The sequence below is a fragment of the Podarcis filfolensis genome (genome assembly GCF_964270895.1).
Source record: "Podarcis filfolensis genome assembly, chromosome: 7".
Lineage (NCBI taxonomy): Eukaryota > Metazoa > Chordata > Lepidosauria > Squamata > Lacertidae > Podarcis > Podarcis filfolensis.
The window spans coordinates 62,152,807-62,268,189 of NC_139603.1; the positions used below are offsets into that span (position 1 = coordinate 62,152,807).

A 115,383-nucleotide genomic window follows, 5' to 3' on the forward strand; every position below is an offset into this window, starting at 1 on the left:
TGACTAAATGTGGCTGCATGATTGGTAATTGATTATTTATTAATAATATCCATGATGACGTTGTTGTATCTGGATGCAATTTTCCATCATCACCAAAACCATGGAGTTCTATTATTTTTTAAAACTCTTTAAAGCAGGTGTGGAAATCCTTTGGCATTTTGAATGTTGCTGAACTATAAATCTCATCATCTCTGGCCATGGGCCATGCTTGCCAGGGCTGATGGAGTTGTAGTTCTGCAACAACTGGAAGGTCAAAGGTTCTCCCACATCTGCTTTAAAGGTTGGTCTTTAACACATAAGTGCTCAGATACTCCTTTAAAAGTGACCAGCATGAGCATCTTGCTATTTCCAAAATCAACAAATATTTTCAAAGGTCAATGGCCTTTGCTTTCTCTAGCAAGGTTCCCACCAAATCTATTATGTCTGGACAGCTGATGCCATAATGCTACTGCTGCAAGATTAGAGCTAGAGAAATAAAGGGGAAACTCTTTGCCATTTTTCTTAAAGTTCATCCATACAAGTGATTGGTGAACTCAATGGGCCTTGGCAAAGATGTGCAAGTTGTTAAGAGGCACCTGCTTCATTGTACCAAAATGAAATTGCCACTGGCAAATATATCTTATACTGTATAGCTTTCTTGCAGCCTTAAAAAAAGAAAAAGAACTTCAGAAAAACTGGATAGCTTCATGCAGGGCAATTCATTTCTCAAATCAATGACAAAGTGCATTATGGCTGATATGTGCAAAATAAATTCTGCCAGACAAGACTGGCAATCTAAATGAACCAATCACTGTTGGCTCTTTGTCTTCTTTAATGGCAAGTGCTTATGGATTGCTAAATTTAGTATTTCCATTTGAAAACTGGCCTGCCTTGAGGCCAAGCCCTTCAGCTGTCAAGATTTGTCTGAGAGCTTCTAGCATCAAAGTTAAGTTTCAGAGATGCCCCATCATTGAATGGAATACCCTAAGCAGCTTGGGACCGAGTTACCTGAAGTTATAAGAGCCCATCTTTTCATTAAACATCAGCTGTTGGGACAGCTATTTTTTACTGGTATATAAAGGTATGGGAAGCAGCCCTACTACAAAAAATTAACGTATAAATTGAGATCTTCTGGAAGTAGAAAGAGTAAAGAAAAATTTCTGTCAGTCTAGGACAACTTTATTGCTTATGAATATGGTAATGATTGCCTCCCACAGCCTTTATAATGTTGTGGTTAATAGAATAAGGAGAAACTCATGGAGTTCCATAAGCTTCTGTCTGTTGACTGAACAGCTCACTTTCCCCACAAAATGAATAAAGGGTATTTGTGTTAGCAGTGTCATTTAATTCTTTACAGGTTTGATGTGACTCCTTTTTATGCTAACTATACAGAATGTACTGTCTGTGCTTATTTACTAATGTCATTCATTTTAAATTATTGTTTGTATTATTCTTTACTGTTCCTTATAAAACTTAATAACTATATATATATATATATATATATATATATATATATATATATATATATAAAAATATCTGCTGCACCCCTCTTGTATGCACCTTCTGAGGCAAGGTTTGATGACAATGGGCAAGAGGGTCCTCTCAGTGGTGGCACCTCATATCACGTCCCCAAGAGATTAGATCATCTTTCTCTTTATTTGCATATTGCCAGCAATTCCATGAAGAATTGAACGTAGGTGCCACTATTTGTGTTTTGCTGCTGTATTTAATGCTTTAATGGTTAGATTATTTCTGTTTGTAAGCCACTTTAACCAACTCCTTTGTTGGAGGAATGGAGGATGAAACTAACAGACTATGCAGAACTGGACAAGTTAACAGGGAAAGTTAGATATCTTCGAGACCAAAAGTTCATCGAGGACTGGGGGAAATTTGTGGAATATCTGAAAAATACATGTGAAGTACAAACAACGCTAGTGGGGTTTAAAGAAGCACTGTAAAAACTGAGGTATATTGTTAAATGAAAAATGGATGATTGGAGGGGGGACAAATGGCAATAGAGAACAGAAGAAATGCGTAAGCAAGAGTTAAATATGGATGATTGTCAGAGAAGTTGAAGGAAGTCCAAAAGTATGGAATTTGTGAAAATTTGGAGTAAAACTGTATGTTTATGTTAAAAAATCAATAAAAAGTATTATAAAAAATAAAATAAAATAAGAGATTTTGAGAGGATGAGCTCTACCTTTCTTTTCCCATTTGCCTTCAGTTCCCTCAATATTTTTCTATGGAGCCATCACTGGCATCCCACTTTGTCTGAAGGATTTCATTTGTTCCTTTCCTTTATCCCTCCAAATGTTTCCTTCTTTTGACAACACCCTTTTTTCAGAGATGTTGCATAGGCTAATAAACTAATCCTATCTATAGTTATACATTTTTTGCTGTCATTTAAGGCAAATTAAAAATAAACCACAGAATTACCTTGTGTAGAGAATGCTGAATTGCTGACAAGTTGTGTGCCTGTTTTGTTTTTGTGTCTGTTTGTGTGTGTGGTTTTTGTGTTTGTTTGTGTGTGCCTTTGAACAGAGGAAAATGGCTGGGATGCGAGTCCATTATAGCAGTCTAGCCAGAATACTTGGAAACACATCAAAGTCTGCCTGAGGGGCAGATTAAAAATAGATCTTCAGAATTCCTATTTCATATTTCAATTAATGGCCCACCTGCCAAGTGAAATGAACCCAAACTGATTGTGGCCATTAATGTTCAGATGTAGCTTTCTGCTGAGAAAGACAAGAAAGAAAGAAAGCATTAAAAAGGGGAGAAAGCAGTAATGCTGCCATCAACCCCACTCCTGGGTCTCTCATTTGCTGAGCCTAAAGAGCTGGTTCTTATCAAACAATGGAAAGAAACAAACCTGCTTACAGACAGGGTAAGAGTGGGTTTTTTTATCATTATCAGAGAATGATAGTAATCCATTAAAACCAGACAGCCTGCTCACAAACATCTGATCTGTCAAGCAGTAAAAAAAATGCTGGAGCAAACTTACCAACGCTCCTAGTCACCTGCTGTGCTATCTAATCACAGACTAGGTATAGTTCTAAAGGGATTTGCACCCAACTATTTAAAACAGCTTTATGGTGCCCTCTAGATATTGTGGACTAGCTCCCTTTAGCTTCAGCCAGCATGGTCAATAGTCAGGGATGATGGAAGCTGTAGCACAATTGCATCTGGAAGGCATCAAGATGGGGTGGCTGTTTAAAACCCAACAGGTGGGGAAAGGCATTGCAACCTGTTCTTTCCTACAGATTAAATTGAAGGCTCCATCCCTTCATGTAACAAAATGCCTTTTGTCTTAAGTGCTTGACAAGACAGATGAGGGGGATGCAGCCGGATTACCTTGCCCTCTCTGTTCCTGTCCCCAAAACGACCCAGTTCAGTGGATTGCATGTTACTGGTCTGTATGTCTACATATTTTCACAGCTCAGCTTACATATACACACTCGGCTTCAAAGTTCACAATGACATAATGACCTTCTTTCATAGAAAAAAAGTATTTAAATGTATCTAAGGAACAGGGCCACTAAATATTGGATTGCTTAAAAACAGTCTAACTGTGGGTTTTATTGTTTTGATGCCATTACTAATGAATTTTAAAGGTTAGGTCCAGCCTTAGTCATGCTTAGTTAATCCACTGAAATTTACTGGGTTTACTCAGCCAGGTTGTGTATCCTCAGCAATGATCAGCAGAGGAATGACCACCTGGAGAAGCTCAGAAAGAAGAAATGCCATGGTACATTTGCATCAGCACAACCATACTCCTTCATCTGTCCCAGCATTTTCAGTCTCTACAGCCACAGCAGGTGCTGTAACTCCCCAATGGCTTGACTTCACCCCTGAAGGCTCACTCTCCTGAGACAGACGGATGCCAACAGCAATTCTAATCATTACTTAGTCTCAGGCCAACCCCAAAGCTGTCTGATTTTCACTTTCATTAGTCGTATTGAATGTATTTCCTTTTTTGGAAACACAGAAATGAAAGAATTAAAATAAGACTTTTAAAGGGGAGGGAGAATAGTGTCAAGGCTTTCTGCTGGAATCCCAAGCGAAGAAGATAGTGGTAGTCTTTTAAAACTGAGAATGTCTATATGGATTTGCAAAGCTCTATTATGAAAACACAATTTTAATTTGTTTTTTTAAAAAGTAAATAAATAAATACACCCAATATTAACACCTAGCCAACCTTTTCCTTCAAATAAATAAAAACTAGTTTTGCCTATCACTTGGGAGGGGGGGAGAAAGAAAAGCTCAACAACTTTTGTGTCTGGATCTTCACTTTTTGAAGTGAAGTGATCTTTCCGGCAAGATCTTGTGAGATCTTGTTGCATTTTCACAAGGTATCACCAGAAGCTGCCACCACCACTGCTTTTCCAGCAGCAGCAGCAGCAGCAGCAGCAGCAGCAGCAGCAGCAGAAGAAGAAGAAGAAGAAGAAGAAGAAGAAGAAGAAGAAGGGGCAAACAGTGCGCCTGCAGGAGAGCTGCCCATGGGATTCTGCCACCCGAGGCAGCTGCATCAGTTTGCCTCATGGGCAGGCATGATATTAAGGTTTGTGACTTCAGCACGTCTGTCAAAACCTCACTCTACTTAGGATACATTCTTCTTTAGTGACTAGGCGGAAATTCCATGTTACCCCAGCATGTTATTTGACCATGTCCTAAAAGGGGTAGTAGTCACACACTTCTAACCAGGACCAATGTCATCCAGCAGAATAAAGCATTGCCCGTGATGTTCAGCAGGCTCAGTGGAAACACACTGGGTTCAAATACTATGTAGACTCTAACCTTAGGGCAGCTCCACAGCAATATGTTTGGATGGCAACTGTGTGGTTCTAGCCATGTGACACCACACCCTTGTGAAGGTTCTGGGTCTGTTCAGTGCCTTGAGGGTGGCAAATTGGCCACTCCATGTATTCCCCCTTCAGTTCTGTTGAAGAAACACAGGCTCTGAATGAAAGAAATAAACATGTCCCTAGTTCCATACACAGGGATGCGGGTTTAGACCACAGAGCCTAGGGCTTGTCAATCAGAAGGTCGGCAGTTCGAATCCCTGCAACAGGGTGGGCTCCTGTTGTTCGGTCCCAGATCCTGCCAACCTAGCAGTTCGAAAGCATGCTAGTGCAAGTAGATAAATAGGTACCACTCCGGCGGGAAGGTAAATGGCGTTTTCGTGCGCCGCTTTGGTTCACTAGAAGCAACTTCATCATGCTGGCCACATGACCTGGAAGCTGTCTGCGGACAAACGCCGGCTCCCTCGGCCTATAGAGCGAGATGAGCGCCGCAACCCCAGAGTCGTCCGCGACTGGACCTAACAGTCAGGGGTACCTTTACCTTTACCTTTAGTTCCATACACACAAGTGCTTAATAATACATATGCATATGCCCTTTGTCATACTTTATGTGTTTGCTGCAAGAAGCACTTCTCCACTGTTGTGAAGACAGCAGATGTGTTTGTTGCATAATGTGTGGCCATTGCTCTCCTCAGCCTGGCTTGCGCATAAAGATAAATCACAGTCAGAAATAAACAGTCACTTCCCACAATTGGTGCACATTGATCCACTGCCCTGCCCTGCCTTCAGGAGAAACGAACGGCGAGTGTTACCTGTCAGCTGGTGCTCATGCTTTCTTCCTCTCTTCAACAAACCACAAGAGCAAGCCAGCAAGGTTTGTTCTTGGCTTTAACTGTTTGTGGTTGTCTGGGAGGAACAAGCCACCAAGACTGCTCTGCACGTGATGATAAATCTGGCATTGTGGCAGACAGGACAGACAAAAGACAGCACGTCTTCATACAGTAGACCTGCTGCCACTAGAGGCAGTGATGGCCACCATGTTGGATGGCTTTAACAGAGGTTTAGACAAATTTATGGATCAGGTGATCAGTGGCTGCTGTGTTTGGTGGCTATATGCTGTCAGAGGCTGTATGCTTCTGAATACCAGCTGATGGGAAACATAGGAGGGGAGAGTGCTATTGTGCTCAGATCCTGACTGTAGGCTTCCTATAGGTTTCTTGTTGTCTACTGTGAGAGCAGAGTGCTGGACTAAATGGGCCATCGACCTGGTCCAGCAGGCTCTTCTTATGTTTCTTCAGGAGACATTTTGGGTCGGTAGTGCAGTCACCTCACTTTGCCTAATGGTAGGGCTGGTCCTAGCAGAGCAGGAGCAATTGAGCAGCATACACACTGCTCATTAACAGTACGTCACGGTTTATTTCTGAGCACGGCTTACTGCTCAAAAGGCCACTGTGTGATCTTCAGCAAGTCATGCACTCTCAATCTTCCCCTCCCTATTTGCAGTATGGGAATAATATAAGTGATCTGCCACATGAGTTTGCCGTGAAGGCAACAGCACTAAAAAGACCGAAAAGCACTTTGCATGTCTTAATATGCTTATTTCAAAATGTATATCCTTTCTCATCTCATCATGCCTAAGCAGCTTACAAAACATTAAAACAGAAAATGCTATAGAGAAATAATTAGTACTAATTAGCCACCTGCCAGTGAATAAGCCTGTGAAACAAAAAAAAAATCTTGGCAAGCTGTACATTTTTTTGGAAGAATATTCTATTTTTGGTGTGCATGGCAAACAAAATACTTTAAAGGATCCAGTTTGCATACATAATTGTGTGGTAGTAAGGCTCTAAACTTACAAGGAGAAATTTGAGGACTTTTTTATACAGCAAGCATTGTTGTGCACTATCAGAGCCCATGAAACACAAGCCATTAAATGTTACTAAGGATCAGCCTGAATAATGAGCCTAGCCTTACATTAGAGCCTCTCCCAAATGCATAGGCTATGATTGCTCTTACATTTATCAATATTTTTTCTAATCTAATGTATCTCCAAGCTGGCAAAGAAAAGATCTCAGCAAGGATTAGGATGCAATGTTTGAAGGAACACTGGTGGTCACAGTGACTAGAGGCTAAAAAAAATGAGAGGCATAAATACAAGATGGGTGACACCTGGCTTGAGAGCAGTACATGTGAAAAGGATCTAGGAGTCTTGGTTGACCACAAACTTGACATGAGCCAACAGTGTGACGCGGCAGCTAAAAAAGCCGATGCAATTCTGGGCTGCATCAATAGGAGTATAGCATCTAGATCAAGGGAAGTAATAGTGCCACTGTATTCTGCTCTGGTCAGACCTCACCTGGAGTACTGTGTCCAGTTCTGGGCACCACAGTTCAAGAAGGACACTGACAAACTGGAACGTGTCCAGAGGAGGGCAACCAAAATGGTCAAAGGCCTGGAAACGATGCCTTATGAGGAACGGCTAAGGGAGCTGGGCATGTTTAGCCTGGAGAAGAGGAGGTTAAGGGGTGATATGATAGCCATGTTCAAATATATAAAAGGATGTCACATGGAGGAGGGAGAAAGGTTGTTTTCTGCTGCTCCAGAGAAGCGGACACGGAGCAATGGATCCAAACTACAAGAAAGAAGATTCCACCTAAATATTAGGAAGAACTTCCTGACAGTAAGAGCTGTTCGACAGTGGAATTTGCTGCCAAGGAGTGTGGTGGAGTCTCCTTCTTTGGAGGTCTTTAAGCAGAGGCTTGACAACCATATGTCAGGAGTGCTCTGATGGTGTTTCCTGCTTGGCAGGGGGTTGGACTCGATGGCCCTTGTGGTCTCTTCCAACTCTATGATTCTATGATTCTAAGGAGGATAAAATTATTATGAACTTTGTTAGCCTACTAGATGAAATACATTATATTGCTGGCTAGCAACCTCTACCTCCAGAAACTCCAGCGGGTACAGAATGCTGCAGCGAGGCTCCTCACGGGGTCTCTGCCATGGGAGCATATTCACCCAGTGCTTTTCAAGCTGCACTGGCTCCCGGTGGAGTACAGGGTCAGATTTAAGGTGCTGCTTTTGACCTTTAAAGCCCTTCACGGCCTAGGACCCTCGTACCTACGAGACCGCCTCTCCTGGTATGCCCCACGGAGAGCCTCAAGGTCCATAAATAACAACACCCTAGTGGTCCCAGGCCCTAAGGAAGTTAGATTGGCTTCAACCAGAGCCAGGGCCTTTTCAACTCTGGCTCCGGCCTGGTGGAACGCTTTGCCTCATGAGACCAGGGCCCTGCAGGATCTGATTTCTTTCCGCAGGGCCTGTAAGACAGAGTTGTTCCGCCTGGCCTTTGGCTTGGAGCCAATTTGATTCCCTCCCTCCCTCCCTCTCTTTCTTTTTTCTTTTCCTTCTCCTCCTGCGATGAGGCTACATTTTAATATTTTAATGTTCCATTATTTTAATGTTGTTTTTTATTTTTGTTTTTAAGTTGTAATCATTCATCTTGTTTTTATTATTGCTTGTAAGCCGCTCTGAGCCCGGCCTTGGCTGGGGAGGGCGGGGTATAAATAAAAAATTATTATTATTATTATTATTATTATTATTATTATTATTATTATTACATCTTCAGGAAACCCTTCTGCACTGAACTCCTGCATAGCTATAGTGTAACTCTTGCACATTGCAGGAAAATTCTGGTGCGTGTTCCAGGGTGTGCAGAGTTCATTTGACACCCTGATGAGGTGCACCGGACCTTATTTTTGCCATACATTAACTAAAGGTTGAACCTTAGAACATGCACAACCGGAAATGGCTTGCCAGATGGGGCAGAGTATGGTATGGTAATATAGGAGGCTGACTTTTACTATCTAGCTCAGTATTTCTGATACTGACATATAGTGGCTCTCCAGGGTTTCAGACCTGGAGTCTTTCTCTGTCTTACCTGGAGATGCCAAGGATTGACTTTGGAACCTTCTACATGCAAAGCTGATGCTCTGTTCCTGAGCTATGGCTCCTGTCCCAACAGGTGGACTGCTGTTCCATACCAGGAGAGGGAAGCAGTGAGGAGGTTGGCACAGTGCAAACACACTGGCAGAGCCAATCTGGCACCTAGATTGGGGATGGAGGGACCTTTTTCAGCCTGGTAGGCCAAGTTCCTTATCTCCACAAGCTCCGTTGACCAAGTTGGACGTTTGCAAGACGGGACTTCCACTGCTTGCAGGGAGTCCATTCTGTGCAGAAAAAGAAACATACAAGTTGTACAAGAAAGCAGCTATTTTTTTTGCCAGGGTTCATTGAATTAGGATGCAAATGCAGCCTGTAGATCGTGCTCAGTTAGGCATATAGGATAGTGTGTCTAGAAGAAAATCACTGATTATCCAGGTTTATCACCAACGTTCCATTCACATAAACTGAATTTCAAGAAGTACATAGCAAATATTCTGAGGTTTCAAACAATCAAACACCAGACTAGGAAATGACAGAGACTCCACAATTCAAATGCAATGTTCAGTATCTCGGAGCATCTGAGATCATTAAGTAGTCTCTCCCTTTATTTGGGAGCCATTGTGAAGATCAATCTCATTGTCAGTTAAATGCTACACTGTTTGGTGCCTGTACTCACACCATATGGAAAGCCCCATTTAAATATGCAAAGAAATGCTATAAATAAGTCAAAGCTGTTGTTAAATGGGGTCTCAAGCTGCAGCCAAGGCAGCATAAGGAAAGGGTGGGGAAAGGAAGCAATTTCTTTCAAGATCAGACACTTTAAATACCCAGTTTCTCTTCTGCAAATAGAACAGCACTAACCACTTGGAACGGAAACGTTTTTGACTGCTGATTAGTAATAATGAAACCCTAAAAGTTGCCTTTTCATAGCAATCAGTATTATAAGTGGCATTGCAGCAGGAAGCGTCAATGCTCTTGTATCAGTGCTTTTTGCAGCACATAACAAAGGTACATTTGGAGGAGTGTCATGGACTTCCTTGGTCCTTTCAGCCCATTAGCGATGCAGGGACCCTGTAACCCAACCGTACATAGGGGACAACCTGTGGTTCTAGCATGGGTATTCCAGCATTTGTATGCTGCTCTGTAACCCAAGAATGTGTACCAAAATATGTATATCAGGCAGAGGGAGGAGAAATGGGTAACTTCAGAGTTGGGGTTCTACGGAAGCCTATACAGTGGTACCTCAGGTTAAATACGCTTCAGGCTACATACGCTTCAGGTTACAGACTCCGCTAACCCAGAAATATTACCTGGGGTTAAGAACTTTGCTTCAGGATGAGAACAGAAATCGTGCTCCGGCAGCGCGGCAGCAGCAGGAGGCCCCATTAGCTAAAGTGATGCTTCAGGTTAAGAACAGTTTCAGGTTAAGAACAGACCTCCAGAACGAATTAAGTTCTTAACCTGAGGTACCACTGTAATACTCTTTTCAGACAGTGTTCAGTCACTTTTTATATCAGCTAATGGAATGCAACTTCTGTATTACAGTACTTGATTTTTTGAACTGTACCAGTAGAACTGCACATTTACGCCTGCTTGCACATTAAAATGGACTGGACTTTCTCTGAGGTGAACCTGTCCACATGCATTGAGGAGAGATAGAAGTAAATCAAGAACATTTTGAGTTCTGTAACATTTATGACAAATTAAAAACATTTCCTACAGTTTTCTTATTTTTCCTTGCTGGTGTGCACACAGGTGGAGAAATATAATCGCCTCTAAATATTGTTACTTCCTTATTTCATAATTTTCAAACAGCCTAAGAGCTGTGTGATTAAAATGCACCTAACCTCAATAGTGCACTTAGCTCATTTTTGACTCTGAAATTAATAAATTTTATCCAGTGTTAGCCCTACCTAGAGCAGACTCAATAAAATTAATGGGCATGACTAAATTAGGTGCATTGATTTAAATGGGTCTGCTCTCAGAAAAACTTGGTTGGGTGCGTTCCAATTGTTCTTCCCAGCAGATAGTAATGTGTATTATTTAACTCACTTAAATATGTGGTATACAACATTTGAGGGACTCATCCACATTATATTGAGTGGGGCCAAATACTTCTGCCCTAAAGTTCTGTCCTGATGGCCAATATTGTCAATTGTTCTCAGTTATACAAACTTTCTCATATCTTAAAGAAATGTAGCTTGAGGACTATTCTTTCTCTCCCTCCCTCCCTCCCTCCCTCTTTCCAACAGATTGGTTTTTGGCAGACATTTGAAAAATGCTCCTGCCAAACTCTCTCGTTGGCAGATGGTAACAGCTGGGTTGTGACTGACTTGGAAAAAGTGCTAAAAGAGCTCTTCTCAAGGGCCCATTGTGCTCTCCCAATGGCTGTTTCTTGCTTGGGACATCTCATTGTATCAATGCATAATTTACTCATGCAACTGGCAAGAGGTGGAGACAGTGAGAGTAGTTATAATTTGTTCATTTGTTATAATTTGGGAGTTAAACTGAAGTTCTCTAAATGCATCCTATGCGAACATATTTTTATTTTTTTAAATAACATGGAAAAGCCACCATGATGCATGGGACAGTTAGTTATTATTGGGGACTTGGGTCTGATTTGTGAGAATGAACACCTTACTCTGAAAGTGATCAGATCAGCTAGCAGTTATGAAAACTGTACTGTCATGGCTTCGTGAAATTATTTTCAAAAACCACCTTGTTCCAGGTTTCACCTTTACAGAACTGGTGATCAAAGGGCAGCAATGAATTAAAACATCTTTATAGATGGATCACTTTTGGGTGCTATAGTGCTTGTCTTTTAGAACATATGGCTTTTAGCATATGGTGGCGAGGACAGCCATCAACCCATAAAAGCATTTCACTTCAGCATTAAGATTAATTTTCAGCATATGTGCAATATAGACTCTGGCCTTATATTTAAATACCACAAACATGTTGTGGATCAAGTATGATCGCATCAGATTTAAACTGCAGGACTTTGTTGATTCTTCAAGACGTCACTTCCGTATGTGAGCATCAGCCTTCATAAGATGAGGGCACCTAAGATGAGGTTACTTGGCCTAGTGCATTTTTAAGAAGGTTGCACTTCACCTTCCCTTCTCAGCTAGGTAACTCCTAAATTATATCGAAATACCAGTGTGATCGCCCTAAAACTGCGCCTGTATGGTAACATGATGTGTCTTAAAAACAAGGGAGTAGAATAATTCAGTTGGTTAGAATGCGGTGCTGATAATGTCCAGGTTGTAGGTTTGATCCCCGTATTGGCCAGCTGCATATTCCTGTATTGCAGGGGGTTGGATTAGTCAGGCTTCCTAAACCTCGGTCCTCCAGATGTTTTGAGACTACAATTCCCATCATCCCTGACCACCGGTCCTGCTAGCTAGGGATCATGGGAGTTGTAGGCCAAAAAACATCTGGAGGGCCGAGGTTGAGGAAACCTGGATTAGATGACCCTCAGGGTCCCTTCCCACTCTACAATACTATGATCCCAGAAGATTTAGGACAATTTTAAATCTTATACTTCGATATCTTTGTTTAAAACACTCTGTTTAAAAACTCGCCCTAAAGTGTTAACCCTCAAGAAGCAAGGCCAGCCTTTGTCTGCAGACAGCCTGTCATACCATACTGGGCAGATCTGAAATCTATTTAATCCCAAGGGAGAGAAAAGAGGATTTAACCTAAAAACAACTAAATACTACAACTTTGATATAAAAAAATGGTTAACTGCTTCACTGCTGATCCTGAGAAGCATGACTTGAAGTCACAGGGTACTGCTCTACTGCTGAAGCAAAGCAGGTCAGGCTTTGAAAGTTGTCTGGATAGAAGCAGGACCTCTTGGAAACCATCTGTGAGCTGCTCTGAGCTCTTCCTGAGGAATGTGGGGAAGGTGTCACAAAATACTGATCCAAACTGCATTACAAGTTCAAGTTGCAAAATCAGGGATTTCCCACCTTGCCCCAAGCCATACATCTGTTGTCTTTGAATGGTGGCTACATCAGGACTGAAACCCTTCTAGCCCAGCAGCCGGGACTGGTAGTCTAATAAACAGGATGCAGTAGGATAGCAGAACTGAAGTCTAGTAAGAAATAGCAGAGCTGTTCAATTTCTCTGAATCCTGTTTGTAGAAGACAAATGCATCATCTTCCTAAAATAGGAAGCCGCTTCTTCACAGAGCCAGACGGTTGGTCCATGTATCCTGAGCAGCAGGAACTCTCTAGGATTTCAGACAGGGTCTATCCAAGCTCTACCTGGAGATGCTAGGGATTGAACCTAGGACCTTCTGTATGCAAAGCAGATGTTCTACCATTGAGCTAAGGTCTTCGCCTTCCTACAGCTGCTGAAGATGCAAGCTAGTTTACTACACTAACGGTATTTCCCTCATAGATTAATTGAACCTTTTTCTAAAGAAGGCAGCAATTTATCTAAAATCTTTCTTTCTTTCTTTCTTTCTTTCTTTCTTTCTTTCTTTCTTTCTTTCCTACCTGCCTACCTACCTACCTACCTACCTACATTGGAAAATGCCCATGACAGTTTTCAGATGAGGAAGAGCATCTTTCCAAAAGCATAAGCCAGGAATAACTTTATCTGTGTCTGACTGTTGTTCTAGACACACAGCAACATAGCTGAGATTAAGATTTGACCTTGGGGTTTTACACTGAACATAGCATTAACTTGCTTTATTCCAAGAACATCTATTCTTGATAATTGTCCAAAAGAACAGTACAAAGGAGGGATGTAATAATCACCCTTCCCTTCATTACTGTTCAGCAAGCTCCAACATCTGCCAGCTAGGGATTTGTCATTATCCAGACAGCAACTGGGATTTCTCCATTTGCCACTGTCCATATTCCCTCCAGGCCTCTAATCTAGCCATTGGGAGGCTCTCTGCAGTAGCAGTTTCTCCTTTTTGGGAGATATCCTTGAGCTGTGTAAATCTCGACCCAAATAATTCTGCTCTGAAATATGCACTTGGTTTATTTAACAGCCTCTTGGGGGTTTCCTCTCCCAGTTTCAGTCGATGGTTTCTTGCTTTTAATCTACTTGGAATTTTTTTCATATCCCGAAACCTACCTCTTTGGGCAAAGATGGATAAATACAGAATGACAGCCTGCCTGGTTCAGACACAGCTCCCTTTCAACCACAGCTGCACAAGACACTTATGCCATCCTGCTCAAGCACCAGATGAGAAAAGGAAGATCTGCACTGGCCATCTATGCAGATCGCATGAGAGTTTGATTTAATTACAGGTTGTGATGTAATTAAGTACATGAAGCTCAGGAACAGATGGTATCAGGAAAGGATCACAGAACAGACTCATGGCTTCCCAGCAGTAATTTTTGTTCAAGTGTGCTTATTATCAGGAGCAATAATGGAGATGGAGAATAGTCTACATACAATGGTTTCAATACCAGTTAGTCTTGTGACTCACTTTCCATAGATTAAATCAAAAATTCGTAGGTAGTAAACAAAAGGTAGCCAGAACCCTTTTTCTACTAGAAACAATAGAACAAAGCATGCAGCTTCATCATGAGATGACAAGCAAATCCCATTTCATTCAAAGTAAGCATGCACAGGATAAATTTGGTTGATTTTAATTGTACTGGAGCACAGCCATAATCACTTTACTGTTGGTGGTGGAGATGGGGCTTAGGATGGTGAATGGTTGTTCACTTTTCCATTGACCTCTACCAGCAGAGAAGACTACCCTGAGATTCATCCTGGCAGGTAGGAAGCCACTGTCAGCTGGTAGCCACTGCTAGTAGCCAGGAGAAAGTCCTGAAATGGACTGCTTTGGGGCAGGGGGGGCAGGAAACATGGGCTCCACTAAATCTAAAGCCCTGTGGGGCTCAATTTTCAGGGCAGTCAGGTAGGCCATCATGGAGCTAACACAATGGGGGGGGGGAGCCCCAACAACTCTACCTTCTTCCCTAGCCAGCACCAGCAAAAGGGCTTGGGATGCAGTGGCCAATCTGTAGCTTTGCCTTGTTCCTCCAGGTTAGGGTTAAGGTTGCTGTGTTCATCATGATCAGCCTTTGCTAGATTGTGTCCACTGTGTGCAATCTAGAGGAAGTGCACCATAGAGCCTCTTTGTGCAGCCTTGAAATTAATGGGAATTAAGCATGATACAATTTTTAATTCCCTTTGAATCCCTCCCAATGGTTGCAAGTGTGCATAATTTTAGAGCGTACTCACTATTCTAAGCCACTTTAAATACTCAACCAGGCACATGAATTAGTATTGATTAACTCCAGAGCTTCTTTTCAGCCAATGCTGCAGAACCTGGCATCAGTGTATGGCAGTCGTGTGGCCTACTTGACAGAGGACAACCCTCTCTTTGAAGTGCTGTCCAATTTGAAAATAAAGACGCATAAGGAGAGAGAGAACAGGAGCCTTAAAGTTGTCCATCAATGGTTAGCACCTAGACAACAGACTGAGCACACACCCAGATGATGTGGTATGATATACTGTCTTTCCACTTAACGTTATAGTATTTATTTCTAAATTTGCACCTATGCTTATACAAATCTGTAGCCTCTTTGGTCCCCACCCCTTTTTTCGTTGATGTATTTTCTCTTTTTGGGGAGATGTGTAAGTGACCACTAAATTAACGGCTGGTTGCATGCCACAGATATGTAAAGTAATAATCAAAAGGGTGATTGGGGCATGAACAGAGTACCTTTCTTTCATGATAAACTACCACCAGATCTACATATCTGGGAACAGAGGAAGAGCTAGATCAAAATGTCAGAAGGCTTCTTTTTTCTTTTTAAATAGTTTTTTTTAAGTTTCACATTTTTATCATAATAATAACATTTCATATAACATAAAAAGCATACAATTCCCAAACTTCCCCCTCCCCCCCCCGACTTCCCTCAACTTCCTCTTCTGGTTTTTAAAATAATAACTTCCCCTGCTTGCTATATTATATCTTCATATTAAGTTATTTATATCACATGTTGTGATTCTCTTATCATTTTAACATCATCTTTATCATTTCTGTATTTATTTTGCTAATTGTAAGTGTTTACTCAAACCCTGCTAGTGAGTTCACTTCTTTACATTGCTTCTGTAAATACCTCATGAATGGCTCCCAAACTTTTAAAAAAATCTCTATTGTCTTTGTCATTAAGTCTTTCAGTTAGTTTCAGCATATTCCATCAATTTTTCTTGCCATTGTTCTTTAGTTGGTATTTAGTCGCTTTTCCATCTTTGGGCTAGCAACATCCTATTCACGGTTGTGTCATATATAAAGAGTTTCTTCTTCTCTTTTGGCAAATCTTGTCCTGAAATGCCTAGTAAGAAAGCTTCTGGTCTCTTAACAAAAGTTATCTTAAACATTTTTTTCATTTCGATATAAATTATTTCCCACTAATTTTTAATTATTTTGCAATTCCACCACATATGAAAAAATGTGCCCTCTTCTTCTTTACATTTCCAGCACTTATTGAAACCTGTTCTGTCCATCTTTGCTATTTTTACAGGTGTAATATACAGTCTATACATCATTTTCATATAATTCTCCTTTAACAATATACAATCAGTAAATATTAAATTCACTTTTCATGATTTCCCCCAGTCTTCCATTTGGATATTATGTCCTAAATCTTTGCCAAAATGTCAGAAGGTTTCAAGTGGGTAAAATTTGGGCTTAGCTTTAACAAGACCTCTCCTCCTTCCAGAGGGGAGGGGTTGTGAGTGGGAGCCGGCTCCCGCGTCAGCGGGGGGGGGGGGCGTATTTGGCCCCCTGCATCAGCCTCTCCCTGCTGCCGCACCAAGCCCTTCAGTCAGCCAATAGGGCTGGCTTGGGGGCAGGGTTTAGCCACATTTAAGCAGCTGCAGCGACACTGGGGCCCCATTCGGCTTCCTGTTTTCATCGGATCACCTGCCCAACCTCCCTTTAGGTCAATTTTATGCTTTTGACCTTGCTACGGACTTCGGTTGGTCGCCTTGGTTGCCCAAGGGGCCTGGTAGGAATTTTTATCCATTGGGCGAATTGGCACCTGCCTCTTGGTTTTTTGCCTACCTTATAGCAAGTCGTCACAACTTCCGGGTATTGGTTATGTGTTGTGTGTTGTGGCCATCAGCTACCCCTCCCCTTTTGGGTATTCCGTTAAAGGAATCCGGCGGTCGTGGATCCTGTCCGATAGCCTGCTAGTGGCATGACCCCCAGTGATGTCTGGGGAAGCTTCCAGTTGTATTTACATCAACAAGCTCCTCCCACTGGTTGTTAACCCTCGAATGACCCCCCACAGAGCCAGGTGGGGTTATGAATAGATTGTTTGATCCAATGCCTAAGCCAATCCCTCTCACATGCTGTAACCAGTAAAGTTGTGGCCTTATTTAGCCCATTAACCTAAATACATGTGTCCGTGTGTCTTATTTATCCCTATGCGGGTGGCGGGTCCTCGACTCACAATGATAATTGCCTAATGTGGCAGCCCACATTTTCAATATTATCTATACAAGGAAAAGTGCAACCCTGAATAAATGTCATGCCTAGCCTTGACGTGGTAGCAGACATGTTCACAGAGGATGAACTGGACGCTCCACTAGTTGAGGAACTTGAGGCGCAGGCAGATCCCTTGAAACCAGGGCTGAGAGTCCCCTTGAAGGGCCCTCTGGAGAAAAACCTGTGAGGAATGCTTGGAGCTGTCAGAGGAGGGGGAGGAGCCACCACCACCCAGTCCATGGGAACCCTGGAACCAAAGAGCAATAACCTAGCTTTTTTAAAAGTGTGCTAAAGAAGGAGAACCCCCCAAACCACAAACCGTCCCTCCCCTCTCATTATGCCAAGCTGCAGTTCCTTAAATGGGCCTGTTAGCCGAATGACCACCCAAAAATCATATGATAAGATATTGTGTCATTCTGAGTTTGTTCCTGATTCCCAGACTTCATTGAGTGGCTGTAAGCTTCTGGGTGGAACTTCATTACAGCAAAAATAATGAAGTAAGCAGTTCACACTTCATTTTTCTTTTTCTTGCAGAGAGTTCAACTTTATAGTATTTTGGGGTGGTTTTTGTTACTGATTTCTTCTTTGTGGTGCAACGACTGCACTTTACAGTAATTAAGGCAACTTCTCATTTTGTACATTGCTCCCAGTAATACATACTTCTCTCTATCTTTTTCATTTCCTAAAACAAACACAACCAAAGAAAGAATGTGCATCTGGAGCAGCCATCAGCTACTGCTTTCGAGCGAGCCACCGATGGTGCATAAACCAAGGTGAAGTCTACACACATATAAAAAATGCTTTTTAAAAAAAAAGTTTTGAAAAATATATTGAATTTGCCATAGCTCACCACTGCCATATAGTGTCACATATGTATACTGCACTTTACAACACACTTAAAACATTTTATTTGCAGCGGTATAGCTGAGTCCCAAAACAGTTGCCTAGGGTGCTTCCAGTCTGTCACTATTTTCAGGCAGAATTCAATCACATCCCAGCATATTCAGTTTGTACAATCAAAGCTGATTTGGAGCTCTTGTACAACAAAATCACCTCCCACAAAGCTCCAGACTTTTGCAATAAGGAAAGTGACGGGGAAAAGCATTGGGAAGTGTAGGCTAGCACTTGCTTGACATAACAGTCATCAACTGCCCCCCCCCCCAAGAAAGAAGGATGAATGCTTATTAAACAATGATGCTCTTCAAGTTTCTTTTGGTTTCTCTCTTTTCCAAATGTAAGTTCAGTTCTCCAAATTTCCAAGTCGGTTTTCAAAATCTTCAGGAAAGTTCACCAGTGAATATTTTTACTATACACATTTTGGTATGCAATTTCGCCTCATATGATGCATTTTTGATGTTCTTTTTAATAATGTATGCATTTTATGCACCCTTTGCCCTCACACATGTGCTTTTGTACACATTACTTGACTGGAGGACTTTAGAGAAGAGCACATTTCAAAGGATAGCAGGGTCTCAAGTTGTTTGTTTCAGAAAATGTGTAGTGCCTTTAAATATAAAACAAATCACAGTTCTCCTCCTGTCTCTACTTTGTACAGCTCTTTTAAGAGAAGTGTACACAACGCTTGCTAGCACAGGTGAAATTATGCAATTAGCTGCTTTGTTTATGTCTGGAAGTCCTGCTCATAACAGCGTGTGTTTACTTTTTCTGCATCTGGGCTTATTATTAAATGCTAATACTTACAGAAGATTTGGATGTCTTTACATTTATTTAACTGCATGCTCAAACAGCAGACAATACAGTAGTAATTATAGGCTATGCTCCAAAGAACAATGCAACCAACCAGCTCTGTGTGCGTGAATTTTTCAAAACAGCAGATCTCTGTGCCACATGGCAAAGAACTTCCAAATTAAGCGAGTTCTAAAAAAAACAGTTTTTTGATGGGTTATAGGAACATGTACAAAAGGTGGTGGGGAGCAAAATAGAAACTACCAGGACAATGTAATACATTGGGTACAGCTAACATACTGTAGTTCTTTAAATCCCAGTCGTACTGTAATCTTGTTCATATTTTAGCACATCTCAGAGATGTTTATATGTTTCCAGTGCAGTATCAATGATGTGAAAACATTTTCTTTAGAAAGGCTTGTTGTGGTCCAGCATAATTACTATGTTGCAATTGTATTTATCAGTGTGATTACTTGTTGTATCATTGTGCCTGGGATATTTGCTTTACTAAAGGGTTTTAAACACACAAGCATTCGAAAAAGCGGAAGAAAAACCACAACATATACATTAGAGGTGGCACCACTGAAATTGCACACACACCACCCCAAGAAAATATCCTAGAACCTGTTTACCCATCACAGAGCTACAATTCCCAGCACCCTTAATAAACTGCAGTTTCCAGGATTCTTTTTGTTGGCCAGGGGAGAGATGTCCTTTAAATGTATGGTATGCACACAGTCATAATCTAGGGAATGAAGGTGTTATAAAATGATGGAAGTAGTGCAGTCGTAGAAAGAAGTGTGGAAAGAAAGCAAAATATGGATAACATTCAGAGACATTTTGGCTTACACTGAACTTGATTAGACAAGCTCTTAAGCCGCACAGTATTTCATCCAGGCCACAGTTCTATTAAAAGCTAGACACAACAGTGGTCACAAATTAAGCATCAGAAGAAGGGAGACTACAGAATCCCCATTTGCAGGGACTTCTATTAAGACCAGGTTTCCTGTCAGTTGTAAAATTTATGGATATTGACTGAGCCCTGAAAGGTCCAGGAGGACAGCCGGCAGAAAGAACTTATTAAGGTAATGAGAAACACCTGAATTAGACCTACCGTAACCAAACAGCAGGAATTGATAAATCGAAGCGAATCCATTTGTATACTCCATTTGTATCTGAATATCATTGGCAAAGGGGACTTGACCTTTGACCTGGCAATGCCCCCTTGCCCCCCTTGATTGCAGCACACTGTGTGACTTACAAGATGGAACAGAGCGACTGATCAGGCACACAGTTGGTCTTTGTTACATCACCCCTCTGGGTTTGATTCCTCCTAATAGCATCTGCCAAGTTCCATAAGCATCAAATTTTTACTGAGCTAAAAATTGCACTTTCCTGCTCTGCATAGTTTGGTGCATTTTGTTTATCCCCCCCCCCCCCTCAGATCTGATTTATTCATCTGCAGAAGCTTAAACCTGTTCTATGAATAAAGGAATAAACACTTTGCTTTGGAGACAAATCTCCAAAGTTTTGTAAGCAGTTATTGAAATAAATGAGTTTGCCATGCTGGCAGGATACTCTGTGAAATATGACCCAACAGCCTGGCCCTAAAACACAGTTGCTTGGAAGAACATCCCATTGATTTGCAGTTGATCTGCCTGAGGTCCCAATAGACTGAGCCACCATTATTTATTCTGATGCTTAAGAGGAACCTAGGAGCCACACTGTTAGGTATCCTTCAGAAATATACCGTATTTTTCCCTTTATAACACGCAGATTTTTTCTCCTAAAAAGGAAGGGGAAATGTCTGTGCGTGTTATTGAGCGAATGTGTGGTCCCTGGAGCCAAATGGCAAAAAAAATCAGGCAAAAATCAAATCGCGCGTCTCGGAGAAGGGAAACCTGAAAAGAGGAAGTGGCTGCTTTCCTGCATTCTGCCTCAGGGTCTTACTGCCCACCCTCCTCTGTTTCCTTGCTGTGTTTGCTCAAACGGAACAAAGAGCAGGGAAAGCCCCTCCCCTCCAGGCAAGCAGAGGGGAAAGCAGAGTGTCGTCTCTGTGCTCCGGTGCTGCTGAAAACATGCAGGAGGGAGAGAGAGAGAGAGAGAGAGAGAGAGAGAGAGAGAGAGAGCTGGCTGGCTTGGGTGGGTAGGTGAGGGAAAACTTTTGCCTTCCTTTCCTCCCTCCCGTTATACCCCTCTCCTGCATTCTTAGCCAGCTGCTTCTCTGCACACCCCTCTCGTGCTCCTTGTCCATTCTGTATTTTTCCTTCCTTCCCCACTTAAAATGTGGTTAAAAAGCATGGATCCACATGGATCCTCAGGATCTTTGCATTGGGTCACCCCAAATTCACCATCAGATCACATAGCATGTCCATGGCTACAGCCTGCCCCCCCCCCCAAATCACGCACCCACTGTTGCCTGGGGCTGCAATGGTGCAAAAACGTGGTTACAAAACATGGATCCTCAGGATCTTTGCATTGGGTCACCCCAAATTCACCATCAGAGCACATAGCATGTCCATGGCTACAGCCTGCCCCCCCCCAAAATCACACACCCACTGTTGCCTGGGGCTGCAATGGTGCAAAAACGTGGTTACAAAGCATGGATCCACAGGGATTCTCAGGATTTTTGCATTGGGTCACCCCAAATTCACCATCAGATCACATGTCTGTGGCCACAGCATGAAGCACAAAAATGATACATCCACTGTTTCATTCAGAATGTTTTTTCCCTTGTTTTCCTCCTCTAAAAACGATGTGCGTGTTATGGTCAGGTGCGTGTTATCGAGCGAAAAATACGGTAATACTCATTCAGAGAAGTTTACAACTGTGGATGTATAATTGTTTGCAATTAGGAAAATCCTACCTGTCTGAAGTGATTTGTATGTTTTCTTCCTGTGTATTTTATGTTCAGGCTGCAAAAGACAATTCAGAGCAGGGTGCTTCCCAAAGGGGGCCTTATATCACAAACATTCAGGAAGGTATTTTTTCCCTGTATTTTCGCTCCCACACATTCCTCCTCTTTCAGTCAGGAATATGTTCAGTCAAGCTCTGCTCACTGATGTGGACAGCAAGCAGCAGAATAGCAATGAATATCTTGGTAGCGAATTTTGTCCCTCCCCACATCAACCCCTTCCTTGATCTCCACTATTTTTTTCTGTTCTGGACATGCTCACAGGTATTTCTGTACCTGTTTCTGTGTGCACCTTAGAAAAGAAATCCCATGGAGTGTGCAAGAGCAAAAGTGATCAACCTCATAATGGACAAAATGAAGGCTTGCATTGTATTTTGTGGGGGCAATATCCATTTTCATCTGGTAAATGTTTTGTATGTTGGTGCAGGAGAAGATAGGTAGAAAAGAAGAATTCCTGGATGCCAAGATTCAAGTTTAGGCAAGAACTCTTTGGTGAGAGAACCCCAGCAAAGATTTAACATCACAAAATATGCCACAATGTAAAGCATGGAAATATAGACTGTTAGAACTTTAAAATATGCCCTTCTAAGTTCCTTTCAAAGTTCCCTTCTACTCCCAGCGTAGGAAAATGAACTTACATGTTTGGTAAAATGGCTTACTTGCAAACTTTTCAAAGGTCTGGTTCATACGCTTTTCCATACGTAAGTCAGAAAAACTGCAGAGACAGTGAAACTTGACTTACTTACAGAGCGGTAAAGGTAAAGGTAAAGAGACCCCTGACCATTAGGTCCAGTCGTGACCGACTCTGGGGTTGCGGCGCTCATCTTGCTTTATTGGCCGAGGGAGCTGGCGTACAGCTTCCGGGTCATGTGGCCAGCATGACTAAGCCGCTTCTGGAAAAACCAGAGCAGCACACAGAAACGCCGTTTACCTTCCCGCCGGAGTGGTACCTATTTATCTACTTGCAGTTTGACGTGCTTTTGAACTGCTAGCTTGGCAGGAGCAGGGACTGAGCAACGGGAGCTCACCCCGTCACGGGGATTCGAACCGCCAAGCTTCTGATTGGCAAGCCCTAGGCTCAGTGGTTTAGACCACAGCGCCACCCACGTCCCTGGTCTGTACCAAGCCCTAAATGAATCAGCACTAATGCAATGGTGGATATTCACAGGGGAAATTACAAGTATGACCAGATTCCTTACAATCTCATTCAGTGGTTAGACCCCACCCTCAAATTGTGTTTCTCTAAGGAAATGACCTCACACAAACAAAAGCATCGCGCCACAAAAACTGTTAAATTGGTTTCTTAAAATTGCAAAATGGTAAATGTGCTTAATTGGTATTGATTTTCTATGGCTTCAGTAAGACTTTTGAAATACTGTATAGTCACCTTCAATAAATCAGAAAGCAGGGAGCTCAGCACTATCAACATCTTTCCAAGGCTTTTAGTAACTAGAAAACAAAGTATGAAAGTCTTTTGAAATATGCTACTGATCTCTCTCTCTATATGTATGTTATATATCAGGGTGGTTTGTTTTATTATTGCAGCCTGCAGTATTGAAGTCATGGCACATTTTCCTCATGAGCATTAACTAAAACCACTAAGGCCTTCATTTATTTAATGCAACTGAAAATTTTTCTACTGTATTTCAAGGGGAATTTATTCAACCAATTAATACACCATTTAGGTTTCCTGCAGTTTCTTATAATGCCGCACAATGCAGCAATTCTACATTTTCCCCCTCCAGTTATATCAGCATAAGAGCTAGAGGAGACGGGATGCTTATTTTATTAATTTCATTTGTGAATCGCTTCCCATAAAAGCGATTTAGCAATAAAAGCATATATAAAAACAATTTCAAGTCCAATACAGATACGGAGAAAAACCTTCACTTAAAAGTCCTGTTGGGACAGGAAGGTATTCAACACGCATCCCGAAAACAGTAAACGTGAAGCCTGTAACTGACATATAATGAGAGAGTATTCCATAGGGTAGATGCCACCACAGTAAAAGCCAAAACACCGGCTCCCTCGGCCAGTAAAGCGAGATGAGCGCCGCAACCCCAGAGCCATTCACGACGTAACTGTCAGGGGTCCTTTACCTTTTTATAGACCATGGGTAGGCAAACTAAGGCCCGGAGGCCAGATCCGGCCCAATCGCCTTCTAAATCCGGCCCACAGATGGTCCAGGAATTAGTGTGTTTTTACATGAGTAGAATGTGTCCTTTTATTTAAAATGCATCTCTGGGTTATTTGTGGGGCATAGGAATTCATTCATTCCACCCTAAAAAAAATATAGTCTGGCCCCCACAAGGTCTGAGGGACAGTGGACCCGCCCCCTGCTCAAGAAGTTTGCTGACCCCTGGTATAGACAGTGGTTGCCACATCCATTCTAAATTTAGCAAGTAGAACCAAGTGTTATGATACTTACTTTACAGGGCTGTTGTGAGAATTACAACTTGGTAATTCAGCTGAAATGCTTTGAACATGCAAAAACACTACAAAACATTGGGGTTTTAAAAAAAATTCTACTCCAACCACAACTACATTTATTTACTGCTTTCCACAAGATGTCTCAAAGCCACTTAGAAGCCCATGAAATACAAAACAACTTGATAATCAATTAAAAACCAAAGACACATAAAAATACAATAAAACTAAGTTCCTGAATATTCTCATCCAACAATCTCTATAAAAAGCACAAATCCTACCCCACACCACTGAACAATAACTGCCACCAAACGGGCCTTAAGTTAAAGCATAGCAGGACCCAGGTTAATGGCTCAAAGCTGGGGGTAAACAAAAATGTTTTAGCCTGGCACCTAAAAGCTGACAATGTTTCCCTGGAGAGAACACCCCACAAGTAGGGAGCCACCAATGAAAAAGGGTGTTCTTGCATTGCCACCTGCCGCAGCTCCCTTCACATGCAGAAGCCACTGCTGCTGCTGATCACAGAAATATTACAGTGGGAAGGCCGGGTGGCTGGGAGAAGGGGAGACAGCCCGTCAGCAATGTGCAAAGCTGGTATCTGCTTCAAACTGACAAAACTGTTGTCCTCTTCTGTACAGTGGTACCTCGGGTCACAGACGCTTCAGGTTACAGACGCTTCAGGTTACAGACTCCACTGACCCAGAAATAGTACCTCAGGTTAAGAACTTTGCTTCAGGATGAGAACAAGAAATCACACGGTGGCAGTGGGAGGCCCCATTAGCTAAAGTGGTACCTCAGGTTAAGAACAGTTTCAGGTTAAGAACGGACCTCCAGAACGAATTAAGTTCTTAACCCGAGCTACCGCTGGACAGGAAATCCTGTACACATCTGCATAGATGTACACAAAACCCTGGACAGGATTTTGGTTAAATGCAAAGTGGCCTCAGTACAGTGGTACCTCAGGTTAAGTACTTAATTCATTCCGGAGGTCCGTACTTAACCTGAAACTGTTCTTAACCTGAAGCACCACTTTAGTTAATGGGGCCTCCTGCTGCCGCCACACCGCCGGAGCACGATTTCTGTTCTCATCCTGAAGCAAAGTTCTTAACCTGAAGCACTATTTCTGGGTTAGCGGAGTCTGTAACCTGAAGCGTATGTAAACCGAGGTACCACTGTACTCTGAAAATTGGGTCTTCAAATGGGATCACTCTCCTTACCGTCTGTGAACACAGGAAGCTGGCTTTATCATTGTCCTATCTTGCTTGTGTTTGCTGCACTGATTAGGATGGGCTTTATTGGGCTTTCGCACAGGAGTCTCTTACAGCCCTACCTGGAGATGCCGTGGATCGAACCTGCATTCAAAGCTGATGCTCTGCCATGGAGCTACAGCCCTGTGCCCATTAATCAAGTGCACATAGAAAGCCTTGCTTGGAGTGTGTAACACAGTGGTGGCATTTTCCCTGAAATCACGCGAAAAGGAGGAAAGGAAGAAAATCAATTATTGTAAGAATTCAGAAGCATTTTAAAGCTCTTGTATTCTGGAAAACACCATGGAGTGAATTTATTGGTCACTTCCCAACATTCCATGGACCAAAGACTTTGGAATCTATGCTCATGCCAGGAGCACATTTTTGAAAGTGCTGCATACCAAAAAGAAAGTCATCATCATTTCCAGAATTTCTTCCATTATGCCTTTTGAAATCCTGCACTCGCAGACCACAGAATACTGGAACAGGCAGCCTGATCCTCTGCACATTGATTTGCAAGCAAGTCCGCCTGAGTTCAGTGGCACAACAGCTCACCATCCAATGTGCCTAGCACTGCAGCCCCACAACTTTGCTGACTGCTGAGTGCAACTTCCTTAATGCAATCATTGCTCACTAAAGTGTTTTCTTCTAAAGTCCCAAAGTCCAATTCCTTGATTTAGAGCAGTCCATATATCTAAATATGTAACATTTAGCAGCACTGATACCAAAGTACAGCTTAAGGGGATGAAAACCAACAAAAATAAGGCAATATTCTTCTTACTTTGTTGTAGAATCTATGATTAGAAAATCTTTTGCCCGACTGTGATGCGGAGAATTTCTAGAACTCAGGGGAAAGGGCAAATAAGGCACATGGGCAGTTCTAACTGATGAGAATACGTGAAGCTGCCCATATACCAAGTGAGAGCTTTGATCTAGCTCAGTATTATTCTCACTGACTTGTTTTCTGACGCCATCAGGAGATCTCACCTGAATTCATAACTTTTGGGCCATGTCTCGCCTCGCCTCTTTGCAGTATTGATAGTCCCAAGGTGACATATATCTTATTCAGAGAAGGGCCAAGCAAGGTCATAAATAAGTAATATCAAATGATACATCTCAGGCCAGAGAGACACACTTGTAACGCAACTCGTCATCAACAGAACCAGCAACAAGCAGCAGGGCAGCAATTTAGTGAAATGAAAAATGGGAGACTGGAAGCAAGCATAAAGCAAAATCAATTGTCAGTGTTGCAGGAACACAAAAACGTTCCCAAACACGTCAGCTGAGAAGTCTCATTCTTCTTAAGCGTAGTAGATTAATTAACCAGACCTGAGAGAAAAGTAAGGCAGCAATGCCAAGAAAAGATGTTCCCAAAGATATAATAAGACAGGCTGGGATTTAATATAAAAAAGCCCTTTCTCTTTACCTGACATGGGCGTGTGAAACAATTATGAAGATTTGCTAATTGCAGCATCACACTTCACCTGTGGAGTTCTGAAAGAAAAAGAAAGTGCAAAACCAGGAAAGAGGACCACAGGTCTTCAGTGGGACACACCTGCACACACAAGCAAGATTGCCAGTGGAACGGCAACTCTCCATGGAAAGGGATGGGGGAAATGTAGTCTGAGGACTGTTCTATTTCATAAATAGGAACCTTAAGGCCTACACCAGGGGCGCTATCCCAATGTTGTTAGACTACAACTTCCCATAATCCTTGGCCATTGGCCAATGCTGACTGGGGCTGATTGGAGTTCAGCAGCATCTTTCTTTTTTTATTTATTCAAACAGTTTATATGCCACTTAGCTACAATAGTCTCTAAGCAGTTTACAAAGGTACAATAAAGAAAACAGTCAAAACTTTTAACAAAATCAAGCATCAATTAAAATATCTGCTGGAATAAAAAACTATTCAGTAGGTGTCAGAAGTTCGGGAGGGGAGGGGGCCTGTCTGACTTAAACGGGGAGTTCCTTAAAATAGGGTCCACAACACTACATGCACAGCTTCTGGCGAATTTTGTGGCCATCCCTGTTTTACTTGTATGCTGGCTATCCTGCCCCAGACACCTCAGAACCAGGTTATCTGATTAGCAGGTTAATTTATTAACAGACCACCTTTTCTCATCTAAGTCCTCCAGGTCGCTGCAATCTACTGGTGATGCAGTAAATGACTTTGTAAATAATAAATGCTCTAGAGAGATTACAGCTTCCCATCTCAGATGCATTTTTTATCTATTTAATTATTCGTCCCCCTTAAAAAAAATAATTCTGCCTTTCAGAATAAAATCTCAGAAAGCTGCTATTTTTATGTATTGTGGCGATCGATTGTATTATTTTTTTATTCTACAATACCTAGTACAACATCCACTTTTTGGGGAGGGGGGAATGACAATAATTGCAATAGGTCAGATATAATATTCAGGAAGGAAAGTCTGTAAAGCTTTTCTCACTCAGAAATGTCCCCTGCTCCAATAAACAAAAACTACTGAAGTACATTGAGCCATTGTTTTAATAACTTGTGGAGGAATAGCCATGTTAATCTGTTATAGCAAGAAAAGCCAATAGATTTAATGTGGCCTAAGCTATCATGATCTAGATCATACACCTGATTAAGTAGGCTCTAACGCCAAGGCTGCAAATTCAATCCCCATAAGGGACAGCTGCATATTCCTGAATTTCAGGGCGTTGGACTAGATGATCCTCAGGGTCCCTTCTAACTCTATGTTTCTATGATACAGTCCAAGGAAGTTTATGTCACAATAAAGCTATGCATCATAAGAGCCTTCATCATTTAGCAAATACAAGTAGAGTGGGTCTTCTGCCATCTTGTGGCAGAAGGGTTACATGTGTTCAATAGATGCTCATCTATTTCAACTGGAGCCATTACTTAGTAAGTTCAGAGTGCAAGGGTTTGTTTTTTTAGTGGTACAAGCAGCTGTGGTACATGATTCCAAAGCTGACCCCGGGATCCTTTGCAGTGAAATAAACCATTGGTCTTTCACTGGTGGGTCAGGACTCCCTATTGGGCTGTGGCCTTGTCTAAGGCAGGTTGAAGCAAGCCACACTGCCACCATACAACATATATTGTAGAAAATGAAGAAATGAGTCCACAATTGCACAAAGGGGTTAAAGGTGGGTCCCAGGTCTTAAGAAGTTGAAGACTGTTATAATATAGGATGATGGAGCACAGCTCACAATCCAACAGTTGCCCAATTTGCACAGTTCCTCACACAGTCCAAGAGCTGCTCAGACTGGTTTACTCTGGGACTTTGGAGGGAGTCCTGGCCTCCATCATTTGCAATGTGTACTGCTACATCAAGTGACTGCTTACATACAATTAGAAGTGCCCAGATTTTTATTTTATTTTTTACAAAAAGCTTTCTGGCAAAATGGTAGCATACATATTATTACTTTTTAAAAAACCCACTCAAGTATCCATGTTTTCTTTCATCAAAGCCTGTCTATCCTCCCTTTTCCATAGAAATGTACTGACTTTTTTTTGCATATTAGCTATTTCCCAAATCCTTAAAAACCAATTATGTTTTCTAGGCATTTATGACTTTGGCTATGTACATTTCTGATGCTATGATAACAATAAACACTGTACAAATCCCAGTTCAGCCACTTAAATTTGTTCTCTATTATAATCCTCAATGTGACTCCTGGGGTTTAAGTCTCATGGAACTCAGTGGATTTACGTTTGAGTAAACCTGTTTCGGAATGGACACAAGCCTCAATAACACTACCATTAGGGCTAAAAGAAACCTGATAAGTAGGTAGGTTTGCCCTGAAGAACACCACCGTCCATACTAGTCCACAAAAGTTTATATATGGATAAAATTGTTTTATTTTATTTATTAATTTTGTATCCCACCCGTCATTCGGAGATCTCAAGCATGGGGTTGGCCACTGCGAGAGCAAGATGCGGGACTAGATGGGCCAGTACGTTTTTATTTTCTTAACTTCACAGGTGAGAAACTCTGCAGTGTATGGTCTTCGCTCACCTGCTGACTCCAGGTGAGAGAACTCCAAGAAGTAAGGATCACGGCGTGCAAACCAGGCATAAAAACTCCTGATCCAGCAGGATTTTCCCTATGTCATGATGCTCCCTTGACCCCGCTCTTTAAAGTTATTCTCAAAGAACCGAAATGCCAATTCTGGGCTATCCCGGCGCAACAAAGAGCGAAGTTCAACAGAATTCCCACGGAATGGCACAAACTATAAAGCCCAGAGCTGCTTGACTACATTTCCCGGCAGCCCGCGCGCGCGAGGACGAGCCCTCGTGCTGAACGCGGCGAGAGGGTTTCTGGCAACTGTAGTCCTTCCGGTCGCTCAGAGGGCAAGGCGCTCGCTTTTACCGATCCTACCGAAGGGACGGAGGAAAATGTCGTTCGTGCTGCCGAAAAGGGCGGGGGTGACGCTCAAGCAGGTGAAGAGCGTCTTGGTCGCCTTCTGCCCCTTCGAGTCCAACGTGGAGAGCACCAGGTGAGGAGAGGCCAGGGGGTTGGGATCCACTGGATCCGAAACAGGACTCCCCCCACCCCCGGACCCATTCATCCCAGGGGACTGATGGACAAGCCATGCACACAACCTGCACGAAATACACGTGGCATCGTAGGCACGTTTTGCCCATTCTGATTGTAGAATCTGGCTCCCGATGCTGGGCTGAGGTTCCTTAGTACTGGGGGTGCAAAGTACTTTTGTATATCTTTATGGGCTGAGAATGGGCCCTAGCTTGATTTTTTAAATAAACTATTAGCAGGACTCATTTATTTCTGACCGTTTTGCTGCTTTGCCTTTGCCCTGCTGCATGGCAGGCAGTAATTCAGCTGGTGTGGGATAGGGCCTTTTCTAGTAAGCAATGCAGGGAGGAGAGAAAGAGAACTGTTCTGTTGAATTTCTACCCGAGATCATGCATAGCGTATACAAAAAACAAACAAAACAAAACCCAGCCATGGCACTCCTAAATTATTTTTAGGCCTAACGTAAGTATGATGTTGGGCATAGAAGGTAAACTTTTGTACCCTGTGCTACTCACACCTTGTTTAAGCTGCTGCTTCTGCAGTGTAGGCATGCTAGCATCCCACTCCTCCACTCCATGCCCCAGGCCAGGCTCTTAATGCCTGGTATGTTAACTCTGAACATGCATTTTTAACAAGGTGCGTGCTTGATATGCTATACATGTTTCCTTACATGGCTTGCATCCTGATTAAGTCATGTCTAGTACTAATAATCACACTCTGCCTTAATCAAAAATGACTGAGTTAGATATTTGCCTCCTTCACCCTGAGCTCTTTCAAGAAGGAGGGCAAGATATAAATTCAATGAATTTATATCCTGAATTTATTTAAATTCAATAAATAAAATGTAACTAATTCTACACCGGAGTGCTTTGAGCAATTGGTATGGCAAGCTACTGTTTTTGTAACTTGTAAGATTGTATTGTCTGTCTTATGTTTCAGAGCTTTGCTGTATGTATATTTTGGATTTTGGCAGCTGATATTATTACATTGTTCCATTCTTATTCTTCCTATGCAGTGTCTTGTGGATTGTTGAGATAAAATCTTTAGACTAAAAAAAATGTTCATTGTATTTTATACTTCTAACTGCTATGTTGTTGATAAAATATGCTCTGATCTATATTTCTGAACCTTTTCAGAAATTTCCTACAGTGTCTGTATACAAAGAAAGCCTTTTTATCCAACAGCAACTGTGAGGTGAAAACAGATGTAAAACACGATGGGTCTGAACCAATAATTGACGTCGTATTTGGTAAGGAAGCATTCCTGTTTTGTAAACCAAAGCCGAGGTGGTCAGCTGGTAGCCTTTGGGCCAGATGAACCCCCTCTAAATAATTTACTGCTCCCTGGAAGCCTCCCTATTCAAAAGCTGTCAAGCTGTAAAAAGTTTCCACTATTAATGTGGCGTCTCCTTTTCGGATTTTGCATATACAAGCAGGTCCCCCTTTACAAACCCAATGCCTTCCCTGGAAATCGTTCGTCAGGCAAGTGTTTGCATAACCGAGTCCACGGTTTCTATTGTTTCCCATGGAAACTTGTCTAATGCAGGATTTGTCTGCTCCCTTTCCCCGCACTCGCCATAATTTCTTCCTGAAATGGCTGTAGCCAATCAGCAAAAGAGAGGCAAAGGAAAAAAATGGATTTGCCCAATCTCTCTCACTGTCTGATTTGTCAGATTTTTCCTGCACTATGACTTGTCCGCTCTCACTCCCCTGCCCAAAAGTGGTTACAGCTGACCAAGCAGGGAAAAAACCAAGGAAGTCGGATGTTCAGATAAGTGAATCTGCGGAGCGTTTAGCAAGGTTTTGGCATAATTCTGCAAACATTATTATGGAACTGACCACTCTCAGTTCCTAAAACTACAGAGGCTAGCCATCCCTGTCCTACAGAAGTTGGGGATCTTCTGTGGCTTTCAAATTCAGAAAAATGGGTCCAAACTTATTTTACTTGTGGGATCTTAATGGAGGAAGAGCTCAACATTTTACCCAGTGTTTTGGACCATTTATGCCTCTTGCCTCAAATGCCTTTACTTGAAAACCTCTTTATTTTATTTTAACCATCTCTGTTGCTATTCTAGGAAGTACCTCTGTTGTGTAAATACATTGGCTTGGTGATCAGAGTATTACTTTCTTTCCCTTGGTTTCTGCAAATTCCCACCTCACTCCTTAAGCAGTGCTAGATGGCAAGAACTCAGTTCTGCAGGTTGCTTCTGGCAGCAAGGTTGTAACAAAGTTTGGAACTACTATCTGCCGTATCTCTGCATTGTCAGTTAAGCCAGGAAGATAAAAAGAACTGAGAAAAGTATACTTCCAATGGCAGTGTGCTTTGACTCCACTAGATGGCTCATGGTAGCTTTTGAAAAAAACCAGTAGCCTCACTGGAAGCTGCTCATTCATGATGAACCACAGTAAGCTAGCACATCCACACCATACAGTTAAAGCACATGGCTTCCTTTCAATAATCATGGGAACTGTAGCTTACTCCTCTCATAGATCAATTCTCAGCACCCTTAACAACCTGCAGTTCTCAGGCATCTTTGGGGGAAGCCATAGGCGCCAAATGTATGGTGATGATGTGATCAAAGCCTGGTTTGCCATCGCATTCAAACCTGACCAGAGTTCTATTACAAATTAAGCTGCTCTAATGGGAAGGTTAGTGTGCAACTGCACACCATAAAAAACCACGTCACTGACAGATAGGCATGCAAGGTTAGTGAGGGAGAAGGAGCATTTGACACAGGGTTGTAGTTTGCACAATATTATTCTTTGAAATGTGCAGTTCTGCCCTTACATACAATATGTGTCTATTCGAAAGTCCGTTGAGTTCAGTGGGGCTTACTCTTAGAAAATTATATATGCTCTTCAACTCTTTCCAAGACCCTTACTTCATGAGCTGTGTGGTCACTGTAGCTGGCCATCTGTAACTTCCATTATCTCAGAGACTTCCATTATCATAAACAGTGAGAATAGCTTTCAGATAATGGAATATTGGGGCAGCCGATTTCTGTCATTAACTCACGTTATATTTTCAATAACTATATTTTATTGTTCCAGCCAAAGGCCATGACAAGTACATACTGCAACAAATCAATAAAATAATACTAAGATATACAGTGTGAAAGGAGGCACCTAAAATATGGGGGCCGGGGGGCGGGAACATAATTAATTAATAAGCTCTACCTCCCCCCGCTTTAGTTCTATCCCTGTTCTCTTTTCGCAAAATTAGTAGCCCTTAAAACCTGCACACCAGTTTTTCATATGTCCACAATCTTACTTGCAAATTTAGACTATTTTCATCTCAAACACTTGATGCAGACCTAGGGAAGATCCAGAGAACTGCAAGGTGATTTCCATATAGACCCTATAGAAGAGATCAAATGTCAAAAAGCAGGAGAGCGCCAATGTTTGCTGCTTTGAGTCCTGTCAAGGTTCTTTAGGTGTAGACTTGGGAGTTCTGTGGCGCCAGCCAAGTTCTCTCACTACTCCGTTTTGAAGGACATGGTACAAAGAATGATCTGCAGCCATATAGATGTACACACACAGTATACTTTTGCAGTACTTGCAGCATTTCAATACACCTGTAATGTTGCTTTCTAAAAATCTGGAACATTTAACCAAAAATATTCATCTGATGTTGTCATGTAGAACTTGGGCAATTGCGTTTTGTTTTCCTTCTGTTCTAAACTATGTTAATTCTTTTGCAGCCGACGGTGACAGACTGATCATGAAAGGAGCCAACTTAACCATTAGAGAAATGCTAAATGCCTTCAACTCTAGGTGTGAAGCCAAAGAGAATATGGCACAAGAGAAGGCTCAGAAAAAGAGTGCCTGAAAGTCAACCAAGGAACAGTTAAGATGTTTCATATGAACTCGTGAAAACTGTGGTGCAACTTCTTCCCTTGGAATGACAGCCAGGACTTTACCAAGGTGGATGCAGTCAGAATGCAGATTGGTCCTGACAAATTGCTGAATGATGTCTTTGACCTTTTCTTTAAAGATAAAACTCCATGCAAAAGAATTGATTATGCAGTAGTCTCATGTGTTATTCGTGTTATTCAGACTTCTTGGAGCAAGGGGTTTAAGAATGATAACATTAGCTATGAGACAGTAGACATTTGCTGTGGCACATAGGAATTGTAGTAGCCTTTTCCTGACATTTTGTTGTCGCTAAGAAAATTAGTTTCCTTCAAGACTCCTACAGCTATAGCAGAGAATGTATGTTGTTTCCATTGAGCAAAATCTGTTTCAAGACCAAAAGAGAGTAACTGCATAATTTGCAGAGTGATTAATTTTAGGTAAAGCAATAAAGGTATGCAGAGCAATAAAGAGCCAGGCTGGGCAGCAGTATGACCTGACAGGGTAGCGGAGCTACCAACACACACACACACACACACACACCCAGCCCAATTGTTCATGCCAACCAGGGCAGAAGGCAGGGAAACAGGAAGAAACCTGAACCTGGCGAAGCAATCAGACTCAGATTGGGCCCAATTCTGTCAAGGGGCAGCAACGGAGCTGGATCAGGACTTTCTGCAGGCTGCTGACAGCGTTACCTCCACCTACCTGAACCTGCAGAGCTGCTGTGGGCTGGAAAGAGGTAGATTTACCCCATTCTCCCCACCCACCCAGTGTGACAGTTTTGGGGCCTGGATTGTGCCCTGATTATTCTTTCTGCATACATCACAACCAATTTTGCTAGAGCGACTGTCCACAAAGCCAAGAGCCACTGCTTATTTGGGGACTATAGAGATGAGGTGGAGCGGCTGACAGAGTGGTGCAGAGCTAACAACTTGCTCATAAATACAAGGAAGACAAAGGAGCTTGTGGTGGACTTCAGGAGACAGAAGAGCAATATCCAGCCACTTTTGATTGATGGGGTCTGTGTGGAGAGGGTAACAACGTTCAGATTTTTGGGCATTGAATTACAAGAGGATCTGTCCTGGAGTGTCAACACAAGGGGGCTTGTGAAGAAGGCGCAGCAGAGACTGTACTTTTTGAGAATTCTAAGGAAAAACCATCTTCCGCAGAAACTGCTGCTTGCCTTCTATCACTGTGCCATTGAGAGCGTGCTCACTTATGGCTTATGTGTGTGGTACGGAAGCTGTACTACCCAGGACAGGATGGGGTTGTGCAGAGTTGTTAAGGCAGCAGAGAGCATTGTTGGCTGCCCACTTTCCACCTTAGAGCAGATTTATGCCACAAGGTGCCATAGGAAGGCACTGGACATAGTAAAAGATCCATCGCATCCTGGTCACTGTCTCTTCAAGCTCCTGCCATCGGGACGGAGATACAGGACGATGAAGACAAGAACGAGCCGTCTTAAGAACAGCTTCTTCTCCAGAGCGATCTCAGCCCTGAATGGGAAGCCTGGACTTTGAAAGTCATCTAATCTTCCTTGCTGTACTATACTGTATTGTTTTAATTAGTGTTTTTATGGAGCAGTCAAGTAATTTCGTTGTCCCTGAGAGGGGGCAATGACAATAAAGATATTATTATTATTATTATTATTATTATTATTATTATTATTATTATTATTATTTTGAAAATACTGTATAGGCACAATTCTGCAGCTTCAGAAAATTCGGTCACATGGAAGTGTTTGGTGTTTGACCGTACCAAAAAATAATAATAATGGTGTGTTCTTTGGTTGCTTTTTTTCTTTTAAGGATCACAGTATAAAGCTAAATTGATTCATACAGTTTTCACAGCATTATACAGCTCAGTGGAAAAATATTTAGAGGAAGAAAATTGCATGGAATTGGAGGACTGCCAAACTCAGGTTCAAAATACTACCTGGCCTGGTAATCTCTGCCCCACAGTGTGTGCATGCATGAGAATGTTTTGGCTTCTGCCAAGAGCAGGAGCGGGGAGCTGTTTTCTGTCAGAGGGTTGTAGTTTCCCTCTGGACAGTTCCCCTTCTGGGGGGTGCCATGGGCCAGTGGTGGGTGGGGCCAGAAGCAAAGTGGGGGGAGCAACAAATGTAAACACTGCTTTTCGTTCTGTCAGCTAACTTCTACACAGACACCTCTCTCTCTTCTCCATCCAGGCAAGCAAAAGGCATTATTGGTATTCAAGGACACATTCCAGCTAAGGAGAAACACTCAAGGAGGGTGTGAAGCAAAGCTGGTGAAGACGGTTGCCTTTGCAGAGTGTAATTTGTGGAGAGAATGTAGAGGGTCAGAGAGAGGGAGAGAGAAGTTTAGAGGGTCACATTTGACCCCTGGACCTCCTGATTTCCTCTGATAGCCTACAGGTAAAATACAGGAAATGGTTGGTACCTGAGATTTGAGCCTGTGTATATGCCCCTTGAAAAATTGCAAGCATACGGGGTTCAAGTGCTTCCCACTCTCTTCCCCCAATTCTGTTATAGCAGGGCAAATATCTTACCTGCACCTCTCTTTTTTAGGCTTCTTGTTCCCCCTCTGATCACTTGTGCTCACCTGGCCTTAGTATCCTCCTCTTTCTGTTAATTTGCTTTCCCTACACTAGTAAATTAGGACAAAGAAATGACGTTGTGTTTCTGAAAGACGAGGTTTGCTCAACTTCCTTAAAGTTCTTTATAAAGCTTGACAGTTGACTTTTATACATCAGCTTTAAACGACTGCAAAGTGTTGCAGCAAACTCATTGTGCAATACGTAACTAAGTAGGGCAAGAATTTTTGGGATTTGGCAAGCACACACTGACAAACCCCAGTGACTGGGTTTGGGGGCAAGAAAAAAAATGATAAACAACAAAGCAGAGAAATTAGACTAGGTATTATAGCCATGAGGTCTGCTTTACAGAGAGCTGGGAGGGATCTTGCCATACAAAATGCTTTCATAAGATTTTCATTGACCTGTTATACATAATTATAACGGGTTATGGTGGATTCCAAACCTACCCCTATCCAAACAAACTACCTGCCAGTTGACAATACCCCTTTTGGGGGAAGTTGAGAGGGTAGTGGCAGCACAACTGCCGGCACTCTTGAATAACACCAATGTTCCTGACCCTTTTCAATCTGGGTTGAGGCCTGGTTTGGAGACCAAATCGGCTCTGGACTGATAACTTTCATTGGGAGGGAGATGGAAGGGGGAGTTGTTTTTTTTTTTTTTTTATTAAATATTTATTGGTATTTTCAAAAAACACACAACAAACAAAAACAAAAAAATAAACAAAATAAAAACAACACAAAAAAGCATATTCGACACTAAACAGAAAAATAGAAAAAACACATACAGTTTCTGATACTTATTTTCCTCAACCTTGTTTCTCAGACCTCCTCACACCTCCCCTTCTTGTATTCCAATTTAAATTGTCAATTCAGCAAGTCCTTAACTTATTTCTTCACCTTAACTTAAACATTTATTCTAACATACTGTTATTTTACTTTATTTCTTTTTTCCATTTCCTCCATTTATTTTTAACAGCCTTATTTTCACTTAATTTAAAAAAAAGAAAAAAGAAAAAAAAACCAGTTTCACCTTATTGAAATTACTCATCAATACTTATACCTCATTAATTTATTCTTAAACCTTTTTCCTAAGGTCGACCAAAATTTCCCTTCCACGGTTTACCCAATTTCCTTACCACTAACAAAATATAAAACAAATAAAGCAATGCAAATTATCCTTATGTACCCTTTGGATTCCCAACCTCCACCCACCCTTCTCCCGGTTCCAGTCCCCAACCAATATCCATCAGTCTTTATATTATTTATTTAGCCTGGAGATCTCAGGTCCGAGGCCCTTATGTCTCTCTCAGTTCCTTTCTGCCGGTCTCTTTGATAGACCTTGATGTTAAGCCCCAGGTCTCGGAGGGGCTCCGGCCCAACAGAATCGGTGTTACTTCTAGCCAATCCTCCATACTTAAAAGCAAAAGCAAAGCCTATGGGGTATTCCAACTCTTGTTTCAAATTTCTTTCAAATCCAAATGTCCCCACAGCTCCAGCTTCCACCTTCAACAAATTTATAATCCTCAGGTCTTCAGATCTCCTCAAAAGAGGATCTCTCCATTTTCCAAATTCCCAATCAAACCAGGCTTTCCGCATCCAGTTTTTATTGTCCTTTTTTATCATCATGTCAGGCCTCATATTGTAGCTCTCCTTTGACTCCTGCAAACCTCCATCTCCTCCTTCGTTTTCTTCAAAAAGAACATATTGCTCCATCGTGTCTACGCTTTCGGTTTCATTTATTTGTTCAGTTGAATAGGCTTCCTGTTTCAAATCCTTATCAGACTCCAAGCTGTTGTTTACTGTCCAGTGTAATAGCGATACCTCTGTAGACAAAGCATCGTACTCATCTTGTAAGTTTCCCAAGAGAACCAGTGCTCTGTCCAATTCTGCTTGGAATTTAGACACTCCAGCCATTTTTGTAATGTAGTATCCTTGTTACCCCTCTAGGGGGATTTAATTCCTTAATCTTCCTTTCAGCTCAAAAACCAAAAGTCCAGTTATTTTGTATCAACCTTATTTTCAACAAGTTATCCCGAATAAACCAGCAAAAACAGCAGAAACAATGTTCTCTTTTTCCAGCTGACAACTAGCTGACTAGCAGCTCACTTGACAGCTGTCAAAATCTTCCATGCAACAGGCTTTCTCATCGGACGTTCCCGGGTCTAGGGGGGGGTGTAGTTTCAGCTCCCAAAATTCTTTTTATCCTCCAGAATAACTTCTTATAATGTCCAAACCGTGAGGTCAGGATCTTTGTTAAGAAAAGCAAAAAACAGATTCTCTCGACCTTAGCTGCCCAGTCCTTTGCTTTAAGTTGTTTACAAAGAGGGGGGGGTGGACTTCCTTTTTAGCCCCTTCCCGCTCGTTCCAAATCCAAGATAAGAAATTTTTTAAAGTTCCAATCTCCGTATTACTCACGGGTTGATGTTTTAGGATCCAATCACTCTTAGAAGAAGTTGGCGCTCTCTGTCAATGGCTTGCGGCTTCACTCCGTAGGCGAGGGAGTACTCTCAGCACCACGCCTTACCCTGCCTCCGTTCCGAAGCCTTTAAAGAGGCTCCGTCGCGGATTGGGGGGGCGCAAATGGTGCCCGCCGAGTCTCTGTGTTCACAGGCATCCGCGCCTGTGATTTTAAGGGTCCCCGCTTCGCCGCAGCGGCCAGACCCAGACGCTACGGAGCCGATTCCCTCCGGAGCTCGGAGGGAATCCGCCATTAAACAGTGGCACCAACCCGGAAGTCTCGGAAGGGGGAGTTGATTCTCCCACACGGTGTCCTATTGGATGGCTTTGAGAGCTGAGAGTGAACAGGGCAATGTGTTATACCTACATAGAGGAGCAATTGGGTGACTGATTGCCTTTTGACCCTCTGTGAGTTGCACCACTTTGTCCCCAATGCTATCCAATAGCTGTATGAAACTGTTGGGTTCACAGCTTTGGAGCAGAGTGTCATCAGTATGCAGTTTACACAGCTCTATTCTCCGTAGCATCTGAAGCAAAAGGTGATGTGCAGATCCTGCACTAGTGCCTAAACTCAGTAATGAGCTGGATGACAGCCAATAAGCTGAAGCTGAACCCCAGCAAGACAGAGACCTTGTGGGTGAGAGGTTCCCTGTTCCAGAAAATGGGTCAGTTGTCTGTTTTGCATGAGGTTCAGGCCCTCTGAAAAAGCAAGTGTGTAGCTTGGAGGTACAGTGCTTAGAGACTTACGGGTGACCTGCTGCCAGTCAATACTGAAAGAGTGTCATGTGAGTTTGTATAAAGCAGTTTCCAATACTCCTAACCAATGCCAGCTGTTGGGACACCTCCAGTTTTCTGGTAAACAGCATTGTGAAGACAAGGGACTGGTTCTGTTGCTCCACCACACTACTGAATCTGAGCTGAGTTATTATCGCAATAGTATGTTTCTTGGATTAGCAGCCTCTCTGGAGGAATGGCAGAGGTCGAAGATTTCTTGGGAAACTTGTGACATTCATGTCAAACTGGCAAGGAAGATTTGGGAAAACACAGTAAAAGGTTCAAGTGCACAGTAACTATATTTGTAATGACACTGGAGTCTTCAAACTCCAGTCTTTAAATAAATTGAATTTTCAAAAGTACAGAAATATGAATACAACCCACCCCGCCCCCAGAAATGAGAAAGCAAAAGGTAAAGCTACAGAGCAACAAACCGTCTAGGATAAGGAACTACTCTCAACTCCACAAAAAGCAGGAGAAAACATGCTTGCTTCATGTGACAGCCCTTAAGATATCTGAAGATGGTTATCATCTCTCCTCCCAGTCTCCTCCGTTTCCAGACTAAACATACCCAAATCCCTCAGTATCATTCTGGGAGTTTTCAAAACACCTATCGGCCGAGGTAAACTTGATAAAATTAAAGCATACTGAACAGATTGTTTTTGGGGAGCTTTGTACATAAGCAAGTGGACCCTTTGTGCCAGCTTCTCTGACATTCCTAAGAACTCCTGGAACCTCTGCTATTGCTTGAGGTTCTGGTGGCACCAGAGGTGCAAGTATGCTTTAAAAATGCAAGAGATTTTTACTGGTTTGTAATGCCACCTATAGATAGCTTTTAGCATTGCTCCCCAGATCTGGGCAGATAAGGAGAGTGTTGGTTAGGGATGGCTGAATATATCCATTTTTGTTTCTCATTTTTCCAAATTTAAGCTCAGTTCTCCACATTTCCACAGCAGTTTGCAATGTATTTTTTTTTAAGCCCTCCTGAAAATGCATCAGCATTATACTCTGAATGTCTCCTCATATAACGTTGTTAGGGAATTTCCCCTAGTATACACATTTTTACATAGCAATTTCCCCATATAGCACAAATAGCAGACTTTAATATGCTGTTTTCATTAATATATGTAGTTATATGCACACTGTACCCTAGTATATGCATTTTTTGTACACAGGTCTTGGCTGGAGAACTGCAAAATCGTGAATTTTGTGTTTCACTTTGCACCTTATTCTGGAACACTTGCATCAGGGAAGCTAGTATTTAAATATAAACTGAATTTAATTTCTTTCCATCTGTAATGTTGCTGTGCCATCCCAAAGCTTGTTCATTGAAGTGGCAACTTCAGTAAATGTCTTTGTAAGCCCTTTCCCCAATACTGTTACATGCCCTGTCATTTCCCCATATCCATTGCTAACCATAGCTAACTTGGCCTCAATAACTTATATCAAAGTTCATTAACTTTAGTTCAAATTCAGTGAGGCCTCTCGTGGTTTGCTCTTTCACTTTTGGCTTCATTGTGAAGGAAGTAAAAAACTTCAGTCTTTGAAGTGCCATAAATAAAGGGTCAGCTCCACACACTTTATAGACCTTTCTGGGTGCATAAATCTCTCCCCCCTCATTTGCCACCTGTTGAGATGGGTATCTTGCCATTGCTTACAACTAGCTTTTATTTCCATAGCCTTCAATGCATTATCTTTTAAAAGCATGTCTTCCTTTGGAACAGGCTGATGCTCATGCATGTTTATTCAGAAGGAAGTCCTACTGAGTTCTCTGGGATGTCTTAGAAGTGTGTATTTAGAACTGCAAACCCAAATAGTTTTAAATCCAAGTAATTTGACTTAACTGGGTAGAAAACTGAGCACATATTTTCTCAGTAAGAGCTAATATTTTTTGAATGCAGCTGTGTAAACTCCTTCCTACTTACTGAGAAAACAAAGAATAATTTAAGAGGTCCAAGTTTAATATTTTGAAGATGCCCTGGTAATAATAAATGGGCCAAAGGATAGCATTTCATCCCAAAGGACATCAAAGCCTTTGTTACAGTAATCTGAAGTGAAGCTATCAGGAGGACCACCTAGAATGTGTAGCCTGGATTTCTTCCTGGGCATCTCCCTCTCATAAGGGGACAGGTAAGGCTTTCTGGAAACCAGGTATTATGAGGAACAGTTGGCAGAGCTTGGTGTGTTTTAGCATGGAGGAGAATGGGAGATGCAATGACTGTCTTCCAACATCTAAAGGGTGGTCATGTAGTTGGAGCAGACTTATTCTTGCTTGTTTCAGAGGACAAAATTAGACCCAATGAGTGGGAAATGCAAGGAAGCAAATATAGGCAAATCATTAGTTCGAGTAAGAGCTGTTCAAAACCTGTAAGAAAGCAAATCTTATATTATCACTAGGAATCTGACATTTGAATCTAATAATCTGTCATGTGTTCAGTGCTTTACATGCAGTATCTAGCTGCGATCCTTACAACAATCCTGTAAGTCAGTATTACTATGCCCATAGTTCAGAGGCAGAGAGATACTGACTTGCCCAAGAGCACCTACCGAATTTGTGGCAGAGGCAAGGTTTGAGCGGAGGACGCCCTGATCCATAGCTCAGCCTCACTGCCACCATGCTAAACCTGCTCCTATCAGATTGGAAGGGCACCCAAGTGCCTCCCACATGCAGTGCAGAGGCATTTTTAATAACTGTTTTGAATGCACTAATAACAGGGATCACCAGCCATTATGATGTTGAAAGCATTCCCACCCTTGATGTAGCCGGACTGGCAAGAAATGTCCCAGTGACCACATTTGGACTGATCTTGTCGCCAGTTGGCCCTGCTTCATGGACCTTCTTCATGACCCAATTGCATGTGAAATGTGGAATGTAAGGGAAAGTCTTTTCACTCAATGATAAGCGACCTTGCAGAACGAGTACGGTCATAATACGTGACTTGTTGCTGGGATTTGTGGACCTCTTATCTTGCCTTGTTTGTGCTCAGCTGTTACTCCCTAGGTTTCTAAACTGCAGGGAAGGGCCACCTGGGGAGTAGGAGGGATGGGTGCAAGGAGATTGTTAGTGCCAGGATTTGGGGGTAACCTGACATGGCAAGATAGATAGGTATTGCCCTCTCTCCATACTCCCCCAGGAGCAGGAGGCCAGGTTTGCAAGCAATGGGTTGAGGAAGAAGCTTCTTGGCTAATATCTTAGAGATTCCTGCATTTGCAGGGGGTCGGACTAGATGAGCCTTGGAGTCCCTTCCAACTCTACAATTCTATGATGTAGGCCTGGGTGATATATCCAGATATGTGGGTGCAGACCGCGATGACAGCTTCACTCAGCAGTGTATCGCTGGTGAAACCATCACCAATCTTGACAAGCAGAGCCAGGCCAGGGAGCCCCATGTCTCCTGCGTGTGAGTGGCAGGGGACTCAGGGCTGGATTCGCTGGCCAGCGGCGCCTGTCCAAGGGGCCTTGGGGCTCGCTCAACTGGGAGCAGAACCAGGCCCAGACAGAGGCGGGGGGCATATGGGCCACTTGGCCTGGGCCTCCGATTCCAAAGGGGGCCTCAGTCAGCATGCATTCCCTATGTATTTTTTTAAAAAAACACTATTGTATATCTATATTTTCCATTTTGTCTTTATATGCAGATATGGTTCAAGCCTTGAAATAAAATTATTTGTTAGCATAACTTTTGTGAAAATTATTTATATACTTATTTATAAGACTTCAGTTATCCCCAGGGTAAAAAAGGGGGGCACATTATCTACTTGGCCCGGGCCTGTGCCTGGCTCTGCAAGGCCCTGGGCAGGAGCCTTTCCGCCTGCCCCCCGGCTAAGCAGCAGGCTGGAGCCAGCTGTATTGGCCACAGGCAGTGAGGCACTGGGGTAAAAATGCCTCAACTCGCAATATGAGAGTTGTGGTAATTTCACTCGGCATCTGGCCGGCTGGGGCCCATGCAGCTTTTTTCAACAATATGGTATATCCAGGAACACGTCCAAGCTACTGACCTGTTGTTTCAGGGGTGTTCACTCCCACTGAGAACAGTCTGTCTCTGTACCTTCTAGACTTGAGAACTCAGAGCACATTATACCTCTGTCCTCAAAGGATAAAGATTCCATTTATTGGTCAACAACCAGCCCTTCACCATTTCTAAGCACTGGTCCAGCACATGAATTGCCTCTCCCAATTAAGATAGAACGGGGGGGGGGGTACAATTTACACATAGGTGACACTTCATTCCAGCTTTGCTGATGAGAGCTCCTAGTGGTTTCAGAGGCATTGTTAAATAGGATGGGCGGGGTGGGGGGGGGACAGACGACAACAACACACATAGCAGACAGGTATTTAATTGATTGCCATTTCTACAAATGGATTCAAGTACAGTGTTAGGATATGTCTACACTTCAAATGTCTACCATATTAACCATTGTGGCTTCTCTAAAGGAAACCTTGGAATTGTAGTGAAAGGCCTGGGATTTTTGTTTAATTTGATTTTTATTGTACTTCATGTGCATCCCTTTTCCTGAAATAATTTACAGGTTCCTAGGGCAGAAACCATGACTGTTGTACTGGTTCAGATTTAGGGTTCTTCCACACTTCTTTTTGTCCCATGTCTAGAAAGCATGGGCCCGAATGGTTTTGCCTTTGCCCCATCACTTTGCCCCAATTTAGCACTAAATTGGAACAACAATACACAGAAAACCCAATTACCATTTGTGTCAATTCAGTGCTACACCACAGGTTCCGCGGGGGAGAAAGTGGCAGAGCAAACAGAGGTGTGGATAAGCCCCCAGTTTAAATTTGTACTTAACATAATGGAATAACCACCCTGTTATAATGGTGTTAAGAGTGCATAATTTCTGTGCTCCAACTCCAACATTGTAATTAGACCAGCCTTTCCTAATCTGGTGCCTTCCAGATGTTTCAGAGTATAAATCCCATCATTCCTGACCATTAGTCATGTTTCCTGGGGCTGTAATCCAGCAGTATTTGCTGGATGTCAATACCAAGCTTTTAGCTACTGTGGATACTGTATGTTTTATGGTTTTAATGCACCGACTTCTATATAAGCTGAATTATACTGTCTGTAAAGCACCCTGGAAGTTTTAGTGAAGGGAGACATTTTTTAAAAGGTCTTAAATAAAACAGGTTCATTTGTTTTCATCAATGCACTTTGCTTTGTTTGTTTGGTTCTGAACGGTTTTTGGTTGCCACTATTTAACTCTAGCATTGCTGATCACTTTGTTTGGCACTGCATGCATGCTCAGTTCTCAGTCCAATTGGGAGCTGTGCAGACCTGGTTTCTGGTGCAGCAGTGGATGTACCCGCCCCCTTAATATGACAAGATATTGAGCGACTGGCAGCAGATCAGGACAACTGTGAGCACTGCGCTAAGGATAAAACACATTTTGATAGAGCCGAATGCCCTTGGGATTATGTTAACCAACCTTTATAATATACATTTTATCTTGAGGAGAAGGTTTTGTTGCAATAGGTAAATCCCAAGTGGATTTACAGCAAGACGGCCTAGCACAGTCATGTCTTATATTTTGCGGTCTAAATATGTCTCTTGATTTTGAAGTCAATGGACTAATATTAGCACTCTGCTAGGAGCTATTTCACAGAACAAAGCATCAAAAAGGGAAGTTAGTGTGACTTGTAGTCCCTCTTGTCATGTGACAGTCATTGTGTGCACTTTGTAAAGAGTAATATGTTCCTGAACCAAAAGCCTGAAGGACACCAGCAACCCACGCAGAACCCTCAAGACAACGGAAGGGCGCAGTTAATAAGATTCATCAGTGCAATTTACCAGAGTGCTGTAGCCTTGCTCTGAGGCACTGTGGATAACTGCACTAATGGCTGATTATATTTACTGGAGTACCAGAAAAGGGGTCCAGGGCGGTTAGCAGTGGTGGACTATCAGCAGCTGTCTGAGGGATGGTGCCCTGCTGTCACCATATGAGATGCTGCTGCATATTATTCCTCCCACCAGAATAAAAGGGAGGTACTCTTGAGATCAAGGAATCAGGGAGGCAGCCCTAGGGGAAAGTGTTGTAATGATGGACAGTGTCAATTGCTTATACCACTTGGGCAAATAAATATGTGGGCAAATAAATATGTGGGTCATAGCAAACAAAATATGTTGTTCTCAGTATCGTAATTGCCTTACAATAATTGGGTCATGGAAGTGCCTAGAGGAGAATTAATCCTGAATAGTTCCCTGGCCCTGGATAAAGATATGAGGGTTGTTGAACCAAACAAGAATGATCACAGTGCTATTGAATTCAATGTACACACAAGAGGAAATTTTTCCAAGAAAGTGCAATACAGTGGTACCTCAGGTTACATACGCTTCAGGTTACAGACTCCGCTAACCCAGAAATAGTGCTTCAGGTTAAGAACTTTGCTTCAGGATGAGAACAGAAATCGTGCTCTGGCGGCACGGTGGCAGCAGGAGGCCCCATTAGCTAAAGTGGTGCTTCAGGTTAAGAACAGTTTCAGGTTAAGTATGGACCTCCGGAACGAATTAAGTACTTAACCCGAGGTACCACTGTAATACTGATTTCAAAACAGGAAACTTCTCAATAATACAAGGAGCTGAAAATGGGAGGCAACAGGCTGAAATCTCTCAAAGAAGTTTGGAGTGTCGGGTTTGTTTGTTTTAAAACAGATTAACAAAAGTTTGGCTAGAATATCGCAGCTCAGGAAAGGTACCAAGGTAGTAGTTAACGAGAAGAGTCAGGGAAGCTATAAAAGGCAAGGAGTTTCCTTTAAAAACCTCAAAGCCTTTCCCAAATGAGGTCTGCACACACACCGTACATTTAAAGCACATATCTTTCTCCCAGAGAATCCTGGGAAGTTTAATTTATGTAGGGTGCTGAGAATTGTAGCTCTGTGAGGGGTAAACTACAGTGTGACGGGAAGTACATAGAGACAAAACCCATGAACTTCACATATACTGATTAGTGTGGCTAGCAATGGTGGTGATTTCCTAGAAAAGAAAGAAGTCTTGGAAGTTGTGGTGGATTGCTCAAAGGAAATGTCAGTTCAGAGTATAGCAGTTATGAAGAAGGCAATTCCGTGCTGTGGATCATTAGGAAGTTTATCCTAGTGCTTATTTGAAATATGCTTCCTTGCAATTTCCAGCCATTGGTTCTTATCCTGCCCTGGAGCAATAGAGAGCAGGCCTTCCATCTTCCATATGACATTCCTTCAGACATTTGAAGATCACTACCATGTCCATCCGGGACGCGGGTGGCGCTGTGGGTTAAACCACAGAGCCTAGGACTTGCCGATCAGAAGGTCAGCGGTTTGAATCCCCACGACGAGGTGAGCTCCCGTTCCTCGATCCCTGCTCCTGCCAACCTAGCAGTTCGAAAGCACGTCAAAGTGCAAGTAGATAAATAGGTACCGCTCTGGCGGGAAGGTAAACGGCGTTTCCATGCGCTGCTCTGGTTTCACCAGAAGCGGCTTAGTCATGCTGGCCACATGACCCAGAAGCTGTACGCCGGCTCCCTCGGCCAATAAAGCGAGATGAGCGCCGCAACCCCAGAGTCGGTCACGACTGGATCTAATGGTCAGGGGTCCATTAGACCCCTTTACCTTTTTACCATGTCCATCCACAACATTTTCTTCTCCAAGCTAACAATACCTAGCTCTGTCCGTTTTCCTCACTGGGCTGCTGATTACATTTACAGTGAATCAAAAGTAGCTGTTGCAAGAATACCTTGTTTCTAATATTTTTGCCATTTCTGCCAGTTGAAACACAGCGTGGCTGTGAAGGAGTGACGCAATCTGTGAGATGAATGGTTGCCACATATAGCCAAGGCCTTTTCTTTCTGAATAGCTGCCTTGGTCCAGTCAAGTGAAGATGATTGCACATCCAGAAGATTCTGAAGAAGCCTGACTAATTTCCATTGAGTCATTAGGGCAGGGCAAGGAACAAAGCTCTGATGCAAGTTTATTGTAGCTTTGAACAGTGCAATTCCCCCTCTCCCCTTTTAGCGTCTTTTAAAGAAAACATTTCCAGTTGCCTTTTATCACATTAGCAAACTGCTTTCTGTGACTACAGGTGGAACTGTAGGTGACAATAGCAGTTCAAGTGAAAAGCAAGAGTGATCCCTAATCTGGAGTTTATTGCACTTTGTAGTATTTTGTAAATTAACATAAAATACCAGAAAGTTTATGTTCACCTTGTTGGTAGGAGTGACCCAGAAATTACAGGGAAAGCACAGTACAAGTGTAGCAGGCACAGGATCCAACCACAAATCTCTAGAACTCTGTGGAATTTTCTCAAAGCAACAATAGTACTTCTTCCTTTTACATTTTTAATCTCTACTCCCTTTGGAACAATTAGAAGGAACCACATGCCTGTTACTTTACTTCACCAATGGTGGAGCAAGGCAGAGGTGCTTATAAAAACATACAGTTTCAGCAAAACAATCCGATCTGGATTCATAATTGCACAGCAGTTGGCAGCAGCAGACTATGGCCACATTCACACCATACATTTAAAGCCCTATAATACGACTTTCAATGGTTCCCCCAAAGGACTCTGGGAGCTGTAGTTTGTTAAGAGTGCTGAGAATTGTTAGGAGATCCCTATTCTCCTCACAGAGCTTAACAATCAACCCCTCTTCACAGAAAACTCTCCTAAGAACTTTCAGCACCTTTAACAAGCTACAACTTCAAGAATTCGGGGGGGGGGGAGCAATGACTTTAAATGACTTTATCATAGTGCTTTAAATGTATCGTGTGAATGTGGCCTTGATTTATACAAAGTACCACACACAACTCATAATGATTGTGTGGGATTCACTGCCACAACAAACAGTGACTATTGGATTAAGCTTGTTGTTGTTGAGGAGCAGGAATTGAACAGGGCTGCCGCCTCTATGCCTTGCTGGAGTACCCCAACCAGCAGTGGAGAACCTCTAGTTCACAAGCCTCAATAGGCCCAGCCCATGAGGCTGTTTATTTTATTTTATTTTATTATTTTATTTTTATTCCACCCTTCATCCAAAGATCTCAATGCAGTTCACAGCATTAAAAATACAAGATAAAAATAATAATACATAATTAAAAACGAGAGCAAGAACAAAACAAACCAATAACCCCCCTCCCTTTGTTGTCTCCAAGCCATGCCTACCTGCATGGCAGGTAAAAACATGGGTCCCTGCTGAAAGCAGGATTGGCAGGCACCACCGATCAGCTGGTTGGTGGCAGCTGCAAGATCCTGTGCCTTTGCCCATGTGGGATGTTTGTCAGAATCCCAGACATTTCTTTCACTGTATTTCTCCATCACATGGTAGTTATTCAATTTCCTGTATGAAAATTCATGGGGCTGCTTCCCATTTTATAGGAAATCAGTGATGGGCCTAGAGATGGTTTTGGGAGTTTATTCTGATAAGACACTAGCCACCTTGAGCAGCAGCCCATGTGAGAGGTCACATGAGCTGTGTGCTGTCAGCTCTGCACATTTGTGCAAGATCAACACTCCTCACGCTCATGCTCTTTTAGCATGTTTTAAAGGTGAACTGAAAGTTGCTTATTTGGTCTCTGTGTTGTTATTTTGTATCATTAATCACGGTGGGTCCTTAGAGCAGGATAAAGGGTAGCCCACTCAGCTGCATTCATACTCTTCCACTTTCCCATGTTAAGTACTTGTACACTTCTGACTTAAGACTGCTAAAACACCCTGATAGGGATACTCCCCTAGTAAACAGAAGAACTAACGTTGGATGGGGGAAGTACAGTAAAGAGTGTTTACAGTGAACAAATACCATGCGGATGGCTATAGGCTGAGAATATTGCATAATCAGTACACAGAAAGAGCCCTGCTGGATAAGGGAGCATTCAGATGTGGGGAATATTGTGTTAGTTATTCCTGATAAAGATAGCACTCGTGACACATTTTCCAACATTCCTTTCTCACTGCAGCGCCTGCTGTGTTATTGGAATGGTGGCTTTTTGAGCAATGCATGTCATGCTAAATTTCATTCCTATCAGGAAGTGTGGTGTGACACAGCACTACTTCCCCACCCGTGCTTCTGTTCCCCCATGAAAACTGTGCAAAATAACTGTATGTCGGTATACAGCCCCAAATTTCATCACTTTACTACCACGATTTTCCATGTTAAGGGAGCTGCAAACTGATTTTTTTTTTAAATTAACAAAGAGCATGGAAATCTATCGTGCCATCTATTCCAGTAAAAAGTCTGGAAGTGGCTTTTACGCTGTGTAAAAGCTCAAATAAAATGCGGAAATTAACAGTTTGGGAAACCTCAGAGAAACGAACCGTCATGTGAATGCAGACCAAGGTCCATCTAGCCTAGTATCCTGCCTCAGACAATGGCCAGTAAGATGGTCTGCAGAGTCCACAGGAAGACCCGAAGGCAATGCCTTTCCTGTTTCCCCCACCCCTGGCAGGCCTGGTTCCATTTCCAACACATTTAAAGTGGTGACTATGGCAACATCTTGCAGCAATGGGTTCCATATATCCATTACAAGACGTGAGGGGAAAGCTCATCCTTCTCTCTGCTGAGAAAAAAAAGGTCTCCATCTTTTCTTTAATCCAGTGATGGGACAAACTAAAAAGAATGTCCCTGGATAGTCATTGGAAGGCTCATTACTCAGAAACACATAAGAATAATAGGTGGCTGCATTGGTAATCATGAGACAAACTCCCAAAGGTTGCAGTAGGGCAGCAGTAAAGGTAAAGGACCCCTGGGCAGTTAAGTCTAGTCAAAGGCAACTATGAGGTTGCAGTGCTCATCTAACTCTCAGAGCGAGGAAGCCTGTGTTTGTCCAAAGACAGCTTTTTGTGTCAAGTGGCTAGCATGACTAAACCACTTCTGGTGCAACGGAACACCACGATGGAAACCAGAGCGCAAGGAAATGCCGTTTACCTTCCCGCCGCAGCAGTACCTATTTATCTGCTTGCACTGGCGTGCTTTCGAACTGCTAGGTTGGCAGGAGCTGGGACAGTGCAACGGGAGCTCACTCCGTCATGGGGATTCGAGCCACCGACCTTCCAATCAGCAAACCCAAGAGGCTCAGTGGTTTAGACCACAGTGCCATCAGTGTCCCTGGGGCAGCACTATCAGGACCAACTAAAAATGTCACATTGTCAGGGTGGTGTAGTGGTTAGAATGCTGGACGGGGGAACCTGGGAGGGGAGCCCAGGGTTCAAATCCCCACAGCAGCTTACCTGAGTAGCCTTGGGCTCTCTCTCAGCCTGACCTACTTTACAGGGTTGTTGCAAGGCCAAAACGAGGAGACGGGGAACCCTAAAGTTCAGCTTGAGCTGCTTGGAGGACAAGTGGGGTGCAAATGAAACAGTCAAGGCACAAAACCAGGAAGGAGTTGAGGCAACGCCGGCGTGGGCGTTCAACGCGGTCCTAAGGGAATTGCTGGCTGAGGAGACTTGCCCTGCCCGCCCCCGCCGACACGTGCCCCGGCCCCACCGCAGTTGCCCAGAGCGGGAAAGGCGCTCCACGCCCACCCCCTTGCGCACAATGCTCCTCCACCTGAGGGGACCCTCCTAAGGAGAGGCGTCACCCCACTGTGGCTTTGGGGGTGGCGACTCCTTCAGGGCGCTTTGCTGCCTATTTGCGAGCAGCCTTGGCGCGCGGGGGTTTCTGCTTCTGGCGCGCGCCATCCGGGCACCGCGCTGTGCAGTGAGATGAGGGTGAGAGAAACGCAGGTAGAGGCGTCTGGCGTCCCGGCTTTCCCGCCGCGAGGGCCTTGCCCCGCAGCGCGAGGGCTGAAGCACAGGACCCTCCGCCTCGCGCCCTTGGGCCGCGCAGCCCAATCATTCGGCGAGGAGCTGGAGCGCATCGCCGGCAGCGTCTTCGCGGTTGGGAGCCGGCACCCGTGACGTCAGCCCTCCCGATTGGTCCCCTGGCGGCAGCACATGCTCAGGACATCTATATAAAGACGTCCCTGGCTTCCCCCCTCCCCTGCAGCTGCTCTTCCCAAAGCCTCTCTCTCTTGGTCGTCAGCCGGGACAGCTCCATCCAAACGCAGCGCAATGGCGAACCCAGAGGCTTTCTTGGGCAGGTGGCGCTTGGTCTCCAGCGACGGCTTTGAGGAGTATATGAAGCAGTTGGGTAAGGAGCAGGGAATGGATGGGGAGAATTGGCGGGGCGGGGGGAGAGGAGTAATAATTTAAGGGAATTCTGTTTAAAATGATGAGGATATTTTATGACAACAGAGAAGCAGAACTAGAGATTCCCTCCTCTCATTGGGCAAAACTTGGGGAAAAAGAAAGGGGGGGGGAGGGCAAATAGTGCAGGATTGAAAAGTAAGCCAATCCATAAATGAATTGGGCAAATCCTATCACAAGAACAGTAGTGCTAGTAGTGTGTGCATTTTTTATTTTTGCATCCAATTTGCCGACTGCAACCTAGCTATTTACATGGACGTAGCCTTCCTGGATGCAGTGACTTTGTACATCTGTAATAAAATAAATGTAGCATTGCAGCCTGAAGCTTTTTTTAAAAAAACCCCAAAAAGCACTGCTTAAATAGTGGCATTGTCTTTAAAATGGCTGCTTTGGATTAAGTGACTTACTTAAAAGTTCTTCTCTATGATTTGTGTAAGGGAAGCAGTGTCCGCGTGATGCAGATTTTGTGCACTGCAATTCTTTGGGTTTTGTGAATTGTCATGCCTTTCTCGTATTCTGTCATACTGGAGTAGACACAGTCCTATTTCTTTCCACTATGTGCACATGTGGTGTGTCTGGCTTGATTAGGAGTGGAGGATTATGAAGAGGGAACAGGAATTAATTAATTTTTCCTTTCCTGGAAGCGCATATCTGTCTCTCCTGTGGGGAGCTGGGATTAGGAGCTTTTGTGTGTCTCATTTTCTCAGCTCCTGAGAGGCTGAATGCTCTGTCCAAGGTCTGTGGAGGCATTCTCAGGCTTGCCTTTAGTAACAGGCACACAAATACAAATGGATATTGTTTCAAACATGATACTGAGCTGCAGTGTGTGTGTGTACATATACCAAACCATCTGCTTAAAACAACATATGAAAAACTCGAAGCGGGGTGGGGGTGGGGACAGAAGAATGGCTGGGGGCGATGGGAAGGAGAGAGAGATCTCTCATATAAGCAGAATGGCACTTTCCCAGGGATTTCACCTGAGTCAGAAAGGAGGGCAGATGGCAGAAACCTTCAGAACTCCTATAACACAGCTTACACTTCTTATTACAATGCATTTGGACACCTCTGGTGCAAGAAGAAACCATACAGTGGGGATGAATGCTCATTATAACAGAATATGATGCTCTTAATGAAATTTAATTTGATTTTCTTTTTTTAGACAAGCCGGTCATTCTTACAATTATATAGTATTGTTTTTATGATATTTAATGTTGTGCACAGCCTTGATCTTTTATGTGAAATCTAAATGTTTGGCTTTGGTTGTCTCACTGCACGGACTGGAAAAAATGCCAGGATAAGCAAACTTCCTGTGACCGTGCACAGGAGGATAAAATGTACCACAGTGATCTCATATTCAGTATTATTATTTTACCAGACAAATTGAACGGAACACTAACCTAATTAGGGGTGAATAGTTTGGGGCTGCATTGATAGATCTGCCAAGTTACAGTGTATTTAAAGGCTCCAGCTGAGGCTGAAACTGGAAAGAATAACAGATATCTGAATTAACATCCGGCTGTTATGTTAGAACCTTTCTTCTTTCTATCCTTGTGGATTAATTTCACTAAAATGCAATCCAAGTCCACAGATGACTCTTGAATAGGGCTGTGCATATTCTGTTCTAAACTTGGTGTTAGTATCCAAGCTTTTGCAGGACAAGCAGAATCCTGTGATCCATTTAAACGATGCAGATAAAACACAACTTACTTGTATTTACACATTGTATGTAAAAAAAATATATTCAGCTTTTGATCTTCCTGGGTAGTGGCAAAGAGTTATGAACAGTGCATAAATCCCATTCCTAACCTGTATGGCACCCCATATCTATTTTTGCATCCTTAAGGACTAGCTCCTTGCTTTTTGAAGATGTAAATGTAATTTCACAAGAAAGAATAGGGGAAATGTATCACTGGGGCATGCTATGGCTTGTTTGGGGAATTGTTAAGCACGGGTGTGTTGCATTTGGCTTGTGGAGCTGCATTTGGCAGGCCTGAACTAGCCCCACAGTTGACACACTCGTTATTTCACACATGGGGTTAACTAAGTTCTTGTGCCCAGTGAATGGAGACAATCATGGTGTTAGTCCATTATATACTCTAGTTGGCATGGGGCTGTTATGCACTACATTGAATCGAAAGAGTATTCCAAATGCTTTGGTCTTTCAGTGTCAACCCAGAAGATAGAGACTCCCCCTTCAATATACTAGTAGTGTCTGGGAGAGAGTATGTGTGCATGGATTTGCTGCACCTCTTGATTTCTCATTGCCCATTTACTCGGTTCACGAAGGTTTGCTGACTGTTGAAAAGCATTGTGCTTCGAGTTACTATACAACCTTTCTGTGATGTTATCAATCAAGGTTGCATCCATCAAGTGGTGAATAAGCATGTGTAAAGCAGCCTTTATAGTCTTTGCAGTAAAGGCTTAAGGATTACAGTACTAGTGCAGGAAACCTTTTATTTCTCTGTTCTGGGCTCAATTCACCTAATGGTTCCTGCTAGCAGAAGCTCAATGCAATAACTTCCATTAGTACAATGCAGTCCACTCCCCTCTTGTGGTTTCCCAGTTTGGCTCAGGAGAGTCAGGAAAAACCCCAGAACGGTGTGTGGCAAGAGGAGAGGGGGATTGTTTCATGTGGTGAGCTGAAATACTTGTGGCAGTGAAACAATTGCCATGACACTACAATGAATTATCCCACTTAAAAATATATGTATAGCCTAGTCCCCATTCCAGAAACAGAACATGAATTGAGTCTTAAAATGCACAACAATAATCTAGATGAGGTCCAAGTCTATCTCCAGAGAATGGAAATGTGAGCTCTGCAGTTCGGTTATCCACTCATTAAGAGAATACAAGCTTCTCCTTAATGATCGTACGTCCTGCAAACTGTTATTGCTGTTGTTGTTATATTTCTGGTGATTTCAGAAGTTAGACTAAAGCAGTGCGGGAGAAGCTGGGCTCCTTCAGATATTGAATTGCAGGGGGTTGAACTAGATTAACCTTTGGGTCCCTTCCAACTCTTCTGTGATTCTATATTTCCAGACTGCAACTCCATCATCCCTAACCATTGGTCATGCTGGCTGGGGCTGATGGAAGCTGAAGTCCAGTGACATATGGAGGGTCACACTTTCCACCCCAGTGGCCTACAGGAATGACTGTATTTGTAAACATAGTGTTTTGGGCTGTTGTTGTTTACTTCTCTCCAGGAAGTCTCAGATAGATAGCACTGGAGGAGGAGCAAGGCGAGAGTTGTGACATGACACAATTTATTTCTAATTTTTCTGCAGAGCAATGGGTACTTTTTTTGCCTGATTTCATTGATTTCCCTTTCTAAATGCCAATGTGATATAATTTAGTTATTTGTATCTGGGGCAGAAGTCATTTGGTAATATGCTGAAGTCTTACAAAAAGACCTGTTACTCCTGTAAGGCAGAACGAAAGTGGAGTAGTTATAATAAGCTTCTGATTAACCTGAGATGCTTCAACACTTCACCTGAGTCACTGGAGTTCTCCTTCCCCACGCTGGGTAATTTAAACAGTTAGGTAATCTTTTGTGTGCATGTGTGTATGTGTGTTATTGCGTAATGACTCTGCTTGGCTGAACCGATCTGACAGGTCCCTTGCCTTTCTCTTTTCTGTAGGTGTGGGCATGGCCATGAGGAAGATGGGGAGCATGGCAAAGCCAGACGTTATCATCACTAAAGATGGAGACACATTCCATGTGAAAACAGAAAGCACATTCAAAACATCAGAATTCAGTTTCAAATTGGGCGAGAAGTTCAATGAGGAGACGCTAGATGGCCGAAAAACTCAGGTAAATGAAGCGACCGTCCAGAGAGGGCATGTATTGAATAGTCACATGTTCACACTGCTCACAAGTACAACCCGTCTCTTCACATGTGCACATTTATGTGTGAAAGCGTGTGTGTTTGTTGATTTGTACAGCTCGGCCGTTGGGTACACAGGTCACATACTGTACTTTGTTGAACATTCACAGTCACTAACTGTACACGTGTTTAGCCACACACATTGGACCCGCGTTGAATATAGCATGTGAACATCCCTACAGGAAGAAGCTGATGCAACTCCCTGAACTCTTTTGATTTCTGTTAGGTGAACAAGTTCCTCCTATCAATGCGTGTTGTAACACTGAATGATACCAATCACTGTGGTTCAAGTGGTGCACAGTTGCATCACTGCTGAGGTAAATTTCCTCATGAATCAGCATGGTATTGCGTTTGGTTTGTCAGTCATTGCCTTTGGTTCCCGTAGTGCTGTTTGGGAATTTTTTGCTTCTGTTGTAGATTAGCCACCGTTAATGATGCAAACTCATCCTGGGGGAATGCTGGAAGTGTGTGAGCTTTCTGTGGTTATTTGCCTTCTCTTCCTTTTTTCTTTTGTGTACCTCGGCCTTCAAACCTGTTCTCAGAGCAACTTACAAAGTTTCAAGATAAAGCAAAAAAATCCAGCCGCAAACATAAAGTAGCAATTTGAAAATAATAACCAAACTAACAGTAGTTTCCTGTACGTGTCTGCCCAGATGTAGGCCCCACTGGGGCTTACTCCCAGGTAAGTAGATACAGGATTGGAACCTTACCTTTGAAAATCAAAAAAGTATTTGATACCTAAAATGGCATCAAGCTAGGTGAGCCTGGCATCAGGCCTCCCTGTGAAGGGATGTGCAGCGTAGTGGTTAGAGTGTCAGACCAGACCTGGAAGTCTAGAGTTCCCGCTTAGCAATGAAGAGGATCACTGGGTGACCTTGGGCCAGTCACTGCCTAACCTACCTCACAGGGCTCTTGTGGGGATTAAATTTTGGGGAGAACTATGTGCACCACATTGAGTTCATTGGAGGTGGAATATAAGTGCAATGAATGAATAAAACAGTTCCAGAGTCAGGATGCCACAACTGAGAAGGCCTTTCTGTGGTAAGAGGGATAACTGCCAAATGACAAAGGCAGGTCTGTGCTGCAGAACTTAACTATAGGCAGGCATATGTGGACACAGGCAGGTAGGCTAGTCCTAAACCATGGAGGGCTTTCCGGGTCAAAATTAGCCCCTTTGGATTGAGCCCAGATATGGCCTGGAAGCCACTGCAGCTGGCAAAACACTGCTGTGATGTGGTAATTCATATCTCCATATCCCAGCCAGTACATGGAACTGAGCACCACAAGCAGGTAAAGAGCCCCACAAAGACAACAAGAGAGTGAAAGCCAGATCAACACATTTAACAAAACCCTAAACTGTGGCAAATCTTAATTACAGTTGGATGAACCAAGCCATCTTCATAAACTATGTTTTGAAGATGGATTGTTTCAGCTAACCTATAGCTAAGATTAACTGCAGCTTAATTGTGTTTGGATGATATGCTAAACAGTGGTTAATATCAAATAAAAGCAATTAAACAATCTATGGCCTTTCAAGATGGGGGGCGTGTTTCTCAGCTGAAGTAGTAAAATCCCTTCTAAAATGTCAAAGCAAGCTGGATTTGTTCCCTAATGGATTCAAATGGCTACCTGCAACTTTTTATTGTTCTTATTGCAGCTCCTTTTTTAATTTTGGGAAATCCCTGCAATCTTAATGATGGTCCCATTTTGTAAATTCTGGTAGCAAAAGAACGTGTTGCAATGGGATAGTGGGATTTGATTCATATCTGCACACCTCAGAACAGTCAGGTCAAAAGCCCTGCCTGAATGATTCAGTGGCTTTTTCTTGGGCGTGTCATGTCTGTGGTTAATGCTAAGGAGCTCTCCCTTTTGGATGCTTGCCAGCTGATGATACCTTCAATAGGCTTCTTCGCCAAACAGGCACAACAAGTTCCTGGAGCTCTTTTCATGGCCATATGCGTTAAGGTGTCACATTGTGTGATTTCTGACAAGCATCTTGCTTCTGCAGGTACTGGAGCATGGGAATTCCCCTCAGATTACAGTAGCAGGAGCATAATCTTATGCAAATAACCTATAAGAATAATGGTGAATTGCCAGGACCTTTCCATAATCTCCAATTGCAATACTACAATTACAGTATCGTCTCCCAAACTGGTTCTGCACATCCCTTTGTGAAAGTGCTACGTGAAAGGGGATTCCAGGAGACAGTCTTAATTGCACGTTGCACCCTACAAAGCTTTTTACCATATGCAAATCATCACACAGCCCATTCTGTTACAGTGGTACCTCAGTTCTCAAACAAAATCCATTCCAGAAGCCCATTTGGCTTCCAAAACATTAAAAAACCAATGGGTTTCCATTGGTTGCAAGAGCTTCTTGCACTCCGCAGAACCCATGTCGCATGTTCGGGTTCTGTAAAACCTTCAAAAACCTTCAAAAACAGAAGCATTTACTTCCGGGTTTTCGGCGTTCGAGAACCGAAACGCATGACAGGCGTTCGGGAACCGAGGTTCCACTGTACTGCTTATTTAAAGCAAGAGAAAAGGGGGGCAAAAATATTCCTCTCCCAGACCCATGGGACACTGAGAGCATGAACAGTGTGATGTTCTGAGGGGTCTTTTTCATTAGGCTAAGTAAGGAATGTGTCAAATTTGGGGGTTCATAAGGGTGGCAGAGTAGGAGGCACCAGCTTCATTCACACGTCATGGTAAGCCAAACTTTGACTTACTGGGAGTGCATGAATGTGCACAGCATCCAGACAGGACCTTGTGTAGCCACTTTGCTCCTTCCCAGTTTCTCTTCCTTCTTCACTTCACTAAGCCAAAGTTTCTCTTAGTATGTTTTCCGAACCCAGGCTTATGGTTAAGCTTTCTCCTTGCTAACCACGGTTTAGTGTAGGAGTAACAGAGACTGCCAAGGAGCATAGTGGCTGTGAGTTCCTTTCTGGGAGCCAGCACATTCACATGGTGTTGCTAAGCCATAGTTTGACTTACTGTGTCGTGCAAACCAGGTAATGGACTAGTCTTTTTCAACTAGGAAGCTCCATTGAAATGGTTAGAAGTTGTGCAAGCATTTCATTTAACATGTCTGTCAGGCGTCATTTTCATTTTCTGTCTGGAGGACAAAACTAGGCGTGTCCTGATCCTTCTTGGCAGTATCAAACTTCAGACAAAAATTTACAGAGAAAAGTACATGACAGCATAGAGAATCCACATTTCATTCTTTATCTTCCACAGACGCTTTGGTGTACTAAGAGTCTAAAAGTTACTGCTTTTTAATTGTCTGCACAATTAGAATTTGTGCAAATGCCTGTGTTTCTGATAGCTGTTTATTGTTCTTGCCTTCATGGGAGAAATAACTGGTCAGCCATTGGGGAAGGGGTTTCTTGGATGAAGGCAGCGCTTCAGCTTTCTGGAGAATTTGTGTTGAGGAATTTGGAGTGGGTGGGGATCTGGTGGGTGGACATATTGTTAAAAAACGATACACAAAGTGGGAGTTCTAGAGTTCTTGGACATGCTTAATTTGGCATGTGTATTTATAATATTTGAATTTTGTCTCCTTTGTTTTGGTAAGACACTTTCCACACCCAGTTATAAATCTGGCAAAGCAGGAGCATGATAATTTCCCCTTTGGTGCATAGGCATATGCTGAATGGAATCAGACTATCAGACTATCCATGTAATGGCATGCCCTCTGCAAAATATCTTATCACTCAGACAAAATGGTAATCTCTGTGCACCTTCTTTAATTAAAGGAGCAAGTACTTCTCTGGTAGCATTTGCATGAGTTTGCTCCTTAGGACAAAACTAGACATAGCACCCTTTGCACAATTGCTAATTGCATTAATGACTTTTTTTAAAAAAAAAGTCAGCATGGGGGGCTGATTCCAGATTGGGACTCTGGCAGAGGAAAGCTTCAGGCCTTGCTGTGACCCTAATCTGGATTGGTATCCTGCACCTGCTGGCACTGGTAGAGGGCAAGCACCCATTGGAAAGAACTGTAGCAAAGGTGAAAGACTTTAACGCCTCCCTACCTGGTTCCCAATCAGGAGTTCCCTCTTCCCTCCCTATGCTTTCATTTACTTTTGAAAAGCTACTCATGCAGTTCTAATTAAAAATATTCTAATTTCATGAATGCATCAAATCTAGTTGGCCCTTATTTATGCACACCAATGCAAGATCAGAAGCACACTAACTATTACTGAACTCTATTGGGACAGAGCAGTTTTGGAATACATTCACTAAGATGCTAAGTACCAGATTTCTGTATTCTTTTTTAGACCCTTATCACCTTAGATGATAATAATGTATTGACCCAGCACCAGGAATGGGATGGCAAAGAAACCACGATAACCCGAAAGATAGTAGATGGGAAACTCATTGTGGTAAGTGGAATTTTCCCCTGATTTCCTAGCCAAAATTGTACACAATAGCTGGAATGCAACATAATTCAGGCATACTAAGTGTCTATCTACATTGCTCTATTCCCTAGTGATCTGGAGAGAGAGACTGATGAATGAACGTTCTTTGTTTTGCAGGAATGTGTCATGAATAGTGCCAAATGTACTCGCGTCTACCAGAAAGCATGAAGATGCTGGCTTCTATTTTGGATGCGGAGCTTTATGATGGACAGCTTAGTTCCAGGAACAAAGCTGATCTATACTCCATATTTCTCATCTGTATTCCTTCTCCCTGCCCCCAGGTTTTTTTTTAAGCATCTTGGAAGAATCTGTACTGTACACAATTAAATTTCAAGTCCTTGATGTAACTACTGAGAGCTATTAAATTTGAAAATTTCATGAGTTTTTACTTATTTTCAAATATTTTAAATCCGCTTTGCTATTAAGAAAAATAAATATCAAACATAAAACATAGTTCAAAAACATTTCAAAAAAGAGGAAATATCAGAAGATCTAGAAATATAGGATGGTAGACTCTAGTGCTGGTGATCAGCAAACATCTGGATATAGAGGCGTGTTTTCAGTAATGTTTTGGAAGCATGCTACTGTTGATTCTTCTGAATAATGGCATCCCAGAGCGCAGGTGCCACCACAGTGAAGTAGGAAATAGTAGGAATATTGTAACTGTATTATAATTTTTAGAATTCTCCTCAGTTGAAGAAACTCTGGAAATTCTAGTTAGATTAGTTGTGAGAAGAAGTGATTAGCTGCTAGTTAAGGTGTATTATGTCTAGGCACATTTATAGCATGGTTTCTTTGAACTCAGTGCAACTTCTATGATGCTTATGTCTTAGCAAGTGTGCTTACACATGCAGTCTTAAAGGCAAATAGCATGGCACTGGAAGACCAGAGATAGGGAGCCTACAGTCCTTCAGATGTTGGGATACAACTTCCATAATCCCTGACCATTGGTTGGGTTAGCTGAGCCAATGGGAGTTGCAGTCCGAGAACATCTGCAGGGCTGTGGGTTCCTCATTCCTGTTATAGTCTGTAGGAGGTTTTCTTAGCTGCTAGTCTATATAGAGATAATTTCTTTCTATACTATAATTTGCCAAACTCATTTCCTTTGAAGTCATTTTTGTCCCAGGGCAAAACAAACTCTAGATAATAAGCTGTAACTGAAAAAGCTGAATGTAGGTCTTGACACCCTAAATGAGCCTTCCCAAACTTGCTGCCTCCAAATGTTTTAGACTACTACAACTCACAACATTTCTACCTAGCACGACCAATTTTAAGGGATGGTGAGAGATGCAGTCCAACAACATTTGAATGGCACCTGACTGGGGAAGGCTGCCCTAAGTGAAATATCCATATGTCATCCTTTATCTTGACTCAAGGATTTTATGGGTCTCAAGAGTTCCAAGAAGGATTCCAGTAAAACTTCCTCTATGATGAAGCTTCATGATGAAGCTATTTTGAGGACATTGGTCTTTCAAATCTCAGCAGGTATGAACCCAAGATTCAGCATCCCCACCTTTTGCATTCCACTCAATTCACAACGTCATAGTTGTGAGACCCCCAAGGCTCGGCATCTAGTGTGGTGGAACCAGTTACGCTGCCCTAAATCTGCCTCTCACATGGTTCCTATAAACTGCTATTCATGGTGTCTGTGTGTAGGTCTCCAACTCCCCATCCCAGGATTCTTGTGTTCCATACCTGCCTATCTCCTTGCCTCCTTGCACTTCCTTAATATCCTTTAGCATCATCCCTGCCCCATTTTACTCTACACGTACTGTCCATAAGGAAAAGAATTCCATCTTTTGCAAGGCACTGTTGCAAAAGATGCAAGAGACGACATAAAGCCTATATGTTGCATTCAGTTTGCCTGTGTTTTCCCCCAACCTATCGTCATGGAAGCTTTGCCGTGTGTTGGAATAAAGTTCAAAGGGATAAGATGCAGCTCACAAGCTAAGACATAAGTGCCAATACTTTGTGTTGAATGTAGGTTTTGCTGGTTCTAGTGAAATAGATCACAACACCAACTCTCAAATTCAAAATCTTCCTATGGTTTTTGAAGTGCTAAAAATATCTACCCAAATGGTATATTTGCTTCTAAATCCTCCCACTGCCATATGGTATTATCAGATAACTCAGTCCTTTAGGAGTACTTTACATTTGTTTGACATAACTGACATGCTCTTGGTGAGCTACAGCTGAATGACTTGCTAGCAGCTGATTCAGAAGATACCTTATTTTGACATTAAATAATGTATCCTGCTATTATAGTTATACTTTAGGGAAACTGACTTCAACAAGTTTAAAGACAAGCTATTGCAATCCTTTGAGTAGAAATATTTGAGGGGAAGGAACTGCAAGATGGATGGGAGTCTCTTAAAAGCATGTGCTTTCTCTGCCAACTTTTAAATGCTTGCTGAAAAATTTTCTATTCAGCCAGGCAATTAAGAACACACCCACCCACAATGGTTAATTGATGCCTATTGCTAACCTTCCCATAGTTTTTATTGTCTAGTTTTCTGTTTTGTTGCTGAAAACCACTTCAATGTTTTGAATGACATACTGGTATATAAAAGAAGAAGAAAAGAAAAAGTGAAACCTGCATAACACTTAATAGACATAAATGCAACATTTTGATTTTAAGTAGGAAGAATCAGATAAACAAATATAGGACCAGTGACTCCTGTCTTGACTTGCAGTATGTGTGAAATGGCTCTAGGAACAACTATTGCATTTCTTAGCACCCTTTCTTCTGATGGATGTTGATCAGGGGCAAGAAGACATACGAGTGGACCCCCCCCACCTACGGTTGCACTGCTCACATGTGTAGCACAGCTTTATGGGATGGGGAATTGGTTTCCATGAGTCTGGGTATGTGTGTCAAGAGTGCTTCAAGCAACCCAAAAGCTCAATTTACAAGGCTGTTTTATCCGAGCCAGTTGGACTGTCCATCTCTAAGGGCTGATGAGTAAAGCAGATAATTCAGTTTATTTTAGACATGCATCAATGGATTCCAGCTGCCTTGATTTATTTGCAAAGTTTTATTTATCTCTTGAGAAAGAGTTACTCTTGAAACCTGTAGGGAATAAAAGAAATAGTTTCTCTCCGCATTTACACAGCTGTTGCCTTGAGGTCCACCTTCAGCCACACACGTGGGATTGGACTACTTAAGAGTTCTGTTCAAGGCCTGCATACATCCTTTAACTTTTTGGTTTAGACTTGTGCATCAGTGATCACGTGACTATTTCCCTGTATTGAAAGCAATTCCTGAGATTTTCAGCTTATCAAAGCTTCAGTGTTACCTCTGAGAACAATTTTCAGCAGATGGGCATGATTCAACTAATGCTACAGTTCATATCTTGTCAATTTATAAAGGAGAGATATAGGCTGCAATCCTACACACAGTCTCCCGGGAGTAAGTCACACGGAATTTTTGAATTAGTTTTTGAAAACATATACACCACTTTTCATTCATACATACATATAACTCTCAAAGTAGTTCACAACAGAAATAAATAGCGACAGTGAAGATAATCAAATAGTCCTATAATTTCAACAGCAAAAATAGAAGTGGTGTCAGAAAGCACCCCATTAGTGCTCAGCTGATCACCATAGAGAATTCCTTCTGCAAAATGAGCACCACACTCATGGGCGTAGCCAGGAATTTTTTTTGGGGGGGGCAGGCTTTTGTTAGGGAGGGCAGAACCTCAGATTTGTATTGATTTTGGGGGGCAGCTACCCCCCTGCCCTTCTTGGCTGTGCCCATGCCCACAGTGGAAAAACCTACTTCTAAGCAGTACTGGATTAGCCAATAGGCTGACTAAGCACATTGTTAGGGGACCAGCAAGGCAGAAGCACCCACCATTTGAGGGTTTGGGGTGGGGAAACAATTTGACATTTGGCATTTCAAACAAGTATCATGGGGGAAATCAGAACTTTGCTAGATTTTTCTTCCCCTATATTTCTGTCCCCGCCTAAATCGGGGTGTCCTACTATAAAATAATATTATAATAATTTTTTTTTATATATCCTGCTCATCCGGCTGGGTCTCCCCAGCCACTCTGGGTGGCTGCCAATGGAATATTAAAAACACGATAAAACATCAAACACTAAAAACTTCTCTAAACTAACGTAGATCAAAATAATGCAAGGAACTCAGATCCGGCAGTGTGCGGCAATAAATCTATGTTTTGTTTTGTTGTGTTTTGTTTAAAATTTTTATTTTACAGTTTAGTATTGTTTTTGTTTTGAATTACATATGAGGGGCACAATAATCTTTTTTCTGCTTCTTAGTCAGTACAGTGGTACCTTGGGTTACATACGCTTCAGGTTACATACACTTCAGGTTACAGACTCCGCTAACCCAGAAATAGTGCTTCAGGTTAAGAACTTTGCTTCAGGATAAGAACAGAAATCATGCTCCGGCGATGCGGCAGCAGCAGGAGGCCCCATTAACTGAAGTGGTGCTTCAGGTTAAGAACAGTTTCAGGTTAAGTAGGACCTCTGGAATGAATTAAGTACTTAACCTGAGGTACCACTGTATGTAAAAATACACACCATTGAGCATGTACTTCAGTCCAGTTCAAATCAACTGGAAAAGCTGCACAATCCCATGCATGCTTACACAGATGTAAGTCTCACCGTTGACTAGAACTGGCATGTTAGTTTACTTAGAAATAGCACCTCAGGGTGTAAATTTCAGGTGTGCTTCAGTCACGTCAACGAATTTAGGTCGTACAATTAAAGTTGATTTGGTGCTCTTGTGCAACAATTACACACACAGCCATCAAACATTTTGCAGTAAGGAGAATTATGAGAAAAAAGCACTGGAAAAGTGTGGGAAAACACTTGATTTAACCTCACATAACCTCTTCACAAACAAATCAGGATGAATGCTCAGTAAGTAAGTCAGCTGGAACTGATCTCAGAAAGTATGGAGATACTTGGATACTTGATGTGAGTGCTTGTAGTGTGTCTTACATTCTATACGATTTGATTATGTTTTTTATATTATTATTACAGCTCCTTCCCAGTGTGTGATTTATATTTGGACTCCTCTCTGTGTTCTTTCATCCATCTCCAGGCAGGCACTATTGTAGAGGGGTTCATTTCTCAGTAGATATATGAGGTAATGTGAACTTCAAAGGAGGTATAATGTCCCTGGCACAACTGATCTTCACTGCTTCCTTAGGAAAGTTTTGATGACCCGCTGTGATGTGCAATTGTCAGGGAAAAGGGTCATAGCTCAGTGGTAGAGGAATCTCCTTTGCATGCAGGAAGTCCCAGGTTCAGTCCCCAAAATCTCCAGGATGAGAGCTGGATGAGAACGTTCTCTGATATACTGGAGGATCACTGCCAGTCAAGGTAGACAATGCTGAGCTAGACGGACCAATGTCCTGACTAAGTACAGTGGTACCTTGGGTTAAGTACTTAATTCGTTCCGGAGGTCCATTCTTAACCTGAAGCTGTTCTTAACCTGAAGCACCACTTTAGCTAATGGGGCCTCCTGCTGCTGCCGCACTGCCGGAGCACGATTTCTGTTCTCATCCTGAAGCAAAGTTCTTAACCCGAGGTACTATTTCTGGGTTAGTGGAGTCTGTAACCTGACGCGTATGTAACCTGAAGCGTATGTAACCTGAGGTACCACTGTATAAGACAGCTTCCTCTGTTTTTGTGTTCCTAACTGAGAAAAGGTGTACATGTGTTTCATAGGGTGAATATAATAAAACCTCAAAAGCTAACCAACTGCATTGTGAACAGTGTTTGGCTGCACTAAAAGACCTGTGAATTTTGTTCTAATGGCTCGACCAAGTCTTTCATGTGCAGTGTGCCTCTGATGTGATGAAGTCAGGATACAGAAGGGCAGAATTCTTCCTGCGCATTCTTCCTGCGCATACATCAAAGTCTTGATCACCGGAATACACATGGCTGCTACGGCTTGCTGTTTATTCAAGTGTACGCTGTGCTCCAGTTTCACGTGAACGTGAATGAACCTAATTTGGTATTTTTTCTAGGAATTATTAGAGAGGGTGTGCCTTCTCTATTGTTCACACATATTTCAAAGAACATATGAAAATAATACCGCTTCCTCCAGGACGACTTAATAAGATGAAGTTATGTAGGGACAGCTCAGAGCTGTTCTTGGCTCTGCTTCCTATGGAGCAAGTACCTGCAATCTCTGTGATGGAAGGAGGTGAAGGCCTGTAACATTCACTTGACTGCAGGCACCCCAACTCATTTAAACTCCTCTATAACATAATATTATGGCACTTACTGGGGGGAGAGGGAGAGAGGCAAGGCATAAGGAGCTTGGCACTGTGTAGGCACCATAGAAGCCAACACCTATGGTTCAAGGTCCCTTTGCCCCCCCAAAAAAATATTAGAGGGGGCCCTCCCCTCGAAAGTTGATGGGCATTGCTGTGTGCACATCTTGTGATTGATTATGCCCTCCAGGGCTTACATGCTCCCTGCATTTTATTCAAGTTGGCACACCTGGCAGGCACATACCGTAATAGCAAGACCAGAGGATTGATTGAAAAGCGCTGAGTTTTCCGTGCCTTGGCTCTCCCCCAGTAAGTACTAGTGACACACTATGTTTGGAAATGTGGAGAGAAGTGGTGTCCCACCTGCACTGCCACACTACTCTGAATACCAGCACACCGACCCCTCTTTTACTGTCTGACTTAGGGTGAGGCTGGGGCTGTTTGCCATCATGAAGATATTCAGCAGTTGCAGGTTCTTGTTTTTTAAAAAACTGAATTCCATTTTCCATTCCTCACACATTATCTCAAAGTGATTTTGCAATTAAACCATCAAGAACAAACAGATGCTGAAATTTCCTGTATAAAAACAATGATGATAACACTTTCATATGTAAAAACCATTCAAAACAATTTCATAAGGGCGGAAATGACTGGCAGAATCCGAGACCTGGGAGAAGAGTTGGTGGAAGAAGACTGGAATAAATTTAAAGACTATCTTCAGAAATACTGTAAAATTAATGAATGTTAAAATGATGTTGGATTGAAAATAAGTGGCATTAGCAACAAAGTTAATAAGAATATGCAAAAATGAATTGATAATGGATGAAAATATAGAGTTATAATATGTTAAGATACAGAGTTAAGATAAACGAAAGAGGGTAAGGATTTGCTGATTTGATTATTTAAATGGGAATACAAAAAGGGGAGGTGTGAGGAGGCCAAGGAAATAAGCTAATGAGTTTAAAGTTACAAAAAACGGATTTGTTTTTAATTCTTTTTTTAGCTATTTGTCTTTTGTCTTTTGTATTTTTATTCTTCTTTTTTCTTTTTCATGTATTTTTCTATGTTCTCTTTTTTGTATCTTTTTCTTTTTATATGACCTTTTTTCATTTTGTAAACTTATGTTTTTGTAAAACTTCAATAAATATCTTTTAAAAAAACACAATTTCATAAGTAATTTCAAGTGCTATATAGATGCAGAGTGGGATAAAAACTTCCACTGAAAAGGGTTGTTGCGTACGAAGGATAGGTGCCACCAGAATAAAGACTTGATCCCTATATCATACAGAAGAGACCTCCTGATAAGATGGTTGGAAAAATAAGGGGTGAGGTGATCTTTTGTGTCATATTTTTTTTTTTGTCAGACTCTTGGAAAAGCGAAGGGTCCCAAGATAGGGTTACCCACCCCAATCCATGCATCATAATTCCTGTTCAGAATAGAAGTCCACCATTCCAATTGCTTTTTAAAATGACACTTCCATCAATACTATAATACATTTAACACAATGCAAAGTTTACCCAGAAGGACTTGAAATGGACAGAACTCTTCTCCTGTTTAAAAGGAGTCGATTAGAAAGAGTTTCGAATTTGGCACCTGGTTCATGCTTGTAGTCGTTACAGATGAAATCTGGAACGTGGTTGCTGTTCCATGCTTGTATCTCTTCATCTTTCATGTTCGGTGCTTTAGAACTGGAAGCAAAGAACTTATTCTGCGCCAGAAATGCCTTGCCTCAAGCTTCCTGGGCAAGTGTGGCCAAGTGCTGCCTCTGAAGCATGCGGGGATGGGCTTTCCTGTTAGCCAGCCTCCCAGATCATCATTAAAAAAAATATTTGAGAGAAAGCACTGTTATATTTTCACAGCACATTGCCACAGGTCACAAAGTTCTCAATTTACCTGCGCTCTGCCTACATCTCAAAATACAACCCTCCTCAAAGCAGATGTATCACATTTACTCTGGACTTTCAGCTGTAAAACAGAGAAGACTTACACTGAGGCCCCATTCAGACCAAACATACTGTTTAAAGTGCAGTGGTACCTTGGTTCTCAAAATCCTTGGTACTCAAACAACTTGGAACCCAAACACTGCAAACCCAGAAGTATTTGTTCCAGTTTGCGAACTTTTTTTGGAAGCCAAACATGCTCCGTTTTGAGTGTTACACTTCCGTTTTGAGTGTTATGCTGAAGTCTGTCTGTTTTTGCTATTTATTTTGCATTTTTGTGGCTTTTTTGTTTTGTTTTTGTGACTGTGTGGAACCCAGTTCAGCTACTGATTGATTGATTGATTGTGCGAATGCAGCACATTGTTTATTGCTTTCATTTTATGGATCAATGGTCTCATTAGTAAAATTAGTAAAATTCATGTTAAATTGCTGTTTTAGGGGTTGTTTTTAAAAGTTTGGGACAGATTAATCCATTTTGCATTACCTTCTATGGGAAAGTGTGCCTTGGTTTTGGAACGCTTTGGTTTTGGAACGGACGTCTGGAACGGATTAAGTTTGAGAACCAAGGTACCACTGTATGTTAAATGTATGGTGTGAATGTGGTCTGAGTCAAGCCATTGGTCCACCCAGCTCAGTATTGTCTACACTGACTGGCAGCAGGTCTACAAAGTTTAAGGCAGGGGTCTCACCCAGCCCTAACGGGAGATGCTGGGGATTGAAACTGGGGTTGTCTGGTTTTTTGGCATGCAAAACAGATGTCCTATCACTGAGCTACAAGCCTTCCTCTCAAAGGGGGAAAATTACAAGATGGAAGAGCCCCCAGTTTGCAACTCTTTATGATAAAAAGGGCAGTATCTCCGACCCTTTGAAGTGCTAAGAGAAAGATTCGCCATCCTTAAGTGGTGGAATCTCCTGTTGCAGGGAACTCTGAGTAGGGATTAGTCAATCTGTTAATTTTGGTTTCTTTCCATTACTCCTTTGTTCACTGTTAAGTTCAGCTCCCCACATTTCAGTTTCTTTTAAAATTCCTCATAAGAATTCAGTAGTGTGAATTTATCCTAAGACACACAGCTTTGTATCCAATTTAGCCCAACACACATACTTTTGCCTGTTGTTTTTGTCCGTGGAGTTTTCTTGGCAGGGATACTGGAGTGGCTTGCCAGTTCCTGCTCCAGGGAAAGATTGAGGGCACAAGGAGAAGGGGATGACAGAGGACGAGATGGTTGGACAGTGTTCTCGAAGCTACAAACATGAGTCTGACCAAACTGCGGGAGGCAGTGGAAGACAGGAGTGCCTGGTGTGCTCTGGTCCAGGGGGTCACGAAGAGTCGGATAAGACTAAACGACTAAACAACAAACAACAACATACTTTTGCAAAACAACTCTCCTTACATAATGCATTTTTGGGACGCTAATTTCATGAGCATGCACGCTTATGTGGTATGTGCATTTTTGTACACATTACCTTTCTGAAGAATTGCAATGCACAATTCAGAGACGTGCAAATCTCAAAGGATCGTATTGTTTTGGTTCACATATTATTTTGGAAAGTGTGAATTATATGAATTCACCTTTAAATGTGAACTGTATCAAATTTCTCCCTCATCCCTAATTGTGAGCATGTGAAATATATTCCTGCTTCACAGGAATGGATATAAAGACCAAAGCAAAGAAGGTAGAGCAAAAGGGGAGCCTGGTTTGCTCGCCAACTGATGTGGTGAGTATCGGATCAACACTTTTTCTTCATATATTGTTGCTCAAGTTTCAGTGGGAAAATTTAATACAAGCAAGCACAGTCCTTATCATGCAATGTCAACCCAAAGCATTGCAGTGTCTTGATGGAGTCCTTTTCCTGAGTTGGAGTTCTAGTGCAAAGAAAAACAACGGCTTGGAACAGTGTCCCTGTGATCACGGAAGCTGAACATGATAATCTAATTGGCACATTATGTTATTCATTGTTCAGGCAAGAATACACTCCGGGTGGCCAAAGCAGGTTATTAGGAAAAGAACAGCAATGCTGGAACTGGCATTCATCAGGTACAAAATTAGACAGGACCACCTAATGCAAGTTATTGCTCAGAACCTTCCTGAATATTGAATATTACTCTGGGCCTTCTTGAATAAGATACTTTGCGGACACAGTGGGGTGGGTCTATAGCTCAATGTTACAGCTACACGTTTTGCAAGCAGAAGGTCTCAGATTCAATCCCTGGAACTCCTAGGATAGATCTCTGTCTGAACCCTGAAGAGCTAATGTCAGTCAGCGTACATCTGAGGCTGCTTTCACAAGGCAGTTTATTCTTTTTCCACATTGTCTTTGAGCTTTCACACAATGTCAATCCTGCTTCCAGAAATCTAGCAGAATATAGTAGAAGTTTAACATTCATTTCCATCTTAATTGCTTCAAAATGTATAAATCTGTTTGCAGCCCCTTTGAATTTGTCTAATGACCATCGCTGCCTTCTGTGGGAGTGAATTTACCTATGCACTGCATGAAGAAATACGTTCTTCTATTTGTCCTGAATCTTTTGACATTCAGCTGCATGGGATGTCCACAGGTTCTAGTTATGAGAACCTTCATCCTGGAGGTTACTAGAGGATGGATAATTTTAGCCAAGCTATCCTTATGCAGTCAAAGCCATCCAATGGGAGCCAATGGGAGTTCTTTATTGCCCACGACTCTGTCCTTCCCTCTTCCTTCCCCTTCCCAGCACTTAGCTGGGATAACTCATCGTTCCTTGTTTTAAATATTTACTCTTGTAGCATCTATGCAGCATTTTTCTATTTTAAAAAGAAATGCATAAAGTGGCGCCGAAGTTAAAAATAAACAGATTGTATTTTTCATGCATATTCCAGCCAACAGTTAACAATGTGGGACACCTTCACTTAAAATGCAGACTTTGTTTATTAGAAAATGGATCTGTTGACGCATTTCCACTGTGGTGTTATTGTTGGGGCTAGATCATGCTATAAGAATAGAACCCAGTGGTGGCGGCTGCCCATCTCTTCTCAGTGTTTTGTGGATGCTTGTTTGATATGTTAGCCAAGGAATGGCTGCCAAGGCTAATAAATCACTCATCCTAGCACTCACTTCCTCCAGTAGTTTCTTTGCACGGTATGACTCGAGTTTCTCTCCATTCACCTTTCTAGATTTTTTTACTTTGTTGTTACAGTGAAAACAATGAGTCCTGCTCAGAGTAGACCCACTGAAATAACTAAATGAGTTCCATTGCTTTCAATGGATCTCCCTTGAGTAACACTTAGTTGAATACAACCCAATGTCTTTTGCAGGGCTAGGTTCTCCATGGCAAGATGGCACTAATATTAGCTGGACCCAGGGAAACTAATTTGAAACACATACAGTTATACAACAATAATAATTAAGGATGCATTGCAGTGATTAACACGGATCTCCATTGTTGCCTTTCACCTAGAGAAACTATTTTCTGTGTGCATACAAAGTCAAAGGATTTAGAGTACAGTGGTACCTCTGGTTACAAACTTAATTCGTTCCGGAGGTCCGTTCTTAACCTGAAACCATTCTGCTGCTGCGTGATTTCTGTTCTCATCCTGAGGCAAAGTTCTTAAACTGAGGTACTACATCCAGGTTAGCAGAGTCCGTAACCTGAAGTGTTTGTAACCTAAGATGTTTATAACCCGAGGTACCACTGTACTTCAATATCTTCTTTAGAAGTGACAGGAGTTATACATAACAGAATTTGCACACCATTCTGTTGCAGTTGAAGCACCTTGTATTTTCCATGTTCCTAAATGCATAGTCTGGGAGCATATAGTGGCTAAAAAGTTCCCCTTTCATAATAATTGGGCAGCTCTAGGATGCTGGAGAAAAGGACCCTGCAGGGACCTGCTGAGAAATAGCAACATTTCTCCAACCTTCCCACAACACTGGACCACTACATCACTGGAAGAAAGCTGCAGTCATTTAGACGAGCAATGACAAGGACATGGAGAAAGACTTGTGGTGGAGGTAGAAAGGGAGAGGGGTCCTTTTCAAAACAACCCTCCACCTTTGTCTATTCTTGGTTCCTAGGGAAAGGTACATCACTTCTGCTGCTTCAGATGTGACAGAGTGTTCCAGGGAAGGAAGTCAAGCTAAGAGTTGTTTTGTTCTTACACTTAACACATCGTTGCCATATTTACACCAGGCTTTTCATTAATGCTCACTATGGCTTTGCCTAGGAAAAGCACTTAAGAAAAAGGACAAAAATACTTATTGGACCAAAGCCAGGGCCATTTCAGAGGTTTTCCAATATTTACACAGCCCTCATTTGTTATATCTATTGCCCAGGGTCTCCTCATAATGACACAGGTGTAGTTTTTCAAGAGTTCTATATAAAAGGCAAGGTTCCTCATTTCTCATTTCTGATACACAGCCAATTTTTTTAAAGAACTTGGTACTGTTTATTGTGTACAGTCCAAATCACTCCCACATCCACTCTAAACTATGCTGTTTTTCTTTTGCTATTTGCCATGTGATTGCGTGCACCAGCAATCTCATCCTCTTCGACTTTTTTTTGCTGCACTTCAAAGGAGAACTGCCTTGGCAAAGAGCTGTGGAAAGAGGCTGGTATTTATACTTTTAGTTGTGTATGCCACATGCAAATGCCACATACTCCTTGCCCACACTGTCCACATGTGTGTATAAGGATGGGCCCATGTTGTTGGCACTCACTTTAATGCCAGGTGTGTCTCTGAGCCCACCTCCTTGATATCTGCATGGTTAGCATGGCATGCAAATGTTGTAAACTGCTTTGATTTTTCTTAATGAACTAGTGGTATCTATTTATTTATTAAATAAATAAAATATCCAAAGGTGTATTCAGTTGGATATGTACAGTATGTGTGATTGGGACCCCACCTTTGCAAGACTGGGGGCCGTGAACACAAGGAGTGCCTATGAGCCTTCAGCTGAATGTGCACACCTGTATGATGTGTTTTTCCCCCACCCTTGTCTATCCAGAGCTGCATTGGGGGAAGGCATGGGCAAATCTAACAGTTTTGTCCTGCCTCAGTTTCTCTTTGAATCTTAAGTTCAATTCTCCCCATTTCCTCATCAGTTTGCATTTTTCAAAGAAGTGCTCATGGAAACCCATTGTCATTTTAGCATGAATTTCTCTGAATATGCAGTCTCACAAAATATACACATTTTCACAAAGCTGTTTTCCATTTTGGATTAGAATGTTGGCATTTTGGAATGTTATCTTCCCTGGCGTGTGTATTTTTACGCACACTTTATACCAGCATGTGCATTTTTGTACACATTACTTGGCTGAGAAATTCTATTGCAAAATTCACAGAGGTGAGAATTTTGAAGGCTGGCTGTGTTTTGTGCAAATTAGGTATAGTAGTAGTAGTAGTAGTAATAATAATAATAATAATAATAATAATAATAATAATAATATATTACTTATACCCCACCTATCTGGCTGGGCCTCCCCAGCCATGCTGGGCAGCTTCCAACAGGATAGTAAAAACACAATAAAAGTTCAAACATTAAAAATTTCCCTAAACAGGGCTGTAGAATAATATTTAAGTGCAAATTGAATTGAATTCAACCCACGATCCCTAATTGGAGCATCAAAATTATTACAATATTCATCATTTTCTGGTGGACTCAAAAATACCGAGCAAAGTACCGACAGCTGTAAAGATAGAAGAAGAATGTCAATTTCTCAACAACATAATACAGCAATTGGCAAAAGAGTGTGGAATTTCACCTATGTAGAATTGTTCCAAGATCCTAAATCCAGCTTCACTCCCTGATAAGATAAATATTCCTTGTAACAGAAGAGGAGGTTGGTCTTGTGTCGAATCCTGCCTGTAGTTTTCCCACAGGCATCTGATTGGCCACTGTGGGGACAAACTGCTAGACTAGATAAATCATTGGTCTGATCCAGCAAGCTCTTCTTACATTCTTATGATACATAAAGGTACAAGAATCTTGGGGACTTGCATCCTAACTTAGTATTAAAAAAAAGCATGACCCTTTTTTCAACAACGAAAGGTGGGGGGTTGCGTTCAACTGTTTGATGTTTATAGATTCCCCAAACCTTCCTATGTAACATTGGCAATGGAGAATGTTGGAACTGAATTTTTAATAATACACACAAAGCCTAAAAATTATCTGCAAAATAAATATATGGAAATTGCATTGCTGTAGATCTTTAACTAAGTTTTGTGCATTCCAGTGGCTGGGAGGTGTGTCCAGAATGAGATTCTTGGAAAGTTCAGAATTCTTCTTTTCTCACTGAGGATGAATGGTTCTGTCTCTCAAAATATGATATATTCAAGAATACTGAATGTCATTTTGACTTTAGCAATCCTTATTATGAAGAAACTCACATACTTTTAAAATGGGTACTTAAGTTTATTCCGTTCAGTGAAGTATGCCCCCAAATCCAGACTTAGCATAGGGCTTCTGACAGAAACCAGTTATTAGCCACCAATACTAGTGATGCAGATATGAAGTTTGGCTATGAATGATTGGAGCAAACTGCATGTTTCTAGCTAATATTCCTCTGGTTTTATTCAGTTAGCATCTCCTGTTTCCAGAAGGGCTATCTAACAGTACAGTGTAATGTAAATTTAAGCAGCACTCCAATGCCTGCTTACCTGGGTGCAAGTCCCACTGAAGTATGTGTTTATAGAAGTGTGAAATGCTTAGATAATTTTGCTAAGCATGATTATCTGTAGAAATCTATGGACTTAATAATAATAATGCTGGGTTCTAAAGCGTGCAGGAAACCCCTATGAAATCTTGCAGCTTTCCACTCCAGATGAAGGCTTTTTAACTCATGTAGAGCTGAAAAGTCAGGGACTGTGACATGCTGGAGGGTGGGCAACTTGTTTGTATGCCCCCAACTCTCCTTTGTGTGTGAGCTCCTATCTAGCATCCATCTGTCAAGTCCACCCATTGGCAGGGAAGGGACGACATCATATCCAACAGCAGAGGCACCGCTAGGAACTTCAGTGATCTAGGGGTTGAAGCCTGCAGGAACAAATTTGCATGTGCTAATTCATGTGAACGTAGGAAATCATTACTAGACCTGAAATTTCACAGAAGGGAAGCCAAATTAATCCATCATCCAAATAAATGCAAACAATTTTTAAAATTTATTTTGCATCCCATCGAATATATCACCCAAATTGGCTTGGAGACCCAGGGTTGGGCCGCAGAGGCATGGAGCTCCAGTCCAGGCCTGGGGGTAATTAGTGGGTAATGATGTCATCAATGCCCAACGGTAAAAGGTAAAGGACCAGTCAAATTCAATTATGGGGTGCATTTTCTCAGAGCTTCCTTATTCTCCCATATGGCTCTTGTAATGCATTGCAAAGGTGGGTCACAACCCATCATTTGGGAGTAAGTAGATTAAATGCTTTCTTTCTTTCACTAACTAACACTGTCACAGGTTTTATTGGTCTTCTATTCACTTGTGAAACAGGTTAGCTATCTGATTTCTCCAGCGATGAAGGTGAAGACATTTAGGGTTCTGTCCCAGAAATCATTCAAACAAGTCGCTTTGTTCATCCATACACTGGAGATAACTTGTAATTATGCAATTACCCAGAGTTCCTTATATGTTTGCCACCTTTTGCACTTCCTTTTTAAACCTTTTCCTTCCATTCCCACCCTGTCCCAACCTGCCTTCTTTATTGTGCTTTGAAATCATGGTTGATGTTCAGTTGTAGCCACTAGATGTCATAAGTAGCCAGCCTCAAAGATATACAAGATATGCGGTACATTGCTTTGGGCACTTCCACAGGGCCTTTTTTGTTCTACTTTTGGTGTGTGTCCCCCCCCCCCCATGGTAAATCTAGTTTAAATAAGGAAATAAAGTGGCTCTGCATTTTTATGAGGATGACATCATATCCAACACTTCCATGAATAAGCAGCATTAGTAAACATCCGTGTGGAAGGGCCCTTTTGTCTGCGAGACCTCACCCACTTAAGAACAAGTCAAACACCAGAGTGCCAACAGAGAACCTCTAGATATAATCACACAAAGAGGAAATAGTTCCGGAGAGATTAGGGAATTTTGGCATGGGCTGCATTACAAGACTGTGATAGGATTCCATGGAATTTCCCCAACAAACTGTGAAATGTACAGGAGCCCTATTATTGAAAGCTTAGCCTTTCTGGCTTGCAAAATCTTTCTGAACATGTTTGCACTGCGTAAGCTCCATTGAAGCCCATCTACAACATACACTTAAAGCAGTATCATACCACTTTAAACAGTTATAGATTTCACTGAGGGTGCTGAGAGATGAAAGGAGACTCCCATTCCCTTCACAGAGCTCCCTGGGACGAAGGACTGGTTAATACAGGCTTCCTCAGACATGGCCCTCCAGATGTTTTTGGCCTACAACTCCCATGATCCCTAGCTAGCAGGATCAGTGGGATGATGGGAATTGTAGTCTCAAAACATCTGGAGGGCCGAGTTTGAGGAAGCCTGGGTTAATATATCATTCTATGAGGGGAATATGGATCTTGTAGAAACTCTTATCACTCTTAATAAACTACAGTTCCCAAGATTTTTGGGAGAAGCCATGGCAGTTCGAAGTGGTATGAAACTGTTTTAAGTGGGGCCAGGGTTAAATGAGATTTTCTCACTAGCAGTGTATATGTGGAGGTTCATATGTGCATGTGACAGTGCAGCCTTAAACTCCGATGCAAATCTATGATTCTAGCAATATTTTAATATGAGGCATAATTATTGTAGAACTGACTCCAACCAAGTGGATTAAGGCAAGGTGTGTGAGAGAAAAGAGATTTATTCAATGGTAGGTGTGTTGGTGACAAGGAACAAATATATAGGTATAAAAGTAGAATTCATAGATGTCAAGGTTTGGGGCAAGTACTCTTTGGTGAGAGAACCCCAGCAGAGATTTAAAATTGCAAATTATGCAGCAAAGTACAGCATGGAAATATAGGCTGTTGGACCTTCAGTTCTGAGGTGGAGCATCACCCCAAGGTCTCCATTGAAGACCTCCCTTAAGGGAGAGTCAAACATGCCTCTAGGCCAGGGGTCAGCAAACTTTTTCAGCAGGGGGCCAGTCCATAGCTGTCAACTTTCCCCTTTTTCTAAGGGAAATTCTCTTATTTTGAATAGGATTCCTCGCAAGAAAAGGGAAAAGTTGACAGCTATGGGCCAGTCCACTGTCCCTCAGACCTTGTGGGGGGCTGGACTATTTTTTTTGGGGGGGGAAATGAATGAATTCCTATGCCCAACAAAAAACCCAGAGATGCATTTTAAATAAAAGCACATATTCTACTCACGTAAAACACCAGGCAGGCCCCATAAATAACCCAGAGATTGCATTTTAAATAAAAGGGCACATTCTACTCATGTAAAAACATGCTGATTCCCGGACTGTCTGTGGGCCGGATTGAGAAAGCAATTGGGCTGGATACAGCCCCTGGGCCTTAGTTTGCTTACCCATGCTCTAGGCAATTAGCTTAATTGCAGACTTGCTCTTGCCATCAAGAACTCCAACCAAAACCTGCCCTCGTGTAAATTAAGCCCAGTGGATCATGTGGCAAATGTCAGTGTGCCCAGAATATTCAGATATATTTCTTTTGATCAGGTTCTTCTTTATTTCCCTTTGCCACCCCAGCAACATTTTGCTGGTAAATGGAAATAAAATCCGGAAAAAAGTGGGTGGGAGCAAATTTGGCAACTTTTTATGGCCAGGCCCATCTCTCAGGGCATTTTACAGGAACCTAATATGTAAAAATGGCTAAGCTCCTTTCTTGTTGCAGAGTGATGAGGAAATGCTTTGCTTGCATAATGTCAGCACACCAGGCTACTCTCTCTTTATCTTCCTACCTATCTTTCTGTCCATCAGTTAAGCAATTGTACATCCATTCAACTTCAAAACCCTCTAAGCTGTTGGAACAGGAGCCAGGCCAGTACAGGATTTGGCAAACTTATTGCCAAGTCAGACATTTCTTCATATCAGTGGAAGAGAGAGCATTGCATTTCTCATGCCTCCCACTTTGCTGCTCCTGTTCCTGAAATCAGGCCTGTGTGTGCAAGTTGAAATGAGAACATAGAATAGGTGGGACAAAAATTGACTGTGGGGTTGCTGGAGTAACGGGACAGAAAATAAAAAATAAAAAATCACTTGCTGCCAGTGAGAAATCTGTTTCAAAAGGTCCTGCACATTACAGTAAAAATGGCACGAAATGTAGGGCAAAAAGAACTGTCGGTTTCATTAGCAGGCCGGTGAATACAAAGAAAATGGGAAGATTCAGAAAACGACCAGTTGCCTGCCTTGGATGGGGTTACAGTTAGGAGATGGTACAAAGTCTGGGGGTGCTTCTGGAGCCAGCTTTGTCACTCAAGGTCCAGGTGGACTCGATGGCTAGCAGAGCCTTGTGTCAGATTTGGCTGCTATGACACCTATGGCTGTTCCTGGGACGGGAGAGCCTGACCACAGAAGTTCAGGCACTGGTAACTTAAAGACTGAGTTATGCAATGCCACCTATGTAGGGCTTCCTTTGCACTTGATCTGGAAGCTAAAGGTATTGCATTGTTACTGGGCCAAAGGCAAGGTGTTACTATTAACATATGATCACATCGACCTCTTGGGGAAAGTTTACTCTTGGGGATAGTTTTGCTTAGTCTACCCAGATATTTAATTTTATTACTCCAGTCTGCCTCTGTACTGGAATTATTTTTGAACTATTTTTATATATGATTTTTTTAAAAATTGTTTTTATATACTTGGAACTGTTTTTAATTGTTTTTACTCTTTCCTTGTTGTATGGTTGTAACTGTTTTATAATTATGTATTTTCTTTATGTCCCTGGGAGCACCCTGGGACCTTCTAGTAAAGGGTAGGTAAGAAACAAAACAAGTATTTTTCTTTTTTTTAAAAACTGTTGGTTTTATCTATATTTTGATAACTTTATTATGTCTGCTGTTTTTAAAATCTGCTTCTATCACCATTTTAAAATATTTTAAAATACTATTATATAAACTGTTTAAAGCTTTAACTTATAGCTTATTAAAAGGCACAGAAATCTTTCTCAATAAAATAAACTAAGGGAAGAGTGTGGAAATGCAATTGTGCTTATGCAGAACCTCAAGTAGCAAAGGGCAGCTTGAGTTTTGCAAAGCTTGAGAAATGTTTAGTCTATGCTCTAAATACCATATTTCTGCTGAGAAGGATGGCCCAGTACACATCCTCACAAATACTTTGGAGAATGCTAAAGAGAAGCTTGGTTTGCAAGGTTTCCACAGGCATTTGGAATAAAACCATGTGTTTAAAAGCCTTAAGCCAAACACATGTTGATGAAATCTAACATAACATTTCTTTCTCAAAGACTTGCACCTTTGCTGCTGGATTTGAAGAGCTCAGCTGCTGAGAAAAAAATAGAGACTGTGTAGCAGGCAAACATTAACGGCCAGTTTATGGTTAGACCCTTGATATCATGGGGACAGGGAGAAAAGACAGAGCATAACTGTACCTCTGACCTTCTCCCCAGCACACAAAGGAGGTTAGCACAGGTCTCAAGGCAAAATGTGGAAAAGTCACTTTCCAGCTCCTTCTTGGCAGCAAATTAGGGAGAGACTACATAGCTCAGTGGCACAGCATGCAAAAGGCTGCAGGTTCAATCTTCAGCTAAAGAAGGGCCAAGAAATACTTTTGCCTGTGACTCTTGAGACCCACTGACCTCAAAGTAGACAGCATGGGGGCCAGGTAGCTTCATACACAACTCAGATTTAGTGAAGTTCACATTGTTGATAGGGTTACCACCATTTGTGGTTCAAAAGGTGATCATGCACAAGAGGACCTTTCCTGTGGTGGCTCCTAGGTTGTGGAATGACATTCCCTTAGAAGTGGGATGCAACATCCCTTTATGCGTTTTGATGCATGTTCCCGATCCACCTTGGTTAAGTAGTTCTTCCCTCCATTTGTCTTGCTGTGCTCTGCTGTTTTGTCCTTCTGTGCTGTTATTTTCCCATTGGTTTTTTTCATGGTTCAGTTATATGGTTTTAATGTACTTGGGGGGGTTTTGTGATATTTTTGTAACCTGCCTTACCCCATACAGTGCACAGTGGGCCATGAGTACAAATAAAGGAAGGAAGAATGACGATGACTCAGTGTTGAAGATCCACTGTCAGAAGTGAAACCAATTGGTTGTATATGTTCTCTACATTTAGTTAAGGGCAAGATGCCAATTCCATGCTTGTCTTTCTCTTTGTAGACTTTGCAGAGTGTTATTACAACAGGTTAAAATATACTGTGGGCAGGAGGGCAGGAGGGGATTATATCACCCATCATCATTTATGTCCATAGGGTAATATCAGATAGATCAGGGTATCATTTATGCAACAACATTCCAGACAGCTGTCTTAAGCACAATTATTCTAGTAAATGAGGGGGGGAAAGGAATTGTGTGGGTTAACTCCCTAGCAGAAGTGCTTCCTGGAGGGAAGCCATCTGAATCCCATACATCAATGAACACAAATTTGCATTTGCATTACAAAGGACAAATTGTTTGTATAATTAGACTTTTAAAAAAAGGCCTGTGCTTCATAAGCCGGAAACAGATATTGCAATTGCTCAGTGCAACCTCTCCTAACCTGGTGCCTTCCAGATGTCTTAGACTATGACTCCCATCATGCCTCAGCATTGGTCATGCTGATGGGAGTTGGAGTCTAACATCAGCCAGAGAACACCAGGTTTGGAAAGGCTGGTGCTCTTTTAAATGTAAGCTAGAGAGTATATAAACTGAATATTAAGTTATGCTTTGAAAAGTGCTTGCTTTGGAAAAACCAAGCACATGAATGGCCATTTCTTTTCAGGCTATTTGGCCTGTAATGCTTCAAAAGAAAGTGATCCTTTATCACCAAAATTAATCCTCACATAATAGGGGTATTATAGTCTTTATAGATCTTACAGCGTTTTAATGCAATATTAATAAAAGAGACCTCTTAATCCATTTTATGCCTTTGCCTTTGCCTTCCTCTTTGGGGTTACAGGCACTGCACTGAAAATTTCATCTCTATGCTTAAACCACTGAAGTCTGCTGCTGTGGCCCCTTTGCAGACAACACACATGGAAAGTTGTGCACAATCCATTCATTTCAGCGTGGCTGTCAGAGGGTTGGTGAAAGAGAAATACACAGCAGAGACGGCATATTAGAATACTGATGTTTTCTCATTGCATGCTCACTGGAGCAATCAGTTGTTTGGCATAGTGGTAGATATATTTTTAAAATATTAGGTCCAAGTTCTCAAGAGCTCTTTCTTGGGCTAGATCAGCGTCTATGCCAACATGTTTCCCTCCAGATGTTTTGTACAACTGCTACCATCAGCCCCAACCTCAGCTCGAAACACCTGGAGGGCAGCAGGTTGAGAAAAGTTGGTTAGATGGTAAATGGGACGGGGATGGGGAGAGATCATGGAGGGTTTTTGTTTTTGTTTTGCTGACATTGAAGTCATGGAGTCTGCATGTGGTCATAAGGCTTCAGATGGAATTGGGGGAGGAGGGAACAGACTTTCAAAATGGTTGTTCAGCATCAGGTCGCACCACTGCCTGCTGGAAACAAGAGACATATCAATGGCTGATTTTCCATCACTGAAAACACAAGAACTGGCTTTTACCTGGGTCTCTTTCCATCTAGCCTGATGTCAAGTATTGGAGAATTCAAAGCCTTGCAAACTGTTTTACAATATTTTTGATTGGTCTAATAAAGGCATTGCTTTAATATGATTTTTGGATTTTCTTTCCCTTATGGGCCAACATAACCGCCTGCTGAGGGCCTGAAGGGCCCCACCCTTGCCTCTTTCCACCTGGCTTGGGGTGGGGCCTGACAGGCTTCACAAGGACTGTGGCTTCTGCTTAGCACCGAGGACTCCTTTTTAAAATGGTTTTAAATTTTTATCTGTGTTGTTTTAAATGAGACCATCTTGGCTGTGAGCCCTGGAAGACCTGCCCCCTGCCTTACTGACCCTTTCCTATCTGGCCTGGGAGAGTGGAGTGCTGACTGACTCCAGCTACAAAAGCTGAGGCTGTTTAGCAGATTCTTGGGCTGGAGTATTGTTTATTGATATTATTGTTGTGTCTTTAGTTTTAGATCTTATGATTTATGTGGAAATTGTTTCCATTAGGTTGTGTACTCTTCGATGTGTTTTATTTATTTTTTATGACTTCTTTTATGTTTGTAATTATGTAAATCTTGTCATGCTGTAAGCCTCCTTGAGCATAGTTTCAACTATGGAAAGGCAGCATACGAATAAAATGATGATGATGATGATGATGATGATGATGATGATGAACATGACTACTTTTCTACTTTTTGGGTGAGAAGATTCACACCAACAAACCTGGTGCATTGTGACAAAGTAGTCATGAACTAATAAACTTTAAGCCAGCCCTTTTCCATCAAGAGGACAATATCCACTCTGCTTAAATGGAAACACAAAGATCATAAAGTTCATGCAAGAATTATAAAGTATGACTTCGATCTACCCACTAGAAAATCCACTTACATATGCATAATTCCTCAGAGTACAGTTTTGGATGAATTAAAACCATTGGCGTTTCTTCTGAATTATAATTGAGGCTGAATTCCTGAATTGTATATGCCTCTGTTCTGGAGGAAAGTCTTCTTTGAAAATGTAGGTTTGCTATTTGTAAGGTTTCCAGATTTCCACCCACTGAGCCACCTCCCCCCCCCCCACTTCTCTCAAAAAATTCCCTTTACTTTTGCAACTTTTAACTCCTTCTATAAATTCATCCAATAGGTTGAATTCAGGACCATGCAGACGTCTTCTGATTACTTAAGAAATGAACCAAATATTACAAAAACTCCAGATGACCGATTGTTGCCTAACCAGTAGCTCCCATGGAGGAAACTTCTACGAACTATCCTGGTCATTTGACATGGACTCCTCCTGTCAAAGGTCATCTAGCAGCTGTTACAATATTCTTTATATATTGCTTACATACCAGAATGATTTCTAAGCCTGTGATCTTCTAGGCCTTTGAAGACACTGCTTTTAGAGGACCTCACACGTGGCAGAAGGAGCTATCATTTCAGGTTCCATATTGCTATTTCTGGATTCTTGGTGGTCCATGTTCCTGGAGTCTCACATTTAGTTTCCTGCAGGAGTGGCCCATCCCACTTTACCACCTGAGATGAATTGGGAAGGGGCTACCCTGCACAAACACCACCCACTGCCATAAATCCCTCACCGCTGCCTGGATCCAGACAGGGGAGGCCTTCTGGTAACATAATAACAGGGAGGGCAGGGAAGAATCTTAGAAGAATCATAGAATTATAGAGTTGGAAGGGACCCTGAGGATCATCTGGTCCAACCCCCTGCAATGCGGGAATATCCAGCTGGCCATAAGGTGATAAAACTTGCAACCTTGGCATTATCAGCACTATGCTCTAACCAACAGAGCTCTCCAGGCAAATGAAAGTGTTGGTCTCCCTCACAGGTAGACCACAAGGATAGCAACCCCCTGGGTAATTTGCACAGGAGGTCTCACAATCGCTGAATCCACTGGACAATTTTTTCTCTCAGCCACGGTTCTTCCAGCCTCAGTCACCATCAGCAATATGGGGAACAATATTTGGCTTACTTTGTAGAGCTGTGGTAAATACTACTATGGAAGATTGAGGAAATTAACAGAAATGGAAGTCCTGTTATACCACATTAAAATGCTATTGGGGAATATGGATGGAACTGGATTCAGAAAATGAGAATGATTGAGTATATTATTTGTTGAGGGTAGCTATATTTTAGTAAATCCTTACTGGGGGAGGGAACATAGGAGTACCAAAAGAAATGGAATGGAAAATGAAACACGATTTTAATTATGAGAAATAGGAAGCAAGCAGAAAAATGGTTTAGAAAGAACAATTCTGCGTTCTTTTTTAGGTATTGTGGTAAGGATGCTTTCTTAGGTATAATGCATTAGATTAAATTAATGAGTAATTAAGCCATTAAGGTGTTTATGATGTGCTAGTTGGATTTAGAGATAATAAGTTCATTTATTTAGGTTAATAAAGGACAACTGTCAATTGGAAAGTAAGTGAGTTGGATAAATGTTATGAAATGCTTAAAAATATACTTTTGTTATGAGTAAATATGGACCTATTCATGTAAACCTATTTGATGATTACAATTCAAAATATGGGAAATACTATGGAGACAGTGCACATGAAACACTTCCAGCACTTCGAACATGCCATATAAATGATGGTGATGATGCTACAGTTGAAAGTCTGGACTTGGCTATGATGGGCTTCTTCTCCTCCTTCACAGATCTGACTTGGCTTATCATTATTTCATGATAAAACAAAAAGCAAGAGAGAGGACTTCTTCACACATCACATAGTTAAACTACGGAATTTGCTCCCACTCAATGTAGTGATGGGCACCAACTTGGATGACTTTAAAATAAGACTGGACAAATTTGTGGAGGATAAGACTACCAATGGATACTAACCAAGAGCACTAGTTTTCCCTCCACTGCCAGAGGTAGTCTGCCTCTGGATCCCAGAAATAAGGAGACTGCATTCGTGTTCAGGTCCTGCTCACAGCTTTCCCATAGGCATCTGGCTGGCCACTGGGAGACCACAATGTCAGACTAGATGTGCCTTTGGCCTGATCCAAGAAGGCTCCTCTTATGGACTTAAGGATAATTTTTTTTTAGTTGTTCTGATCCACAAAATCTTATCTCTCTCTCTTAGATAAAGCTTGGAAGGAGGAAATGTCCTAAAGTAAACTGATATAGAGAAAGGCCTTATCCATTTAATTGTTTGTACAGCACATATCTCAAGAGCTACACAATGCGCTGATATCAAGACTCTGGTCGGAGGAATGTGTAGCATTAAAATCTTTGCTCCAATATAATCCTGCAGAGCTCAGCGGGATTTTCTGCCTCTTGGAAACATCTGAAGTGGCACAACAGACATTTAGCAATGATGAATTCCAGGCCAGAGCTGAGAAGTGACTTACAGATTTAAAACCAGTAAAATGCAAAGCCAATCAAAGTTTTAAGAAGATTGAGACAAAAAACCCTGTTATAATGCAAAGATAAATTTAAGCATAGCATATGATTAATTAAAAAAACAAAAACTAAAGCCCTCAAAGAGACAACAAAATAGTTAAATTCAGTTGTAGTTCATGAATTATTAAATTCATTAACAATTAGAAGTTGTGTTTGGGCTGAGCGTGTGTGTGTGTGTGTGTGTGTGTGTGTGCATGCTAGACTGCACCTGCTAGGAGCAAGCTAAATAGTTAAATTATTTAAAAACTTATTTATTACACTAACAATGGAAGGCTATTCTTGGTACATATATCCATCTGTATGGCACAAAACTGCAGTTTTCATCAAAGAAGAATCCACACCACAATATGAAAATGGAACAGAACCACTTTCTGGAACCTGAATCAACAACAGGCACACTGTTTGAAAGATAGTGGGACAATCACAACGAGGAGGAATAATGTGTGGGCTATGCACAACACCAAGAGTGGAACAAACTCAGTTAAAACACTATAGCACCATTCCCCACCAAAAACGTTACTGTGTGTCCTCCCCATCTCCTAATACAGGTGTGGGAAACCTGTGTCCCTCCAGATGTTGCTGAACTACAATCCCCATCTTCCCTCACCATTGGCCATGCTTGCTAGGGCTGATGGGAGTTGTTCAGCAACATCCGGTGGGACAAAGGCTGCCCACAGATGTCCTAACAGGATTGCTGCTGTTCAGTGTTCCAAACATGTCCCCCGCAAAGAAACTAAGTTGTCAGGAGCTACCAGACAAGATGTTTCACTTCTCCCACCCCGTTTTTCCATTTTCCTTCCCACCTGATACTTAGCTCAATACTCAATACAGGGAAGGCTGTTTTGGAAGGAGTTTGTGGTCCTTTGATTTTTTTATTTGTTTAAAAAATACATCTTGTACACCTGCAAACCCCACTGCGTTCCCCAGGAATGCTTATATCTCCCTCCTGCTTCTCAGCATCCTCATCTTGGCTCCACCTCTGTCAGCACGATGCTTTCACTACTGCGTTCACTTTCAGAAGGAGTGATCTCATTCGAAACTCAGGTTAATCCACTTTTCTGCTAGATTTTATCACAACAGAAACAGAAAGTTTTCCTGCTGATGTCTCTGGCAGAATACTGGCAGCCCAAATGGTAGAGGTAATTCTCAAAGGATTTTTTAAAAAATAATCCTTTGAGAATTACTTCTACCATTTGGGCTGCCAGTATTCCTTCAGCCTGAAGGAAAGGTGTGTGTTTGAGAAACTCTACAGTTCAAAAGCAATCATTTACAAACCTGTCTCCTTTTCCTTCTTTTAACTAAGCATTTCAAGTTTTCCTTTGCAAGAGGCAACTATAAAGAGAAGCCCTTCCTTCCCACTTGTTCATTTGGATTGTTTTATTACTAGCATTTGTTTTGCAATGTAGGTAGCCCTTAACCATCTCTCAGTGGTTAATTGATTTGAGGAGCATGAGAACCATTTAAGCCTCTCTCTTTTTTTCTTTTGAAATAAGGATGAGATCTTGAACTAAGGTAATCTTCCCTATCATTCCCATAAAATCTGGAGTCTCCACAGCGATAACAAGATGAGAACTGGTATTTTCTCAGATTATGGAAACATAAGAAGCTTCTTTATATTGATTTGGGCCACTGGCCCATCTATCTCAGTATTATCTATACACCAGAGTTTCGGCCAGGGGTCCACAGCCCTTCCCTAAAGAAAAATAATATTGAAACTAACTTAGTTTAGGAACATAGAAAGCTGGTTTATATGAGGTCAGACCATTGGTCAATCTAGCTATTGTCTATAGAGTGGTACCTTGGTTCTTGAACTTAATCCATTCTGGGAGTCCGTTTGACTCCCGAAACCGTTCGAAAACCAAGGCGCGGCTTCCGATTGGCTGCAGGAGCGTCCTGCACTCAAGCAGAAGCCATGTCGGATGTTCGGCTTCTGAAAAACGTTCACAAACCAGAACACTTACTTCTGGGTTTGTGGTGTTCGGGAGCCGATTTGTTCAACTAATCTGTTTGAGTACCAAGGTACCACTGTATTGGTTGGCAGCAACTTCTGGGATTTCAGGCCATCTTTCCATGTCCTACCTAGAGACTCCAGGAATTTAACCTGGGACCTTCCACATGCAAGGCAGCTCTACCATGCAGCTGCAAGCTGCAAGCCTTCCTCATTCAGGTGCTTATTTTTCATAAATTAGGTCTTCTGTCCTACAGTTCAGATAATCCTTGAAGGTAGAGGACCTGATCTAAATGCACTGGTCTGAAGTTGAAGAGTGCCTTTATGCATTGCTGTAGTGTTTGTGTTGAGGCAAATCCATACAAATTATGCCCAATACATGCAATAGGCCGTTTACTGTATAGAAGAATGTAGTACTGTGGTCTAAACGACTGAGCCTCTTGGGCTTGCCGATCAGAAGGTCAGCGGTTCTAATCCCAGCGACGGGGTGAGCTCCCATTGCTCTGTCCCAGCTCCTGCCAACCTAGCAGTTCAAAAGCACACCAGTGCAAGCAGATAAATAGATACCACCGTGGCGGAAAGGTAAACAGCGTTTCCGTGTGCTCTGGTTTTTCTCACGGTGTTCCGTTGCGCCAGTAGCAGTTTAGTTATGCTGGCCACATGACCTGGAAAGGTGTCTGTGGACAAACGCTGGGTCCCTCGGCCTGAAAGTGAGATGAGCGCCATAACCCCATAGTCACCTTTGACTAGACTTAACCATCCAGGGGGGCCTTACCTTTTACTGTGATTATTGGTTATGATTGTGAACGGAGGATTCCAAGTCCCAGGGCAATCAAGCCTATGTTGCTTGCTGCTTGTCACCCAGTGGTATTAAAAGATTTGTGTTGCTGACCAATAGAAAAGAGAAGGGAGCTGATGGAAGCAAAAGCCTCCCAGCTAGACACCAGCCCTGCCTACGCAGCATGATCTAATCAGGCACAACACTGCTGTCCCAAGCAGTTTTTAAAATCTAAGTCACAAAGCCTGCAACTGTTCATTGTCTGCTGCATGGCTCTCCCACATCACGGGAAAGCATACATCGGGAGACACAAATGGAACTAAAGTTAGCTAAAGAAGCATTGCCATTATAAAGTGCCCATGAAGGGCACATCTATGCTTCACTTGACAGGTAAAACCATCCAGTTTTTAATGCAGGATTAAAATAAAGAGTTTGACCAAACTGCGGGAGGCAGTGGAAGACAGGAGTGCCTGGCGTGCTCTGGTCCATGGGGTCACGAAGAGTCGGACACGACTAAACAACAACAAAATAAAGAACTTGATACATAAATTAGGATGGGATAAATGTTCGAGAGACATGGATTCAAGAAAGTAGATTACATATACATCTTTTGGAATTGTTCTCAAACAGAAATATTTCTGGAAATCTGTTCAGGCAAATATCTCTGCTATGTTGGGATATCACATGCCCTTGGAACCTAAAATATTTCTGCTTAGTTAACTAAAAGGTGTTATTATAGAAAATTATCAAGGAATTGTGTTTACCCTTATAACTGCTGCTAAGATTATAATAGCTAAAAATTTGGGGGCGGGCGAAGCATATCTTCTCATGTAACTGAATGGATTGAGAAAATTTGGTACATAGTAACTATAATTCAGCTAACTTTTTATAAAAGAATATATATAAACCAGCCTAACAAGTTTATAGAAAAAAAAATTGGATTTTTTTTGGTAATGTTTTGGAACAAAAAGTTCAGTGATAATGTTCAACCATATGCTGCTTTCAGTCTGCTATAATAGTATTTCTTTATGTTCATGATCATTGGTTTATTTTTTTTAATTAATGAAATGCTTTAAAAAATATAAATATAAATATAAAACTACACATTTTCTGTTTTGCTTTTTCAAACATGTAATCCACATAAGACAGTTTGGCACTGCTTTTAATGTGATCTGCTTACACACATGTAAGAACATATACAACAAACAAAAGTTGGAAACAGTTTTAGGACCATGTTCAGCCAAAACTATGCACCTGTAAATTCCTTTGATTTCAAAGACATCACATTAAATCATTAAGACTTGAATGTGGTTAACTTTGGATAGATTTTCTTCATTGCATCAGGACCACAAGACATAACAATATGATGTGCTGGCTCAGAGAGTATATATATCTTATTTCAGCTCATTTAGATTTGTAGCTTGCCCTATAATGCCAAACCACATTATGCTGTGGCATGCATTGTTTCGTTGGGGTGTGTGTATGATCAGAAATTATACATACAGCCATAATGATTCCTTGAGGGTAAACAAGAGGGTGTGTTTGTATGTGTATGTGTGTGAAATTAACCCGTGAAGGCACTAGTAGCAGAAAGAGAATGTGAATCTATGTGTATTTTGATCAGTTTCCAATAATCAATATGCAACATTTAATAAATGTAATCTGGACCTGAGAAATTAATTACTATTTTAAGTTTGTTTAGCATTGTGAAAGACACAGGTTTAAAAGGTGATTAGTGTAAATTTTCGTTTCAGCTTCGGTTGCTTGTGACTTTTATTGCTAGAAGGAAAATCGTAGCAGTTTCATCTAGAACATTTGTGGATACAAACAGGAAACAAAAGACATTATCAAGTTTCTTTTACTCTAACCCAGTGCTGGGAGGTAATAGACATTTTCTTTTTGTGGCTAAAGATTCCAGGAGTCTTTGTTATCTGATTAATCAGAGGTCAAGTTTTAATTTGTGATTCAGGCCTGTTGGAATAAGAAAGTCTTCACCTGCTGGCAGAAGGACAACAAGGTGGGAGCCACTCTAACTTCTCTAAGGAGGGAGTTCCAAAGTCTGGGGGCAGCCACCAAGAAGGCCCTTTTCTATGTCCCTACCAAGCATGCCTGTGTGGAGGGTGGGATCAAGAAAAGGTTATCCCCCAAAGATACCAGAACCTAGGCAGGTTTGTATGAGGGATGCTAATTCATTTTGTAAAGGGATGGACATGATCCTGAATTAGTTCCTTTGCTGGACATGTTGAACTCATTCATCCAGAATTCATTCATATATATATATTCAAATTTCCAAGCTCTGGGAAAGGCCTGCCCAAAACTAGGTGGGCAACAGATTGCAAGGGAGGCCAATGGACCTCTGAAGGAAGAAAGTTGCACCATTTAGGTGCAGAGACACATAGTCCTAAAGATTGATTCATAGCTGAGCCAATGTTGATATTAAGGGGCTTTCAAATATCATGCATACTGTGGGACATGTGGCCAGATGGTGTGACTTTCTAGAGGCTTCCATGTAGGAAAGGTAATATTTAAATAAGGCCTAAGTAGTAGTATTGTTAGTCTTTCTGCCACTGTGAAACTAAGGCAGAAGTGAACCTCAGGGAATGATCTCAGAAGGCTAGAAAGGGTTCAGCATTTCCCTTAGTCACCAACATGTGCAGCATGTGAAATCTTAATATTAGGAAATGTAGTCTGGATTAGCTGCCCTTTCCCATTGTTTCATCACTATAAGAACTGCACAAGGAACAAGCACATTTAGGTGAGACTAGTACTACGTACAGATATATTCCTGGCACTTAACACTAAGGTTTTCCTTTCTTTGTACACCACATGGCAGTCATCAATGGCATAATTATACCTGAGAAACGTAATTTCCTATTCTCCTTTTTTCACAACAGAGATCTGGAAATTAAAAGATGCTTGTAGTAATTCAGTCCTTGCAACCATTGTGGGTTTTTTAATCTTTGTTTTGTTTTTTAAAGAAGAATAGAAAGGGTTCAGTTAACAGTTTTCATCTGACTTGGAAGTCTGTGCTAATGTGCATTTTTGTAAAATTTTGATCTATTTTAATCCCTTACTGCAGAATAGGAATCCAAACAAAAGAAGAAGAAAAATAGGATATTGATTTTGTTAGGGGTGATTTGAGAGGAAGGGTGGGATGCAAATTTAATAAATAAATATAAGAGAAAACGTTTCTCTCTCCCCCATTAACTGCAGCTTCCATAGGCTGAAAAACTGCAGGTGGAGACTTTGCATTTAAATGCTTTTCTATGTGAAAAACAAACATCCCACTAGCATAGAATTGCAGAATCGGAAAGGATCTCAAGAGTGGGCATAATGGAAACCTGGTGGATTGGAGAGACAAAAGGCAGACTTTTTCACACAATAGTTGTGAGTGGCAATACCAGCCCATCACACAGGCTTTCTGAGAGTGTGTAGGGGTCAGGGTTGCAGACAGTCCCCTTGTCAACTGGCAGGACTCTGGCTCTGTGTATGAACAAGAAGAATGAAATTTGGGGTTAATAACCGATCAAAATGATTGGTTTCTTTATACCAGGTCAGTCTCCTTCTCCATCTTGCCCAGTATGATCCACTCTTGACAGGCAGAGGCTCAGCAGAGTCTTAGGTAGATAATGTCCTCCCCATTTTCTGATTTTTGTGGATGCCAGCGATTGAACCTGTGACCTTCTGCATGCAAAGCATGTGTTCTGCTACTGAGCTATAACCTCTCTCCTAAGAAAACAAGAAGGGCAAGGGGTACATGGGGCTAGTGAGGGCTGGGGACAGATCAGAGGGAGATTATTGCAACAAACTGAGTCAGAATGGCAGGCCTCAGCTTATAACAAGGCATGCTTCTTTACATCTGCCCTCTTACCTAAATCCTGCTACCTTGTTGCTGTGGTGTAATTCGGTGCTAAAAAGTGATGACACTTTCTGTGTCTCGAGGGTGGAGCTCTTATGCTGCGACATGTCCTCTTGCTATGATTAGGATTAGGTCACTGAGAAGGAAATGTGCAAACCCCTGGCAGGCTTGTCAGCTGACTGGGAAAATCTTTCTCATGAGTTGCAAATACTAATGAATTAGGCTGTGTGTGGTCAGGCCCGGATTTAGGTTTGATGAGGCCCTAAGCTACAGAAGGTAATGGGGCCCTTTATATGTCCAGCTGTCCTTTGTCAACAACAAATTGTCACTGCTTTTTGTGTTGAATATGTGCTATATGGTAATTTATGGACCTAATAGGTATCTAAAGCCATTTGCACATGTTGCCATGTCCATGCAGAATGTAGATACCCTATATATAAAAATGAGCAAACCAGTGATATTTTAGGGGGCAGACTAGCAGGTGGGGCCCATTGTAGGAGCCTACATAACACAAAACACTCTTGCTGTATGTAGGTTTTATTTTACTTGTTTTTTATCTTATATTTTGGAAATGTACATCCAGTTTTCTTTTCCTTTAAATTTTTTGGGGGCCCCCAAGAGAGTGGGGCCCTAAGCTATAGCTTGTTTAGCTTATACGTAAATCCGGCACTGTGTGTGCTCCTTCAACAGACAGGAACAAGTTAGGTGGGCTTGAAAACCCAATAAGGGATTGGGGGCGGGGAGAAGATTTTGAGGTTACCTCTAAAAACATTAAGACCAGCAATAAAAAAATGATAGAAATGTATCAGAAGCAGGAAACTGACTGAGGAAGCAGTTGGACTATTGAATGAAAAGGGAGTTAAAGGTGTGTTCTCTTTTCAGTGCCTCCTGAAAGCATTCCTCTTCCAACAAGCCTTTTAAGCTGAACTGCTTTCCCGTTCTGCATATGTACCGGATTTTTTAAAAAAGACATTTAAAAAATGTTTTATCATCTATTGTTTGCCACCTTGGGATCCTTTGGTACAATGGATGGGATATACATTTAATTAATAATCATGCGCTTTCCAGTGCTTTCTAAAGGTATTGGCTTATTGTTTGTAAACTTACAAAAAATATTTGGTTCATAGTCATATATGATGTAATTTAAATGCAATTTTTAAAATGATAGCTGAAGCACTGCCTCACTTCTAAACCAAAAATGGCATAGCTTTGGCTGGTGATCTGGAGATGTCAGGATTGCAATATTAAGCAATGCCATCGTCACCAGACTGTTGCAATGTGGCAATAACAACAGGGCAGAAAGACATTTAGATCAATGCAGTGGCGTAGCGTGGGTTGTCAGCACCCGGGGCAAGGCAAGTAATTTGCGCCCCCTAACCCGTGGATTTACGCCCCCTAACCCGTGGATTTGCGCCCCCTAACCCGTGGATTTGCCCTAACCCCAGATGTTGCGCCCGGTGCGGCCGGCCCCCCCTGCACCCCCCACGCTACGCCACTGGATCAATGTAAATGAATAGAGTTTGGCTGCCTTAAAAAAACAAAAACCAACAGCTAGAATCTGCTTATTGGAGAACTATTTCTTAATTTTTCTTGTGCAATGTTAAGTCATGCTCTGGCATGATCTTAAAATCCTTAGGTGGATAAATAAATAATGCATATACTGGTTCCCTGCTGAGATTGCTTGAAGGAATAAAATGAAAGAACTAAAAGGAATAAAGCAGGTTGAGTTATGATCTCAGTCACAAAGGCACTCTGCTAAATATGGCATAACCCACAGTGGCAGGGAAAGCTTGAAGTCTTAATCCTTGAAACAAAGGTAAAAGCTACTGTAGGTCAGAGAAATAAAGGATAACTTTTTTGTGGCATTGCAGGCCTTAGTTATGGAATTGGGAGAAAGAATTGGTGGTTCCTCCAAAGGGCCCCAAATTACCTCTCAAGTGGCTATGAAATTTAGGTATTATTATTATTATTATTATTATTATTATTATTATTATTATTCCCTTCCAGTACATAATAAAAAACATAATAAAATGTCAGACATTAGAAACTACCTTATACAGTGAATCTGCCAATCTCAGTTTCTCCCACTTTCTCATCTTTCCAAAGATTAAGTTCACATTTCCACAGCAATTCATGATTTTTTAAATTAAAAAATGCATAAAACAACCAGCAATTTAGTGCAAATTTATCATACTAAACATATTTTGCATGCAGCTTTGACTAATATACACATTTTTGCTAGCAATTTCCACAGGCATAATGAAGTTTGTATGCTATTTTCACTTATATATGCATTTTCTGCACACTGCCCGGAATATATGCATTTTTGTAGACATTGCTTTTTTGTCAAACATCATTGCAAAATTCAGATGATTTAAAACTGTGTTTGGTTTCATGTATTGGTTTGAGACAAGCGAATTGGACAGTTTCTCATTAAAATGCCAAAAATAAAAATGAATTTCTCCATTGTCCCTAATGAAATTAGAGGGTGATTCTAAATAACAACACCCCCCTTTTTTTGTTTGCTTAAGCTGCTGTAACAAGTGCTAACCTGATTAAGTATTTGTGCAAAATATGTAGACCCATTGCAATAGACAGATATCCTGATAGATCACTATTGCCCACTCTGCCGCTCCAAAGTGGCAGCTACTACCAGCGGAACAACCAACCAGTTATCCTTTTCCCTGCAAAGATTGTTCATGGCTGCCACTCCTGCTGCTGCTGTTCCAAGGAAAGGAATAGTCACTCTTCCCTTAACTCGGAGTTCCCACCAGCTGTTATTTCTAAAGTTTTGAAATGCATACAGCTGTCTGCAGGGTTGCTTTCGAAATCCAAGAAAACCAGTGGGGATTCTATTATTGACAATAGAGGCTGTGATGCTAAGGTCAAGATGCTGGGATTTCTAAAGGAAAACGTACAGCTGCCCAGTGGTCTGTGATTATAATTCATGCACCAAGCATGCGCTGCTACAGTGCACCTGTGCATTTTCCTCAGGTGTGCATACATGCTTTCTTGCTTAGAGTCACATTCCATGAAGCCTACACAGAGTGGGAGAAAATCATCAGAACTGGGGATTTGACAGCCCTAATGCCGAAGAGCATTATAGTCAAGCTTCCCACAAGAGACATCATGAATGAAAGCAAAGCTTTGTTTGGAATAAGGGGTATTCAAAGAGGAAGAATAACAGGAAAAAGCACAGAAGCACAAATACCATACAGCAGGCCTGCAGGACCCAGCTCACACCCTTCTTAGTACACAGGGATTCGTCCAATAACATGCAATATTAGAAATGTTGGTGACTGCTCTGTGAAAGGTAGCAGTGGAATCTGCGGAAAGTGTCTTTGGCAGTGAGAGGGGAACTGCATATGTTCAGCCAGAGTCTCAGGTTCTGGAAAGCCTGGACCACTGAAGTTACTTTTCACATTCTTATCAGTTACTTTCTGCATCACATAAAACATAATACTACTTTGCCAGGGATGGAAGTTTTATGGGTGCAGAAGCTTCCTTAGTTTACTAGAACATTCTGGTACTGTACTTTCTTGACAAAGCGTGCCCACAGCTGGTGTTTTCCTGTGAGTCATGTGGGAATTCAAGGTCAGTGCTCGGAGACAGAGTGATATAAACCTGGCACTGAGTGCAGTTCCTTATCCTTCCTTATCCTCCTTTCTCTCTGTGTTTTTGCTTCTGCAACTGGATGATGCACTTTTGAGCGAAGATTTTGCCTTACTGGGGATCCAGTAAGTTCCTGTATGCTTTAAGCCTCAGTGAAACTCTTAATGAAGAATCCTGCTGCCTGTGTGTGTGTGTTTTTCTCTGATCTCTGCAAGGAGTGGACTCTGCTGATTTTTTGCCCATGTCCTGCAGTTGCCCAGGCATGGAGACAGGGGGTGACTGGATTTGGCCACCAGCCCTGTCTTGCATGACTGGAAGTGTTGAACTGCCCAAATGTTGTTTTTGAACTGCTCATTTCCCACCCTGCAATGGCCCATTTTGGGTCTATCTGCCCTCTTTTTAAAAAGCCTTGGTCAGAGGTCAATGTGTATGTAGATCTAATGTCCAGGTCACTTCCAGTTAGCTCATTTATTTATTTACTTCATAAACTATATGCACCACAGTTTACAAAAAGCAAAGTTTACAAAAAGAAAAAAATAAGAAAATATATAATACAATAACAAAGTGCTTTTAATACACTGATTTGAGGGTGTGTTTTTTCTTACAATCAAGCTGCTTGCATCAAAATTCATTCAAGTTCTAGCCTATATCGCTGCTTCAATATTTCTGTTGGTGTGGCATCTATAAAACATATCAGAGTCTTAGGTTGTTGCCAGACCCAGGTTTCAGTAAACACCCACAGACCAAAACATGCCCTTTAGCACATTGTTTCTGAATCTCAAATCCCTTTTGTGCTCTGACCCTTTCCCCAGATGCTGAAAAAGCCATTTGTGCACAAGGTCCCAAATGGGAGTATTCTGAAGAGCACAGAGTAATTTCCTGCACCAGAAATTGAACTCTCACCTTCTAAATAAGAACTGGCTATTGTGCATCCAGGATGAAGTGCCTGCGGCAATGGGACACAAAGAGAGAAAGTGCAGGAGGTGGGAGGCTTTAGGCATGCACCCCTTTCGTTGTAAAAAGTGGACACCCGGGGAGCAAACACGGATCCTGCAGTCATATCTGGTCAAGAGGTGTGCAGGCCCTATCAGAGGTCCAGAAAAACCCAGGCCACTTCCAGCTTTTGAGGTCCTTCAGCCATAATTAAAAATTTAAAAAATTACCTCACATGGAAACAAAATAAGTCACCAAAGACACAAAAACACAACATTTTCTTTACCTTTTAAGACATATACTTGACCCAGCACCAGCCACTAATACTGGCTCGTTTCAGTTGAGCTGAAAGAAGACGTTCATTGTGGTCTAATATTATGCCATCATTTTAAACTCATATTTATGAATATTTTAAACTCTTTAATAGGACAAACTCTATTTTAATTAACCAAAAAGATATTTTACCTCTTATTTGATTACATTTGCAGTACTAAGCTGAGAAAGTGAGTCATATTCTGCTGTGATGCACATATAAGCAAGCTGCAAAACTTACCAATTGCTAAAATCTGAGGCCCTGGCCAAGTATATACCTCCCTTGGTCCTGTGTCACACACAGGGCATTTTCCAACGGGGTGTGGAAGACTCAAATTTTTGAACCATCTCTTAGGTGTAGACTACACACAGGGAACAAAAGATCTGCCATTGCTCAGCACATCAGCCCCAGTTGCTGCTCTTGACTCCTACCTTTCACAGTGAAAACACCTGCGACCCTGTTAGAAAGAGAGGGTATCTTTTACCAGAATAATGTCATATGCTGGAAGGAATAGCAGTATCCAGTTTTGTTGTAAACCATTATTTTACATAAGCCACCTTGGAGATCCTTCTGAAATCAGTAAGCACTGGTTCTGATATCCAACCTGTGTTTTGGGTTTTAAACTGAATCCCCAAACTAGAATAATGAAGATGAGGCCCAGAACAAATAGCCAACCTTCTAGTCCTGCCGTGTGTCTTCCTTGATACTGAGATAATTTTTCTTGTAGAAAACTAAAGGACTGAGTTCACATATTTTTCATTCTTTGAGTAATAGACTTTTTAAAATAAAATAAAAACCTAAAACAGCCTACATGACATTTGTCCACATATGGTAGCAAGTTTTGGGATCAAAGTGCTTGACTCCAAGCCAAGTCGTTGACCTATCAAATCAACCTTGGCTATTCTGTTCAAAATCCCATGAGCTCCCCCTTTCCTTAAATAACATTATATATTGTTGAAAGTAAATTGCCTCTGGGAAAGCATGTTGAGAAGCTGATGTACCATCCAAAATTCTAGTGTAACACAATGATACAAACTACTTTGTGACAATCTCCACCCATACTTGCCTTTGGGACTATATTGCTTTTTAATGATGTTTTGCCCTTTAGTCCAAATTATGTTATCATTAATTTCAGGCAACTAGTTTCCCATATGAAGCACAATGACCTGTCGCCCAATGCACTGCTTTGCACTGAAATAGCAAGATATGCAGGAATTTCCTTCTTGATAAACAGCCTAATTCTTTCCATGAGTTCTGGGGGAGTTCTAAAAGCTGTATTCGAATACTCTTTTAAAATGATCACCCCCTTAGGAAATGCCAGTTGTCAAACTAAGTGACTGACACTCTTTCTGCTATAAGCATATTTCTAGAAGGGAGGCGTGGTATATAAAGTAGCTAACTTTTACTGCTTGGAAAGCTTTACTATTGCTATTGTTATTAATAAATTGATCTCTATACTGCCTGGAAAGTGTGCATATGATTGCAGCACATATTATTATATTGTGATTATGTGTAATTTAGCCCATGCCAGAGCTGTATTTTATTTGTTTCATCATTGCATTCATCAAGACTTGCAGTTCTGCTTGCAGTATCCAGGGACGGTGAATCTGACAATTTTCCTGTTTCTCATTTTTCCAATCTTATAATCTCCACACCTTCCACATCAAGTTTGTGATATTTTTAGAAGTAATCCCGAAAATTCATCAACATTTTAGTGCAAATTTATGCAGTAATGCAATTTTGCCTGATATGCACATTTTTACAAAGCAATCCCTCCTACTATAACACATTCTTGTATGTTATTTTCACAAATACATGATTTTTAATGCACACTTTGCCCTGGTATATGCATTTTTGTACACATTAGTGGGCCGGAGAACTGCATTGCAAAATTTGAAGAAGTGCAGATTTCAAAGGATGCCAGTGTTTCAGTTCACTTTTTCTTTTGGAAAGTGATAATTACATATAGGCTCACATTTAACTGTGTATTGAATTTCTCCCCCATCCCTGGGTGTGTCTCTGCTGGAGTTGTCATTTGGCTATGTATTGTTCTCTCAGCTGCAAACACTAGACAGAACAACTCAACCTACAGCAGTTCTGGTTGTTGCTTTTTGAGTACTGGCTACCTGGGCCCTGCATACCCTCTTCCTGTTTCCTATCTCTGCCTCCTCAAATCGGCAACTGTGGCCTACCTACACTGGTAGTTCTCATTTGCTGGCATTAGAACTATGAACTAGGGTTACTACCACCAGTCATCATCGTCAGTCATCATTTTAATTAACCACCCTTCACCCGAAGGTCCCAGGGCAGGCTATAATAATTTAAAACATAGTTTTAAATAGTTCCAAAACTTGCAATTAAAACAGGTGTGGTACCCACCTTGTGGAATTTGCTGGCTTGAGAAGTCCAGCAGACTCCCTCCCCTTGTGCTCTTTTTTCACTAGGACATTAAAATGTGTTCATACCTACCTGAAGGCCTTTGAAGAACTTGGGCAAAGGTTTCAAGAACTTGGTTGAGTTTGATTTTAAATGGCTATTCTGTTCCCTCCGTTTTAAATAGTGGCTTTATCTTTGAACCTTAAATATTTAACATATGCATTTTTGTATATTTCACAGAGAAACAACAGAAGCTGGGTTGTATTTAATGGCATCCCAGAAGAAGAAGAAGAAGAAGAAGAAGAAGAAGAAGAAGAAGAAGAAGAAGAAGCAGCAGCGTTTGGATTTGGTACCCCACTTTATCACTACCCTAAGGAGTCTCAAAGCGGCTAACAATCTCCTTTCTCTTCTCCCCCCCCAACAAACAGTCTGTGAGGTGAGTGAGGCTGAGAGACTTTGGAGAAGTGTGACTAGCCCAAGATCACCCAGCAGCTGCATGCGGAGGAGCAGAGACGTGAACCCGGTTCACCAGATTATGAATCCACTGCTCTTAACCACTACACCACACTGGCTCTCAGCTGATGTTAAAGTCTTTTTGTCAGTGGAACAGTGAGGTGGGCCCTTTCCAGCGATCCTACCAAGCTCCACTGTATCTCCTCAGGAGGTTCCCCCATTTCCCTGGAACAGTTTTAGTGGACACGGGGGTACATGGAGGAATTTGCAAGTAATTTCTTCCTTTCCCTTTCCACTAACAGAAGACTTTGCATCAGCTGAGCAACACCTTTGGATATGACACTTTATAATAAGTAAATATTTTTCAAACAAGCTGCCTCAAAAGACTCTGTCCTTTCTCCCCTGCTGCCCTATTGGTACTAACTCCCAGAACACCCATGTGATACCACTTCTCTTACTTACTTCCAATCCCTCCTCAAAACCCATCTTTTCTGTTAATACTTTGGCACAACCCCCCGGTTTTAAGGACATTCTGTAACTCAAGATTCTTCAAGACATGTGATTTGTGTGTCATGAGTCCCATGGAGGTGTCATAGCAGGGATGGTCAGATTCTGAGGAGAATGGGAATTGCTCTGGCAGTTGGTACAATGTTTGGTGCTGGCTCTCTTGAGGACATTGTCAGTGTTTTTCTCCACACTGTGATGTGCTGCCTTCATTTATTGATTCAAATTCAGTGGCAAAGTAACAAACCAAACTACATTTTCATTAAATAACATAGTCTTAGTTACAGGTAGGTAGCCGTGTTGGTCTGCCATAGTCAAAACAAAATTTAAAAAATCCTTCCAGTAGCACCTTAGAGACCAACTAAGTTTGTTATTGGTATGAGCTTTCGTGTGCATGTATCTGAAGAAGTGTGCATGCACACGAAAGCTCATACAAATAACAAACTTAGTTGGTCTCTAAGGTGCTACTGGAAGGATTTTTTTAAATTAAATAATATGTTATGCAGTTCAGGTATGCTTAAATTAATGTGCCTGGCATTCAACAGAATGAAGTGACATTCCTGGGTGGAGGAGAAAAAATAGTTCTAGAAGCTACCTGTATTCTACAATTTATTTTCTAGCCCCAGTTGCAGCCTGAGTAACTGAATAAGCTTTCATTTATTGGTCAGGTGTTTTTCTCTCCAGAATTCACCCTATGTATGAGATTTTCTTTCATTCATCTGCCCTCTGGCCTAAGAGAATTGATTTCTTTTCACACAGAGAGACTCATTTCTGTCTAGCACATTCTATGCACTAAAAAAATACATTCACGGGTCGGATAGCGGTAAGCATTTATTGAATTGCAAATACTTCCACATTTGCTTACACAGCCGTTTCTAAATCTATGTTTACAGCTTAGTTGCTCTATAGTAAAATGAATTGAGGGGGGAAAGGGCACGAGGTTTAGCTCCACCGCTTTCCCACAGAAATAATGTGGATTGGACAAACTAGATTCACTTGAGTAGGGGCTTGGAGATTCCTCACATCTTCTCATAGACTCTTGTGCAGGTGACACCTTTCATGGTGCATTCCTGAAAAATCAAAAATAACATAGGACATATGGGTTACGCTTATATAAAGCCTAGTGAAATGACATTACATCAGGAGCGGAGAACCTGTGGCCTTCTAGATATTGCTGAACTACAACTCCCATCAGCCCCAGCAAGCATGCTCAATGACCAGGGAGCATGGGAGTTGGAGTTCAGCAACATCTGGAGGGCCACAAGTTCCCCACCTTGCATTACACTATCAACCAATGCTTGAAGATAATTACACATGGGAAGGAAAACAGTCCACCTGGGAAATTCATCTTTATTTTAACACTATCGAAACATCTTGACTAATTATAACTTGCACTATGTGGTGTGGCTAGTATCCAGTTTTTGCTTGTGCATCCTTCTCTATCCCACAATTGGCTTTGTACCAACCTTTCATCCCTAGCAGTCACTTGTGGGGCTTGCACACACCTCAGATCGAAACACCCCTCCAGTCTTACATGCAGTCATTTAAAAAATGCTGTTGTAAATACATTATATGCAGTCATGAAATACTTTTAATCCATAATGTGTATGGCAGATGGGGAACAATTTGGTTCCTTGCTTGGCTCCTGATCCCTGAGCACTGGCAGGTGGGTATGTGGTGGCAGCTACTTGAAAACCTTAAACCTGATTATGTTTAAGCCAAAGCCACATGCACAACCTTGAAACCCCTAACCTTCATCAAGGCTGGCATTTGCATTAAACTGGGCATACAAGTGGAGAAAAGCAAGATGAAATCCAGCCATTCTTGAACCATTGCTAAATCTAATTCAAGTGTACTTTCCCCTTAGCTACACAGTAGTTTTTAAACTGTGTAAACTATTTTAAACAGGCCCTTGAAGTCTGCCCTTTCTAGAAATTATAACAGTAATTGGAGGCTTGCCATTCAAAACTGGCAAAAATGCCCTTCAAAAATGTTGGGCACAATCCTTCAAATCCCACTATTACAATGAGAAAGCTAATAACATGGTTATAGATTTCTCACTGAAATCAATGTGATTGAAAACTGCCTAGAATGGGTCCCGTATTATGTAATTGAAAACAGTAACTTACCACCACCATTTTCCCATCAACTAGTTTCCTCCTTATTGTTGATTCTTTGCCATTCCACTTCTGCGTTTGTACCAATGCACCTTTTTCTAAGGTTACAACAGTCTGGAGACACAAAGGAAAAAAATAAAAATGTGACTACTTTGTTTATTTTTTCTGCAAATATCAAGTCAAAGTTGGGATGCCATTTACGGGGGGGGGGGGAGTCATATACATCCTTGTTATTCAAGTAGCATATGATTATATCTCAAGAGCACTTGTATTTCTTTCTAATAATCATCATCGTAGTAGTAGTAGTAGTAGTTTTATTATATCCTTCTTGTAAATGAGGCTCCTGGTGATCTCTGTCCAAGCAACTGATTGGGCTGAAACCTGTTTAGCTTCAGCAAAGCTGAAGCATAAGTTACATAGTTGGAGCCAGGACAGGAACAGGGGAGGCTGAAGGCATCTCCGATTGAAGGACTGTCTGGTCCAAGTCCACTTTCAACATAAAGAACCAGAAGAAAGGAAAGAAGTTGCTGATCAACATTTAGTACCTCGAGAGCAGATTGAGTAGGTGCACAGCTCACCTGGTGTTACTCGTTGTCTCGAGAGACAACGGAGTCCGTCTCTGGGAGTGAAGTCAGATCACTACATTAGCAGCATCAAAGTGACTTCCTTGGGATGCAAGCCTGGGCAGTGTGTACAGAGGTCCTCATCATTTCTATCTATAGCACGTATAGAAACTGTCATCTTGACCACTGGATCCACTATTTGTCTCATCCGCTCAATCTGCCTGAGCCTGTCTTCACATACAGGGGAAAGTCCCTAACTCACTGAGGATTTGAGACCCATTGGCCGTGGCCAGTCAAAGCCATTTCCTGGGGTGTGGCTGCTGTCTCATAGTAACAGCTTCTAGGAGCTACAGGTGAGAGCTGAGTGCAAGGTGGGGATCAAAGGTGGACAAACTACCTCAAAAGGAGAATAATGTGTGTCCCTCCCACTAGAGATACTACCTGTCTCCTAGCACCCCATACACCCCCACTACAATGAGTGCACTGAATTCCTATTTAAATGTTAGTAATCAAGTTGTATTAAATATTTAGTCATACTTAGAGTAGATGCACTAAAACGAATGAACATAACTGACTTTGGTCTATGATGACGATGACAACTATTTTTATTTTAAAAAAAATGTTCTAGAACGAAGAAATGCCAAGCTGAGTTTACTCTGAGAGAACTGAGTGTTGGACTTTGTAAGCTAACAGTGTTTTGGGGTGCTGGCTGTCTCCTGCAATATCTGGTTGTCTGTTGGAGTGTTTGTGTTTCTTCACTGCTGCTTGACCTGTATATATGTAAGTTGGCAGGACATATTAGGAAGAAAAGAAGCCTCCAGTGATATCTGACAGAGAAGGAAACCTGGGTAAGTGCTGTTCTCCTGGAAGGAACTTCTCAACCCTTGAAGACTTGGAACAAGTGTAATGTTAACAAGTCCTGTGCTATCTGTATCCTACATATCAAGTTACCTTGGTTTCTGTCAAAACTGAACTGAAGACCTTACAGTGCTGTTAAAAGGAAGAAAGTTGAGGGGGAAGCTATCTCTCACCTTTGTTTTCCTGTCATCTGCAGTGGTTTCTTGAAATTCTTGCCCCAACTTGAAAGTGATCTGTGTATTTTTGAAGGTGCTTTCAGTTCTGATTGTTACTTCATCACCCTTCATGCTGATGATGACTTTGGGTTTGGCCAAGCTGCCAAGTTTTCTGGTGGCCAACCCCACCCCTACAAACCAGATAAAGAACATTATACCCCACTGGGCATTGCATATATTACACATTCCCCGACCTCAAAAATACATCTGAAAACTATAAGTGAAAAAAGGAATGTCAGCTGGAGAGAATTACAGTATTAGTGGAGAGTGCTACAATTATTGATTGCCCATGTTCTCCCCAAACTATATTTGAATGGCAAGATTATTAGGGATTAGCAAATTATCTTAAAGACAAAGGGGAACATCTGTCAACCACACTGGTGTGTTTAAATGCAAAAGTCAATATGACACAAAATGCAATACTGGATTGAATAGAAGACCAGTGAAGACAGGACTGCCTTATATCACATATCCCCTATATACAGAAGCAATTCAGACATGAATATACAAGACTTGGTTTCTCTTTTGAGTACTCAGTATCTGAAGACTCACATCTGCATATGTGGACTAGCTCCATTGATAAATAATGCATTTGAGGTGATATCAAGTGATCTCTGTGTAGTGCTTTTTTGGGGGGGGGGTCTGTAATAGTTCATTCACAGATACAAATTATCCCTTAATGCTGCAATCTTTCATTCACTTACCAGGGGATAAGTCTTACTGAACTCGTTGAACTTCTAAGTAGATGTGTTTAAGATTTCACTGTTAGTGCTGCAGGCATTTCTTGATGAATACATATATATGTATTCATCAGCCCTCCCTCAAAGATCTCCATTTAAGAAATGAAATATTCGTTGTGTATTTTAACTGTTTGAAATGCAGCCTGGTAGTATACTGCCTAACAAATGTACTGATCCTACAACATATCCAGTCAGCATTCTTGAAACTATATCAGCATTTAAGGGAAATTCTCTCTTTATACACAATTATGCCTGCTATACACATTTTTGCAAATGATGCATTTTGTATGCTTTTTTCACTAATATGTTTATGGACACATTGATCAAGTATATACATCTTTGTATGCAGAACACAGCTAGGTACTTGCATTACAAAATTCAGTTAAATGGTGAATTCTGAAGGATAGCTGTGTTTTTATTTTCATATTGTTTCGGAAAGTGCAAAGTAGGTAGGTTCACCTTTGAATGCAAACTAAACAAAATTTATTTCCCATCTGTAACTAAAAGAAACATACACTAAAGGAGTATGGGACACTATATGATACCCAATATTTCTGCGGAAGGAAAACATAATTCATGATACAAAACTGGGCTCCGAAAAACACCAGGCCATCACTAACAGATGCAATTTCGCAATATGCAAGACGACAATGAAAGGAAAGGACAGAATCTGAGCATGGTTAGTAAGACAGAATAATTTCTCTTGTTCAGCTTCCTTTTCAAGATGCTTAAGAAAAATGTTTAATGATCTGAGTGAAAAGCAATAAGTACCAAAAGAAGACATCACTGAAATGTACAGCGATGGCAGCAGTATACCAATATCCAAATCAAATCTCACCCAGTTCTTTCATGTAGTCATCAAAGTTTTCACTAGAGACAAGTTTCCAGCTTCCCACAAATTTGTTGCACATTATGCAGGGCTTGCTAGACAGCGTTTCCTCAGGAGAATGGAAGTGACAGGAACAGTTCTCAGTAGGAGGCAGAAGGATTGTGTGAGCCACACGCATCTCAATGGCATCTTTTTAAGAGAGTCCCAGGATGTGTAGCGTTCAGGGCCACCCAATGCAAAGCGACAACGTCAGAGGCCAAACAATGGGCATTTTGTTCCAAGCAATTCATGCTGGTCCCAAGACTAGCAACATTGCGCCTGCCACCAACTCCTCCACTATTGTCATAAAGCAGAATAGTTAGGACTAGAACGTGATCTTGCTGTTATTATGCTAGAAGGAAGATCCGGCACAAAGCCACTGTGGAGAACAATATTTGGTTTTCAGGAGGGTGTTATGGGTATGACTAGCAGTTTGCATGTTTTCAAGAGCAGAGCAGAGGCCTTTTGTTCAAGATGTAGAGAGTTTTGTGCTGGCCACAAGAAATAATTGGGAGTATGAAATGTTCTTTACACAGGGGAGTCGGGCCTACTATCCTTGAGGAGGCAGTAGTTTTACTACTTCTGAAAAAGTCATTTCAAACGACATGGTTTTAGACAACTCCCATCCACATGCTAACACACCCTTTTTGAGCAAGGTGATTGGAAGGGTAATAGTAGTCCAACTGTAACAGGACTTGGAGGATCCTGATTGCATCTATTACTGTTGAGTTCCAACCTGCCTTGGATACTGACTCAGCCTTATTCACCCTGTTGGATGACCTTTATCAAGAGATAAAGGATGTGTGAGTGACCCTATTACTCTTTCATTAACCTGGTATCATCCTGGACCATCTCATTGGGATGGGAATTGGGGACACAGTTCTTTAGTTGTTCTATTCGTACTTGCATGATACCTGACCAGAGAGCAGCATTGCAGGGAATGACAATGTCTATCAGCCCCCTGGAAAATATGATATGGGGTCTGATAGTTCCAATTTTGTTCCTGATGTTGTTTAGCATCAAGGTGTTGGGTGAGATTTAGAGCAAGGTGTCATCAGTGTACTTATTGTTAACACCCAACTATATTTCTCCATGCAATTACACACACACACACACGTGGTAGGAGACTAGGAATGCTATTCTCTGAAGATACATCTGATCACAAGTATCAAAAATGGAGAGGAGTTTGAAAAAGGATAGTAAATTAACTTTTTTCATAGCCATTATTATTATTATTGCTTCATCCAAATATATAGCTCTTTACTAACAATGTGAGGGTGGATTCCCACCTGTAGAGCAGGTGTAGGGAACCTTTGGCCCTCCAGATGTTGCTGAATGACAACATCTATCATCCCCAGCAAACATGGCCAGTGGCCAGGGATGATAGGAATTGTAGTTCCCTACACCTGCCCTATAGGGACGAGGGTGGTGCTGTGGGTTAAACCACAGAGCCTAGGACTTGCCGATCAGAAGGTCGGTGGTTCGAATCCCCATGATGGGGTGAGCTCCTGTTGCTCGGTCCCTGCTCCTGCCAACCTAGCAGTTTGAAAGCACGTCAAAGTGCAAGTAGATAAATATGTACCGCTCCAGCAGGAAGGTAAACGGCATTTCCGTGCTCTGCTCTGGTTCACCAGAAGTGGCTTCGTCATGCTGGCCACATGACCTGGAAACTGTACACCAGCTCCCTTGGCCAATAAAGTCCAGGGTTGGCCACGACTGGACCTAATGGTCAGGGGTCTCTTTACCTTACACCTGCCCTAGAAGCATTTAGATAGAGATACCAGGAGATACAGGATGTGATGGAAGAAGAAAAATTTAAAGTAGAGAAGCAGGGCAGGATGTCATCAAATATATGTGCTACTGAAAGCCAGGAGCTTTGATCAGATAATCCAGAAAGAGTGTGGAACTCACAGCCCGGTGAGACTGTTGATGGTGGTAGCCAATTTGTGGAGTGAAGTAGCAGCCACCATGGCTGAGGAAGAAGGGCAATTTTCATGTCAGATCTCAGTGTAGACCTGTGAAATCTTGGGGTAGGGTAGTACCTATTTTTAAAACACAGGTTGCCATCTTGCCCAACCTCCTTCCTCCTTAAGTGAAAGAGGGGAAACTTTTCCTAGCCCTTCCATTCCTAGTTTAGAGACTCTGAGGAGTGCAGTAGCTACTGGTTAACAGGGTCAGAAAGGCATTTTACTCCCAACCACACCTGGTATTAGGTTCAGGGGTTTTCACCTTTCAGTCAGTGGGTAGCAACTGTTAGGCATCTCATCTCCATTGGGAAGGGTAGAAGTTTAAAGGGGGGGCACTGATGGGGTCATGAAAGCTGAACAGCCCCTGCCCCTAGCTTGGGTGGGTCAGACTGTCCAGTAGCTATCTCAAGATACCAGTTGTCCGAGTTGCATAGTTATCTGCCATGCTGGGTCACGGATGCCAATTAATGACCAGTGGATGCCCTGACAGGCATATGGTATGATGGCAGCACATCAGGTTGGAAGTCCTTTAGCCTACAGATCCTAACCCAATGCCATCCCCACCCATGTCTGTCAGTCAATAAAGTTGTGGCCAAGTTTTCATCCATACATATCTCTTGGTCTTTATTGTTTTGCACCCACACTTAGCCATGACAGGAGCTGCCAGGGTGACTGCCCCACAAAAACTGCAGTGTAGGTGAACACCTTTGTTTCAAGCAGCTCCAATAATCTTTGTATTGAATCACAAAGACAATCAAGGTGTGGAGAATATTCCTGAGTACAAAGGTGAAAGGAATGGTTGTTGAATAGTAAGGAAAGAGTCTACAGCCTCATTGTGACCCCAAGTTACTTGATTTTCAACTATTGTTCTTGTGGTGCAGAGTGATAGCTTCAGAAAAAGAGTGACAAACAGGCAAAACTTCATGGAATTTCTTTGTAGAGCATAAGTAGCAGAACTCAAATGAAAGCGAGATCTGGCGCACCGCAGAGTCATCTGTTGCGATGAGTAATGTAGGGGAAAGGACAAGCAGATTATTATTATCACATAGCCTGAGTTTATGAAAGCAATAAGCCTGTCAAGATAATCTGGAGCCTCTTGACCTCACATGTAGGTCAAGTGATGATTCAGCAGGGCAAATCTTTCAAAATATGCTGATAGACATGGTCTTGCTACTTGCATGTGAAAAGTTGGTTGCATCTCTGGCTCACCATCATTCAGGAATACTAAAAGCAAGACACAGAAAGTTTTATGGGGCAGATTTTGACCCTAAGCTGACGTCCAATGTATCTTGAGACATGAGAATGTCCCAAATGAAAGCATCAGGAGAAGAACACTTTAATCTGCTTCACTTGGTTTTAAAATGGAAGCTAAGAAACCAACACAGATAGTCTTAGGGGGTGTTTTTCTGCCCCAAACTGAATTCAAGGTGCCTCAGCTTGCTAAACTGTTCCAGAATAAATCACATGTAATGTGTCAGGAAAAGGGCCTTATCTGCTTCTCTTTCTTGAAAAATGGCATGGGGTAGATGAAATCTGATAAAATTGAACAATCTGAAAATATTAATTCATATCTGAGGTTGAAAATTTACTTCGGGGTAGTGCAGGGAAGGGAATCAATTATCCAAGACCAGCGTTCAAATCCTCACATGGCCATGAAGCTCATTGCGTGCCCTTGAGTCAGTCACTGCCTCTCAGCCTAATTTACCTCACAGGGTTGTTGTGGGGATTCAGCGAGGAGGGGGAGAAGCATGTATGCCACACTGACCTCCTTGGAGGAAAAGGTGGGTGAGGAGATTTCACCCCTCCCATTGCAAAAATCTGCTGATTTTCCAGAGAGGAGGGGGCGGATTGTGCTTGCTACTTATTCCGCTCCAGACTCACTTCAAAGGGGGAGACTGAGTGTTATCTCTGTGTAGATAATGTTGCTGCAGAAAGCAGCTGTAACACTCAGTGCAGTCCAGCGTCTCCATTTGTATATAGTTTGTATAGTACAGTAGCTGTAGTAAATAAAAGAAGATATTCTTCAGCGCTGTCGTCCGAGTGCTTTATGCTCTGCTATACTCTGCTGTGAACGACTGTCTTCTGGAAGTGAGTTCGGTGCTCACAGCTCTGAGTTCTGAGTCCACAGCACTTAGACCTGTTCCTGCTGAAGAAGGTCTCTGGAAGTGCTACCCCAGCTCGCCTAGCCCAGTCGGGGCTGAAGTGTATGAGTCCAGTTGGTGGCACTGGGTCAAGGGCGAAGCTGACAGTGGGCTATAAACACAATAAGAAATACAAAATCCATGTGCCACAATCATTTTGTAATGTATGGCTAAGACCTAAAGGTAAAGCTTCCCCAGAATTCTCTCCTTGTGCATCATGTAATATAAGAATCAAATAAAGACGAAATGAGATCCTGGGAGATATGAGAGAATGGGAAATGTAAGGTTTCTAAACTCTGCAAGACTTTTTGCATGTTAATAATGAGGAACAAAAGGTAACTAAGGGAGAGACTGTTACCTTTTGTTCCTCAAAGGTTTAAGTATTTTCAGATAAGGCAACACATACATTCTTTAAAAAGAAAGTATGGAGCCTTTGGAAGTTGTCAAAAATGAAAATTATAATAAATGAGCCAGTTGGAAAAGGAAAGGTGGGTGCAGTCTGTAGACTATATGCATTGTTGGCTTTGATTTAAAGATAGGAAAATGTGAACTCATGTTATTTTTTTTCATATATACATATTTATTTGTGTGTATGTGTTTTTTTGTAATAAATGTTAGTAACAGATTAAATAAATAAATGGGGGGTGTCTTAATTGCTTAGAACATCTTTTTACTCAGTATGTGAACTTTGTGTGAAGTTACATACCCACAAAACCTCCCCACTAAACCAGCTCATTTGTAAGATTCAGTTGGTTTTCTTGGGATGCGTTTTGCCTCAGGTACTTTTTGTTTTTGTAAATGGTAAGTCACTGAAATTTAGGAACAGTGTTTCCTACTACAGAGGAACCAACAAATGAGAACTGTGTTGTAGTAGGTCTACTTCTGTGTAAGTTCTGCCACGAAAAATGCAGCAAGTGTGGATTACAACCTTGTGCAACTATCTACCATCCAATCTGAAGTCTTCCCTTAGTGGGAAAAAGCTCTAATAATAACTGACTGGGCAGACTAAACTGATCCTCCAATCCACTAAAGATTCCTTAACAGCACAATCCAATTCTGTGTCTACTTAAAAGTAAACCTCATTGAATTCCACAGGACTTACTTCCAGGTAAGCAGGCAGAGGCCTACAGCTTCATGCATGGAGTAGGAGACTTCACTGCCTAATGTTTGGGGAGCAATTGTGTATTTGATATGATATGGCACTGAATCCAGCCTTCAGACATAATTCTTCATCTGGGTTGCTTGATCTTTGAGAGTTAAGCAAACTGTGCTTCTGCCTATGTACACATGAGGCTGGCTCATGTCAGACTACTTAACCCTTGGAGCCAGTTGCATATTCTGAGTCACATCAACTTTCAGGCACAAGTCCTTCCCATCCATTCCCAACATCCTTTTAATTGGGGAGATGCCAGGGATCAACCCTGCAACTCCTCGGTGTCTGCTCAGCCCCTGAGCTAAAGCCCCACCCTTCTAGATGAGCTGCTCAGATTAAATGTGGGAGAGCATTTTGATGAGGACAATGTAGTGTGGATGCTACAGAAAAGTTCCATGCACGAACTGCAATGGGGGGAAGCAAACAAAATGGAGTTAATTGCAACATTTCCTCCCTAACCCAGTGCTGGATGACTTGGTAAGATTCCTTACTGTGCCAAGAAGAGTGTGTGAGAGTCTGCATGTTTGTGCATGAAGTATATATTGCCCATGCACACTGCTGCCAAATGTCCATCAGAGGAGTGAAGCTCAGTGGCTGAAGATCTGCTTTGTATGCAGATGGTCCTGAATTCAATCCTTGGCATATCGCAGTAGGGCTGGGACAGAATCCTGCCTGAAACCCTGCAGAAGCACTGCCACTCAGTATAGATCAGGGTTTCCCAAACTTGGGTCTCCAGCTGTTTTTGGACTACAATTCCCATCATCCCTGACCACTGGTCCTGCTAGCTAGGGATGATGGGAGTTGTAGTCCAAAAACAGCTGGAGACCCAAGTTTGGGAAACCCTGGTATAGACAATACCCAGCTAGATAGACCAATGTTCTGACAGCTGGCTGAGCATCCAATGTAGGTCCCACACCAAGGAAGGTCAGGACCTTGTGCTGTAGAACAAAAATGGCTGTTTAGATTCCAGGTTTTTGCTACTATTTTAAGAGCGGATTAGTGAAGCTTGGCAGATCCCACAGAAAGAATTCTGAAATCTCACTTTGGACTTATTCCTTATTCGGCTACCATACAGAATCTGACCGCAAGGAAACAGCAACATTGTTTCTTTTTCATTAAGCACTTTATTGAATAGTCACCATACTTTTAGGTTGAATACTGTATACAGGTTCTTTGGAATGGTTCTATCAATAACATATCAGTTCTTTGGAGAAAGCAACTGCCTTGTGGGGCTCTGCATCCCAAACTAGCTAACTCTTCTGCTTCTGTGTCCCACTAACCACACAGGGGAAGGAGTCTATCTTCATGCTTTCTCATACACTCTGGTGCAGACAACGTTGTTCATTTCACACTCCTAGGAGGTAAAAGACAGGAGAATCAGTACATCACAGAATCCATTCATTTCATACAAGCAACTTCAAACAAGTTGCTCAAGTGTTCAGTTGTTCAAATAAGTATTTGTTGAAGTGAAAAGTTTCAAGATTTACAAGAATGCCAACAGTTGAGTAAGCAGTCTGACTTTAGCTAAGACAGAAGTATTATTAATTGTTTTATTACTTGCCCTTCACCAAAAGATCCCAGGACAAGTGTCAGCATAAAAAACCACAGTAAAAAAAACCCAAACCCATAACCTTAAAATCATAATCCATAACACACATTACAGGTAGAATACCAAACTCAGTTCTTAATAGCACAGGTAAAGAGGTTCATCTTTGGCAACCAACATTTGTTGTTAAAAGATTGTGCCAAATGCACCTCTGTGGTGAGGGAGTTCCACATTTTGAGGGCCATTGCCAAGAGGACTCTCTCACAGCTTGTCACCCCCTAAACCTTTGCGAGTTGCAAAAACTCCAGGAGGGCCTTCTCTGCTTATCTTAATCTCCAGGCTGTTGCTGCTCTTTCAGACATTTGAGGCCAAAGTTTTAGGGCTTTAAACACTAACACAAACATCTTGAAGTAGATTTGGAGGAAAATAGGCAACCACTACAGATGCTTCACTGCAAGTTCTGCAGCACTTACAGCTTTTAAGGGGAGTCCCACATAAATCAGCTTGCAATGGTCTAATCTGGGGGTTATCAGAGTATGGAGCATCTCCTGTTCACATCCCTTATGGTGTTTGTAAATGCAGGAGGACCACAACTAGATTACTAGAGAACAAGCCCCCATTCAGATGCAGCCACAGTAGTACGAGAGATGCTTCTGCATGTCACAAGTCAGAGTTGTTGACAAAATGACACAGCAAAATGGGCCTGGCCCAAATCACATGATCTTTCACACCACCAACCGGCAACCTCACTGGTGACCACTGTTACATCATTCACAAGCATCTTACAGCTGTGCACATATTTGTATACATGGCAGCAGCTTCCATGCCCCCACATATAAAGGGAGCCTTGTTCTGGTGAATGTCAAATGTTGAACACAACAAGTGATTTTGTGGGGAACCAACTTAACATTCCAAATGCAGGTGGGAAGTCAGTACTCACTAAGAGATAGTTCTGGATTTAAAGTGCTGGTTCTAAACCTTAAGCATGGGGTCAGGCCAGAACCCCAGAAAATCCAAAGCTTTTCCTGAGCCCCAGTAGCTTGCTTCTCACCAACAGATTTCCATGGGCCCCCAAAATTAGATTCTCCATCCCCCAATAACCTCAAACCCTGAAGAAGAATGATGTATAACTGATTGTCATGCAGAGGCAGAATAAGCCACAGTAAGTTGTTTTTATGCCACGATGACTTCTAAGCTGCACTAGTTTAATATACTCTGTCTGACTTCCCAAAATGCAGTCTAGAAAATTCTAGCAGCTTCAAAAGTGCAGCCACTAATTTGTTGCCCAATGTAGATTATCGACAACACACCTCTCCTAACGTATTTTGGGACTCAATTCAAAGCACAGTTTTAGAGCTGTAAAGCTTTGGCGGTCTGGGTCCTGGTATTCTACGTATGTTATCACTAGTGCTTTTGAGTATGTTCCTAATGAAAGGCAAAATATAGAGAACAGTGTTGTGGCCCTTCTGATGTCAGCAGCAGTGTGAGATTGTGGGAACTGTAGTCAAACAACATCTGGACGACCCACAGGTTTTCAACCTCTGATAGAGATTTGGAGGTAAGAAGAGCATGTTTCCTGGAAGATAATTTGGATTCTTTTTCGGTGCAGAAAAGAGATACACCCTGACAGAAGAGAAGCTAGGCAGAGAGGTGCCCAGATTTCCCTGTACCTTAATGCTGACTGGCAGTATCAACCACTGTTTCATCCAATTACCTGGCGTCTCCCTTAATCTGTGAACTATGCCTACGGCTGGTAGTCTACATGCATGGACATGTGCAGAGTTCAGTAAGTTTGGCTAGATCTGACAACCGGAACAACAGCCAAAGAAACGTGGAGGTAAGTTCACGCCAGCAAGCTGGTCAACCCGCTTGTGTGTCTGTGGGATTCCTCTTGCAGAAAGTCTTAGACAGCACCCTTGTAGCATCTTTGAAGTAGCTGCCATTAATACTTGATGTCCCCCGCCCCTGAGATCCTACACATTGGGGTGGCAAGCAGGGAGCTATTTGTCTACTCATCGTAAACCACTATTAGGAAGAACAACACACCTTTCACCCTAAGGTCCCAGGGCAGGTTACAACAATTAAACCCCAGTATTAAAAACTGTCATCAGTTTGTTTATAAAACCTGTGTTCTGGCAATTGCAGAGATGGCTTGAAACCCTGTAGGTACTGGCCACGGAATATGTCCCTTTACTCAACAGGGTGGATTTTATAAGCCCATCAATTAGTGCCAAATTTATTGCCCGCCCTTCTCCAGTAGGTCCCAAGGCAGGTTACAGCACTATAAAATTCAGTATTAAAAACAATTAAAACAATTACAGTCATTGGAATAGGGTGGGTCCTGAAAGCACACATCTCACATTTCAAAAGCCAGGCTAAATAGGTGCATCATCAGCATCTGCCGAAAGCTGTGTAGCGAAGGTGCCAGGTGTACCTCTCTGTGAGGTGGGAATTTCACAACTAAGGGCCTACCACATATCCCAGGCTTATGAAGGGGGTGGGACTACCAAGAGGGCCCCCTCTGCTTATCTTAATATCCAAGATGGTGTGTAGGGAAGGATGCAGTCTCTCAGATATTTTGAGAATAAGTAGTTAAGGGCTTTAAACACTATTGTGAGTGCCTTGGATTGGGCCCAGAATACAACTGGCAACTAATGAAACTGTTTCAAAACAGGTTTGTTTGTTTTTTGCAAATTCCAAGAGGACCCCGGCCAGTAATCTGAAATTCGGACCATTTGAAATTTCTGTGTTGCCTTCAAGGGCAGCCCCACCTAGAGCACATTGCAGTAATCCAATCTGGAAGTTACGCTGTAGCTGGCAACAGGAACTCCCTCATAATTTCCAGTGCCATCCAACAACCTACCTTTTCCATCTGACCCTGTGTCTATACACTTGCAAAAATGGTATTCAAAACATTACCTTCATCAACAAAGCCCATTTAAGGCCACTGATTCCAATTAACATGTATTCTTAACAATATCACTGAGTCAATGGCACTTAAAAATGGGATTGAGTGATGCCCTTGAACCAGCCTTCCCCCACCTGATATCTTCCAGATGTTTTGGACCACTGTTCCC

At 41.9% G+C, this 115,383-nt stretch overlaps 4 protein-coding genes and 1 long non-coding RNA gene across 5 annotated transcripts in view; 2 read left to right on the plus strand and 3 right to left on the minus strand.

Annotated features, from left to right (window-relative positions):
• Window positions 1-4,797: 4,797 nt before the first annotated feature.
• Window positions 4,798-49,162, minus strand: LOC310766875. The gene is made up of 3 exons (XR_014550489.1): window positions 48,786-49,162; window positions 8,716-9,004; window positions 4,798-4,915 (listed from the first exon to the last, which is right to left on the minus strand). It is a non-coding gene; the product is annotated as an uncharacterized lncRNA (long non-coding RNA).
• Window positions 29,775-34,001, plus strand: MRPL53 (mitochondrial ribosomal protein L53). The gene is made up of 3 exons (XM_083623492.1): window positions 29,775-29,949; window positions 31,124-31,236; window positions 33,688-34,001. Exons 1-3 carry the CDS (start codon window positions 29,849-29,851, stop codon window positions 33,813-33,815), a joined length of 342 nt encoding a protein of 113 aa, XP_083479618.1. The 5' UTR covers window positions 29,775-29,848; the 3' UTR covers window positions 33,816-34,001.
• A 2,425-nt stretch (window positions 49,163-51,587) lies between the features above and the next one.
• Window positions 51,588-60,485, plus strand: LOC310766827 (fatty acid-binding protein 5-like). The gene is made up of 4 exons (XM_083623488.1): window positions 51,588-51,747; window positions 55,442-55,614; window positions 59,967-60,071; window positions 60,225-60,485. The coding sequence occupies exons 1-4, from the start codon at window positions 51,669-51,671 to the stop codon at window positions 60,273-60,275; spliced, it is 408 nt and encodes a 135-aa protein (XP_083479614.1). The 5' UTR covers window positions 51,588-51,668; the 3' UTR covers window positions 60,276-60,485.
• A 40,466-nt stretch (window positions 60,486-100,951) lies between these two features.
• On the minus strand, window positions 100,952-105,639 carry LOC310766823 (myelin P2 protein-like). The gene is made up of 4 exons (XM_083623483.1): window positions 105,470-105,639; window positions 103,850-104,022; window positions 102,268-102,369; window positions 100,952-101,208 (listed from the first exon to the last, which is right to left on the minus strand). The coding sequence occupies exons 1-4, from the start codon at window positions 105,636-105,638 to the stop codon at window positions 101,158-101,160; spliced, it is 495 nt and encodes a 164-aa protein (XP_083479609.1). The 5' UTR covers window position 105,639; the 3' UTR covers window positions 100,952-101,157.
• Window positions 105,640-111,861: 6,222 nt separating this feature from the next.
• Window positions 111,862-115,383, minus strand: part of LOC310766828 (fatty acid-binding protein, adipocyte-like) — a 7,703-nt gene continuing 4,181 nt past the window's right edge. Inside the window, exon 4 of the mRNA XM_083623489.1 lies at window positions 111,862-112,114. Coding sequence (XP_083479615.1) covers window positions 112,064-112,114 — 51 coding nt within the window. The 3' untranslated portion in view covers window positions 111,862-112,063. The remainder of the gene's footprint in view (window positions 112,115-115,383) is intronic.

What these genes read in the sequence shown, in the direction of transcription:
- LOC310766827 (XM_083623488.1), top strand. Translation starts at nt 51,669, where the DNA reads ATGGCGAACCCAGAGGCTTTCTTGGGCAGGTGGCGCTTGGTCTCCAGC. An exon ending in GGAGTATATGAAGCAGTTGG is followed by an intron (nt 51,748 to 55,441) that starts GTAAGGAGCAGG and finishes TCTTTTCTGTAG; the next exon opens with GTGTGGGCATGGCCATGAGG. An exon ending in TAGATGGCCGAAAAACTCAG is followed by an intron (nt 55,615 to 59,966) that starts GTAAATGAAGCG and finishes ATTCTTTTTTAG; the next exon opens with ACCCTTATCACCTTAGATGA.
- LOC310766823 (XM_083623483.1), bottom strand. Translation starts at nt 105,638, where the DNA reads ATGCGTGTGGCTCACACAATCCTTCTGCCTCCTACTGAGAACTGTTCC. An exon ending in CAGATGACAGGAAAACAAAG is followed by an intron (nt 102,370 to 103,849) that starts GTGAGAGATAGC and finishes TTGTGTCTCCAG; the next exon opens with ACTGTTGTAACCTTAGAAAA. An exon ending in TTGATGGGAAAATGGTGGTG is followed by an intron (nt 101,209 to 102,267) that starts GTAAGTTACTGT and finishes TTGATTTTTCAG; the next exon opens with GAATGCACCATGAAAGGTGT.
- MRPL53 (XM_083623492.1), top strand. Translation starts at nt 29,849, where the DNA reads ATGTCGTTCGTGCTGCCGAAAAGGGCGGGGGTGACGCTCAAGCAGGTG. An exon ending in TCCAACGTGGAGAGCACCAG is followed by an intron (nt 29,950 to 31,123) that starts GTGAGGAGAGGC and finishes GAACCTTTTCAG; the next exon opens with AAATTTCCTACAGTGTCTGT. An exon ending in AATAATTGACGTCGTATTTG is followed by an intron (nt 31,237 to 33,687) that starts GTAAGGAAGCAT and finishes ATTCTTTTGCAG; the next exon opens with CCGACGGTGACAGACTGATC.